The sequence below is a fragment of the Dermacentor albipictus genome, chromosome 4, assembly GCF_038994185.2.
Source record: "Dermacentor albipictus isolate Rhodes 1998 colony chromosome 4, USDA_Dalb.pri_finalv2, whole genome shotgun sequence".
In the NCBI taxonomy this organism is placed as follows: Eukaryota; Metazoa; Arthropoda; class Arachnida; order Ixodida; family Ixodidae; genus Dermacentor; species Dermacentor albipictus.
This window is the reverse complement of record NC_091824.1, coordinates 36707126-36832861: the sequence shown is the minus strand read 5'-3', so window position 1 is coordinate 36832861 and position 125736 is coordinate 36707126. Positions and strand designations below refer to the sequence as shown.

At 44.1% G+C, this 125736-nt stretch overlaps 4 protein-coding genes across 9 annotated transcripts; 2 read left to right on the top strand and 2 right to left on the bottom strand.

Annotated features, from left to right (window-relative positions):
- Positions 1 to 3238: 3238 nt before the first annotated feature.
- LOC135919880 (leucine zipper transcription factor-like protein 1) lies at positions 3239 to 21890 on the bottom strand. Of its 3 annotated transcripts, none has more exons than XM_065453875.2 (9): positions 21749 to 21890; positions 21526 to 21656; positions 21257 to 21451; positions 20365 to 20500; positions 20197 to 20262; positions 19851 to 19937; positions 14117 to 14188; positions 13903 to 14007; positions 3239 to 4602 (listed from the first exon to the last, which is right to left on the bottom strand). In XM_065453875.2, the coding sequence occupies exons 1-9, from the start codon at positions 21749 to 21751 to the stop codon at positions 4525 to 4527; spliced, it is 873 nt and encodes a 290-aa protein (XP_065309947.2). In that variant the 5' UTR covers positions 21752 to 21890; the 3' UTR covers positions 3239 to 4524. The 3 variants fall into 3 exon arrangements, with proteins under 3 accessions (XP_065309947.2, XP_065309945.2, XP_065309946.2); XM_065453873.2 differs by having other exon boundaries at positions 3239 to 4589; positions 21749 to 21889; XM_065453874.2 differs by having other exon boundaries at positions 3239 to 4589; positions 21526 to 21653; positions 21749 to 21838.
- Positions 21891 to 22014: 124 nt separating this feature from the next.
- On the top strand, positions 22015 to 40934 carry RpL4 (ribosomal protein L4). The gene is made up of 8 exons (XM_065453872.2): positions 22015 to 22170; positions 22747 to 22996; positions 26068 to 26366; positions 28254 to 28383; positions 34264 to 34420; positions 36896 to 36979; positions 37055 to 37214; positions 40689 to 40934. The coding sequence occupies exons 1-8, from the start codon at positions 22168 to 22170 to the stop codon at positions 40884 to 40886; spliced, it is 1281 nt and encodes a 426-aa protein (XP_065309944.2). The 5' UTR covers positions 22015 to 22167; the 3' UTR covers positions 40887 to 40934.
- An 11103-nt stretch (positions 40935 to 52037) lies between these two features.
- aralar1 (calcium-binding mitochondrial carrier protein aralar1) lies at positions 52038 to 94730 on the bottom strand. Its single transcript, XM_065453859.2, has 18 exons — positions 94632 to 94730; positions 94437 to 94493; positions 92824 to 92883; positions 91738 to 91880; positions 91020 to 91135; positions 90752 to 90891; positions 90476 to 90622; positions 88892 to 89033; positions 82741 to 82837; positions 64902 to 64992; positions 64191 to 64266; positions 63443 to 63651; positions 60517 to 60597; positions 57569 to 57709; positions 55962 to 56100; positions 54732 to 54890; positions 53314 to 53404; positions 52038 to 53201 (listed from the first exon to the last, which is right to left on the bottom strand). Exons 1-18 carry the CDS (start codon positions 94713 to 94715, stop codon positions 53042 to 53044), a joined length of 2133 nt encoding a protein of 710 aa, XP_065309931.2. The 5' UTR covers positions 94716 to 94730; the 3' UTR covers positions 52038 to 53041.
- Positions 94731 to 94755: 25 nt separating this feature from the next.
- Hat1 (histone acetyltransferase 1) lies at positions 94756 to 125492 on the top strand. Of its 4 annotated transcripts, none has more exons than XM_065453865.2 (11): positions 94756 to 94828; positions 95293 to 95364; positions 95425 to 95500; positions 99533 to 99656; positions 102164 to 102305; positions 105978 to 106131; positions 106908 to 107012; positions 107581 to 107690; positions 114405 to 114556; positions 121846 to 121962; positions 123130 to 125492. In XM_065453865.2, the coding sequence occupies exons 1-11, from the start codon at positions 94816 to 94818 to the stop codon at positions 123304 to 123306; spliced, it is 1242 nt and encodes a 413-aa protein (XP_065309937.2). In that variant the 5' UTR covers positions 94756 to 94815; the 3' UTR covers positions 123307 to 125492. The 4 variants fall into 4 exon arrangements, with proteins under 4 accessions (XP_065309937.2, XP_065309936.2, XP_065309934.2 ...); XM_065453864.2 differs by lacking the exon at positions 94756 to 94828 and adding an exon at positions 94835 to 95125; XM_065453862.2 differs by lacking the exon at positions 94756 to 94828 and adding an exon at positions 94891 to 94927 and having other exon boundaries at positions 107581 to 107687.
- The last annotated feature ends 244 nt before the right edge of the window (positions 125493 to 125736 follow it).

Here is a 125736-nt window from a genome sequence, read left to right as displayed (position 1 = left end):
GGTCAGTTTCATACTACAAATACTATTGTAGTACTACATATGCATAACAGTTCTGACTGGTGTCTCTTCCTTTGATTTTGTTGTCCTCATCTGTAACACGTTTCACGGGAAACTAGAAACAGCAGTCTTGTGTTCCATGCAGCATGGAAATTGATGGGCAGTGCCATTTCCAGACTGTTAGTGACCTTGTTCTTTGTTATACAGACCCCATCTTTCAACACACATATGTTGTACTAGAAACGATATGTTGTACTATTAAATGGTAATAATCTGGAACTACAAATATTACCAACAATCACCATATGATACATTAAATATACATAAATATTGTAACTGATCAGACCAGTTTCAGCGACAAGTACTCTTGGCTGCTATGACTGCTATAGCTAGTGGATGTTAAGTAACAATGTGTTCGTTGTAAAAATTTAATCTCTATGAACCTACGTCAAATGAGAAAAGTCCATGGGCTGCCCTTGATTTGCACAGTGGCTGAACGACTGGAGTGCCACTTTCCCTCTAGTAATCGGTGCGCTTGTACATTGGGCAACTTAATGAGCACAGGTTACGTGTAGAGTAAATGACAAAACACGAATTGCCAGCCTAGGCTGAAAGTACAGAACACATTTGGGCTGCTTTCATGCATGGGTTTTATGGTGCATTGTAAGTGTTTTTCAACTAGGCCCGAAATGTCAAAACCAGACTTTGCGAGTGCCTAACCTCTTACTGGTATTTCCTGAGCATTAAACGAGGCTGCACAAAGAATTAGGCAATTGGTTCAACCATTTGCCCCAGCACACTTTAGAGCTGGTTAGGAAGGTGCAAACACGTCGGCAAAGCTTAGTCTGGTGGTGGTCCAAAACTTTCAAAGCTAACACAACAATCTCGCAGCCAAAGACAGACATGCTGGGTTGCACACAACTGAAAACCTCGGTGACTAGAGTTGCTGAACCAGCAACAGAATGATGCTTCTTAACGAGGTAACAGCACTGTACAAACTTGAACTCTCGAAATAGGGATTTCTACCTGCAGGTCCAGCACTAGCGATTAAACGGCAAAATACAGTCCTTCCCACATTCATTCATGTGACGTGTGATGAGGAACATCCATTTCTTTGTGACAAGGTTTCATGATGCTGGAGTTGTGCAGTCATCAAGGCTGCCTTAAAGAACCAACACGTACCACTTGGAGACGAACAAGCTTACTGTGCACAGAGGTATTTAAGAATGATGCATCATGTAACAGAAAAATTCTTTCACGGCATCCCATATATATTCATATATCGAGTACAACGCGCAACGACCTGTAATAATGCCAGTAAAAACAGCTTGTTCACCTGAACAATGCACGTACAATACCTACAACAAGCTCTATGCAAGTATTTTCCTAGTGTATTCCTTGCTGGCGCTTATAAATAAATAACCTTTTTTTCTTCGACTAGAACAATGTGCAACTATAACTGCGAAACGCTAACCTGCGTACAGGCTATACTTTCCTGTGAAGTGTATAGGTACAAGCTTACCCACCAAAGCACACATCTAACATAAGCCTTTTGAGCCTTTGTACCCATGTGCGAAATAATTGGGCCTTCTGTGTGTTTGGAACTGCGCGTCTGTGTGTGTTGAACATATCATATTCTCTACTACTATTTTGCCTAAGGTGTGTTGCTGCTGAAAAGCAAACAGAACATCCACACTACAAGCTGGCATGACATCGTCTTGAACTTCAAAAGGGCAGTAGGAGCAAATGTTAAGTCAGGCTAAAGTGATAGATTAATACTCCAAAATGTCCCCACTGTCACTAAGATTAGAGCTTTCATTAGCATGGAAATTGATAGACTGGATTCAGAGCTAGCTCCCCAATGAAATTTTGTGTCCCAGTATAATTTTTAAATAATGGTCAACCAATGCCAATAAAATAGTTGAATTGAATCTGGACATGAAATAAAATAGTTTAGCATATTATATTATATTTCAATATAGGACACTCGTGCTGCCCTATGTAACTTGATCAGGTGGCACTATACTCGAGAAACATTCAGTGACAATGATGGCTCCACCAACAGCCTGGACACAATTCACACCACCCTATTTTTCAATGCCAACAGTGCACTGACATTTTGCCCGAAACGAAATAAAGCAATGGATGTGTTGAAAATATTTTATCAGGTAATTTTCTTTTGCTTCTGATTTCTTGAAACAAAAAGAAGCATAGTAGTATTGTATACAGAGCAACATATTCTTACCCGACTACTGGATGGCCAAAATCACAATGCAATATAAAGAACAGAAATTTCATTCCTCAGTCTTTGCTATCAGCATAAGATGAGAGGCATCAAATGCTTCTTGCACCATGGGAATGAGGGAGAGTTAATGAAAGTCAGTGGAATCGGTGCTATCAAATTTCATGGCACCTGCCACCATTTAACTGAGAAATTTAGGTTTTGGTTAAGTGCAAATGTGAAAAGCAGAGTATGATTTTTTTTCCCAAATGCTGCAAATAACGAAGCAAATACAAGATCTTGCATTGCTTTAATAAAAATGACAATCCTATTGGGAGCTCGATGCCGTAACATCCTCAGTCCGATGCACTTCAGTGCCATAGCCTTGATTTCATTGTCAAATTGAGGTGTAACTGTATTACTATTTGTTTCCTCAAGTGGCATTTTCTCAGCAGCTCATGAGAAAAATGGAGATATAGAGGGACCTAATCTATCACTATCGCTGGATTTAACATTGACTTTTAAATGCAAGCAAAAAGAAAGGCCTGTTGATTCTGCCCATACTTACCGTAAATATCACATTTACCTGATGTGCCTTTCCCTACTGTGAAAATATTGATTTCTACAATAGACAACTGTGCTTTTCTTTTCTTCCTAACATTAGCAAACAGGTGAGAGCTAACATTCCAGCTACCTTAAATGCGTCGTGTATACAGGTAAAGCAGCTAGTGATCACAGTATATATGTTACCTATCACAGATCAAAGTGTTTCTAATAGCCTTTTTTTTGTGAGTCGCCAATCTCCTTGTGTACAAATATAAAAAATTCACCTCGTTTCACATATGTGAAAAGTAGTATGAACTCATGTATGAGAAAACAAAGGATACCAGAATGACCCCATCAAAAATTGCCATGAATGTGTGAAAAATGCACTTAAAAATAGTGTTCAGGTGCAGCAACAGCGTTTATGCGCCACCAAATTCAACGCGAATGTTACTTGATAAATGAACATGTTGTAGATCTCAGCATAGTAAATTATATTGCACTGAACGTCACACAAAGAACATTGAATGCAATGTCAAATAAACAAGCAAGAAAAAAAAGGAAAGACAATGACATCACAATAGTGGTCATAAAGCACCAAATGACAAAGTTGAGCATCTAGTATTATAAGAAAATAATAAATAAAGACTAGAAGATTCCAGCACTCTAAGCAGCTGCCATTATAGACTGCAGACTGCCACCTTTACAAACTCGACAATCTCTCTCGTCTCTATGCCTCTCCAGCCTGAAACCTATTGGAAACAAGAATGCACGTGTCACAAAGCAAGCGCGCACCAGAGTGACACTTTCACATGAGCAAATTTAGTGCCACTTTGAGCAGGGATTGCTCGGCATTTGTGTCCTTTAGAGGATATCACATGGCAGAGTGAAATGACACTCGAAGTCACATGTTTGGTGGACCTGCTTCACTTCGTCTAGCACCATCCAATGCAGCCTTGACAATAGCTGTTGCAAGCGTGAAAAACAGCAGCAAAGAAAAAAGAAAAAGAAAGCTAGGAGCGTTGTATTTTGGTGCAAATGTTCTTGCTAATATGTCTGTATAAAACCACTACAAAACAATCATCTCGCCATTGCAATGCTTGATTTCAGCAGCAGCCAGTATCATGACCTACTTTGCATGTGGAACAGCGGATTAGAATACTGCCCAGGTGCGTGGTGGTGTTGCTGTCTAGGCAGTTTGTTGAAATAAATATTTAACTTTAAGAAAGTTACATTTATTTATTTGTTTGACAACACATGATTGCCACGATGCAGGAGGCGAAAGGCAACGTCGGCAGTCACCTGACTAGGCTTCTAGCAGCACAATAAGCACTCGCCACACAACGGCCAATCCCAAATATAAATAACCACTTGAAGTGCTTGTTTCAGCCTCCCATTGTCACTGCCATCAAACCTGAATGGCTTTTCGTTTTGACGCATGGCACCAAGTTGTCAAAATCACATTCACTGAAGCAAAGTGAGCTCGCTCAAAGTGGCACTAAATTTACAAGAGTATGATTGAGGTATACAATGTGGTAGGTGAGAAGCCCATGCTTCAACGACGCTTTCGTGCGCTGCAATGGATGCACATAAAGAAATAAAAAAAAAAGAAACAACAAAAGAACGAACAAAGATGCAGGCTTGCAGGCAACAGTGTGCACAGCCCCGAGTGCAAGTGTGCAGAGATGCCCAAGGCTTTCCGTGCGCTTGAAGCAACGACTCACGTAGCCAGCACAGTGCGCAGCTCCTTGATCTGATCGTTCTTAGTGGCCAGCATCTTCTTCATGTTTGTGTAAGCTGCGGTTTGGCTGAACTTTTTTTCCAGCTCCTGGGAGAGACAACTTTTCTTTAATTAGCTTGCACAGAGATGCAACACTTCTTTAGAATAGTAATGCATTGGATAGTAACAATGCAATCGTCTAGTAATGCAACATAAATGAATGCAAAGCAGAGGCTAAAAGCAGAGTGCCTTTCTGTATGTCTGTATGCACATACATGTAGCATCAGTGTGCAGCTGCTGTTAGTACTGCAGACAACCAATAGTTGATGGCCGAAGCAAGATGCATGCAATAATACCACCTGCTTGAAACTGGAAGATTGATGGATTGGTCAACTCAATGCAATAAAGACACCACAGCCAATGAGCTATCATGATTGGTCCAATAACTTTTTAAGGCCATTTAGAGAGGAGATAATGTCTCTTTGGCCACTTGAAGGGGAGGGCCCTCACAATGGCCCTAAAAGAAGGTCACATATTAAACGTGAAGAAAAAGCATTAAAGAAAAGAGGTTAACAAGGAGGACAAACCAAGCATTGGCTGTTAACATTCAATGATTATGTACAACGAAATATATAGTACCCAGAGAGGAAGAAAGAGGGAAATGCATAAGGCGAAACTTGGCTGCCATTATGCAAGTGACAAAAATGGCAACCACGAAGCTATGGCCAAGGAGAGCATGAATTAAACAATTGCAAAGCAAGCTCTGCCCGTAGAGTGGAAAACAGTGAACAGGCCATGATGTGGTGGACCTTTCTTTTGGTTGAACATTCCTGAAATATTCACCATAACACAGATGGATGCTACAGCAGAAGGCTGCATGAACTTTTATCTTGTAGATTGCACTGGCACACACTGAAATCTCAGAAGACAGCTGTTATCGCATTCTGCTTCCCTCGAAATAATGCAGCCCTTACAAGAAACGAGTCTGTGATCTCAAGCCCAGCAGAAAGCAATAACGGTGTGATGCCACAACCGGTAGTGCTGGTCCCTTTTGCATACATTCATTATAATGGGAGGCCAATTCATGCTGTAAAGCACACCAAAGCTAAGCCCATGCCCCTGGGGGGCCCGGCAAATGCCTCTCCCCGACATCTGTCATCATTATATCAATAGCAGGCTAAAATAATGACTATTCCAGCAATTTCCAATTACCCCTGTCGTGCGACAGCTTATTCCACCATCCACCTGCTAATTTCCTATTCTCATTACAGCACCTAATCCTCTGTCATCCTTAACAGCCTCTTTTTCTTCTCTTGGCACCCCTTCTGCTACCCTCACAGACCACATAATCTACACCCTTGCATGAACTTCTGAACTGAATTAGTTCATTTAACTGCCATACTCCTGTCTTTGTTGCATGACCTTTTGCTTCATTTAAAGTTTCCTTGATTTCAAGCTTCCCCAAGAAGTTGGTGCTGGTAAAATGCACAGAGTATATACTTTTTTTTTCAAATATGTCAGTAAGCTGACGGCCACAACTTGACAGTGCTTGCCACATGCGCTCCAGGCAATTTCTATCCATCTAGGGATTTCCTTCACGTAATCTAGGCCCCATGACGGCTTTCCACCTGTCATTGTAAACTAGAATGCGGTTATGGTCGACAACTCAAGACAGCATTGTTAATACCACTAATGGCTGCAATGCTCCATGTCAGTTTTGTACGTTAAAGGGGCCCTAGAACACGTTTCAAGCCACCGACGTTCTGCTGCAGGCTGCAAAGACTGATGGTTGGAGACACTTCTAGTGTAGGCCAAAGCACCAATATAAAAATATTCAATATTTCATTGATGCAAACAAAATCACAACATCACTGCTGACCCCATCATCGCCCAATGTCATTCGCCAGAAGCATTTGCGCCAGAATCGACGTCACCACTCGCTCGTCCGTGAATAGTTAAAAACAAAGTTACATAAACCACTGCACTGCATCAAGAACATGATAAAGATTTGGTTTTATTTTTGTTTGTTGTACTTTTTATCCTTAAAAAAAAGAACAGTGCAACTACAAAGCATGGCAGTTGCTGCTGTTTTGCCTCTGGCTTCTGAGCATTGCTCCATGTTATAAAGAAGTATGCGCACGAGTAGCTTCTTGCCTCATTTAACATGTGTGGTACATTCATGAGTTGCTCAGGCAGTTAAAAGTTTTTCACCTCAGTACATTCTTGTCGGTGCACACTTCTCATTCACGCTGCTGTGTTGAGCTGCCTGTGAAGACTGTGAAGGAAAAAAAGAAGCGACCTTGCGCAGTCCCAGGATACGTGACCAGTAGCGGTAGCCGTGCCTCTCAGTCATTATCGTCAGGGAAGCTCATTACTCACGCCAGCCTTGCCTTCAAAAGCGTAGACAAGACAGCATGGTGAGGTTCCACCTGGTTTGTTACCATGGCAAAGGTGTGATCAGCACATCGAAGTCCGTGAGCCCAGACCAGCTCTTACCACTGGCAGCCCATCAGTGGGCAACAGAAATGGGGATGGGAGACCATACAAAACTCGAGTTTAGGCATGCATTTCCTTTCTTGTAGTTAGAAATTTCTCATCTGAATAACTTGTAGGTTGTGTACCCTGTTAGATATGGCGCCGTTTCCTGAGGCTACTTCGAGTTCCCCAAATGACTTCGAAACGCAGCACAGCTAATTGAGGAATGCAGAAGCAGGAAAGCACATTCCAGAGGAGCGGCCGAGCAAACAAGTTGAAGGCAACAAGTTCACGTGCCAACAAGTTCGTACGCCGCCGGGATTAGAAGGGGGCTTCGGACAATGGAGCATGAGCAGCCCTCCCCTTCTCCTCGTTAGAAGAAGTGCATTGCCAGTCTGCGAGGCAAGACCGCAGAGAGCCGCCAGGTGTGACACCGCGACACGGGCGCCTACCATTGGCTGAAAATGGCGTCATCGGAGCGGACTCTCCCATTGGCCAAACATGACGTGACTTCCATTGCTTGAAGGGTTTATAAGAAGCCTTCCGAGAGAGACCAGAGCATGCCCTGATTCCCTGATTCACCTCTCTCGAACTTCTTGCCGCGGGCCGCAGCGTCCGAGTTGCTGCCGGCCCGTAATGACTGTACAACTGTTCATTGACGCTCACCTCCCTGTATAAATGTAAAATAAATTCCTCCCAAGTTTGGGTTTTTCATCCCAAAGTCCGTCCTCCAACCCCTACATTTGGTTGGCAGCGGTAGGATCGCCTCCGAATGCATCAGCTGGTGGCAGCGCTACGGAACAACCTTCGTCGAGAGAGATCCTAAGGAACCGGGAAGAGCGAAGAAGAGAGAGCCTTCGTCGAAAGAGGTCCGAAGAAACTGGGAGTAGCGAAGAAGGAGCGAGCCTTCGACCCAGGGAGTCCGGAGGAACCGGGAACAGCGGATGAATGAACTGGATGGCAGGGTGCTGTAACCGTAAGTGAGCGCGTGGTTTTTTTCCTTATGATTCGCCAGACTCAAAGGTTGTGTGTTCAATTTTGATAGTTCTGGGAATCGGGAGTTTGATGCACTGTGTATTTGCACAAATTAATTAAGGAAAACAGTTTTAACCACCTGTCGGGGCAGCTGCCATGGATCTTAGAAGGTTGACGAGGTTAGACTTGTTGTTGGTGTGCGACGATTTGGGAGTTGAGGCGGACGAACGGATGAAAACGCCAGCTATCATAAAGGCGATTTACGATAGTGGCAATGATGAGAAAAGCATTGAGCTTGCTTGGGAAGTGATACAGGAGCCACGGGAGCGAGAGCGTCGTGTACGTTTGCGGGAGCGTCGTGAACTTAGGAGTGAGCTTAAGCGTGAAGAACGCGAGAATGAACGGAAGCAGGAGCTTCAAGAACTTACTCTTAGGTGTCAGCGTCACGAACGTAAGAAGGCACGCAAACGTGAGAATCAACGTAAGCTTGAGCGTGAGCAAAAGTATGAGAGAGAGAAGGCAGCACTGATCAAAGAGATACAGTATTGTGATCAGTTATTGGCACAGAGGCAACGGCTGTCTGAGAATTCTGTAGGAAGTACAGAGCGAAAGAATGAGGAAGTGTCTAGCGGACTTTCGCCAAAAGCCGGTGAGAAGAGTAGTGCCTGTGAGATTGGCTGCAGATTCATAAGAAAAGGGAAAAGGCTAGCTGCTAACGATGCCTTAGTGGCAACAGAGGCCGTTAAAGGCCTCAAGGAGAGCGACGAGGTGCTGTGCCAACAGATGACTGTGGAGACAGCTAGGCCAGCTGCGAACAAATTGGCACAGTTACCGCGTGTGTGCGTCGCTGGTAAGGTTAGCGAGGTTGCTAGCGAGGAAAAGGGTACTGTTGACGCGACAGACGCGGGCACCCATGTCAGGTCAGATCTGCGTGCAGAAGTGAAGTGCGAGCTGGACGATGCAGTTGAGAATAGTTCTCGGGGTGGCGAGCTCCGTAGCTCACGAGAGAATAACTGCATTGTTCAGGGATCGGTGCGGCTCTCCGCCAGTCTAGATAGCCTAGATAGGGATGATTCAGTTGTTAATCATTCGGACTGTGCGCGGGAGACAGCGATCGATACCGACGGGCTGTGTGTCGATGCACAGCGTGCGCTGGGCAATGTAGTAGAGGGCAGTTCGCAAGAGTGCGAGTTGTCTAACTCGAGTAAAGCCTGCTGCATTGTGCCAGAGTCAGTTGGGCTGTCCGCCAGTCGAGGCAAAGTGAGAGTTGATTTAAGTGAGAATCACTCAGACTGTGCGGGTAAGAGACCGATCCGGGCCGACGAAATGTGTACCGGCCAGCACGAGGCACGAGAAGGCGACATGAAGGCGAGTGCAAAGAGAAAGCGCCGTAAAAAGAAACGCGTTAAAGACCGAAAGACGGTAACTTATGTAGCGCCGCCAAAAATGGCGAGAAACCCAAAAGGGCAAGGCGCGAGGAAAAAGGTGCGGTCGTCAAGGACGATGTTGACGCATCCAGAATGGTCGAGCCACCGGTCAAAGGGGGACCGCGAAGAATGTTCTGCACGGACGCGGACAAAGGGCACGGGGCAGTTAATCTCCTCGTCGTTCCGTAGTTCTTTTCAAAGCTCAGCGTGCAGTTCGAAGAAACGCAAGGTGGCAGGACGAGACCAGGTGGGGAGTAGCGACACGGTCAATCGAGTTTGTGTTGAAAGCGGGGCGCGAGGACGCAAATTGGCAGGAGACCGTAACGTCTTGGGGGAGCTGATAGTGAGTCAGCCCTTTTGTGTTTCCTCGGCAGCCAGAGTAGTTTTCAAGCCGCGACCAGCTCGGGGACGGCTCAGAGTATGAGTCAGACATAAGCGTTTGAAAAGGGAGGCCAAGAGAGCTTCCGTAGAAGTGAAATGTTGTTTTGTTTTATTTTTGAGCATCGGAAAGTTTTCGCGATTTGAGACTGGGATTTCTTTCAATGTGTAAGGTTTGAGCTTTGGTTATGTTTTCGTTTGAGAAGCTCCGAGATTGGAAAGACGCGTTTGTGTAAACATGTAGTCTCGCGAGATGCTCATTAATAAGTAGATAGGCTTTTTTTTGTGTGTGTGAGTAACCTGAGGGTCAAGGTTATTGTTGAGAGGCCTATCGTAACGCGCGTGTGTTTTATTTAACCTTCTTTCTTTTTAAGTGTTGAATTTTCTAAGGTTAAGCGCGTAGATTTTCAGTGAGTGCATGAGTTGCACTGAGAGACGTTCTTAGTTCCTTTAGCGAGTGTCCTGTGTGGACGGAAGGAAGCAGATTTATGACTGGGTTGCTAGTGTGTGTTGAGGGCAGCCGTATTCTGACTTCTCTGATAAGTACGCGTGGAGCGAGTTATTAAAAGACGCATTAGTTTAAGGGTTCTGCGGAGTGTGTAAGTCCCGCGAGTTTAATTGTTCGTTTAAGTCACGTGTCCTAGAGGGACTAAAGGAAGAAACGTGAGTAAGCGTAAATGAAAAGTTTGCCTACAACGCAAGTACGCGTTCTGTTTAGTGACCACAAGGCTAGCGCGCTTGTGATTACGTACTTGTGAGGTTGACCAGATTGTTCAGTGGCACCATTACGTGCGATAAGTACGCCACTGCGATAGATTGGAAACATGCTGTTCGTGTGGTTAGGCCACTTAAGTTATGTTCGGCTGTTTTCATTTGTTGTTTGCATCGTCAACGACCCTTTTGTTTTGCAACAACAATAGTACTCTGGTCTTGTCGGCATTCGAGGAGAAATGGATAGCTGTTTGGAAGGGTGGTTGGAACTGCTTTGTCAAAATTGGGGAAATAAAAGATCGCGGTTCATTTTGACTCAGTAATAGCCTGGCGAGTCAGGGGTGAAGAGCCTGCGCTTACACGTGGGGCAGCGCTGTGTTGTTTTGTTTGTTTGACGTCTGTTCTCCAGGGCCAAGGATCCCGAAGTTCGTCAAACGTGGCTCGACCCCAGTACCCTGCAGCTTCTATCAGCGTTCCTCATGGCCAGCGAATTGAGTTCACCGGCCATTCAGAACTACCGGGGCGAGGACGAGCTGTTAGATATGGCGCCGTTTCCTGAGGCTACTTCGAGTTCCCCAAACCACTTCGAAACGCAGCACAGCTAATTGAGGAATGCAGAAGCAGGAAAGCACATTCCAGAGGAGCGGCCGAGCAAACAAGTTGAAGGCAACAAGTTCACGTGCCAACAAGTTCGTACGCCGCCGGGATTAGAAGGGGGCTTCGGACAATGGAGCATGAGCAGCCCTCCCCTTCTCCTCGTTAGAAGAAGTGCATTGCCAGTCTGCGAGGCAAGACCACAGAGAGCCGCCAGGTGTGACACCGCGACACGGGCGCCTACCATTGGCTGAAAATGGCGTCATCGGAGCGGACTCTCCCATTGGCCGAACATGACGTGACTTCCATTGCTCGAAGGGTTTATAAGAAGCCTTCCGAGAGAGACCAGAGCATGCCCCGATTCCCTGATTCACCTCTCTCGAACTTCTTGCCGCGGGCCGCAGCGTCCGAGTTGCTGCCGGCCCGTAATGACTGTACGACTGTTCATTAACGCTCACCTCCCTGTATAAATGTAAAATAAATTCCTCCCAAGTTTGGGTTTTTCATCCCGAAGTCCGTCCTCCAACCCCTACAACCCCTATTGCTGCTGTTCTTGTTGTGTTTAAATTTGGAACAGTCAATATATGCAGCCTACGACCGATAAATATTGGCTTGAAAAGAGTTAGAGGGCCCCTTTAAGAAGGCAACCCACCACCACAAGCTTCCACCCTTGTTCTGCGATATATAGTGCACCACCTACTGACCACATGTTGGGTGATTGCAGGCCCCTGGTGGCACTGCCATGTTGCTATAGGAACATGAAAACTGCATTTGCAATTATCATCGTTTCTTGAACTTTAATACCATCATCTTAGCAGTAATGCACGTTTCAAGTTTAACTGTTCAGTAAAACTCAGCCCTATTTCCACGTTTTTTCCAAGTCCATTCTTCTATAGTTTCAATTCTAAACATTCTGCAAAATTTCTTACGGTGTACTTACTTCTAGAGAAAACAGTCGGCCTCTATGGACTACAGGATCAGAAAGGACACCTAATTTCTCAGCAGTTTTTGACCATGCCAGTAAAGCTACAATGCCATGTTGTTTGCACACATTGTAAAACCTCGTTAAATCGTACCCTCTTATACATTACTTTTGTTTTAAAAGTAGTAAAGTGAAATCCCCGACTCAGCGGCCATTGAACATAATAATATTTGGGGTTTTACGTGCCAAAACTACTTCCTGATTATGAGGCACGCCGTAGTGGAGGACTCAGGAAATTTTGACCACCTGGGTTGAACATAATGCGTTTTGTATCCGCATAAACCGTATCAGCTTATTGCGTACATATTGGTTAACATGTAGTGTTTCCACTTTTCGTTGCGCAATCACGGCGGTGCATCATCCCCATCAGGCAGCCGGGTAGAGCAACAAGCCTCAGAGATCAGAACAATGGCCTCCAAGCGCCCTGTGTGTTAGCTCATGAAGCCACATCAACATCAACATCATTTCACTACCGTGCCGTGCCAGAGAGCATTGTGGCGTCGTGCAAGCAAGGACTCACGTCATGCCGAAGCTCGGATAAAAAAGATGCCGGGTGCTCAGCATAGAAGAAAAATTAAGCATCGTTTGTGCTATCGAACGTGACACGAAGTCAGCGCTGGCATGCGACAGGGATCTACTGTTGACTATGGTGTGCGGCATTTGGAATGTGAAGAAGTTGCTCAGCAGCGCTGCTGCGACTGTGAAGAGATGTTGGCTACAAGGTTCGACTTTTCGCCATAGTTGCGCCTCTCTTGTTGCCGAAGTGTCGTTTAACGATAGTGATGAGGACGACATGGAAAGTGCAGCACGGGCGATTCAGGCCTGACAGTGGCAGAAGCTGCGCGTTACATCAGCCTCATGAATGTAGTTGTCGTGACGAGAACAGCACCCCACAATAAAAAAGGCACTCCGCGACTTCTACAGCGCTACAGTGCTCGTTCACGGAGAATATTCAATGCCAACGAAGAATCTGCCATGCGAGTGTTTGCCGAGAAGAAGGGACTGGCTGAAAAGCTGGCTTGTAGCTTCAGCAAGTTTGAGGCCGCTGTCGTCGCTTAACACTTTTGTCGCGCGAAGTGAATAAATACTGCATGTTTTTTCCCCTTTCATCGCACTCTCTCTGAGTTCCGTTTTTGAAAGGTAAGGGGGCGATTTCATGCTTTTTTGTTTAAGCAGTACTGCCATTTAGTACATACTTTTTCCAAGCTCCAGCCAAATATGGTTTAACGACGTTTCACTGTACTAATTACAGACTAGAAATCCAGATAACAGGTTGCATGTCTGGACTGTGAAAACATTCAATTTTTCTCAGATACTGCAGTCTGTAAACTTTTGATGCCAACTGCACATCACACATTTCTAACACATTTTACCTCTCATAAAAAATCACAGTGCAAGTTACACATTCAAATCTCTCCGACATGTACAGTCAACCACAAAAGGTTACGAACAGGATCTGAGAAAAAGCTGAATATCTCCCCATCCTCAGAACGCAGCATTTCCAGCCTGTAATTAGCATATGCATACAACATAGTGTTGTACGGCTTTACTGGATATGGGCATAAGCTGCTTGAACATTCAATGTTGTTTCAGATCCCGTGGCCAATAAACAATTACGGTTGACTGTACATAACCACCATCACTGCTTCTCTTCGGCCTTCTCACGTTCCATAGGTTTGATGTAGACCAAGCAAGTGGCAAGTCAACCTCTGCCTTACATGTAGTCGAGATCATGGGTGTTGAATTGCAAAGCAACCTTTTAATTATAGAATTTTTGTTATGGTAAAATGCAACTTTGTTACATAAGATGAGGTAAAATTAAAAAACCATTTCCTGTCAACAGAAGGTAAACAGCAGCAGACTTCAACATTTTACTTACTTTTTCGGCCAAGTCCAGCTGTGCTTGCACTTCAAGAAGCTTCTGCTTTGTCACTACCAAGTCAGATTCCAATTTTTGCTGTGACAACCGGCTTTTGTTTAGGCTCTGAAGAAAAGAAAATATTGATAATAACAATCATCCAAGGCTGTACACAGCAATACTAAAACCTGTCACAATGCGTGCCAAAGCTTGAGCTTAGTAAATGACAAGGTACCTCTTCCATTTCAAGCTTGACTTTGGTCATTTGGTCTTCAATAAACTCTGTTGATTCGTCCATTTTTCTTTCCTGGAAGGGGTATATGAAATCAATGTTGTCATAAAACAGTCTTGCAGCTGAGTATAAAATTTCCATAGATTACAATAACAGATATATATATATATATATATAAAAATACTCCCCTATTCTGCAATGCATACTTTACAATAATGCATGTGATTTGAAAAACTGCCAATACCTGCATTTTAATCTGTGCTGAATACAAAGATAATAGAGCATCTGAGTGATATCATAACATTCATGCAACTGCCTCAGAAACTTTGTGTGCGATGAATACCAATGTGAAGTGTCGATCCTCATACCAACATCCTGAAACCATTTTGTTGGAGGCACAAGCAGAATGCACAACTAATTACAGTGAAAAACGCTAAATAATAAGGAAAACATTCATTTCCAAGCAAACTACTGATAACTCACTTTTCAAAAACCAAAAGACGTTTTCCCCCTAGATGGCAGGGCAACTTTAAGATTAACACTTAATTTTCAACTTCGAACAGTGTCATATAAGGGGCTATTGTCTGTTTTGAGACTGTATTAAACACAGAAAAGCTCAGTGCCTATACTTCATTCACATTAACATATGCTCGAAAGTGTGTGTTGGTATGCCTAAGTGCAGTGCGCTTGTTTGATCAATCAAGCCAGCAGGTGGCAGTAACATATTCAAGTTATCTCAGCAGCTAAAAATGATAATGCACTGAAGCTTTGCAACAAAATCAATGCAAAATATGCACGTAGTATTTCCCTTTTGCACAAATATGCACATATTCTGCTCCGTTTCTTGTGCAACTCTGTGGATTTCAAGATTTGATTTCAAGATCTCAAAAGTTGCCCAGTCAAAGCAATCACACCACCATGAGCGCACTGAAAGATGCACTGTAAATGCCGTGGCTTCGTGGCGAGTGTGCCCTCATATATACTTCATGAGTGACAGAGTTTAAAAATGATGCCAATCAAAAAGGATAACCATGTTTGCTTTTCACACTAGGTGAGGTGGCTGTCACTGGATGAAAGTAGTGAAGTTAAAGGGACCCTTAAATGATTTTTACGATTTTGTACAAATGTGCTGAGTCATTGAGGTAGGTCTTTCTGATCATTAAGTGACACAATTTAGTACTCCATGGAAAGCGTGTAATTTATTATGAAGTTTTAAAAATCCGCATCGCTACCAATCGCAGTGGTGCTGCCCCCCTGAGTTTGCAAGCTGCCTCATTACCATCTATGTAGCAGGTGCGCAAGATGTACGTCAGGCAACATATGCGATTGGCTGCTCAGATTGTGTCATTGATAATCTTTCCAACTTTCAAGCTGCGCGGTCAGTGTTGGTCTCAAGGTTTCCCTTCACGAGGACCACGAATCATCCTTACTGCGTTGTAGACTGCAAACCTAGCAATTGGCAACATGTCTAGCTGTGACATTGTGTCCGTCTGCAAGGAACAGGCAAGCGGAGTGGCTGCCGCGCATTGTGTTGTCGGTATCTGATCGGCACCAGGATCTGCGCGTTTGCAGCCTTCACTTCACTACCGCATAGAGAATTTTAGTGTGTCCAGTATTCCAATAAACACAGGCAGAGTGGGTGTTGTGCCAAGTAGGGAGAGGTGCAAACGTGAATGGCCTGCGGGCTGCAGCGACCTGGTGGCACAGAGCTCAACCAGACAAACACAGAGCTAATAAAGCAGTAACTAAGTTAACCTTCTACTTTTCTGCTGATGTAAATTTATGGCAGCAGCATAATCGGGAACACATTGTCTTTTTAAATGTTTAAAATGTTTTACACTCGGTTACAGCAATATTAGTAGCTCTGTGATTGGCTTGTTGAGCTGTGCACCACCAGGCGGCCGCACCATGCAGGCCACTCACGTTTACGCCGCCAGCCATCTGTCACAACACCAAGCTCGCCTGCATTTACCGGAATACAGAGCACACTCAGCGCCAAGACAGAAGACTCGCATGGCACGCTGCTTGGATAGCTCTCGCTGGAGATTGACGGCCAGGCAGGTAACGGAGAGGTTGCAAAGTTTTCACACACTGGCTTCAAGACACCAGAAGTAGACGATGCGACGTCCCATCATGACACAGAGCCAGTGAAGCTGGAGCTTAGCCCCAATCAGTTGGCGAAAAAGTTGAGAAAAAGCGTGGCTAGGGAGGACGGTAACTTGCAATCCTCTAGAGCTCTCTTAATATGAGACACTTCACTTAAATAGACCTCTCCCTGAATACGTCACAGTGCGACGTTACTGGCGCACATGCAGTGGCTCCGGTTTGCAAAACACTGCCCCCGCCAGCTCTCGACTAGGTGCAGTCGTGCGGCGCTTGGTGCAGGAGTGCACCACATGGATGCATCTTTTTTGTTTTGCGTGAACCTCCACAACTATCTTATCAGTCAGATCAGCAGTATTGTGTACTGGAGAACAACAATGTATGGTAAACTGCGTGATGAAAAACTGGCGACTCTGGCTTATTTACTTGCGAAAGTTAACAATGCGGTTGTTTGTGGTAAGGACAGCAACATCGGCTCCTCTTCAGAGATGCGCCACACCTGTATTAGTGTGATGAGAGTGTGCAGCGAAAAATATTGACGGCATGGGCTCATCTTTGCATAGGGAAACAGACCACATTGTTGTGTGGATGTGTGTGTGTGGTGCAATGCACAATTAGAAATGCACTTCGTTTGTGAAAATACAGATGTACTTGACGTGTAATAGGGGCAGTCACAGTGACCAGGCATAACTTCAGGGCCTGTCATTTCTCTACAGGTGGGAATGAATAAGACACGATGATCAGTGAGCCTGTAAATCTCAGTGCCGTCTGCGTTGTGTAGAGAAAAAAAATTGTTTGAGGATAATCTATAGGCTTAAAGAAAGATGTGCCTTTAAATAAGCTCATAGCACGTTTTTCACTATTCCTGAAACCGGGTATGCCTCGCCACAAGGAACATGCATGTGCTATTAGCATGATTTTACCATTTCCAAAGCTGCAGGCATACAGTTCGCTGCAGTGATAGCACAAAAGGCGACCCACTAAAATTTTCGTGCTTTACAGCAGATTTCATGCAACTAACTAAAACTTAACTAAAACAGTGAGCATTCATGTTTGCTTGTTTCTATACTTAACTTTATGACACTAGATTTATGATGTGATGATGCACATTAATTTGCTCTGTTCTAAAATATGCACCTGTTGTTTGGTTCCCCTACAAACAATGTGAAATAAGCTCGCTCAATAACGTTCAACGAAAATCTGTCCGTTTAATTTGCCCAAATTACAGCCGCAGTTTCTCACAGGCTCAACACACAACCAACACAGGCTCAACAACCTCTGAAGGTTGCGCTATTACTTTCACATTATCGCATTGAAGCCTTAACTCTTGTATATGCAATTAATAACTCCACCTCTGGTCTTTCTGATTGTACCTATATATCACATCTACTAATGCAAGTTGTACCCATAGCTCCCACACCTTGAAGACAACACCTATTTGTGGCCATATTAACACATTCAAGTAGTTTTTTTTCGTGTAAAATACAGCTTCAAAACTGTCTACCCAGTAACATTCGTTCACTTATCACTAAAAGATTTTATAGCTACCACTGGTAAGCACTTTGATAATATGTAAAGCGCTTCTTTTTTGACCATTCATCTTGTTGTGTATATGTGTGTTTTTAATGTGTAATGTATAGCAGCGTATAATGTTCCCACTCCTGCTACAGCCCTACATTGGGCCGCAGTATATACAAATAAAAATAAATAAATATAAATAAACACTAAAACTGGGCTTTCTAAAGTTGAAGCCACAGGCACAGCAAAGGTAACGGGATTGACAACCGATATTCAAGGACCTAGTTTCTTACGGCGCAATGCAAAGCTCACCCTCAGTAGTGTTTACATCTGCAGCGGTTACTTCCAAAAGCATTTGGATGTTTTGTAAGCAGAATTTATCAATCTGAGCAGCCTCTAAAAGAAGTAAGAGTCCCACCTCCAGCAACGCTGATAAGTAATGGCTGGCTAGACACCGTCTTCGTTCTGTCAATAGGCAAGCCAAGCCAACTCATCGAAAACGAAGGCAAAGGCAGCGCCACTTTTCTACTCACTACAAACGAAGGCCTATCTGCACGTTGTGAGTTAGAAAAAACTTATACAGAAAAAAGTGTACTGTATTTCAATACTAATAAGAAGACTAGGAACTGTGTACAATTATAGAAGGTCACCATGGTAGGCCTCGTATACACCTTCATGTTATTGCCGCTTGGGGCGCCAAAAGTCTTTTTTTTTTTCAACTTTTAGAGAAGAATCAAAAATATAAATCTATGTTTAATTATAAAAACATGGCTCGTTCTAGCCTCTACGAAAGGCAATCTTTACATCAGTGGAAATATCTCAATTCATGTTACGAGCGGTTGTCTGTCCCTTTAACATGCAATGGATGATGTATTATTTTATATACACTTTGCACTGTAATGACAAATAGGTCAAATTAATTAAACTATTGTGTCTAACGTCCTTAATCAGCAGAGTGGCTTATGAATAATGCTGTAAGGAAGAGCTCCAGATTAATTTTGACCAGCTGGCGTTTTTCCTCGTGCACTATTTTTATAGACTGCCTTTGCAATCCAACCCCATCGGAAATTAAGCACCACAACTGGGTATGACTGATTAGTTGTAGACAAAATTATTCTTGTATATTGTTTAAGATTACAATGCAAGTGAACACAAATTAAGTACGTTGATGCGAATGGAATGGTATTATTTTACGAAAATTGCAATGTCGGTTTACATTTTACAATGTCATGCTGACCAAATGGCACCAGGCACTTGGCAACAATGCTACGTTGTTGCACTAGTAATATATAGGACGGTTACTTTCAAAGCAAAATTCATAGATGCTGTCGCTTCAGAAAATACAAATGTGTAGGAATTGTGATTGCAACAATTTAGATACAAGCAGCGATCCTATGCAGAGAGATGCAGCCGGTTGAACATTTTTTGCCAACCAGCACCCACTTAGGAGGTGCGGCAGGTGGGACCGGCAGTCGAAGTGACGTCATGCTGTTTACAAAGAGGGAGAGGTCTATTGTTGCAGGAATGTTTTGCTGTAGCTGTACCCTATGAGTCTGCTCAATTTGTCCAAATCGTTTCAGGGACCCTTTAACGTACATGTGTTCAAAAGAGGGCAGAAATTTCAGATCAGTGTCAATTGGGGATTTTAGAAATATGGGGAACCCAAAGTCATAGGGACTAAATCTACTGGATGTATGAAAGAGCACAAAAGGAGCACAAAAGAATGCAGAGGGCGTACAATGAAGTCTGAATTTTTGCGTACACAAAGATGCTTAGGTACGCTATTTCTAAAACTCCTTCATATCTAATCCCGACTAGATCAATGTGACAGCTTGGTAGCTAGAGCATAATTTGCGTCAGATATATTCGAGTGATACATAGGAGTACAATTCAGACAGATATGTATGAATGTGTGTGCACTGTGAATCCATAACAAATAAGTCAAGCTCAAAGTAAACAGGTTCAATTCAAAGACGTGCAGCTTGCACAAACTTGCACTTCACGTCATTCGTGCAACAACTTCAATTTATCTAGTGCGGAAAAGTGTTGAGTGCTGTTTGGGCAACACGTAAGGTTAACTAACACTAACCAAAATGATCAAGAGAGAAGGCATTACCTTGTTCCTCAAGCTTTCCATGAGCTCACACTTCTTCTGGTTAAACCTCTCAGCCAGCTCGGACTTCTGGTTTAGTATCTGAGAAACCTGAAAATAAGAACAGTGGTGCCACTTAAATACAGAGAAAGCACGCACTCAGATTTTGGCTTCTTCAAACATTACTGGCACTAGTGGTGCCAGGACATGCGGATAAAACAGGTAGTGAATGACATGCTTTGATTTTAACCAAAGCGAAATGTTAGTGCAGATGTGTTTGTCTGATTCGCTGTATTTTCTGTGCGTCATGCCACTGTTAACTTCAACAATAGCCATATGGTGCTACTATATTACATATATGCATCCCTACCTGACTTTCAACATCCTTTAGCCGACTCCGAAGCATTGCATTTTCACTCTTCATTCGTGCTATTTCCTGCAAGACCAAAATATGCAAGGGTACACAGAGAAATCCAAGAAACCTGTGAATCACAACTTCTTTACAAGCAATTCATCGCCAATTCATTTTGGGGCATACTTTCTGCAGAAGAGCGCTTGGTCCGTGTGAGTCCTCAAGGGGGCTCAACTTGTGTGACCTTGACGAAGACGCCTGCAATTGCTTTCCTGTGCTCAATCCTTCCAGTTCCATGCCCCCAACATTTTCAATTAGTGATCTGGGAACACAAGGCATATAATATAAATTCACAAATTAAAAGCAATATTGCCAACAGTTATGACTAAAGGAAACATTTACCCCCAATTAATTAATTCAGTGATGTGCTTACTTCACATCCCTGTAGTGATCATGGCTAGAGGGACTACATGGCAACCCACACTCCAGCAATTCTAAAAGACATTGCGCTTACCGTACTACTTTGCTTGTGCTAAAATTTCCCAAGATTGCATTTTTGGCCTACAATGCTTAATACAACACACTGCACTTTTGCTTACCTGGTTCATGTGTCAAATATGAAAAACCGATGCTGTGCAAGAACCTCACAATCAGAGGTTTAAGCTGCTGCACTGACATGAAATATTGGTTTCATTTCGTGTTGGCATTAGAAAGTTTGGATGAACCAGGCAAACGGAGGTACCATGTACGTTATTGAATGAAATATAACAAAAAACGCAATCTTGCTGAAAAATTAGAGTGAGGACAAGGAAGAATACGGTTTCACATACTGCTTGGAAATGCAACGTTTTCTCGAATACCACGGTCCAACAAATTCTTGACGCCGACATATGGGGTTATTCTCGGACGGTCACTTTCGTGGATATCACTTTCTCAGCGAAACCGGCTGAGATGATTGGCTGGATGGGCGCCACGTCACGCGAAAGTATAGCCGAAAGTGATCGTCCGAGAATATGTGTCACGCTCGCGTTTTACGAGTTGGGAAAGATTCGAGTGCGGACGCCATTTATGAGCTTACCCATCTTCAAGTTCCGACATATCTCCCTGAAGCTGCAGGTGCCACTGTTCCGCTTGCTTGCAGAGTTGTCGGAGCAGAACCACGTTTGCATGAGCGGAGTTGATAAGCTCGCTCTCAACCTCAGCTCGCACCACGGTGCAAAGATCGTCGAGGATCTGTTGAACTTCCTCAGACGTGTACGTTTCCTCGAGGAGCCTGCGTAAACGTGCGCGTTGAAACCAGCCCCTACTTACCATTTCGTGCCTTAGGCGAGACAAATAAAAGTATACCTCGCATGTTTCACGTCGTCGAAACTTTTGTCGATAACTTTGAGGCGCTGGGCTCGCTGCGATTTAGAGAACTTCAAGTAGCGCACTATTACATCGTGGTGGCCGTCGTTTAATTCACGCTCTCCGGCCTGCTGGAAAGATGAACATCAATGTATGCAGGTGTCCTGTTCCACAAAAGCTAGAAAATAATCAACACGAATGCATTATTTACAAATCCACTCACCATGTCGGAAGTGTTGATCAGCACGCAAAGTCGTCTTCCCTGCAGAGCCGTGTTGGCAATGTGTTGGGGTGTTTACAAGAGATGGCGCAACAAACGTCAGCGATAGCAATTGTGAAACAATAATATTCTACTATGGCTAACGTATAATTTGATACGTTATTTCTAAGTATACATACAAAGTAACGTAGAAACAGTTTTCTCTTGTACTGAGCAAAAGAAGAAAAAATGCGTCTTTTGAGATCTATTTTTCGTCGCGGCAGGAACAACCTCCTCGTTTGTTTCCGGCAGTTTTCGTTATATAAAAGTTCCGGTTTTCCGGTCTGAAACGTGTGTGCATGTATCTTTACGCCCTTTTTCGGCTCCGTCGTCGCCATATGTGCAGGCGATAGGTAGTCTCCGTGACATAATCGCGTTTAAAAATGGTAAGTGATTAATTTCTCCATGCAATCTTACGCTGTTAGCGCATTATATATTGTCGTTGAGATTACGCTGGTATGTTTAGCGCAATAATTTCTGACTGTGTGCGAAATGTTTCGCTAGATTCGCAGCCGGCAGCAGTAGGCCTAGTGCGTGGGTTTGTAGCTGTAAATAGCGTGAGAAGAAAAGAAAGCGCTCTCCAGGTCCGCATGCTCCGTGTTGCTTGATGTAGTCTGTTGAATCCATGCGGTGGTTTGACGTGCTTCACGTAATTCTTCAGTGTCTGATTGACGTAATGCCTGTCACATCGCTGTTCCACATACTTGCGCCACGTGGTAGAGGAGTCTGTCTTGCGAGTTTTGACACGCTTGGTGTCGGAGGGGCATCTTTTGCCCGGTCTGCATCGTGCGGTTTGCGTCGCAGTAGTTTGCTATGTCGCTTCACGTCGTAGTGATGAATGACATGCGCCGGCCACTTAGTGCCGCCTAAATTAAGTGCCATCTGCCCAGCCCGAAATACCGATCAAGATGCTGCGAGCGTGACAGCAGAGTCTTTGCAACTTTTGCGCGTTTCTTTTGCAGGCGTACACCTTAGCGCGACCTTTGGTCAACGTTTACAATGAGAAGAACGAGCTGTCCGGCGCCACCGTGGCGCTGCCGGCCGTCTTCAAGGCGCCCATCAGGCCCGACATCGTGAACTTCGTTCACATGAACATGGCGAAGAACAGCCGCCAGCCGTACGCCGTGTCGAAGGAAGCTGGGCACCAGACTTCCGCCGAGTCCTGGGGCACGGGCCGTGCTGTGGCGCGTATTCCCCGTGTTCGTGGCGGAGGTGAGTCCGCTTCAAGAGCAAACCACTTGCGTTGTTGTGAGCGTTGCCGCCCGGAAGACCTGTGCGCAGAATGCCACAATACTGTGGAGTCAATTACGCATATCTTGTCAGAATATTACATGCGGAATGGCGGGTTTCATTGCCAGCCCTGACGACCGCAATTTGATGGGTGTGAAATGCAAAAGAAAAGAACTGTGTGGGCACACGTTAAACGACATAAAATAATAGAAAATGTGAAGCCCCCGACTGCGGCGTTTTTCATAGCCCCAGCGTTGCTCTGGGACGCTAAACCCTGTGCATCAATCAAAGCAACATCCAAAAGTAGATGGAAGTAAAGCAAAGGCAATAATGAGAGGCGCGATGACGAACATGATACATATTGCATTGGGGCGGGGGGGGGGGCACATGGAAAGAATGAATGATATCGAATTATGTGTAGAAGGACAGTAAAGTTGCATGAAAGCGAATTGCATGGTGGCACATGGCACTGCCTTGTTGTAAAAAAGGAATGTATCGTGTGGTAAGTCTCGTTTGCTTGACCAGTCTGACACCAGCACTGCTCCGAGCATTAATGCAGCATTTTATATAAAAGGCAGTGATAGGATTCTCATAAGCCAGCCATTCATTGCCTTCCTTGAGTGCGAAAACGTGCCGATGAGAATGTAAGCACCCTGCTGCTGCTCTTTTTCGTAACGCCAGTGTAGTGTGTGTGCAATAAAGTTTACTGTTGTCTGTCAGTTGCTAGTTGAGGCTATCCTGTCTTAAATGTTTGGTTTGGTTCACTTAACAATTCGTTCAGTAAGCATGGTGGGCATTGTTCCAACCAGCATCAATCTCGGGATTACAGTTTCAAATATAAATATATGTACTTTCTATCACTGTGTCACATACGCGCTTTCAATGGCCACTGTACTTGACCTCCCTTGCCAGGACCAAAAGCCAGAGTTGCCAAGGGGTACCAATCATGGTGTTGTAGGGGGCTGTGGCATGGCACTGCTAAACCCAAGGGTGCGGGATTGTAACTCTGCTGCAGCGGCCACATTTTGATGGGGGCAAAATGCAAAAACGCCCATGTACCGTGCATTGGGTGCATGTTAAAAGAACACCTGGTTGTCACAATATTTCTGAAGTCCCCCCACAACGGCATGCCTCCTAATGGTATTCTGGTTTTAATGTGCAAAACCCCAGAATTTGGGTTGCCGAGGTGTCTTCACTTGCCTCAGCTCTGTGACGGTTATTATGTGTGGATGGTTCTAAGTTTAGACATGACCTTAGCCAGAGATAAAGGCAATAACTTGTCGAGAGCAGCATATCCAGTATGGTAAACCATTTGGCATCGTCGTGCGCAGTCAAGCCTCCTTAATACGTAGTCGGCTGGGAACAATGTTTACGTAAGCACTAAACGACGTATGAATTAACCACCAGTGCCAGTTTAGAAGCTGCTTACCGGCTGGAAAAGAACTTCAGTCACAATGCTTTCAAACATGCACACTCAGACAGGCTTTATTTGGAAGTAGGCAGCAAAAAATCGGCAATCTTAACTTGCCCCATGGTGGCCTTGCCGCGACATCTTTGAATTCAATGCCACGAGCGAGTTTCTCCACGATGCCCTGCTTCTCTGCAAAGGTTCAAAGCACGCGCAGTGAAATATAATGAAGGGCCGTCGTCTACTTCCACATCGTCTTTGTCATCACTTTAGCTTGAGGATGGACAAGGTGCGACAGCAGCAACACTGTTGCTATCAGATAACTCCACTGATGTAACATTAACTTCTCGATAACATGAACATGACATGCCACAGCACATACCGTTGAACACCACGACTGTAAACACACTGGAATGAAGAAAAAAAATTCATGCAGAAACTTCTCTGGAAGCTGTCTTAAATATGCATAAGGATTGTGCCAGTTGCTTCTCTCCATGCAGCCCAATGTCATTATCAATGTTATTAAACTTGATCCGGCCAGTACAGACGAACGACAGCGCTGCGGTCACACGAACTGGTGCGAACGGCGGCACCCAGTGCACTGATGACATTCCGATCATTATAAGCCGTTATCGCTCATTAGTGCCTTATTCATTTGCGTCGAAGCATTATGAACTGTGATCAAACAAGCACCAACAGTACCTGCATATATGGCATGGTTACGCGGACCTTATTTTGAAAACAATCTGCGATGCAGACAGAGTGCTGACTGCTATTAACTTCGCACACTGAAGAGAGATGCACAGGCCCACATCTTGAAAGCGATCTGTGAAAGAGGCAGAGTGTGGCTTAGCCAAGAGCTTCTTGAGCAGTGGTGTTCTCACCACCTCATCCGCATTGAAGCAACAGGCAGCACAAAGGTACAGTTGCTCGCTGCTGCTGGCTTTATCTTGAAAGCGGTTGTTTTACAGGATGGAGGGACATTTTTCTAATTCGGTAAGCATAGAAATGGCTACACATTAAAAAAATATGTGCTCCTGTACAATTGCTACTTGAATTGGATAGAGTTTGAGGACAGCGAATTCGCATCCTTAATAGGAGCTTCTTCACGTTACCAGAAGCCAATCTTGAAGGCCATGCTTTTGTGCGCTGCAGTTGGCAACAGCTGTATGAGCAGGAAATATGTCATGGTGGCCAAGTTTTAACGTCAGTATCGCTGGCGGCTGGCATCCGGGTGTTGCAACTAGAGAATTGAATGTCTGCACACATGAGATTTTGCCAACTTTGTGCTTGTGCACATAGAACAAGAAAATAGTGCACACTAACTGTTTGGTGGGCACTGAGTGACTACGGCTTAAGCTAAGCAGTCGGCCAATATATGGGGTTCAACGGGGCCTGAGTGGGGGAATCTTTGCGACCACATTTAAACCGCAATTTCAAATTAAGCGGGTACATATTCACGAGGTTTGACTGTACAATGCATGTCCTGTTTTATCTACTTCAAGTGACCCTGGTCTACACTATGAAATCTATGAACATTAATCTTGCGTATGTGAAATGTAGTATGGGTTGAAAGCACAATTTGTGGAATTTCTCGGGTCCGCTCCCATTGAGTGTTTCATATTTCTGCCACGGATGCCTGCAGGTACCCACCGCTCGGGCCAGGGTGCCTTTGGCAACATGTGCCGTGGTGGCCGCATGTTTGCACCAACCAAGACGTACCGCCGCTGGCACCGTCACATCAACGTGGCGCAGAAGCGCTACGCCATCTGCTCGGCGGTGGCTGCCTCTGGAGTACCGGGGCTGGTGCTCTCCAAGGGTCACAAGATTGAGCAGATCCCCGAGGTGCCGCTGGTGGTGAGCGACAAGGTGCAGGACCTCACCAAGACCAAGGAGGCCGTGCTGTTCCTCAAGAAAGTCAAGGCGTGGACCGACGTGGAGAAGGTTGGTCTCGTTTCACCTAGCACAGGCTTGGTGATTGTGTGAGTGACACGTCTGTCAACTTTAGGAAGGACGAGAAAGCCGGTTGCTGAAAAGGCTAAATAGACAAGGTCCTTAGTTCTGGTAAAGCACTGGCAGTCTTCTTTATTTAATTGCACCTTTTGGTGGTGTTTGTTATTGTGCATACATCGCAAAAAAATACATGTGTTGTGTGGGATTCTCACACCGGCATTTATTGCACCTTTCATAGATCAATGTCTGCTAGCCGAGTTGCTATCCACAAAACACGCCGATAGTGAGCGAATATGTTCGCCCCATGCTGGATCCCAACGTCTGGTCGTTCACGCGAACGGTGGCGCGTTCGAACGAGGCCTCACGAGACGGTCTCGTAGACCATGGATCGATGCACGCTCGGAACGTCCGCGCCGCTTCACGATCTCGAACCAAAGAGAGAGCACCTTGTCTTACCCGCACCCAAGTAACCCCGCCGTGAGGCGGCATTAGCAGCACAACACTCGCGCCATCTCTTGCACTGCGCTTCAACCACTCCGACCGCCGCGGGCGCCAGGCCACGCGGCGAAGCCGCACTGCAGGAGATAAGAGCTATACGGGAAAACAAGATATCAGGGGACGCGTGAAAGTCGCGCATCCCCACAGTTGTTAGTGATTCCACTGTTCCGTCTTCTTTTCTCTCTCTCGCTCTCTCTCTATTAATTTCGTATCGTGAACCAACTGACCTGACAACACATCTTGTTGGTCTCATCCAGAAAGCGGGGAACTGTCGGGAATTCATTTTGTACATTGTAGGAACATTTTAAATCTCAACACAGACATAAAATAGAAAGAACAGGACAAGGTGCTTGCTTGCAACTAAATTTACCGCAGAAGCTCGACATACAGTAATCCCTTGTTATCACGAAGTCAATGGGACGGCGAAAAAATTCATTATGAGCGGTAATTCAATATAAGCGACCAATCGAGAAAAGCCAAAGCAGTCAACTTTGGCAACAAAGAGCAAATTTGCGCGGCCCGCTCGGTGATGCCAATGTGCTCCCACACACTAGCACTATCCCCATCCACGATGGCGGTGCGGATTTCAGTGTGAATCGGCAGGATGCTTTACACGTTGCTTTCAATGCATTGTTAGATGGACGGCATTGGCTACTTCAAATTATCTGAAATATTGACTTAAGGAGATGCGAATTATCGAGCTTTCAGTGCGCCGCTGGCCTAAAAGTGCAGATTTCAGACAAGACCAAATCACACAGATATCTGCCAAGCTCACAAGTTGCACGATGTACTTTTGTGCTAGGTTGGTGCTCACTAATGAAATTAGGAGGTGTACTTGTAAGAAGTTCAATCAGTTTTAGCCGTTAAGCTCTTACAAAGTGAAAGAAAAAAATTAGGATGCTTGAAGAGTTCTTATGTTTTACAGTAACTGGCATCCTTTAAATTAAGGCTACCATGTTTTAGCAGCAAAAATAACTGCGTATTTCTGACAGCCATTCCTCTTTGCTGAATGAGCACCTTCGAACAAAATTTCAGCGTAAATATTGGTCGTGATTGCAATCTTATTTGTCCTAGCTTTCCTTCAAAACCTTGAAATTCTTTCATTGTTTTTAGCTGGGCATAGTTTTGTGTGTGTGTGTTGTGACCATGTCTGTGTGATCAGTAGTTAAGCCAATCCACTCAGGTTGTGGCAATATTTTAGTGGCTGGTGGTAATGTGCTTGTAAAGCATTCTTTAGTTGTGTGCAATATATGTAGCTTGTTAAAGGTGTTTTACTTTCCAGCTGTTAGTTGCATTATGTCTGAAATGTTTCTTGTGCAAGCTGCCATGAAGCCAGTGGTCAAAATTTTATGCTCGTGTTGCACTCCTTGTTTGTGCCAGGTGTACAAGTCTCGTCGTCTGCGTGCTGGCAAGGGAAAGATGAGGAACCGCCGGCGCATTCAGAGGCTTGGTCCACTTGTCATCTATGAAGCTGACCACGGCTTGACTCGTGCTTTTAGGAACATTCCTGGTCAGTACTGGTGACACTGGTTGTTTGGGAGGGCTCAGATGGTGACTCTAACAGCTATACATAGAGGGCTTGGTAGTTCTGATTTGCGTAGGAATTCCAGACTGCCTTATATACTTGCGCATAACGGCTCCAAATACTAGGGCTGTGCGAGTACTGAATAGTAGATTTGAAATCAAATATCAAATTGAATTGAGAAGAAAAAGCCAAATATCGAATCACATATCAAAAAATGTTTCACAAAATTTAATGCTTACAAATTTTTGGGCAAGAAATTGTGGTTCTCCATGTGCTGGGAGTCTCCTAGCATTGCATAACAAGAACGTAGCAAGCTGCTGGTAACTTAAGGGGGGACGCGGGTCTTGAAACGGCAAAAAATCACAAAAAGGTCGATTTTCGGAAAACTGCATTTTCGCTACGTTTATACATTCAAGAATCCCTCCGCGAAATCTAGAAGCTAAATTTAATCGGAAAATAATAAAAAATCGCGCTTAAAGGGGCCAGGGTGAACGCGAAATCAGCGAAATTTGGTCAAAAATGTTCAAACTTCGCGCCGTCACCATTTGCGAACGCGGTGGCCGATGGCCGCCATCTTGCGCTTGTTTTGAAGCTGTTTTCTTTGTGCGCATTTTGCACCAGTTCAAAATGGCGTCGGTGAAGGGAAACCGACGCTACCGCGTCATTTCTGGAGGATGCGTCCGTGCCGCCGATTGGCCAAAGCGCGCACACCCCCGCGCGCCTCGCTCCTATTGGTCCGGTGCTCGTCGGCGCGCGCTCGACCGCTATCGCGTCTCGCTACGTTTGTTTATCTCAGGTTTCATCGCGCCGCTGTCTACGTTTGTTCAGCCGCTTGCTTCGCGACGTTTGATAAGATGCTCATTTCGCTGCCCGGATGGCTGGAAAAGATTGTCGTCTCAACGCTACTACGCGTCAAGCGGCTGTGCAATGCGCGACGGAAGGCGGCTAGGCCTGTCATACTCGCGAAGTTGCCGGTTGCTGGTCTGCCTGGACATTCTACCGGATCGAGTTCCGAGCTGCAAACTGGCGCGTCTAGCGTCAACACTTCGTCCGCCCACGCCACGCGTGTTGGCACAGATCGTGCAGGCACCGTTTCCTTCACGACTGAAGAAAGTAGCGAGCGCGCAGCGAGCGCCGGAAAACGTCCGGAGCGCCGGACCTTCGAAGTGCTAACTCCAGCAAGAAGCGAGAAGCCTCTTTGAGCGCAAGGAAGCTGGCCAAAAAGCGGCAAAAAGATAGGATGTATCCAGATTATGCCCCTAGTGAATTTCCTTGAGATTTTATTGGTATGTTCTCAATAAAGATGTTGCAGAACGTTTTTCCTTGATTTCTCAAAACAACAATTCCGACAGACTTCCAATTTTGGAGGTAAAATAGCTTCTGTCCTATTTGAGCTATCAACATAATTTTTTTTTTGCCAGAAAGATAAATGTATGCAGCAAGCAATATGCACCTTTTCCAAGCAGCACTCTTCTCAAAAAGTTTTTGAAATGGGTCACATGCTTGACATCTCAAGATGGCATTTTTTTCTCACAACTTTGATGAGCTCTAACTCTTGCTCAGATTAGCCTAGAACATTGAATAATACCTTATGGCACTCCCTGAACATCCTAGATAGTCTTTATACTCAAATTACTGTGTTAGGGTTTTCTGTTTAGAAGCTAATTTTCCTCCAAACAAAGGACTCAGCTTATACAATGCATTTGGAGTATATCAGAAACTATTTATCCTATGGCAAAATTAATTATATTTTTAGAATCTGCATATTAAAATACACAATGTGTGAAAATTTCGTTGAGATCTGTCCACAAATAAAAAAGTTGTATTTCAAGTGTAGCCTCCCCCCTTAAGGGGGGAGGCTACCCTGGAGACCGAACTTTCTTATTTTTTAAGATATCCAGATGAAACTTCCAGGGTATGTTCACACCACCGAACTATGAGGAACTGCAAAGTTTCATGAAGATATGTTTATTAGTTCCAGAGTTATTGAGGTTTAACTAGGTGATTCATGTATATGCCTGAGGAAAAGCCTGGAGAAATGCCAGGACATCGTAGGAAGCTGAAATTCACTGTGATGATCCCTTGATAGATATCCCAGGGGGCTAAAGAGCCCTTTTCTTTAATTTCCCCTCCAAAAAATTTTAAGACAACTTTGAATTTGATGTAGCCAGTAATGACCACATTCATCAAAAATTAATTGCTTATTATAATTTAACTGCACCAACTTTCAAAAAAAGAAGCCTGTTACCCCCTGGCAAAGTCACTCAGGAACAGAATAAAAAAAACGGCATACAAATCTGACAAGCGGTTCTTGAGATATCGCTTTCCCGAGCACCACTACTAGCGAAAAAATACATTCCGAGAAAACAGGCCTTAAAGTTGAACACACGTGTGTTTTTATTAGAAAGCTCCTGCGGAGCTTCTAATTAGCTCTTGCGGCTCCAGGCACACTCAGTTAGTCGGATTTTCGACTGGCGACCGTCGAAAGCACAGTTTCGCCGCTGAAAAGCGTCTACGCAGTCGGCACTCTCTGCGGAAGATAGGAAGTTCGATGCTCGTACAAGACGCATATCGCGCTCCCGTGCACCGAAGATCTGCGCTGCCTTGGGCTTTGCCGGCATCGCGTGCAGCGAAGAACTAACGAAAAAAAAGAAAGCTGAGCAAATAATCTAAAAGATAGCGCTAGGCGATAAACAGCTCGAAAGCAGGCGAGCAAGGGACGCGAGCGCGCCATCGCAGGGAGGAGCCGCCGCCGCCCGAGCAGCAGCCAATGGCAGGCGCGCTTTAGCCCGCGGGATTTGAGCAGCCGCCGCCGCCCGCGCAGCAGCCAATGGTAGGCGCGCTTTACCCCGCGGGATTTGAACGCGCTGCTCCGGCCAATCAGCGCTCCGCATCACATCGCGGGAAAACGCCAATAGTGCCTCAACCGCGCCGACGATGCCATTTTGCAAGGCGGCAAAATAGAGACAAAGAAACCACGGTCAAAACGACACCAAGATGGCGAGGACAGGCCGCATGGTCCGGGAATGGCGCGCGCGCGAAGTTTGACTTCATTTCGGCATCTGCGCGTGTTTTGTGGGCCGCGGTGGCCTCAAAAGTAGCGTTTTTTCTGTACTTTACGGTTGAATTAGGTGCTGATAATTACAGAACTGGTAGTTTATGAGACATACAACCCAAAAATAAGGTTTTTCAAAAATCGACTTTTTCGCGATTTTTCGGTTTTCAAGGGCCGCGTCCCCCCTTAAGGGGGGATGCGGCTCCTCCCTGCGATGGCGCGCTCGCGTCCCTTGCTCGCCTGCTTTCGAGCTGTTTATCGCCTAGCGCTATCTTTTAGATTATTTGCTCAGCTTTCTTTTTTTTCGTTAGTTCTTCGCTGCACGCGATGCCGGCAAAGCCCAAGGCAGCGCAGATCTTCGGTGCACGGGAGCGCGATATGCGTCTTGTACGAGCATCGAACTTCCTATCTTCCGCAGCGAGTGCCGACTGCGTAGACGCTTTTCAGCGGCGAAACTGTGCTTTCGGCTGTCGCCAGTCGAAAATCCGACACACTGAGTGTGCCTGGAGCCACAAGAGCTAAGTAGAAGCTCCGCAGGAGCTTTCTAATAAAAAAAAACACGTGTTCAGCTTTAAGGCCTGTTTTCTCAGAATGTATTTTTTCTCTAGTAGTGGTGCTGGGGAAGGCGACATCTCAAGAACCGCTTTTCAGATTTGTATGCAGTTTTTTTTTTATTCTGTTCCTGAGTGACTTTGCCAGGGGGTAACAGGCTTCTTTTTTTGAAAGTTGGTGCAGTTAATTTATAATAAGCAATTAATTTTTGATGAATGTGGTCATTACTGGCTACATCAAATTCAAAGTTGTCTTAAAATTTTTTGGCGGGGAAATTAAAGAAAAGGGCTCTTTAGCCCCCTGGGATATCTATCAAGGGGTCATCTCAGTGAATTTCAGCTTCCTACGATGTCCTGGCATTTCTCCAGGCTCTTCCTCAGGCATATACATGAATCACCTAGTTAAACCTCAATAACTCTGGAACTAATAAACATATATTCATGAAACTTTGCAGTTCCTCATAGTTCGGTGGTGTGAACATACCCTGAAAGTTTTACCTGGATACCTTAAAAAATAAGAAAGTTCGGTCTCCAGGGTAGCCTCCCCCCTTAAATATAGTCGAACCTGTTTATAACAAACTCAATAGTTACAGTCGCCGACTGATTTTCTGTACTCCAAAAATTCGGACATGCCCGATTATTCGGTCAGCTTCGCGGCACCGCCATTCTCCCCATAGACCATAATGTATAACTACCGAAAGTTCGGACACCCAGCAACCTCTTGTCTGCTTTTTAGGACACTCCTTGAGCCAACTCGGTCGAGAGCATCATGCACCTACTCTGACCGGTGCATGGTTCGATTTGCTGAACACCATTTTTGTTTTGAACGGAGCTTCCTTGCTGCCCCACGAAGTGGCGCTACTGGAAATCCCCGCTCATCATCATCGTTTCTGCCTGGTTCAATAGAGTGGCTCTGCAGCAGTTTCAGCTTAGTAAGCCATGTCAAGACAATCCAGCAGCTGATTTGTTTCTTTGCACACGACGCCGCGAGCAGGCCATGTTTTTCGTTTGTGTGACTGGTGGCGGCACGGTGGTGTTTGCTTTGTGTGCTGTGTCGAGGTTTCGGCGATCCAACGCGGCATACGGAAACATTGCATCAAATCTCTAATGGCGCCGACAGTGCCCGCGCAGACTGCGCTGGGGAATGCCGGCAAGCGGGTGCCAGGAGGCCTAAGATTTATCGCCTTCCGGTGTGCTCCCTACTGACGCGGAAAATATTCTGCCGAGACCTGCGCAGTGGTTGCATTGCGACTCCGGACACCATCTCATTTGACAGTTTCACAGGTGCTGACACTGCTGTACTGGGCCGCTATCTTGTACATGTTCGAAAAACCGACGTTCGATTTCGCCTCACGCAATTGTCCAGGTTGCGCCAATATCGTGGCCTAGGCCAATCTAGTCCAATTGCGTGAGGCGAAATCGAACGTCGGCTTTTCGAACGTGTACAAGATAGCGGCCCAGGTTATCTGCTGCACCGCCGGACGATGACTCTTGAGTCGAAAGATGACGCACCATGTGCTATGCTGCCGTCGCATGCCGAGCGTGTACAAGCAGTGACTGCTTTCAGCTGCCTATAGTGACCGTACTACTCTCTCCAAGATTCAGGCTTACCTGATTGCGCGTAAACGGAACAGCGCGCAACGGCGCATTCACGAGTTATTCAAGCCTACTGTGAAGCCCGAATAAGTGCGTGGAAATAAAGGATTTTTTTTTTTCTTCTGCTTTTTCGGACACCTGTTTATTCGGACATTTCCGCAGTCCCAGTGAGGTCCGAATAAGCGGTCGGCGACTGTACAGGAAAAGTGGTTGTTTATCAGTATTTCGTTGTATGTAGACTCGGCCTTGAAAATGCTCAAAGAGTAACCACACTGAAGCTGGAATTGGCAGTTACAATTCGGCAGCACTTTGTTTAAAAAATCAGATTTGCAGTGTCCTTTGTGCTCCTAATTTGTTCCCGCACCTGCCGTATTTACACGACTAAGTCTACTTTTTTTGTGTGTGTGTGTGAAAGTCTGAAGTAGGGGGTCGACTTGCAATCAAAACCCAAACATGGCACAAAATTCAGGGGTGCGATCATTGTGCGAGTAAATACGGTAGTTCTTGTGTTTAAATATTCTGGTTGTCAGTGTTAACAGTTGGAACGTACCCATTCCAAACATGTTACTTTCCTTTGAGGCCGTTTTCTTCATTCTGTGTGCCAAGAGTCTACCGTTGAGTGGTGCAGCATTGCTCACCCGTTTTGTGTGTGTTAATTCACAGGTGTGGACACTCTACGCGTTGACCAGCTGAACCTGTTGAAGATGGCGCCTGGTGGTCATGTGGGTCGTTTCGTCATTTGGACCGAGAGTGCTTTCCGGCGACTTGACAAGATCTATGGCACATGGAAGAAGCCCTCATCTGAGAAGAAGAACTTCAAGTAAGCTCACTAAAGAATAGGCGCATTGCTCTCCACTGCTGCTAGCTTTTGTTGAAGGGCCAGTATTCTCAAGCAATCACGGAAATACTGTATTTACCCGCATGATGATCGCACCCCTGAACTTGTCACAGCGATATGTCGTGTGCCAAGTCTAGCTAATGATGATCGTGCTTACCATCTGTCGAATGCTACGCCAACGACTCTTGAAAATATACCAAGCGGTCTCTCAACGAACCTTTCTGCGCGCAGGAAAGGTTTGTCAGCAATTCAAATCTATGACAGCCAATAGGAGCGTGCCCTGTGCCCCACGTGACTGCAGCACCCAATTGCAATGCTGCATTTGCCTCTCTTTATTTTCTGCAATTTTTGATGATAGCACTCTGTGAAAGTGCTGTTTTCTTGCATTCTACCGCGTATTTTGTTGTATATCACCACGAGGCAAATAATGGTCCGTGCCTTCTGAAAAAAGTAATAAATCGGAAAATAGAAAATTTTGACAATTTGACCACTTCGATTGCTGTGTCCCCCCTTAGACGAGTCAACACAATCAGAAGCCGGATAGAGGAAGGTGGCGGGGAAGAGAACTGGCCTCCCCGCTGTTACAGTTTTTGTGGCAGTTGAATATTGTTATAAGTGGGTTTGGCTGTATTGGGTCATGAGGTTTATCTACTCTGATGAACCAAAGTAAAAATTAGGTGCGTATTTTTGGGTATGGTAAATGCCATAAGTAGCAAGTTAATTAAACACAGCGTGGAGAGACAAAGATATTGCCTTGTTTGCAAGGCGCTTGCCAGGTTGCCCACAGTACAATGTAGCTATTCTTTACCTGCCAGCCTCGCAAAATGTCACGGTGAAATTGGCATACGTATAGTGGTAACTGTTGCTTGTATTAAGGGGGGAGGCTACCCTGGAGACCGAACTTCCTTATTTTTTAAGATATCCAGATGAAACTTTCAGGGTATGTTCACACCACCGAACTATGAGGAAATGCAAAGTTTCGTGAAGATATGTTTATTAGTTCCAGAGTTATTGAGGTTTAACTAGGTGATTCATGTATATGCCTGAGGAAGAGCCTGGAGAAATGCCAGGACATCGTAGGAAGCTGAAATTCACTGTGATGATTCCTTGATAGATATCCCAGGGGGCTAAAGAGCCCTTTTCTTTAATTTCCCCTCCAAAAAATTTTAAGACAACTTTGAATTTGATGTAACCGGTAATGACCACATTCATCAAAAATTAATTGCTTATTATAAATTAACTGCACCAACTTTCAAAAAAAGAAGCCTGTTACCCCCTGGCAAAGTCACTCGGGAACAGAATAAAAAAAAAACGGCATACAAATCTGAAAAGCGGTTCTTGAGATATCGCTTTCCCCAGCACCACTACTAGCGAAAAAATACATTCCGAGAAAACAGGCCGTAAAGTTGAACACTTTTTTTTTTTTTTTTTTTTTTTTAGAAAGCTACGGCGGAGCTTCTAATTAGCTCTTGCGGCTCCAGGCACACTCAGTGTGTCGGATTTTCGACTGGCGACAGCCGAAAGCACAGTTTCGCCGCTGAAAAGCGTCTACGCAGTCGGCACTCGCTGCGGAAGATAGGAAGTTCGATGCTCGTACAAGACGCATATCGCGCTCCCGTGCACCGAACATCAGCACTGTCTTGGGTTTTGCCGGCATCGCGCGCAGCGAAGAACTAGCGAAAAAAAAGAAAGCTGAGCAAATAATCTAAAAGATAGCGCTAGGCGATGAACAGCTCGAAAGCAGGCGAGCAAGGGACGCGAGCGCGCCATCACAGGGAGGAGCCGCCGCCGCCCGCGCAGCAGCCAATGGCAGGCGCGCTTTAGCCCGCGGGATTTGAGCAGCCGCCGCCGCCGGCGCAGCAGCCAATGGTAGGCGCGCTTTACCCCGCGGGATTTGAACGCGCTGCTCCGGCCAATCAGCGCTCCGCATCACATCGCGGGAAAACGCCAATAGCGCCTCAACCGCGCCGACGATGCCATTTTGCAAGGCGGCAAAATAGAGACAAAGAAACCACGGTCAAAACGACACCAAGATGGCGAGGGCATGCCGCATGGTCCGGGAATGGCGCGCGCGCGAAGTTTGACTTCATTTCGGCATCTGCGCGTGTTTTGTGGGCCGCGGTGGCCTCAAAAGTAGCGTTTTTTCTGTACTTTACGGTTGAATTCGGTGCTGATAATTACAGAACAGGTAGTTTATGAGACATACAACCCAAAAATAAGGTTTTTCAAAAATCGACTTTTTCGCGATTTTTCGGTTTTCAAGGGCCGCGTCCCCCCTTAAATCTGGTTTGCTGTTGTATTGCGCAACAACGTTGTACACCTATGTGATCTAGTCAGTGTCAATGTTGAAGGTGCTGTTCTGCTTTCATTCTGCATTGAATGATTACTACGAGTTGTTCTCCGAGCATCATTACTGCACAGAACTGTGCTCTCAAGTTACGATTTTCTCTCTTGCAGTCTGCCCAAGCCCCAGATGACGAACTCGGATATTAACCGCATACTCAAGAGCGAGGAAATCCGTCACCTTCTTAGGGCACCGCAGTAAGTCGTGCTTTCTTGTTCGCTTTTTGTCTTTTACGTGACAATTGGTGCCCCAACAAATTTGTGTCTGCGTAGGAAACGCGTCGTCCGTCGCACCCAGAAGAAGAACCCGCTGAAGAACACCAATGCAATGTTGAGGCTCAATCCGTATGCGGCAGTGACTCGACGGGCTGCAATCCTCTTGAACCAGAAGCGCAAGATGAAGAGGCAGTTGCTGATTGCTGAAAAGAAGGGAGTAAGTCATTCTCTTGCTTTCTCCCCCATTTCATCTTGGTCGATATTTCACTGCCATGACAAGGGTGAAAGCTTGGAACAATAACACTTGTGTTGTTGTTATAGGGTAGATTTGGTGCACCTTGGAGCAAGTATTTTGTGTTGTTGAGGAAGGACATTTTTCAGAGATGTGTAGCTAATGCTATTTGACAAGAAAGAACTAATATCAGGATTCGAGATACACTAAGACCTAGTTGGTTGGGAATTTCACAGGACTGAAAGAAATGTCCGAGTTAAATTGAGTGTTGCATTATCGAGGAACTCATGAGAACAGTAAAGAGATGTTTACCACACCAGCACACTTTTATTCACTGAATGAATCAACTTACCCCGTTGCTATTGTACACAGAAGCAGTGCAGGAGCTGCAATTCTTGTCATCTCATGATTAACACTCGCAACAGTGAAGAGCACAACATCCTTCGCAATGTGACCGCAACACAAGACATGTCTTCAGAGAAATGCTTTCCACTGCAGTGTGTTTTCTGCCACTGAGCTAATTGGCAACTGCATCACGATGTAGCCAACTAGTGTGATGTCATCTTGTGGTCCGCGGCAGGATTGCTCTTCTCGACAGCTTCCACTGTTGGCATGCTCAGCCATTGCACTGAGTCGAAACAAAACTACTATTTTCCACAACCGAAACAACATTCACTATTGATGCAATCATAAGTGGCAACCACACAGCTTTGAAGGCACGTAACCAACGTGCATTCAGTCAAGATGAAACTGTGGTCGCTATTCAGCTGTTCCACATTGTGAAGAACTGTTACATGTTAGAAACATTACTGCTCCTTAAGTGATTGAACAATAGCTGCTAACATGGATGCAACACTGTATTTGAGAGTGTCTGTACGGGCAAAATAAGGCGAGACGTTTAGGTGATGGTGACTTCTAGTACTGGATCGTTTAGCAGTAGTTAGATAATTTGATAAAATCTGGCAAGAGGAGTTATATACGCAATACAAAAACTAGCGATTCCATGCATTGGCGATCTGAGAGTGGTTGCAAGCCTAGGGATGGAAGCACTACGGAAGGCGAAAAATCTCAATCGAACCTGCGTCATATGGAGCAAATTGCTTTCTTTTCGGTGGCCTCGATTTTATTAATGTCACATTGTTTGTGCGGATTCCAGACAGGAGAAGCATATTCTAGTAAATTCTGGATTAGAGATTTATACATCAGTAGTTTAGTATTTCTTGGGGCCGGGGGCAGTGTGTGGGGCAGATAGCCTACATTTTTCAGTGCCTTTGATGTTATTAAATCGGTGTGTTTGGGCCAAGACATACTGGGCATGAAAACAAAACCAAGGTATTTATATTCACTAGCACTCTGAATGGGTACAAACATGTTTACGTTGTAATCGTACAACTGTGTGGCATGGCTGGCACCTTGGTGTCCTCTGTTTTTCGGACACAGATTGCCAAAATATGGCAGTCTTCCTGCACTAGAGCATGCCAAGTTAGCTGCACAGTGGCGAGTTCGGCAGCCACCACGACTGCAGGGAACCAGCCGGCCGGCCTTCCAACCTGAGCATGCTGCCACCAGGGACGCAGATATCAACTACAGCTTGTTTTTCACACAGAACAGTAGTCAGTAGAACAAACCAATGTCTTAATTTTATCTTTAGTGACAAGCGAAGAGCATTGTCAAACCTGTAGGTAGCATGAATGAGAGCTGTTATATGAGGCATGTCCAACTCTGAGCCCACGTCTGGCTTCAGTGTTTTCAAAACAGTACATCTTGTGGTCGTCGGCAGTTATCTTTTTTAGCGCCTCATGGTGCAGCTTCACAGTTTCGCTTGCACGGTTGACTTAAAAGACATTTCTTTATCTGGCGGAGCAATGCACGATGTTGCCGGAAGCTTGCTGCTAGTTTGTTCAAATTTGCATTTTCGCACATTCTGCAAATGCCTGGAAATGGTTGCAATGCGTCTATGTGAATGCCCGCATGCATGGATCGCCTCAGCAAAGCACTGTCTTTATTCGAATGTAACATGACCACAATAGTAATGTGATGGTCGACTTCCCATTCACTCAAAATAAAGAAGTACACAGCCGCGAATGTAAGGCAAGATGAACACAAAAAGAAATTGTACCTTTATTCAAGGAATCCCGGAAACAAGTTCTCTTCACTCGTCTGCGGTGGAGGCAGAGCTTTCCTTGGGTGGCATTTTTCGGGCGATCATTTTCGGAAACAGTTTCACTTTTGCGTGACTCAGCTAATCCCTGCACCGAATCCCACAAAGTATGTGGCCAACATTACTCTTGGCAATGTGCAAAGATAGCAAGCTTAGCACAGTGTCAGAAAAGTCGGGGATGCATTTGGAGTCAACTTTTCTAGCGCTTTAAGCTTGTCATCTTCGCCCATTGCCATGAGCGCTGTTGGCCGCATACTTCGAGGGATTCTGTGCAGAGATCGCCCTAGAATCAAGTCATCTTCTGTCGAGTTCGTTTGCAATTAAGCACATAAAAGAGTGCACCACCATTTCATTCTGGGGCAGTATCAGGCCCCTGCAAGGTCCACGGAGCCCTTCTCGACGGCCTCGCATTTAACGAGGGCCTCCCTCTGGTTCCATCATCCACGAATTGTCGATTAATTCACGTTGAGCCGCGGGGGGTTTCTCAGCACCTCTGTCAAGGAAATCGCCCGTCTCTCGGTGTGGGCGTCGTATCTAACACAGTTGGTCGCCATGGTGTGAAATAAATGGAGTTGTGTAAAAGGCTGCAGGGTACTGCAGCACGCACCATAACACCACTCGTATGTTGATTCATGAAAAAAAACTAGCTTTTTCTTTGGTCAACTTGTCTATTAATTGGATCGAGACAGAGGGGCAGGTTGCCAACATAGCACTAAAGACTCGGGATTTAAAATGTTTGTTTTCAAATGGTCAATTTCACCGTCATTTCAATGAAATGGAAGTGTCGAGTTCAAGAACAGATAACCATGAAAAAACTCACATTTACACCAATCTAAACAAAACTTTCTCGAAAACGTGTCGGTTGCAATTGATAGCCTGTTACAGCTGGGTCTGTTATAACTAGGATTTGTTGCATAAATTGTATAGGCAGACCAAACTAAGTGTCAAGAAAAGTGTTACATATCGGAAAGTATGCTGTGTGCGGATCCATTCTAATGGGCAAGAACTGTGTATGGGCCTACCTGTGCAGCAGCAACGCCAAGTGAATATTTAATGAAGTAACTTGATAAATATTTCCGTTTGTGGCGTAGATCATTCTTGCTGTGGCTGCAGCGCAGAGGACCTGTTCAAAGCGTACAAGACGGAGTCTGCAAATGTTTAACAATAAAGATTTGGAGTACTAATGCAATATTTTTAACCGAATCTTAGTTCCAGCATTTTTAATTTGCAAGTTGGAATTCCAGAAAATAGTGTGGTTTGAGAGAGAAGTGTGACAATGGATATCCATCTCTTTCTAGGTGAAGCTGGATGAGAGCAAGCTGAAGCCGTGGCAACTTGCACTGAAACAATCCTTCGAGACTCGCCGGGCAGCCGCGATCAAAAAGAGGGGCGGCAAGGTCAAGGACCCCGCTGCCTCGAAGAAGCCCACAAAGAAGGCTGGCGCCAAAGGCAAGGCCAAGAGCACAGCCAAGAAGACAGCAGCGGCCAAGAAGTGAACGAAACCGTTTCACATAAAATAAAGAGGGTCCCTGCACATTTTTTCAGTGCTGTTCTTCTCTCTTGGTGTGCAGCCTGTGATGTCATGCATGTGGTCCAGTAACCCTGAAAACAAGAGAAACTTGTGACAATAAATAATAGCTTCTCTACAGGGTGATCATTTTTGCATTTTACGGAATCTTTAAAAATCTCCTGTGGCAGGTAGCATTTCTTATCCTTGAGCTTGATTATCCAGAGGTGACATTATTAGCACGAGAAATCGAAACACATCCAAATAAAAAAAAATTCAATACTCAATTGCTTTACAGCACATATTGCAATGTACTAATTGTAGCTAGTGAGCATGCAAGACGTATCGACTTCAAATTAATTTCTAGTATAATGCCAGTTCCTAAGATATTTCCCCAAGTGTGGGATGAAATACATGGGCATTCCAGTTGAGTGATTCACTGCATGAATAGACTTTTCTTAAGTGGATCAGTGCATTTTTAGAGCAAGTTTGATGGCACAAATCTCCAATTGTACGTCATTCTATAAATCCATTCGAAGTGGGTATGCCTTGTACTCACTGGCTACAATTAGTAAATTTCAGTATGTGCCATACAGTGCAGTTAAACCCTGATAAAGCGAAATTATTGATATAACGAAGTATTTAACTTTTCGTAACCTCTTGCGCATAGAACGCCATGTATTCAGAACCCCAGTATAACGAAGTGTGTACAAGGTTTCATTGTAACGAAATTTCACTGCTGCCGCAAAGGAATGCCGGGATAATGAAAACTTGCGCTGACGCAGGTAGTCAAATGATTGAATTACAAACGGCTGCTCGCAAACGCACCTCAAATCGCGCTACAAGAGCGACCGCCGACGTGGAGCCGCTTGACGTTGCGTATAAAGTCCATGTGTGACGAGATCCTATTGTGCACTATGCTTTAGGTGCGAGTTTGAGACAAAGGTGGTGGCTTCACGAGTGCCGCCTTAGTTTTCATTTCCGAGAAATCGAAAAAAAGAAAAGACCTACATGGAGAGGGAATATTGTGGTTGTAAGGCCCATTCAAGTCTTTTTTTTTTTTACTTTTTATGTACGCTCAAACATGTTGCAAAAAAAATTATCTTCCTGTCATCATTAGTTTGGGTGTCACAGCGACTTGTCTAACCCATACCCTCATATTGCGAAACCGAAAATCAGTGCTATTTTTTTTTATACAAATAATATTCAGAAAATATTTTTTTCCTTTTATTTTGTCGATGAGCAGCCACACCAACAAAAGGAGACTAGCGCATTTCATGGATGATCCAGCTATGAAACTGGTACATTTAAGCCTCTATGTTGTCTGACATCTTTCACGTGGTTTGAATTATTTGTTTACGTTTTTCTGAAAAGATTTTGCTCTACGTACTTCACATTACGCAAGCTTTGATAACTTTTTTTCTGAATGAATATCTTGATATGAAATTTTGCACAGTCATTCATAGAGATGCATGCAACCAGGTCGAACAAAAGAAATTAATGCAATATTTTTGCATTTACAGCTAATCTTGCAAATGAATTTCGTCCAAGTTCGCAATTTTTTTCACTTTGCTTAGTTTTTCGAACATTACTTCCTTAATATTTATCACGGTCCATTTTAGCGTACTAATCTTGCAAATGAATTTTGTCCAAGTTCGCAATTTTTTTCACTTGGCTCAGTTTTTCGAACATTACTTCCTTAATATTTATCACATTGCATTTAGCGTAGTTCATTGCATAGGCACTTAGTTACATAAAGGCCAAAGCTTTACTCAATTCAGCAATTCGTTAGTTACTTATCATTGCTGGCGCGAATAGAACTTTTATCACATTTTACGACAAAAATTACGAAAAATCAACTGGACCATTTTCTGCACTTTAATTAGTTTAATAAGATAAATAAGACATGCCTATTGAGGAAAAAAAATAGAAATGCTGGCTTTCGATTTTTTTCGAAAAACCTTCAACGGGTCAAGTGGCAGCCTATGAACGCCTTCTATGTGTGCAATGTGAGTACAGCATGTTTTGCTTTTTAAGCGAAGCTGTATACCTCTCCCCCACATTGCATTTGAAGCGTCCCTGGGCAACAAATGTGGGCCGATCCCGGAGGTAGTGCAATAACAGGCCGACTCGCGGCGGAGGCGAAGCAGGCTTCAAGCACTCCGCCCTTACTGATAATGAACTGAAATACGTAGATCAAGGTTTTCGAGTATTTTTCGCGTTTGGTCAATAAAAGTGAGCGTGGGCCGATCCCGGAGATCGTGCAACACAGGGCCTACCTACGGCGGAGGAGACGCAGGCTTAAAACACTCCGCCCCTAATAATAAAATTTGGTGAACGCTTAAAGCATTCAAAGATCCCTGACAGCTTCTCACGCTTCCCGCCAAGTGCGGCATATGTAACCGTAATGTTTACTGGGAAATGCTGGCGGCGAACGTTATGCACGAAGACGAGCTTTCTGGTGGAAACGCGGCCTCTTGCATGGGCCGATCCCGGAGGTAGTGCACAGCCGCGACAAGAAAGTTGCATCATTTTCAGTTTTCTGTTATTGTTTCGCACTTTTAATTTTCAGTCTGAGAAGATTTAATATAAAAGGCACGCGCTGACGCTGTTTTGTTTCGTGTCATTTGTTTGTGGGCTGTCATTCTCAAAATTCCGAGAAATAACTTTGTCAAGTATGTAAGACAGGTATGAGCAACCTGAGTGATAAAATGGTGCGGCAGCATGTAACGCATGTCATATATTAAGGCGTGTCATATACATATACCTAAATATATACGGGAATTTTCGCTCACGGGGGTGCCGCTGCGGGACATCGACACCGGGTTTTCTGCGACACGGGTTAATAAATGAAGTCGATCAATATGTATTGTTTCAAGTCGGTGGGTGTACTATAATCATTAGTGAACAGCACATGGACTCACGAGCAGGAGGCAGTTGCCATGTATATGCAAAGGGCAAAATGTATGTGCAACCATCAGTGGCGTAGCTAGGTCGTCTGGCACCCGGGGCCCTTAGCCCTTCTGTCGCACCCCCCCCCCCACCCCCCGGGTGTAGTCGACGAAGGCGAGGATATCAACAATTTTCGGGTGTCTTCAGACGTATATGACACCCCCCTCCCTACTGGACCCGTGCACCCGGGGCCCATGCCCCCCCCCCCCCCCCCCCTGTTGCTACGCCACTGGCAACCATACATCCTTGACTCGCAAGAGGACAATGCCACCGACTGCGGGGATGTCTGTGCCGTAGAAACGATAGACGGAATTGTAATATCCACTGTGTATATATTCTCCAGGCACACCCAATTAAGTGTGTAGCGAGTAGTTCATGACCACACGTACACTTTGCACGGTTTAGCCGTGATGACAGTGTACCCCTGTGATCATCATTGGGGATTTCAATGTGGACATTTAAAAACCAGACGAACGTTTCACCCAGCTTGTGCTAGAACAGTTTGATCTGAAGTACCACACCAATCCAGGTCACTCAACAACGGTCGTGTATAGATTTATCTTTGGCCAATATTTGGCACCGGGCTTGGCAGTGGAAATTTTAACCCAAGTAGCATGACGTCATAAAGCAGAGTGCGCAGGCCTTCCGGCAAGCTTGGTGCGCTTTGATTTGACCTTATCAAGGTGCAGTTAGCACGCAGGCAATAGCTTGCGCGGACAAGGAACGCACGGATAACACGGGTTTCCGAGAGCGAGGGTGATTTGGCGCCGCGTAAAGCCCCTTAATCTTCGTAAAGTTCGTAAAGCGACACTCTCCTCCTCGTTTCTCCTCTCTCACGCTCCCTCCTCGACCATGGCGCCACCTACACTGCTCGAGCGTAGCAACGGCGCCAACATGCGCTCCTCGCCACTCCGTAGACGCTTCTCGAGCAAAAAATGGCGCTGAAGCAAGGCGCGAATACAGTGTATCTAGTACACTGTAGCGCGAGGGCCCACGTTAGGGTGGCCTACCCACGTGACGCTATTAGGCCGATAGAGAGAGAGAGAGAGAGAGAGAAAGAAGTGGTTATTGACGGGAAAAGGAAAGCTTAACGCTATTTTCTGCAGCCCTTGCGAGAGCACGGCTCAGCGTCAACGGGTGGGGGGAGATAGTGGGAGCAAAGGAGATAGGAGAGTAGGGGGTTAAAGTGTCGCCATGGCAGCGGCTGAGCAGACCGGCAGGAAGGGCCTAATGGGTCCGGCAGGAATGGTAATCTGGTGAAAGGCGAGGGGGCGGTGATCCAGCAGGAGCCAGATGTGTGGGGCAGGTCGAGTACCCTAGAGTGGTATGGATAGCCGTGAGGCTATCCGTCTTTGCAGAAAGTCCTAGAGACTTGCCGAGAGCCCCGACAAGTCGAGATACTCGACGACACTTAGGAGGGCTGGTAGCTCGTTGCGACCAGGGGAGAGGATGTCTTCCTGCCGTGCAGAAGGAAGCCCCAGGCGCCGAAACTCCTGCAGGAGGTGGCCACGCTGCTGCAGGTAAGCAGGGCAGGCCAGCAGGAGGTGCTCCAGGGTCTCGAGCTCCCTAGAGGAGGCGCAGGCTGGATAGGCGATGAGGCCGTGCCGGTGGTGGCGAGCACCCGTCCAACAGCAGCCAATCCTCAGTCGCAGCAGGAGGGAGGTCTCCCTGCGTGCGAGGCCGCGATGTGGAAGTGGTCGCGGAGGGCGGTCCAAGGCCAATAGCGACGTGGTGGCTGCCTTGGCCAGAGCGCGCGAGGAGGAGGCGGCATTCTTCAATGCGCGGCACTACTTCACGAAGTTTAAGGGATTTTAGCGCCGCGGCGATGCTCCCTCCCCTGTGGAAGGCCCTCTGGACAGCCCGCGACAGGGGAGAGAGCATCGCCGCGGCGCTAAAACCCCTTAAACTTCGTAAAGTAGTGCCGCGCTTTGAAGAATGCCGCCTCCTCCTCGCGCGCTCTGGCCAAGGCCGCCGCCGCGTCGCTATTGGCCTAATAGCATCACGTGGGCCCTCGCGCCTTGCTTCAGCGCCATTTTTGCTCGAGAAGCGTCTACGGAGTGACGAGGAGCGCATGTTGGCACCACGATCTTCCGACCCCGACGTGGGTGCGGCCCGCGATGGCTACGGGGATTCCCTGAAAAGGGAGGTACCCTAACGCGGTTCCTCACGACCATTAGTAAAGTTCTTTGTCTGTCTGTCTGCTCTCTCCCCTCACACAACACCTGGTACGCCACTCGAACAGCAGGTGTCCCTTTCGCCTGCTCTGCTCCGTCGGAGCGCGCTCGTGCTGCCGTGGCGTCGCAGCCATCAGGAATTTAGGTGCCATTTCGCTGCTACAGACGCCTACTTTTTCGTTCAATGAGCCATTTGACGCCTTCGCATTAAAAAGTGATGGATCACTGAGCGGGCATAAGAAATCACTTCAGAGCAATTCCTACGGATCTGAACTCACTTACTTTAAATCTCAGCAGGACTCTCACAACGCAGACACTGCCATCTTCCCAAGGACAACCTATTTGCAATGCACACAGCATCGTCCATTACAATAACTCCTCCTCCGGAATGCTGTATACTCTGCAGTCACGAATTATGATAGACTTTCATTATGTGTCAAATTTAAGTTACAATGCTAACCGCAGAAATGTACTCCAAGACGCTGCGGACAGACTACACCTGAAAAAAGTCAGGGTGGTTGATATATGTCAACCTTTTGTTAGATACGGGACCATTTCCTGAGGCTACTTCGAGTTCCCCAGAACACATCGAATCGCACTGCTAAGTAAGGAATGCAGGAGCACGGAGGCCACATTCCTGAGGCACGACACGTGCAAACAAGTTGGCGGGCCCCACAGCCGGTGGAGCTATTCACTGCTTGACTCTTCCAGAAAGCGAGGGGATAGCCCAGCACTGTTCCAGGTAACGTGAGTCCCGAAGCCAGACGGCTGTGATGTACCGGGAAGGCCTGGCAGCGTCGCCCCGGCCGCCTTTGAAGAGGGCATTTGCAAGTCAGCGAGGCCATACCGCCGGGAGTAGGGGGCCCTCGGACAATTGGGGCCCAAGCGTCGCCCCCGTCCGCCTTTGAAGAGCGCATTGCAAGTCAGCAAGGCAAGACCGCAGGGAGCCGCCGGGTGTGACACCACCGCACGGGCGCCTACCATTGGCCGAAAATGGCGTCATCTGAGTGGGCTCTCCCATTGGCCGAACATGACGCGTCTTCCAGACATCGAAGGGCTTAAAAGAAAGACCGGGAGCAGCAGGCGCATTCCAGAGATTCCTAGAGCATTCCCTGATTCACCTCTCTCGAACTTCTTGCCGCGGGCCGCATCGTCCGAGTTGCTGCCGGCCCGTAATGACTGTACGACTGTTCATTGACGTCTCATTGTAAATAATGTAAAATAAACCTCCCAAGTGTTTTCATCCCGAAGTCCGTCCTCAACTCCTACACTTTGTGTACGTTCTAAATCCAGTGGAGCCTTGCAATTTTTTTATGCGGTTAACATTCTTTGCCTGTATACTTTGGGCACTTTGAGTCTATCTACTAGCCTCTTATTTAGCAGTCGTGATCGTTTAACTGGTCATACACCTGTATATCAGTATGCATGCATGACGTGTACGTCATGGCATCAATGGCGTGACATATGCCATGACGTGGTCATCATCAAAGCGTGAGAGAGGAGCGCTACTTCATTATATACGCATATGCACGCCTCATACATGACGCACTTTGCTGTTGCCAACACGGTACGTGTGCCCTTATACATTCCTGCAATGCGAATCGTATTAACGTTGACATTCATCGTGAGATAGGTTCTGCCGGATTTCTTTAATCTCACGGTTTGCCATACGGCATATTCTTTCAATAAATACGTACAGTGCTCGAAGATGCTGCATAAGTGGCCTGTGGCGCTTTTATCGTCCTTGTATAACTACAGATAAATATTACGCTTTGATTTAGTGTACATCCAGTCACGCTGCACTTTTTTTTCATTACAAGAATCACTTCATCGAACACGTACGTGAGCAAAAGCTGTCACAAGGAAGAATATAATTACGCAGAATAAAAACCCATCTCACGATTACTGTCGACGGCAATGCGTTTAATTTAAGCGATATCGCGACGCAACGTATTGCCACCGTCGCAACGAGTTATGTATGAGGCGTGTACTGCGGAGGGACTCCTCTTTCGCGCTTCCCCAAGAACACTCGGCGCCATCTAGCAGTGCCGCCGCGAAGTCTGCGCACGTCATCTCTGAAATGTGCGGCGCGCCGGTGCATGCAGGCGCTGAGAAACACGTCGCGCGGCAACCTGGCTCCTCTGTCGCGCTTCTTTCTGGATACGCTGCGCCATCTAGTGGCACTGCCGAGAAGTCCGCGCGTGGCCTCCGAGATGCGTGGCGCGCCTGTGCGTGCAAACGCTGAGAGTTGTTTCCTCGCCTGCCGCACACTCAGTGGTGGCACATACACAGTGCACGAAGTCGGCGTCAAAGGATGTCATTGAAGAGCGGTACCTACCGAGTCCCCGCATCTTGCGACCCATGTCGGCGTGAAAGAGGTTCGTTGAAGAACAGCACGCATGTGTACACGCTGCCACATAATCATGATAAGTGACCCAAATTGATCCCCGATTCCAAGCTTGTTTGGAACCATGTCCCCTCAGCCCAGCAGCCCGACGCGCTGCTTATCTGACCATGCCCAGTCAACCAGGTAGGCCGGAAAGCGGCTATATAGGGACGAACTTGAACAGATAGCACAACCTACGGAAAGTCCATGAAGTACCCCAAAAATGCTAAGGCATTAAAACATCTATTAGTTCACCCCTCCTGATCGCAGAGCGGCAAGTCGAACATCCCTTTAGACACGTTAGTGCCTTCAGTAAAGTGGCCGCGTGTAACTATATACCACTCAGCACGTTGATGTGAAAAGTAGTGACTGAGTTTAAGCAGAAGGCTGATTTTACTCGCCGGCTAATGCAACAAAAGAAAAAAAATGTCCGAGGTTTTAGTACCAAACCAAGATCCGATTATGAGGCACGCCGTAGTGGGAAGCTCCGGATTAATTTCGACGAAATGTGGCTGCCGTGACCAGGATTCGAACCCACAACATCGAGCTTAGCAGTAGCGTAACACCGCAGCTTTATGTTCGCAGCTTGATGTTCGTGTACGAACACAATAGTGTACTACTATACGCACCGCACAGAACTTGCAAAAACAAGATGCGTACACATATATGTGTAGAGTACGTACGTGACTGAAGGGAAAATCCACAGAGGTGTCCACCACTTTCGAGAGTCTGTGTGGCGCGGAAAACTTAGCTACGAAATTGCAATGGACAGCTATGTATCTTTTTTTAGATGCACCAAATGTTGAAAAAAAAAATGCCTGTGGCAGATGTCACAACCTTAACCCTTGAGCTAAATTAATGGATGAGGCAGCCATTACTTCTACGAAAAAGTAAGATGCTTAATTGAATGATTAACACACACGAATGTTTTAATTAACTATTATACGGCACATATATTTCAATTTGCGCATTGTAGCCGGCGAGTTCTCAAGGTGTATGCACTTGGAACGAATTTTCAGTACTGCGCCAGTTTCGGGGTATTAATTTTCAGTGTCCGACGAAATGCATTAGCGTTCCAATTACTTTTGTGCTGCAATGCATAAAACGCCGTTTTCTTAAAAGAAGTGGGACAGTACAGCAGTGTATATTTACCCGAAGCTTGACATCGCGCATCTCGGAACTGGTGAAACTCTTTGAATTCGTTCCAAATAAGTCAGTATAGTTTGAAATATATACCGTGAAGTAATTAATTTTGTGTATTATGTTGATTATTCAATTAGGCATTTCAATTTCTCGAACAAATTTCTCGTCGCCTGATCGAGTCATCCAGCTCAAGGGTTACTATTGTGCTATTTGCCACATCTTTTTTTATTTCGGTGCAGGTAACAAGAAAAAAAATGGCTGTGGTTCAACGTGGCTTGAACCTAGTTACAGGAGCGAAAGCTCTGTTAAGCATGGTTAGACACGGTTCTTCAGTGCTTCCCGTCGAGCTATATCGGCCGGGTGCTCAGACTTAGCCTGGTCCTCAGACTCAAGGTGCTGCCAAGAGTTAACGCGCTCGCACCGGTGCGCGTTTCATCCATTGCGAGACTGAGCGACCAAGCGCCGGCGAAGCAGCTGTCTCACTTAGTCACGTGGTACAAAGCGGCGAGGCTCGATCGAGGGAGCGCAGCTGCGACGCCTTTCCGCAGCGGATCACGTGACGCGACATCACACCTTCACATTTGCGCGCCGTCGACTCAAGGTCAAATGCGTGCCGAGATTTAATTTTGGAGCTGTACCTCAAAGAACAGAGCTTTCGCTCTCATAAAAAAAAGAAAAAAAAAACACGAACGGGTTGCCGTCCGCAGAACAAAGCGAGCCACCGAAGCAGGCTCCCCCACACACAGATCCTTGTTGTGGAGAAGCGAGCTTTCGTGGGCGTTTGCAAAGCGAATCTGCAGTGGTTTCTTGTTGGGTAGCGGCGGCACTTTTCGGCTTCCCCGATGCGTTCTCGGCGACGTTTATGGCGACCAATGGCAGAGTCCTTGCGCTGCAAACGTCACAGCGACCAAGTCATTGACAGTGTGCTGGATTTATGGGCTCCTCGCGGTGTGTAGAGAAGTAATCAGTTGGCCAAAACGATAATCGATCTTGACTGTGAGCTGCTTAAATGGTGTATTCCGAAATCTCAATGCTCGGTAGCCGCAATAAATAGAACTATACAGAGTAAATTCCTGTTAAGACGAACCCATTTAAGCCTAATTTTCGGATATTCAAGCAAATGTGTGCCCATGGTGTTCATTTCCAACAGGTCCAATGCATTAGAAACACGTTTAATAGTAATTGCTGAAGAGCTTCTGCGATAGGCCTAGGAGAGTCCAAATTGGCAGATTGGGGGATGCAGCTCTGCCAGCTACATGAGGAGCGAACGTTGTATCTGTGGATCACAAACAGCCACGCCAACGTACGTCAACAATGACTTGGAAAGCTGCAGTGCTGGCGCCAAAAAGTAATCGAGAGTCTTGTGCGGACACCTGCCAGCGATGTCCACGCATGACGCAGCTAGTCCTGAATCCGTTCGTACTTTTTTTCAGCAACACGAGGACAAATGCGTTCTACACGCGGTGCCATTCACGTACGCATACATGTGTATACGCTCATCAGTCGGCGCTTAAATTCATATACACGTTGACAAACTTGCGCAATAGCAAGGTGCGGACAGCAAGCGCCTCGGTGAAGACAGTGTTTGCTGCGGTGTATTGGCTGGCTTTGGACAATGCCCGAAACATACTCTGCTCCTCTTAAACGTTAAAGGTCAGTTGATATATCCTTTCAAAAATTAATTTTCATTTGGTGGGTAAAGGTCGATTTTCAGCGGAAGAGTAGTGCAAGCTTCCCTTGGAATTTTGCACCAAATCTTGGCTTCGTTGGATATCAAGGTACAGCTTATGTTCAGCTGTTCCGTCACATGGTACACATTCTAAACTGCCTTCAACAATTAATTAAATCTAATTCCTTGCACGATGATGCAACATTACCGTACAGACTGTCAAATTCGTGACGTGCGGGAACTTCAATCCGGCGTCGCCACCAGCTCATCTTTCCTTTTTCTTACCACTTCTCTCACAGCCGTTTTTGGTATTTATTAATGCCGCTTAATAGGGTGGCCATGAAGTCATCGGTCCTTTCGAAGATTAGTTCCCATCACCCTGAGGAAGCAGTCGCCTGGGTAAGATGTGGACACCATCTATGCAAATGCACATGCTAAAAACATTTGCAATACAGAGGGGCCCAGCGAGAGCAGACCCATCCTACCTCATGCTCCTGTTAACAGAGCTGCAGAGCGGTGGCTTCTGGAATTTCTGAAATTGCAGAATAAGTACAAAACAGTCTTCGAAAAAGCGAGTCATGCTAATAGCTAAAAGAGCAGGCCACAAGTGATGACTCCCACACCTGCAACAAGTTTTACTAGAAGTCTGTGGAGGTCAGCTGCATGCTTCAGATTAAAGTCGGTGCTAAACACGAAGTTTATTTTACCTTGGCACAGAGGCTTTTTCTTGCTTCTTATACTCGTTGACTCATAACTGAAATAAAAACTGTATAAAATCATGCTGTTCGCTAGAAAAGAACACAAGCAACACATAGGTGAAAGTATAACATTCAACTTTTAATGCTTCTGTACAGATGAAACTGCCATGCTACCGCTGAACTCGAAGAGAAAAGGAAGTCTTAAAATAACTGTACACAATCTAGACAAAAGTAAGGGTAGTTACATTTTGTGCCACTGTCAGGCACAATATGTTAAGAACTAGTGTGACTAGGACTGCTAAAGCAAAAGGGACAAAGTCAATATTTCCACCGTATTTGCATGGCAGAACCATTATACAACAGACCCAAGGTACATGACTGGGGTGGCTTGATGACATGGTGGTACAAGGCCCTGAGCACAGGTTTGCACTGCTGTTTCCATAAAAACTTGACTATAACAATCTCTCCCAGGTGTGACCCAACGCTTTTGAAATCTCCACCTGGCAACTGGTGTGCCAGTGGCATAGCTTTGCACCAAGCTTGCTAAAATTCGGAGCTTCAACATATGGAACAACAACATGTGCATCGGTGAACAGCCGCAACAGCAATGCGTAGCTGCTCGTAAAACGGGAAACAACGTTCCTAACTACACAAAACTTCACCACCTTACGCTAAAGAATGAACACAACCCTGCTCTCGCTGTACAGTTCGCTTCGTCAGGGCTCATGGCTAATGAACACAAGAAAGGCGCACGGCTGTACCATGGTCATGTCCAACACCACCCCTACGACACACCGGAAATTAAAACATTCCTAGCCTGGCAGTTAAAAACTTCGCAGCACCACTTCTTTCGTTCCGTCTTTTTCGCTCTGCATAGTCCAACCTCTAAACATTCAGTTCTTAAGCACGCAGACTGGTCAAGAAAAGAGTAGTTAAAAAAACCTTTGAAACAATGGCGCATTGATTATACATGCTAAAATCGGGGGGCAGACAGGAGAATTACTCGCCTATTTTACCACTGTGTGACTGAGCAAGTTCTGCGTACACTACACCGGACGGCGAGTGTGTGTACGTACTTCATGCCAAGCCAAGCTGTCCATTCACTACTTCGGGCGATGCCCACTAGGCAGCCACATTGAACCGGGGCAAAAGAAGTCCAAACTTGGTTTCCATGCCACTAAATGTGGCCAAGGCGACACGGTAGCCACCAATGTGGTCAGGGTTGGAAGACCTCATCTCTCCTGTCTGCACAGGCACCTTGACTTGTGATCCCGTTGGCCTCCTGTCGAGTTCAAAAGTACACGGTTTCAAAGGGATGTAGTTTCACACGGGAAACGAAATGCATATGACCAGCAGGCAAGTCACTATTTCACCAAGTCCGTCGTCAGGCTCACCTCCCTCCGAAGTCAATGTAGAACAGCCTCTGGAGGATTTCGTATGTCAACAGTGTGAAGCCAAATTGAGGGGCTGACCGGAAGACACGGGCTGCATGAGAACAGAAAAGCTTGAATGTTACGAGTGTACCAAGATCAGACATCCAAGGGTGCACAAATGTATGGAACTTTTTCGTATTGCATTACAGCACTGCTTTGTCTGCACATTCTGGCACTGACACTTGTCATCTCTGTGTGTGAGCCTGCGCTGCTTGAGCTAGAGCTGAAACATCCAGAGCCAAAGCAGACAATGGTTCATGCAGTGGCTTAATGCTGTGAACTATTTTTTTGCACGGTTGAAAAAAAAAAGAAGCGCTGCACAGGGCAAAACTTTTTTGGCAGGAGGTTTGCACAACCTATCTGTCGGTTATCTTGGCTGCCCATATCTGTAGACATGGAGGTTTTATACAGGATTTAACAATTCCCACTCATTAACTTGCCCTCACTACTACATGGCAAACTCATGCAAGTACCCTGCCAAACTTTCTTCTTACGTTGCCCTACACAGTGCTTTCTTTGATAGGTTTCTTTGATGACAGTAGCACATGATAATCTTCCATTCTGGTACATTTTAATTTAAGATTGTGAAGGTCTTACATGCCCACTTTTTACATCAGGATGATGGAGGCAACAATCATGAGTAAAAGGTAGCAAATATTTTTGTTGGATCCACCTGGGTCTTCATTCCATGGGCAGTCATTCTTTTTTTTTCTTTCACTGGTCAGTGGCACATTTGAATTACAGAGATTAAGGACCCTAAAGAGCACAGTGAGTAATGAGGGACGCTGTAGTTGAGGGCTCCAGATTAAGTTTGACCACCCGAGGTTTTTTTAACAGGCACCCAACGCATGGTATGCAAGCGTTTCTGCATTCCACCATAAGAGTGTGCCATTGATTGACCTCATGCTCAACAGTAGATTGGCCTAGTCACTGATACACCATGGCGGGTAGTGTCACATTCAACACTCAAGTTAATCGACTCTAGGTAACCTTTTATCAACATCGAAATTTCAAAAAATTGACAAAAAGTGCAGATTCTTTATAACCTGCACTTATTTTGCCATATTTTTCTAAAAAAATATACTAGGAATGCCTACAGCACTTTTACTGCTCTTGTTTAAAAGAACAAAGCAAAGGACATTGTGATTTAAATATGCATCAAAATTACAATCTAGTGCAGCCTTTGCCACGCCGAGCTAGCTCGTCATCGGCAGTTGAGGGGTTAGCCCAATGACGCGACTCAGTTTGGCGCTATCCCACCTTGGTTCTGAAGCTGTAGGCAAGCACCATTAGCTGGCCGATTTTTGCTAGCACAGTCGACTTTGTCAGCAGCTTGCTAAAGCTACAACTAGGAGATTGGATAAAAAGTGTGTGCATACCCGGTCCTCCTTTCCAGAAAGCCTGTCCTCCTTCCTCTTTCCAAATCTTGCGGCAAGCATCCATGACGCCCGAGTAGGTGGTCTGACCCTGTCGTGCGGCCACCTGTAGCCTTGTCTTGATCACATCCGCAGGTGTCACTAAATACGCGGCTGGCACACCTGCCAAGAGCCAACTACATTGTCAGGACAGTGGAGAAATGGTAAGCCAGTGGTTCAGCCTGCAGAGTGCCATTCGTTTTTAGAAAAGCCTCAACAGCTGAGCATATTGGCTGTGAAGCAGAAAATTTTAAATTCTGTTGACTGACAGGACAACTGGCCGATTGCATACTGCAACTAGTTAGTATCTGTAGGAACCAGCAGGAACCAACCACTGCGAGCTGAAATTAGCTATGCTGATCTTTTATATAACCATGATGGCAACTGTATAAAAGGTGGCCAGCAAGCAAGTACTATCTCTGGACTCTCGTCAAGAATGTCTGAAAAATATACTCGCGAAGAGCCCTAGACTCTGCTCATGTGTTGGATCTGCATTGAAGACATGGCAATGGTTGCCTTTTCCATGACAATGCATGTAACAATGACAAGCTAGAAGCCAAAGGTAGGGTGGCATTCCGGTTTTCCATGCACATGCATTTAAACATACCTTGGTCCTACATCATGGCCCCAAACTTTTAGTAGGTCAAGAAGGTCCCAGGAGGTAACCTTACCTGACTTGCTGGTCCTACCACGCTGAGTGTTTGTTTTCACTGTAATGTACCTAGACAACCTTCTTCATCAGAGGTATTACTATAATCTGGCCCAGATGTGGCCACAATAAAATGTATTACATGTGGAGATTAGGTGTAGGAATTTTAGGTGCGGAAATCCAAGTACGCCACAATGAACTCAATGAAGAGGATGTTTGGCTTGATATGGCAGCAATGTAGTTTGTGGTTTAGTTGGACAATCAACAATCATTTCGTTGAGGTTCCACAACAATGCTCAGAGAAGATGTGCATCCAACTCGAGCTTATTCTTTCTAAGTGCGCTTTAAGAAAACTTTAGAAAGTCAACAGTAGGGTAATGCTAAGCTCTGTTATATGCAGTTCAAGTTGCCACAGGGAAGCAGGCTACCCAATCTGGTTGGGTGAGTAAGGAAGCCCAGTGCATGAGTTTGGCAAAACACAAATTAGATGCAGCTCAATGGTGTGATGATGAGATCTGGGACAAGAGGAAGCTTAGACCAAGCACCTGCAATCATAGCAGACACCAGCAGAGACCCGGGTCCATTGTGGCCCATCTCATCTGCAAACTTTAATTTGCAGTGTGCATACGTTGGGAAATATATGGCAGAAAAGGGGATGTCTCGCAGGAAGCATGCCCGGGAGCCCTGAAATGAAAATGAAAGAAAAGTCAGCACCCACAATGCCCGCTTGACGAAATAAACTCGGAAAATTGTCATTGTACCACACTGCATAACGAAAAGTTTACGAGTGACCTAATCGTTCGGCACTGCGCACAATTGAAAAAATTCAGAAGCCTTCCAATACATGATCCATGGCATTATACAGCAAGAAAACACAGCAGCTGGGAAACATTTCAACAAACTTGCTTTTTAGCTTCAATTATCTAAATTACATGTCATCATCAGCAACTTGACACCCTGTGCATTTCTTTGATAAAGTAGAGATATGAGATGCACCATATACACAATCCCCAACTAATTTTAGGGCACAGAGAAGACTGCGAAAATGTTCACATTGTCTGGTAGTCCGAAAGCAAAAATGAAAAAGAGCAATATCAACCGTGTTGTTCACAGACTGGCTGGTTGCCTACATATATGCAAGCAGCCATCAGTGATTATGATCTTATACCCAAATCAATCACTAGTGACAATAACAGTAACAGCAACATCTGGTGACAAATTTTTCACCGCGGTCACAGTATGTTGCTAGGCCTAACACATGGCACTTAGCCAAAGGTAGGTGACCGAAACCTGTGATTTGGTGTCGAGCTGAAAACAGTCTTTTCGCAGTGCCCGGACGTACCACCGATAACTAAGCAAGTACGACACACTGAATAGTGAAGACCTTGTTATATGGCCACCATTTTTACAACATCAACTGCACAAATCATGTAAAAAAAAAATCCTGCGAGACACAGTACAACACCCAAAATGTCGATCATCATTACATATGTTTTCTGTGAAGTAGGTGGTAGTGCTGCTGGGATGCATAATTTTACATGCACAAAATTGTGCATGTTTGACTCATGCGTCAAGGAGCATTGACAAGTAGTACCTTGGTGATGGCTTTTTACTAGTGACTGGATCAAGCTGTTAGCAGCTTCTATGCACTGTGACCCAAGTTCAATCACTGTTGCCACTAGAGGACCCTTGCTTTTTCTCTGTTTGGAGAACAACAACTTGTGCTGGCAGCCAAAGGATGCCTACTGAATTCCTTTGGGGTCCGCATGACATAAGTTTGATTCCCAAAAACTTTCCTTGCATCCAAAATGGCTTTCACAGAATGGTAATGCATTCTCTCTTCAAAGCAGTCAACAAAGGAGGAAAAAAAAAAGAATGGACAAGAAAAACGATCTGCAATCACATCATCTGCTGAAATTGCTGGTGACACATCATTAACTGGAAGAAAATACCCCAGAAACACAGGAGTAGTCACTTCTTTTCTGCTAAGCATTTAAATGACTGTGATCTGTTATTGTACTTTACTGCAAACAAGAAGCTTGCATGCAACTTATTCTTATCAGTATTTATAGCCATGATCAGTGAGTGCAGTTGCAGCATAACTCAAAGTAGAATACAGTTGCTCAATGCTGACAGTAACATATGAGCGTGCCTTGTATAGTCCTCTAATTCCGAGGTCCTTGATGACAGTCCACGCCCTGACTTTAGCTGCAGACGCAATTTCTCCTGCTACTTGCAGACGAATCTTGACAATTTCCAGGGGATTGGTGAACATCACTTGTGAGGCACCAGCCTGGAATGTGAATATGCGAGAAACTTTTAGGTAAGCAATCATACTTACCTTTATTTACTCTATTCCAAAGCACACCTTTTCAGAAAAATTTCACTAAACATTGGTGGGTTGGAATTGAGCAAGAAACCTAAATTGCAATTCTAGGTGGTGTACAAGTCTAACTCCCAATCTGAAATCCTACCTTTCACTCTTGCATTTTGTTTTCCAATCGTCCAAGTTTAGTGCTTTAGTTGACATTCTGTGGGCAGCTGAACCATAATGAGGCCTGGGTAGTGATCTTAGTGATGTTAGAGCCATATGTTAAAAAAGAAAGCTGTGGCTTGGATGAAATAAATTTTGTTTCTCCAAGTCAGAACAAATCACTATTTATTTCCTCTACTATAAAAGCCTGGTGGAGGTAACAAGCACAAGTATTTCATTTTGCATACCCATTGAAGTATAAAAATCAAGGCACATATTACAATAGAGGGCATTGCATTTAAAAAAATTTAATTATCTGGCCTTGCATGCCAAAACCACGATATGATTGTAAGGCCAGGGGAATCTAAACTGTAGCAGGGAAATCTAAATTTTCATCTTTAATGTGAACCTATATCTAACTACAGCAGCATTTTTGCATTTTGCCCCCATCAAAATGCAGCTGCCATGGCCAGGAATGGACCCACAACGTGAGTCCATTCTGTTACAGTCCATTCAGCCAGGCAACACCATAGCCACGTGACCACTTGCCACTGCTGTGCCAAGTGGCCAACTGCAGTTACCATTTCTGGTCGTGAAAAATTGGGTGTTCAGTGCAGTTGAATACACTTTAGTATCAAGTTAACGTGACATGCAAAGCCTACGACAGTGACAACAAAATCAGTCTTAATATGTCACTAAGCTACATTACAAGAAGGCATTACTATTTGAACCAGTCGTTTGATAGGCTATATAAACACAACAAAGTTTTTTGCACATCAGATGCCTCTGTCACTTAGAAATCGCAAGTGGAACTTAAGTAGTGAAAACAGAAGAGAAGAACAAAACAATAGCCACAGGAATTTCTAATTCAAGATGTTTTGTTTATGTGATAAGTCTCACCTGACCAAAACTAATTTGTCCTTCAGTGGTGAATAGTGCTGGTATGGCAACATAAAAAATAAACTCTCTCCAATTCAGTGCTCAAAGTAGTTCAAACTTAAGTTTTATCACATCACACTTCTCTCCTTTTCAACAAAGAACAACAGTGCCTGTGGTAGACAGCAGAGGCAATTCGCCACTCCTGCCAGACTGCTTGAAAGGCACACTGGTGCAAGAAATTGTGGTGCCTCATACCCAGTATGCTAATTAGCAGCTTCGCAAATTATCCCTTGTTTAATCACTTTGGCGCACATCTTGTCAGGATTCATAAAGAATATCCGATGCGAAATTCAAGAACAACTAAAATTTTACAAGGTAGCTGAAGGCCAAAAGTTCAAGGTGGTTGAAACAGACATACACGAACTAAAGAGTATTCAAATCTCCTTTATAGCTTCAATTCTTCATAGCTAAGCAGACACTGAATTTCACACATGCTTCAAGCTCTTCAGGTGGCTTTTCAAAGTCAAAATTTCCCATCACAACGATGTAAATCACCTTGCAGTATATCACACACTTTAGGGTCAGTAGTGTCTGGCTTTATCCTAAGATACTTGCCGTGTTAAAGCCGATGGCTGAAACTTACCTTCCTCCGAGCATTTGTTGAGCCCAGGCCTCAAACACGAAGCCACGATGGTTGCAATGTAAACCAACTAGCTAAACAATAAAAATGGTGGTACAGCTTGGAAGCTTGACCTGGATCACTCTACCACCATGATGGCAATGGTGATTTAAATGAGTCTATTCCCAGTGGCTGCGGGCATGCTAATAAAACTTGAAAGACAATATGTAGGATTTTTTCCTGATAGACATCGCATAGTGCAGCTGCTGAGCTTTTTACTTTGAGTGCTCAGAAGTCGCCGCTAACCGATTTTTCAATAAAATAGAGGAGGGTACTTATTTTCATGGGATTTTAAGGGCTATTGAATCTCTTTTTCCAAATTCGAGGATTTTCAAGGAGGTGCACGAACCCTGCTTCTTGTACTGAACCTGAACATGAATTTCTTGTGCTAGCACTAGTTTCAGGATGCATTACTGAACTGTGCTATACACAGTCATTGGCATTTCCTCAATTCTGTATCGTCATACAAGAGTGTGGCTTTTTCAGGAAATATAAACTGCAATGACACTGTACTTTTTTTTATTGGCGTCAGTATGCCCTACAACATGAACTATAGTGCTTAGTACGTAATTGTTATTAATAGCACCATTTAATGATGCACATACTGTAGAAAACTTTCAGGATGTCTACTGACATATTGCTAAATTATTTTCTATCACCAAAGAAGATAATTTATTCAGTTACATCTCTATTTTATAATACCATTTCAACTATATCTAGCACAGAAAGTAGTAACCACAAGACGGTTGCTAATAAGAAGAGTATTGTGATTACTGCTACAACAACTTTGCTATAACTTTCCTAAATGAATGGAATGTAACTGCAAACGAAAGGTTCCAGAACTTCTGCATGGCACTGAAAATGTTCAAAGCAGACAAGCAGCAAAACTGGATGGGTAGCTGTCATAAATTGTAGTTGTTATTTCAATGCAGAACAGGTTGTTATTGCGTCTTTAACAGAACATTGGCCTTAAAACTGTTGCAGATAATATAGTGATTGTGATCATTGCTACACATGGAACAAAAATGTGTTTGTACGTGGCATCACAAATGTCAAAAGCAAGACTCACACATGCACCGGCCATTATTTCTGCCCACGGTGGGATTTCTCCTTTCCCGCTGGTCAGCTTGTCTCGGACAAAGTCGTTGACCTGCAAGATCACAACAACTGGGTTGCAGAGGATGAACGAGGCACACACAGTGGTGCCAATATTGTCCAGTTGTAACTGCGCTGTCATTGTGCTACCACAATGAAGCCAGAGGTGAAATTTCCATAGCTCACTGCCCGACATAAAACAAACACTTTAGCTTTATTTTTCCCAATTATCACTGTTACGAGCCATTTGTGGACTCTGCTTTCATATAATATAGAATTGACTATTGGCACAAGGTTGATACCAGCAACAACGGCTCTGACTATAAAATTAATCTGTCTCTCCCTCGCTCGAAAAACCGTTACATATCTACATACAATCTTAAACATGATGTGCATTGAGCATTATCTTTTGCAAGCAGCTATTGCTTTTAGTTACACATTCCGACTCAGGAGGCTTTTTTTATCGACACCTTTAACTGCATTTTGTCATTCTTTAGTTAGTCTTCAAGCTCTCTTCTTTGTACTGAAGCATTTAAGTTGTTCTTCCAGCTTGTTTTGTTCTAGCTATTAATTTTTTACAAGTGTGTTGGTGTTTAAGAATAAAAAAATTTATGGCAGAACTCATCTCACAATGACAGTTGAAAGTAATGTGATTATCATTTGAGATACATAGTGACATATTTTAGAAGTCACCTTTATTTAACATCTGCATTAATTATTCTGAAACTTCTGTTGATTAGGCTATATGCGACATACTGCGCTGTCATCCCACTTTGGCACGGCACACGCTTGCCAAGATCACTCATGAGGATGACTATGACTGTATGATGACAATGCAGTGATGACAACGGAATGATGAAGAAGGAATGACGTTGATGGAATGACAAAGGCGGTATGATGACTCCAATGAGATGATTCTGAAATGATGAGAATGATACAGTGATGAAAGTGGGACGAGGATGAGGCGACAATTCTGGAATGATGACAATAGTAAAACGCTAACAGTGTGAGAATTACGGCACAATGACAACAGAATGGCGACAAGTGTATGTCGACAATGGCTTGACAATAATGGTATGACAACTGGATAATGAAGCTAGAATGACAATGAAGGCACGATGACGATGGTATGATAACAGATGCATGACAGCAACTGTCTGACGACCACGCAATGATGATGGTGGCATGACAATGGTGGCATAATCACAATTCAATGATGAGAATATGATTACAATTGCATTTCGAAGAAGGAACAACATTCATGGAATGAAGAGGACTATATGACAACGAAATGGTGACCATGGGAAGAAGGTTCTGAAGTGATGACGATGGTAAAACGACAATCTGATGACAATGACTGTGCAACAATGATGGCATCACGATGACGGCATAACAAGAGTCACCTGACAAAGTTAGAATGAAGACAATGAAATGACCGATGGAGCGACCACGATGGCATAATGAGGACTGTGTGATGATAATGGCATGACAACAACAGCATGACGAGAATCGGATGATGAAGCTGGAGCGACAACAATTTCATGACCATGGCAGCATCATGACGATGGTATGACAACGAATGGATGACAATGGTGTGATGATGGCATGATGAGAGTCAGATGACAAAGCTGGAATGACGATGATGTTATTAACATGAGCGCATACTTAGTGCACCAAGCTAGTAAACAACTTGGGTCACTGAATCGCCGTAACAAGTCTGATGACAATGGCATAACGCGAGTCACACAAAGAAGCTGAACTGATGACAATGGAATGACCACGACAGCATCACAAGGACAGTATGTTAACAAATGCATGCCTGCATAATGACAGTGTGACGACGATGGCATGATGGGAGTCAGGTGGCAACGCGGGAATGACCACAATGGCATCATACTTAGTGGCCCAAGTTAGTAGACAAATTGACGAATAGTACGATAAACAAGGGACGAGAAACACGACACGTCCCATCTTGTCCCTTGTTTATCATGTTATTCTTTATCAATATGGAATACCAACTCGCCCAGCATCCAGTACTTCTTGTAGACAACTTGGGTCACTAGTGTCACATATAAGAGGGAAGATAAGAGTCCACGGAGGACGCCAACACCTGCTACGGCCAGGGGTGTCTCTACCGCTGTTGCCACCCTTCCGGGTGGTGCCCCAACACTAACATCACCGGCCACACCTCCACGGGCGCTTGGACCGGGAGCGTGTATGACGCAACCAACGACGCCTCCAGCGACGCCAGCCCTCGAACGTCGAACGCCACTCCGACGCCGGCTACATGACCCACACCACGCCACATCCGCACCGAACCAGACGTGAGCACGAACGCCAACCACTCTCAATAGAATGCTAGTGGCAGTGTTACCAGTTCGTGTGTACTGATAGTTTTTGTATCTTGTGTGTTAGTTTTGTTAGGTTTGTGTGCTGTTGTTCGTGTCGCGTGGGTTGTATTAAATGTGCATCTGTGCTGGAATGGTGATGCAACGACCATGACAGCATTACGACCATTAGCAAATACATAGTGGCCCAAGCTGGTAGACAACATGGGTGATTGCACTGGCATAAGAGGCTAGATAGATAGATGGACAGTCTCAAAATGCCTGAAGTAGGCAAGCAATGCTAATTGCATTGAAATACTGAGGGGCCCAATCTCGTGTTAGTTAAACAGTGATACTAGGTAAACAGAAAATGAAGCTTTAGCAATTCCTTTGCAGTGTTGATTGTTTATTTTGAGCCTTGTTTGAGATGCTATTTCCAATGTTTGCTTTGTAATATGCCCCTTCCCTTTGTGATAGGCAAACCTCCACAGAGGAAGGAGTGAATGAGGGAACAAATAAATAAAACAATGACTTCACTCAGCTCATGAAGTGATTCTAGTGGGCAGCACTCACTGTGAGCTTGATGGCCTTCTCAGGACAGACTCCCACCAATTGTGGTAGCAGGCCTCGGTAGAGGCCAAAGAAGCCTTCATGTCGAATCACTTTGCTAGCACAGTCCCAGCTGTTGCGATACATGAGCTCCCCAATGTAGGAGCCTGTCCGCTGGTTCTGCATGCGAGTCTTCACCAGGTCGATGGGATACACAACCGTGGCTCCCGCCGCTGCAATGACGAGAAGCCCACATGTGTCACCATGCACCAGCATGTCTCGAAGGCAATGTCGAGAATATGAGCCACAGAGGCTATCCTGAAGAAACAGAGTCTGATTGGCCGGTGCACTACGGTTGGCCAGGACCATTCACTCACAAGAAGAAGCAGAAGTACCTAAAGGCTGCTTCCAGAAAATCGAATCTTACTGCGGTACTCTGTGATGGGCAAAGTTTTCAGTTTGAATTGATTACAATGAAGTGTGCACCTTCTGCTCATTGTACGGCTGAACGGCATGAAAATTCAAATTCTCCATAAAGCAATATCTGCAGCTTTTTTCCCGTCATTTGTTCCAGCTGAATGAGTTTTGATGACACTGTTTTATTCTGTTTGATCCTTTTATGCTAGATACAGACTAAAAGCAAGAAAAATTTAGCAAAGGAAAAGCAGAAGGTTCAGGCTATCTACAAAGCAGTGATGAGAACACGGAACCAAGGCAACTTACATGCCCTCACAGACACATTTCACTGTGACTATACAGAGAAAACACATACCACCGGCAATTGAGCCAAGCGTAAACCGGTAGACACTTTCGAGAAGTTGAACACCGAAGCCCCTATCATCGGGACTCTGGAAAAAGCAATGCAAATATAAAAAATCAGTGGGCTTAGCAGTTTACTGATAACTCTTGCATGCTACAAATCCTCACCAGAGCATGTTCTGAACCACACACCATGCGTTAGGATTGTGAATTTCGGACTTAGCAGGCAAAGCTGCAGAAGCTACATAAGTAATGCAAGTCTCACACCACACGTTTAGCAGTGAACTTGTTTTTGATTGGCGATGCTTTCTACTTCCTATATTAAAGCTATAACTTGTGAATGTAAGGTTATGCCAAATGATTATTTATGCATATTAGTGCGTCCAGTATGCGACATGCTTTCCTTTAGTTGAGAGCGCAAGCAGTCTGGTGTGGCCACTGGTAGCAAGAAACATGCTATTCTGCTCATTTCGTGCTAAGTACATCTAGATCTATGGATGCCTTCCATGCAATAGCTACATCATATTTTGCGATGTAGCAGTAAGAGACTCAATTTTACATCAAATTACACAGCGCACAGATATATATTTCTTTCATATGTGAGGCACTAATTTTTGGTCACAAATGCAAGCAGTGTGAATTCTAGCCATCATATTGTTGCCTGCTTTGCACGAATTGGAGCATAACAGTATGCCTACTGAACTAAAACGATGACCACACATACCTGAACTGCCTTAACTTCAGCAATAGGCCTTGAAAGAAATCTTGTTGGCCGATAAGGCGCTATTCTCTCCAAGTCTTCATATGTTACACGCCTGAAACCATGCAGAAAAGAAAACGAAGAACATTTATAGTGCCATTAGTAGAACAGCTAGCAGCATCTAAGCACTGCAAACACTCCCATGAAACCCACAATCTGCTATGACTTAAACAGATTCCCACAGACATGTTCCTTACAGTGCCATTCTCAAACAGTTCGATACGAGAACAACGTAAATAGTCTCTAAGCATGCAAACATGTATTAGTATTCACCTACAGTCCTTTCGAGTACTAGACAGAATGAACAATAACAAATGGACAGGGTGTCTTTAAGCCATTGCAAACAATAGGCTTGCGGGTCAAGAAGGAAATGCTGCATTGCAGCAAAAGTGAAGCATTGCTGCTCTAGAGATAGTCGAAACAAAAGTTAGTGCTTAATTATTACACAGACAGTTGCATTGCTATACTCTAACTTGCTCACTGGCAACGTTTGTGGTGACTTAGCAGACCTAGTGGCAAAAATATAAGCATGTAAAGTGGCTACATATCACAGGCTTACTCAAAGTAGTCTGCATTAAGATGTTATTACGAAACTTGTTCCTGAATACTTTTCAACTGGTTAAAAGGTGTCTAATGAGTATTTCTACTTATCAATCATTCTTAAGATCAAACACAGCAGAAAATTTTGCTATAATTTAGACAAACAAAATTGAGGAATCGTTTATCTTTGTGCTGGGGGGGTTGCAGGAGGCATACAGACTTTAGGAGAATCCAAGTGCAACAGATTAACATAATTTGTTAATGGAACAACTGGCAAGCGAGCTTACAATTTCATTAGAAATGACTGAACAAGTTCAGTGTTACACTCTGTTAAAAGAACAGATCTCATTCTCGGAGTAGATATAGAAGTGTCATACACACAAGGCACTTAAAGCCCTTCCCCATCGAAAAAGCCCTTATGTCTCGTAACTCCTACATCCAATAATCCAATATGACATATGGAAACATACAGGCTTTTATATGGCATCCCCATTAGATAGTGGAATATTGGATATGGGGGTTTTGGGGTGTGTCCTTTTCCAACATGGTTGAAAAGGTTACCTACTCTGCGACCCGGTGCCTTGGTCGTCAGTCTACTTTGGATACGGGAGGGATGGAGAGCCACATTTTAGTAACATGTCTGAATAATTACCTGTAATGTTTATTTTACATGCCAGTGTCCACATAGACATTGCAAAGCTATCAACAATGCAACATTGTTGCCACATAAGTTGTATGGCACAGACACTGCTGTCCATTTGATGAAGCCCAATCTGTCAGATCATAAAACATACAAGGCGACTTATCCAAAGACATTTTACATAATCATGCACACTAAAAAAATTATCTGTCAAGTGTGTGCGTTGCAGAAAACCCTCTGTTGCTCTGTTTAGTAGAGCCAAAGCGATAACGAAAATAAGAGCAAGCCCTCTTCCAATACTGGTCTTACAAGGCAAAGGGGCTACCTTGACATACAGTGACAACACACCGTCAGAAGTGCCAACCGGGCGAGTGAAGCTGTATTCTCTATCAACCAGTTTTGGCGGTGTCTCAGATTGTGACAAGTCAAGAAGCAATCATGTGAGTCTTGTCCCCAATAAAGAATCATTAACTTAAAACATAAGGAAGTTTAGACAAACATCGGGCTATCAATGGCTTCAAGTAAAATACTCGCATGCTACTGCTTTCGCTCCACTGATGATGTATAGACTATTTCATGTATAGCATTTAAATTCCTTTTTATATTTGTGAATTCAACAGTTGTTTCTTGTTAATATATATTTATGCTATACTGATTTGTAATCACATTTGCAAACCTTTTGTCATGAAAGTGCTCCATTTTTTGCTTCCCTTCTTTTTTACTTTGACGGGAGGTGCAGCCTATGAATCCTGAATGTAGGGACCTCCTACTATATATTTCAACTGAATGTTTCCCTCCTTGCAATCTTTTCAAGATAAGATCTTTGAAATATTTGCATGCCAAGGATGTGTTGCAGCAATAACACTTCCCTGTAAGAGCAAATGCTGTGAGCAATTGATCATTGCACAGCCCAATTAGAGTTGCTGGTAGCGGCTGAGTGGCTGGCACCAGGCTGTTCAAGTGATGCTTTGCAGTTGCGGCTAGGTTTGAGATTGGTTGGCCGAGACTGCCATGAACCATGGCTCTTGTGCTCATGGCAATTTGTGCATGCCTGCACTTTGATAAGTCTGTAGATGGATCGGTACTCGCAGAGTATCACATGATTACTAGAGGGACATCTGGCACTGCAATTTGAGCCACCATCAAAATCACTCATAGTCCATGAACTCGTCCATATGGTTTTGCATGGATTTGCTGACAAAGCAATTTGCAGCTTTTGCTATTATTTCTGGTTAATTAAATTATGGGGTTTTACGTGCCAAAACCACTTTCTGATTATGAGGCACGCCGTAGTGGGGGACTCCGGAAATTTCGGCCACCTGGGGTTCTTTAACGTGCACCTAAATCTAAGTACACGGGTGTTTTCGCATTTCGCCCCCATCGAAATGCGGCCGCCGTGGCCGGGATTCGATCCCGCGACCTCGTGCTCAGCAGCCTAACACCATAGCCACTGAGCAACCACGGCGGGTTTATTTCTGGTTCATTTGGGTTGCAGGCTAGACTTGCAATGGTTATTTAGGGCAGTTAAAGAACTGTTTTATGTTAAGAATATTTAATTTCATTGCATAATTTCTACAGCATAAATAGATAATGACACTTCTGAGTACGCCTAATGCTAAATTTAAGTGGTGTTTGCCATCTAATGAATGTTCATTACATGTAATTAAACATTTTTAAAAAGATGTTCTAAACGATTATTTTTGTCAGAAATGTTTTGCAATCCGCAAAGAAATTAAGAGGCTAGATGAGGCCAATTGTATTCACACAAAGTTTCTGCAGTGAAAGACGAGCTCCATAAACATTACACCTAAACATCTAAACAGAAGCACAATGAACACTTAGACGATTGTATGCAGCTAGAAGGATGAGCTTCTGGCAAATCTACAAACAGCCCATCGCTGTGATCAACAGCCATACTGGCGACACATGAAGACACTGGCACCACATTTTCCTCTAGTATCCTTAGTGTAAGGCATTAAAATCAGCGTTGTTATCAAGGTGAAGTGTTTCAGCATACCAAATACACAGGAGGAGGTCCCAAAGTTAGTAATTGGACTCCCTTCATAAGGTATACGTAACGAGATAAAAAGAACAATTAAAAAAAATTTTACCAAATGCATGACTCTTGCACTTTTTGCCAACTAAACTCAAACTCAATAGATACCACTAAAATTTGCACATGTCATCCAACTACTTTAGGTTACTTAGAGTGCAAGAGAACTAAGGGGCTCGATTTTTGTGAATCGTGACCGCATAAAGCCAACAGACAACAAAGCCAAGTAAAGCATCGCGGAAATTAACTGTGGTTTAAGTTGGAATGTAGAAAATAATTAAGAAAAGAAAAACGAAAGTGGACAAAAAGATAACTTGTCGCAGGTGCCAAACCCAGTGTAAGGATAATCAAAGATTCAAATCCAGCAGAAAATTTTAATTTTTATGCTTTATTGATAAATTGCCTCTCTTGCTCCTTTTTATGAGGGCGAGGAAGTATTTATTTAGGTCACTGTATCTAAACAAAACTCTCGTGCCTTGTAAGCCAGTCTGGAGGCAGGCATTGCCTGCTAAATGCCACAGCATTACTGATACTTTTTATCCACCTCCTGCATATCCGACATTAAGCACTACCCTTTATTTTGGTATTTGTTTCTTGATATACACATATGATAATTTCTATGTTTTACCTTAGTATAATAGACCACAAATTAGTGCTTGTCTTCCATGAAACTGAAATAAGTGCAGTAATGTGACATCTTTAAGTGCCACAATATACAGTAAAAATTAGATCACATTACGAAGGAAATGTTGCAAGCGTCATTACATAGCAAGCTCTCTTATTTGCTGATGTTGCTCCTTAATGAATCCAACTCAATTTCCGAGACGACGCATCAAACTATTTCCTGCCCTTCCAAATGCAGTTTGGTAAGCAACAGTAATGCTTTTGGTATACAAAAGCATATTACGGGATTTTATTGAAAATTCGCCCCAGAGTTCTTTCTGCGTGCTCACAACAGTGTCTGGGTAATGAGGAAAAGCAGTGTCGCAAGATGATGACAGAACATTCGAGAAACTCGCGTGGCTGCTGTGTATGAACAAGAACAGCTGTTCTCATGAAATGCAAGCAACAGTCTCAAAGCCACAAGACTTGGCAAAGGCCACTTCCAAAGCAATACAGTGGTGTGTCACACCACTGGGCTCACTCTTTTTCAGGTTTGGCAAGATCACTTCTTTCCCACATTCTAGGTAGCAGGTGCATAAAGATTTGACAGCAGTGTTACATTTTCCAAGAAAACATAACTGTTTGTAAGTGCCATCATATACTGCCCTACCATTATAGCCCACCATCATCCTCAAACCTACAAGATAAGTTTCTTAATAACCCATTGTAATAGTTACTCATTTAAAATATGTTTGAGTTATTCTATTTCTGTGCCAAGGGTTTGAAATTTTTAAAACTTATTCTTGTATTCAATGTGCCTTGCATTATGTATACAAAGAAATTATTGTTCATAACCTGTATATGTGCTTTTTATTATCTTTTTTAAGCATCCGATGTTATTCTAATGGCCATATGTTATGTATTAAAATAAATGAATAAAAATGCTCCTTCAAGTTAATTTATTCATAACATGCTGTACCGTAAAGAATTGTGTTTCTCTTATATGAATTCTGTCTCCAGTTTTATTCAGGTTTCGTGGCATAACATCTGTACAGTGTGATATAATGCTTTTAGGAGAGCTCAAATAGTGAAGTCATTGAACCAAATATGAATATTTGAGAAGAACTACCTTCGACTACCAAACAACAGTATGTTTTCTCATTAAAAAAAAATGTAAAGTTAGGATGGTGTAAATTTTATTAAAACATTCTCACTTATATCATTTGATATGTGCAAGTAATGACGTTTACAACTGGATGTGTGGTCAACACGGGAGATTGATGATGTAAATGATGAACAACTGCTTTCTGTTATCTAGTGCACCATGACAATGACGGTAATGAAAAAAGAGAACAGAACATTACCGTCTATACAGAGAGCGTTGTGTCTGACTGCATTGCTTAAATCGAAGACAACAGATTTTATAGGTTAAAGGACATTGCTGAAAACAACGTTACTAGATTATTTTCAGTTGTCAAAATCTTCCGCGGCACCTGACCCCTTTCTGTCGCGCCCGCGGGGCGGCGCGCGCGACACTGTCGGCCCGAAGGCGGGCGGTGCGAGCAACGTTTGTGCGGGCGGACAGAGACGCCGATGCGTGAAGCAGCGTGCCACGTTTTGCTCGTGTTTCTTATTTGTGTGCCAGGAAAATGTTGCTCGCCTTGCGAACAAACGTGCCTGCAATGAAACAAGAAAAACCACGAGTAAGAGACAAAGTGATAGCTAGGGAGGGTGCAGCGCCCTTCTTATCACTTTGTATATTTTTACTCGTGCTTTTTTGTTTGTGGTAATAAAACCTTGCTAGCATTCTACGACGAAATAGCGTACGTGACCACCGCCTTTGAACTTCGTGCGCATTTCCTATGGGCTATAAACTTGTTACACTAATCATTTCAGGTGATCAAAGGTTTTTTTTGGAACTGCTAAACTTGACAGAACAGAATGCAATTCAAAAGAACCTGAAGCTTTTTGCATCATAACAAACGACAGAGTCGCTGCAAGTAACTCTGATGTCGACTTTAAACAATGTCGATAATCTGCTGCGTCAAGGTGCGCTCTATGTTTCGACAGCCAAGTTAAATCAAGATCCATTGGAGGTAATTAAGGCACACTGTTCACATTTGTTGTGACTGCATTCACATTGCACTGTTTGCTAGGAAATTCACTCCCTTATGTTTTTTCAGCCTCACTTTGGACTAGTGCATTCCTTCGGTGGAGATGAGTCTCATCCAACTATAATCATCTTCGCGCAGATATTCCGCCTTCTAAGCCTGTATACACCTGTTAAAACGGCGCTACGTGGGAGTGTGGAAGGTGTGCCAGGCCCTGTGCTCGTCGGCGTCAACGACACATTCAAACAGACCAGAGAAGCCTGCAAGTCAAAGCATAGTCTTCGCAATGCCATTGAGGCGACGTTGATAATTTGCGTGGAGCCAAGCAGCTCACCAGAATGTGCTTGCAATGAGCACACTTATGTTCGAGGAAACAGAGGACAATGTTGGCAATATGTCATTCAGAAAGTCAGAAAGGGCGCACCATGTGATCTATGCATAGCGCACATAAGCTCTATAATCCCAGAAGTTGTCTGCGACAGTTACTTAATTGAGTACAGAAGTCTCAAGCAAGGTTCCTTAAAGCACCCGACGCCGAAGATGCTGGGCTTTATGAAGACTGCTAACAAAAGTGTGTCAGCTTCCCTGGATGAGGCAGGCCTTTACGGAGAGATATTTTGGAAGGTTTTAGATGATCTAGAGGGGTGCTGCCTCCCTCTTCTTGGTTGTTCAGAGCATATGTTCGCGTTCACGTGCGAAGTATTGAATTTCTTCATCGTTATGCGGATACATTTGTACTCCAGGGATAAAAACTGTCAACCAGAAAGCGGTCACAAGGTAGCTGTAGCAACCAAGAAAGTGCGTCTTTTGTGAATATCAATGCAGCATGCTTAGATTCATCAATCCGGCGTTGTACCGGTCCTATTCTCTTAAAACAACATGCCGCAAACGAAAAGACTCACTCTCCTCTTCAATCACCTATTAGCTGATTTTTAGAGTGCACAATGTAAAAAGGTTATTCTTTGAACATTCAGTGCCATGAAGAGCAGCAAAAAGAAAAAAAAAGAACTGGCAGAGTCGGCGTTGCGCTGCTGCCTTGGGAAGCTTCCGTAGCCAACCGGGCCAACCGTTGCGGCAGCGCCACCACGCGAGAGGAGACGGCAGAGGGTCACATTCTCGCGCCGCTCCCAGGCGGAGTTTTACAACTGAAAAGTATCTAGTAGCGATGGCTGAAAAGACGTTTTCTAAACTGTGCCTTCGGTCACAAACTGGTTACAACTACCGCTATCCTGAAGCCCAGTCACTCGGAACCGTCCCCACTTCCTTCGGTCTTTCACCTCCGAGACTGCAATAAGTTTTATTACCTAAATTTGAACAGAAACAAATTTTCTGCCATTTCCAAAAGTGAAATTCCCGAATCAAATAGGAAAGACTATTCAATGCTTGCATTAGCTTTCATCATCAAGCATCAGCCACTTTAATGCATGAATGTGATCTGGCTGCACACATTCTTTCCTCTAAACTCATTTTTCTTGCCAAGTGTGATGCAAGCAGACACTGTAGAGCTCATTTTAAACATAATTCTGAAACTTTTAGTTTTACAAAGGGGGAATAATTGTAATTGCGTTTCTACACATAATGTACATCAGCCAAGCTGGCATTTATGACAGCAATTAATATTATTTAGTATAGACTATTGCTTTAGATTATAAGCGCTGCCTGTGTGAGAAACGAAAATTGTTGCCAATTAATGATTAACAGCGATGCCAACAAAGATGACATCCAGAAATCTGCCGATCACTAGGTAATATTTTAATGGATACATAAAATCTATGTCTGTAATTTTGATACATTAATTAAACACTTGCCAATCATCTGCATTTGTGTTATGTGCACATGGTATAACTTACATAATGCAGTCATTTAACATTTGGCAGATGTTGAATAAAGCTAAACTGAATTGAGTGAAAGTGCAGGTTATCTAAAATGCATTTTTGAACGTGCCTGAATTAGTGCAGATAAAACCTAACACGAGTTGAGCATTGCTATGCATATTAAAGTATACCTAACTGACTACTCACTCGTGTTTTGCAATTTGCTCACACGGAAAAAATTTGATAGGTTGGCTTCAACAAAGGTCAAAGCTACCTGCGCAACAGGAATATAACTTAGAGCACATCAATTACAATTAGGTAACACTTGTATGCTGTGTGGATGAATAGTTACTGTAGCACCGAAGGCAAATTCTGTGGTTCTGTGCTGTGAACAATTTTTCTTTCCAAGAGTAAGCCAAGTGACGTACGAAGGAGTCTTAAGGAAAGCATTCTTTCAACTGCAAGTACTTCTGCTCAATGCAATCCAAGTAGGAGCAATTTTATCTAAGTGCCAGCCAGTTCAATTATTGGACCTTACATTTCAAATATGCTCGGGACAACTAAAAAATGCCGAAAGTAATCCGAGTGGGGAAACCTGTATGCAGTCGCATTAAAATAACTGTACAGGCACCTTTTGTAAAGCGAACACCTGAACAATTTCACATGGTCTTTAAGTGGCTTGGAGACTGATGGTTACAGCCAGCGCATGCTTACTCTCCTCATAGCTTTGCTTCAACACCTGACACACCTAAGACATGCGAGTAAATAAACACACAGATGGCAATGAGAAAAACCTTTCATGACAGCGTTATGCACGGAACAGATTGGCAACAGATCTACAGAACAAACCCCCAGTGGCACATATCGGCACCAACGAACGCTGCACAAAAAGACAGGTAAAAAAGAATGACAGGGCGTGCTTTACGGGATCCTCTGATCCCTCATTATAAGTCTGTGCCTGGGGGGTGGGTGGGGGAAGTGGGGTTACCTGGGAACCTTCTCCTGCCTTCGCTTGTGGAGACAGAGTACCACAAGAGGAAGGTGCAGTAGTGTGGTCCCCGCGGGACGAGCGCCTCTTTGCCTTCGGGGCGCTCCGGTGCACCACCACCGGCCTCTACCACCCGCGTGTTTCTCTACAAGACAAAACCAGGCGCCTCCTGCGACACACTGCGCCCCGTTTGTGCCCCCATGCAACGCACCACTACCCAAAGGGGGACGCTTCAACCCCCACCATTGTGCCGACGGCGAGCTCGGTCGGGGCAACCCTGGGAAGCTCAGCTGCTGGACGACTTTTTCTCGGCTGCCCATGGGACCAGTGCCAACACTCCGACACCAAAAACATGCCTCTCTTCAGACTTCTTTAGTAATGCTGTTCCCGGAAGTCTGCTCGTGCTTGACGTATCAATCAATGAGCGGGGGTAACTGATTGACATTAACAATGCTGAGGTTTAGCAACTTAAAACTGCCTAGTGGGTTATAAGCAATGTTGTAAGGGGAACCTCCAGACTAATTTTGACCACCAGGGGTTTTTAACCGTGCACTCAAAGTATGGTATGCAAGCACTTTTGCATTGCCCCCCCTACAAAATGCAGCTACCATGATGGGCAACTGACAGATGTGCCACCAATGAACGACAGATCAAGCGGAGGAAGGTTGATCGGAAATGCTGTTCATTTGGTTCTGCTTACAGTGCACTCACGGATTTGTTTCTTGTTGTTGTGGTGCTCTGGAAAATGTCATTCTACAGTTGCACTGTCCGTAGGTGGCACAACAGTCAGCAGAACCCCCCGTACCTACCCCAAGCTTTTTGCCAATCACCGTGTCCCGATTCTAAAACGTGGTGCCTCTGCTGTGTTTCATAACTGGTTTGGTTGAACAGCTCCAGCCTGAGCCCCATTCCTGTTCTCGTACGAAGAAAAAAAAAAAAAACAGCAGACCATGCTGATAAGGAATCAATGACAGCAAATGTGGTCACTGTGAAATTTGTAAGAATGTTTGTACAATAAGGATATGCAGTTGGCACACCTTGCAGAAAATGTAACAACATCTCATAGCAAACGAACCTTAGAAGATATGGTATTGTGTCGTTTTTCATTCTTTAATCCTATCTCCGTTTTACCGATGCTTTGTAAAATATTGCAGAATTTCTTATTGCTGCTACAGCGCCACAGAAATATCCAGCCATTAATGCTCAGTGGTCTCCCCACTCAGCTGCTGCCTGTGTTTTCTGAACTATCAAAGGCATGTTTGAGAGTCAAAGCCTTGGCTCTGGTTCAGAGCTACCACCTATGTGCTGTGTTCAATTTCCAGTTCAATGATGCCTCCGGTGTGGTCGCACCTTCACATCACAGGGTTCCGCATTCTGACTGCAGCAATGCTGTGCCCAGACCTCTGCATTGAGGGGCCAGGAGGATTGTGTCGAGATTGCACAAAAGATTGCCCCGCTAATAACACAGCTTTAAAAGATAAAAACCATGGGCCATTAAGTGTCAAAGATGGAGTGATCGCTCCTTGAGTGGTTCATGTTTATGGCTGTCATGCTAGCAGTTATCGGGACAAATTTCTATAAATTTTTTCAGAGTATGTTAACAAGTATTGCTCTTACTAAGAGTTAATGACATAGCAGAGCAAGCTTGTCCTGCGGAATGCATGCTACTGCCTATAAACATTTCTAAATGTGTCACAGAAACTGTTGCCTGACACAGCATAGCGCTTGCATAATGAAAGAAACAACACTTTAGAATGGGACAAAAGGCAGATATTGTACACAAACACCGACTTCATGTGTGCGATTGTGAGCTCGTACTGAAACGTGCAGTCACAAGAAGCGCAGTTGACACAATCGCAAATGCACATAAAAAAATTTAAAAAGCTACATGTGGATGCCCTTTCTTCTGTGCCACCCCCCCCCCCTTTTTTTCTTTGGTGCAGCTTTAGTGCAGCTGTGAGGTCATTTCTGCTGCCTGCATGGAACTCAAGCCAGTGAGTGAAGTTGCGCTGTCTAAACAAGGAAGTCCGTGCTCCACCAGAATGTAGCACGAAGCTAGCAAGAAAACCGATATGTTTTCCTCAGAAAACTGAGGAAACGGCGCTATTTAGTCATGGTGTCGTTCTGCAGGCGACTACATGAAGTTGTCTCTCTCTCTCTCTCTCTCTCTCCTAGTCCGGGATTTAAACCCAGTACCAAAGCATTTCCCGGACAGTTGCTCTACCATCTGAGCTAACCAGGAGGCTAGCAGATCGCAGCACAAAGACAAACTACTTGACAACTCTAAGCACCGGGACACTGAGAATGGCAGAGTGACTGCTCCGGAAAGGTGTTGGTCTTGGGTTCAAATCCCAGACCACAACAAATTTTCTTCTACTGTGAAGCTTTCTTTCCGAGAAACCCGCATGGGCTTCCTTTTTAGCTTCGTGCTACATTCAGGTGGATGACAACTTTTTCCTGTCATGATACTTCCTCCCCCTTGCGGGATTCCATAGAAGTAATTTGCCACATTCATGGATTTGCATGCCTTCTAAATTATTTGAAAGAAGCCAACAAAAAGCACATTTCAGAGACCACTGCTTCTACTGTTGCATCATATTGTCAGCTGCATCGCACTCCACCAGCAAGTTTATGCTTGAATTTGCTTGCAATGAAAGTTGTGCTTTCAAAAGCAGATTCGTGAAATCGTGCTCTGGATTGGTGCACAGACGCTCAACAAAGGTAAAGATATAACTTGCCCACCCACACTGTAAATCAGAAGCTCCATAGTTTGTTATAGCTTATTATATTCTCAGAAATGTGGTACATTTTGCTTCCGTTAATTCGACCCCGACGGGATTGACAAAACTGATCAAATCATTCGGCGAGTTAAATTAAACAATATGCAGGAAAGAAATGTCAGAACACACCGCTGATTTGGTAGTGTTTGCCTGATTTTAACACGCCCTCGAATCAAATGCACACCCGCTTTCTATGTGTCCAAGGCAGAAAAATAACAGAGATGACATTAAGCATCCTAAACAATGCAGAAATCTAATGCGAGTGTGAATGACTGACTATTATTTTTCTTTTCTCTTCTTATCTGTTCTTTGCTTTTCCCTCTCCCCTCGTGTAGGCTAGCCAACCAGGTACGTCATTGGTTACCCTCCCTACCTTTCCCTCTTCGTTTCTCTCTCTCTATAATGTGCACCCAATCTTTTAGAAAACAAAATGGGCAAGAACTTACATAAAATGCGTTGCACAATGGCGGCCGGGTTCCTAAAGTCAACTTTGCCGCAATACAGCAGTGTTAAGCAGTAACGCATACGAACGCCGTGAACGCAGTTTAGTTTTGTATCTGAGTGCACCGCACACTTAAGTTCCGACCAAATTTTCTTAGAAAAGAAGAATTGGACAAATAAAGTAATCGGACATTGTGAGCTTCCATTATTGCCTGAAAACCTTCAGAGGGAAGGCCTAAAATAGGCGTTTCCAACGGGAGATTTTAATGCGTGTTCACTGTCCCCTAAGCTACGCTGAGAAATGCTGCCACTAAAAGGATTGCCATTGAGGTCATCACAGCGGTAAAGGTAAAGTATGAACCCCAATTTTAGGATCAAAATAACAAAAGCTGGGCCCATAGAAATGCGTGGCTGCGAGCCAGAACCTTCGGTTGGGATCAAATTAACCAAAAAAAGTGAATTAGCCGGAGTCGAGTTAGTGGAAGGTACAAACACCAACAGGGACATTTGGTCAGGATTGAATTAACCAAAAAATCGAATTAACCGGAATCAACTTGATGGAAGTCTACTGTACTTATGGTAAACTGACAAGGAGAGCTGAAAAATGTGTAACACCTAGTGCATTCTTCAGCTCAGAAGAAGCTTCCTGGAGAACGAAATATTTTTCAGAACAAGGTGAAATGCTTGCCAATGTAATGCTTGTGAAAATTTTAGCCTATCAGCCATAAGAATGTACGGTTACCAGTACTGATTATAACTTGTTTACCAATAAATGACCACAGAAAATCAGTCATGCACATTTTGTTTGCATAACACTGAAAGAGACTGACATGCACTCCTTAACCCAAAATACGTAAAAAAGGACTAGTGAAAATAAACTGGGCACTACAATGTGCAATCAGCATGCGGGTTCCCCAAGGTACGCAACTCTGCAACCTTAGGAAGGTGTCAACACTGCAGAATGTAAATTCAATAGCATTGTGGTTTTGTGAAGGTACCGTATCAGCTATTTCTAAACCAAGGTACATTCACCAAACAGTTGTATGTACGCACTTATGGTGTAATTGTATGCAGCTTGAGGCAATGCAGATGTGATGATCACAATGCCGTATCCAGCAACAATGTTCAGGAAGCAAACCAGTTCAGAGTTGCACAAACTGCACTGATATAATGATTGGTAAGAACATGGAAATGGCTCAAAGTCAGCAGTGCATATGGTGTTACATGTTAAAAGAAAAAAAAAAGGAATAAAGAAAGTGGGAAGCAGACGATGCTTTAGGTAGCGTGAGCAGAGAGCATATTTGGTGCTTTCATTGCCAAAATGCATGGCTGCTATTGTTATCTAAGAGCTACTCTCCAGAATTTCAGATGGCATGTAACTTCCCTGACGGCAAGTTGGCAATTGGCGAATGGTATCACGCATTCAATTTGTGGAGCAGGCTGAAATATTTGGCTGCCTGCATGGAAAATTTCTGTGCCAGCAAAAAGGAATGACAGTTAGACTGTAAATTAAAGTGACGTTTCTGAACCAGAAAATATATGCAGCTTTTCACCAGACAAAATTGCAGCCTGAAATTACTGAAGAATACAAGTGCCACAACAATGAGCTGCAGTTTCACCATAAAGGCCAAGCACCGATTGCATTCGCAAATTAGTATACAACTCTGCAAAGTAAGGATATTAGTTTCATCAGTCATATAAATTTGTAAACATTCGCTTACTAACTAGATTAACAAGCACGGTGTCACGTGCGCATAGGTAAACATGAACATATCTCACTTGATGGCTGCAGAAATTCTCTGTCAAAACGGTGGAGTGAGGAAGTGTGGCAGCAGAAGCAAGCGAATTTTACCTTCGTGCTGCCTTTCGCTTCAACGCGAACTAAGCCGCAAGAATGCAGCACACACGCCTTTGGCACACCTAGACTCTGTACTCATCGCAGATTGCTTTCAAGATGAGGCCCGCGCAAATGCGCACTTTGTCCACACTGCAGATTGTTTTCAAGGTAGGGCGCCTGCGCAGCTGTGCTGTACGCAGCAGCCGTCAAAGTAGAAACCCCTGCCATCCCCCTGGTGCCTTGCGCGCGACAGAAGAAGATGCGCTTCTTCCCCGCTTTCCTTCCTAGCGTGCACGAAATTGAGCCTCGGTTGTCGGGTGACTCTCCAGGTTTCACTCACACATACAGCATACGCGCTTGGCGACGATGTTATCATGCTTCAACTTTATATGCAATATCACGGCGACGGTAGAAATGTGCCTGGAGTGTCCATATAATCGCTATTGCAATAAAACACTAACTTTTACATACGATTATAGATGTAAAGAAAGGAGAAATAACAATAACTATTATCGTGGGCCAGCAAATTAGCTACACAGGAATGCTATTATTGTTGGTTTATGCTACCCAAATAGGCCCAACAGCATCAAAGTGTTTCTTGTGTTGCTCATTTGAAGGCTTACAGCATGACCTGCTAGGGCAAATTTAAGAAGGCCAACACATTAGTTTTGTTGCTGTACCACCCTCGCAATAACTATCGTGTTACCAAATATATTTCAATAACTTAGGCACTTCAAGCTGTGCTATTCCGTTTCAATGTCTTTTGGGCATTGCGCACTTAGTCATTTGATAACGATTTTTCTGGGGGCTTTGTTATTGGGATACGCACAACACATTATGTATCTCCCCAAAGTCTGCTGTCACATTTACAGGATAACATGAATGTTTGCCTGCAAGGGCAAATAAGAGCAAAAAATTTTAAAAGCTCACATCAAAAAATTGCATCTCAACGTGAAACATTACATGATAGGCTGTCATTAAAAAGGGTTTTAATAATTCTGATCAATGGCGTATGATGATGGAGAGTCTAAGCTTGCACTATCACAAGTAGCTTGTCCTTGCCAAGTTTACCAGGTGTCAACGAAAACACGCATCATGCCTACGCAAAAGCCACTGCAGTTCAAGTAAGAGCTGTTTCAGTGGAAGCCAGTGTGCAAAAGAAGCAGTTTGTGCTGCACACAATTTCTGTATGATGAAAATAATGCCACTGATAACAAGCATGCCTGGCATATAGCTACACTGCAACAGCAGCTGACATTAGCAGACGGGATGTTCAAATGCATGATTCCTTGTCCACGCCATCCGCGTTTTACAGACGTCATAGTGTATTTGAGAAAAGCTAAGTCTACATACATGCTCAAGTAGCCAAAGCTAGCACAGAAGCTCCTTCTGTCATTGCGATAAAGGAAGTCACAAAGATGGACAAGTGCTAACTTCCAACTAACCTTTCTTTAGCCAAATCCAGTCATGCAAAACAATAGAAACTGAAAGAATGATAAAAAAGAACAAAGAACAACCATTTGACCAAATAGCATTTGCAGACATTGAATTGACCTGAAAGAAAAAATAATTGCTAGAATAATGCTGATAGTGTACAGGGCAAAGCTGGTTAATAAAGAATCTCTTGCCATGTATGTTAAGTTTTTTTTTTTTGACACGATACCAACGGAGCCAGTGTATCTTTTACCCAATGTTCATGCACATATATATATTGTATAAAATACACTTAGTTGAAAGTTAATGCTTGTGTATGTCCTTAACTTTGTCCACATTTCGTCATCTATATATTTATGCATTATTAGCTCACCCAAAAACAAACTTCTGATGGGCGAACTTAACAAATGAATCTTAACAAAAAACAATGCGGTGTCACTGCAAAATCGACAGTCATGTGTACAGTGATAAAAGTAAAGGAAAGAGTGTCTTCGAGACAGTATAACAACCATTCCTCTTCACTGGCACGTTTTTTGTTTTAAATTTAGAGTGCCCAAGCTGAAGACACAAGCAACAAAGGCCTGATGAGCAGCTCAGGGATCCACACAACTTAAAAAAGATTAATGGAAGTGAAAGACGACACTTCAGAAAAAGTATGACCTTGACAGGCAAATGCCATACCCTAAAAAGTATGTACTATGGTTTCTGTACAACAGCAATTCATCGCTGTAAACACATACCTTTCTGTGAATTTTATGAAAAAAAAACACTGCTATACAATGGCTATGAACTGCAATGACAATTAAAAATTGTGTACTTTATGACAACTAGTGTCCTTAACTAAACACAGAGCTCAATCAATGGTTCACTCTGAAATGTGTCATCAAGAACATGTGTTAATGTAATAACTAAGGAAATGCCACAGAAACCAGTCTTGTTTACAGAGATGTTGTATGTGCTTGGCAATTAGTGAGGCTTACTGAAGGCTTAAAAATGCTCAGAAAGGTAAATTGTTACTAAACGCATAATGAATGCTACTGAAACAAATGCAACAATTATGGTTTCTGCATACATTTCGGGATAACATCCCTACAGCTATAAAACTATATTATGCTACTTTAAAACCACGGTAAACACCAAGTACCAATAAGCAGAAAGCTCATTATAAAAATGCTCATCAGAATGACAAAGGAATGATGTTACTGTATTTAAAAATAAAATATGATATGTTAAAAAAAATGTCGACGTGAATCTTATTACTTATTACATCAATCAATCACATATAACGCAACAGCAGGCCAATTTCAGTTACATGCTCAAAGTAATTTGCTGCAGCCTTTTGGAGTATACTGTCTTAGCCTAACGGTACTTTGTTCAGCATGGATAAATTTAATGCCATTTTGAGTTAATGTACTTTGTTTCACTGAGTGCTAGCTTGGTGGCCAGATGCTACATGAGAAAAAGTGACATTTAGAACTGATGGCAGTCAAAATTTGGTGCTACAAAAAGCATTTGAAATGATTCCTACTAGCACTTAGAAGTGGGTATTAAGTCCCAGGCCAGGACGAATTTTTCAACTGTGAGGCTTTTCTTTCGAGGAACCCTTGTGGGTTTCCTTTGTAGCAATGCTACGAACGGGTGGCTGTCTAATTTTCCCTTCATTAATGTTTCCTTTTTTTTGTAATGGAAAACATACTTCATAAAATGTTTTAATGGCTATATTGCCAAGCACTTGGGCAATTCCCTAACTGACTGGAATACGTGCAGGACAAAGAAGCGACAGAGTTGGCCACTGAACTGGGTGCTGGAAGCGTGAGATGGTTGTTGTTAATTGAAACTAGTGCACTTTAATTACCGCTTGCACAAAAATATTTGATTATTTTATTGTTTGTGCACTCGTGCAGCTGCTGGTGTTGAAATAACACACCACTAGAGAGGTGAACGAAGTTAGGCGACTTTGATGAATGCATTTGCTTTTGAATACACTGCTCAAAAGTGTTGCTACATCCTACAAGTGCTTCTGAAACACACTAACGGTGAGCGAGAATCACTTGAAGAGACTGTAAATTTGCGTCTGTGATGATACAATTCTCCGTCATACTTTTTTTTTTGTACTACTCCGCTTGACATTAATGCAAGGTGCAATATTTGCTTGCACTTGAATTGTTGCCTACCGCAGCACCGCAAATGATCAAGTTTAAATGATTATTTTGCAAGCTATTCTCTCTTGCTTCACCTGCACAACTTTTAGGTAAAAGACCAATTACGATATTATGGTGTTTAGTATTGCAACACACTGGCACAGGAACCAATCTTATTAAGCCAGAATGAACATTATTGGCTGCACAAAATGTTTAGAACAACTTCTGTACTAAGGTCATGGCTCTATATGATCTTTGTGTCCAAAGCTTTATTTCTGACTCGAAGAATCTCCAGATTTGTTCTCATTCAGCCCATCGCAGACGAAAAGTTGCTTGTGGTCCAATACGGCTCACGAGGAGAAACTTGCAATTGGGGAGTGTAAAACTAGCCGAGCATGCAGCAAGTTAACAATTCGCTCACCCTGTGGATTGATGAAGGAAGCCGCCGAGTTGGAAAAGGATGTCAATTTCTAGGGGTGTGACCTGGGACATCTGCTGTGCTGCATACAGGAACTCCTCTGCAATGTGCACAAGTTCCCAATGTAGACAAGCCAGGCCAAGTCATTAAAAAGCAGGCGACCGTGCGAACTGTGTCTTCTGAAATGAATGCCACAGTGATGGTATACAAAATAATGGCGACCAGCTTAGGCTGTTTAAATTACTATGCCTAGAGTCAAATACTTGGCTAAGCCAACGTGACCTATTACCCCTCCAAAACGTCCCAAGCAGAATGTTTGCCTAAAACAGCAATCCAATAAACAAGAATATGGTACATGCATGGGGTTGGACTGATGCCACAAAGCACCGAAAATGTGGAGCCAGCTCTCAGTGAGGTTTCATGCCTTGTTCTTGACTGGTATGCGAGAAGTCAACCAGCACTTTTCTATTTTTCTGCAGAAGAACTTGCACGACTCCGCAGTTATGTCGATGTTACGCTGATGTGAATGAGCATGGCCTTTGAAAAGGGGCAATGAAACATGCAACCAAGCTCACTGTGTAAAACTTTCTGGTGCACTGAAATCTTTAAATATCTTTATACTCTGTAAGTTACATTGTCCACTATAGAAAGTTCACGTTACTGCATGTTATCCCTTCCTTTATATCCACCAATCTCCTTGCTGTCTTATATTTGACTCCACAGCCAATTTCGTCTATTTCCCCCATTGTCTCTAAAAACAATCTGTTTGGCCAAGCAGATCTCTTTTATCTGCATCCACATTTATCACTGAACCAATACCCTGACATCTAATGGAATATGCTCAACGAATTCTTCACCATTATCACATGCCATGAGCAAGTCCTCTTCATCAGAAAATTTCCCCCAATAACTGACTATACATGTTTTCAGACATATTGATCCGTCTTCAAACACTAGGCCACTATGCCCTGAATTGTAAAACTTGTACCTTTCAATTTTTTTAATGTTAAATGTTGTTCCTTATCTGGCTTCCTGTAAGCACCTCCGTCAGCAACAGTTATCACATTCCACTCTTTTTCTCTTTTCAGTTCTCTCTTGGGTTGCACTCTGCAAACAAACCTTTCTTGCTGGTTCTGTTAGTAGCCTCCGACATTTGTTGTTGTGCTGGCTCCTGTCCAAGACTTTTATATCTCTTGAACTGCTGGTTTTTGTTCAGTGCATGATTTTTGTTTTCTCGATAATTTTAGTTTTTCATTGGATTTTTCTTTCCCTTTGCTGGCTGACCAAGCAAGTCACTAGATAGCATTATGCTTTGTGTATCTAAGCTTGTCACCTGTGTGCTCAGTTAATCAGTTGATAGCACATCAGTCTTGTCTATATATCTCCTGCCTGGTTGTCTGCCCTCTTTTGCCAGATTGAGCGGATGCTCTTCACTCAAGTGAGGTAGCGCGCTCAACGCTGTCAACATGAAGCGAAAATGGCGTCTTGAAATGATTGATTGAGAATACAATCCCAAGATTCCTGCATTACACCAAGATGTGGTCCCTTCACCTTCACCTTCTTTATGAAGCATTCAGGGCTGGGATAATGTAGTGATTCAATTGATATGCCATTCCCTTTTGCATACTGTCAGTGGTCTGAGTGGCATTCTACCCATGTTATCGCTGGGATTGGCCGGTTGACGATAAGAGGAGTAGAATCAAATGAAAAGAATCTGTACATTATAAGAAACCTGTCCTCCTTTTCAAATTATGCACCAGCTTCAGTGGCAATTTTCTCAGTGACTAAGCTATCTCTTCGTGCACAAAATCTCAATTAGCGATCAAATTAAAGAATTCCACATAATTAAATGGCAACCTACACAGAACTCCATGTAATCTCTTATGAATATATAAATATACATAGAAGTTGCCGTAAGCTGTTACAGAGTGGCAGACTGCTGAACATTTTCCGAGTTTTCTTGGCTCTTGTGCTTCGTAGGTTTGCTAGTGCATGCGGAGGCGTATTTACTAGATCTATCATTATCGCATGTACTTTTCTGACTATTTCTGTATGTTTTTGAATTTGATAGTTACTCTGTGCATTCATATTAATTTTCATACTGGCCTCATAGCACTGTACACTACACTTCGAGGCAGAACTTATGGACCTCTTTTTGCAGTTGAAATTGCTTGAAAACAAGCACTCAACGTGTTCGCAGAGCTTGTTCTCAAGGACTTTCAACTGCAATAAAGTGCAACAGATGAACCTATCAATAAGTCAATGCAACCCAAGGCAGCAAGAGCATAGTCATCACACTTTCAATAAACCAAGGTACAATACAAGAAAACAAAAATCGCCATTCACCTGAAAGTAGCACAATGCTACAAAGGAAACCAATGTAGGCTTTTCGGAAAGTAAGCGTTGCAGTTAAAAAAAAAAAATCAACCTGGACCAGAGACATCGAACCAATGGACTAATGCCGTACATGACGAGAGTCAATCTATCACATGAGCTAACCAGGAGGCTACCAGATTGCAGGGTAAGGCTGAAATAATTGACAACTCGAAGCAATGGGACACACAACACTGCAATTCAGTTCTGTTCTACAGTTTTACAAGGTGAAAGAAAGTTCACAAAAGGAAAATTTTGTTATTCACCTGACTTTAGCACGAATTCACAAAGGAAAGAACTGATTTGCCATATTCAGTGTCCCTGTGCTTTCAGTTGTCAACCAATTTGGCCTTGTCCTGCAATCTTCTAGACTCCGGGTACGTTCAGGTGGCACAGCGAGTGGCTCTGAAAGGTGATGGTCCCAGGTGCAAATCCCGGACCAGGGTAAGCATTTCTTCAACTGCGACACTTTCTTCAGAAGAAACCCACATGGGTTTCATTTATAGCTTCGAGCTATAGTCAGGTGAATAAAAAGTTCTTTTTTTATGAACATTCCTCAACTTCGTAATATTTTACAGAACTGATTTGCTATATACAATTTATGTATGTCGCCACCTTGGAAAGTGCATTAAAAAAACGTAGTTTGTTTTTCATATCTCAAGATTTCCAGTTTATTCAAGAATATTTAGCAAAAGGAATTATGTTTCCATTTTGACTCGTTAAAAGTTGCCGTCATTTTTTCCAACCTTCGCATATGCATTTGAAAACGAAAGCCAATAGCATCAGATTCCGGAAAGTGTGCAACATCAAAAATATTGCTATGCACAGGTATTACTTTACTAAATTTGGGTTTACGAGATCAAAGGCACTTATAAGAATGCATGTTTTGTGCTCATTAACCTTTTTCAATTAGTTTAAAATTTTACTAGAGAGCTGCATGACACCTCCTCTTCTGATATGTTTACATCGAGCATGCTTCATTTTGCCAGTAGTTTGTCGTTGGATCTCAGACTTGTCATTTAGCATGTTAAAGACAAAATTTGTCATGCTTAAGACAAACTTGCAGTGTTTCTTGACTCATGGCAAAGTTTTACACGAAAGTAATGTGTCCACGAAAGTTTTTAGGGAACCAGCAATACAAGGGAAGGCAGACACAAAATGCAGGTGAAAAATAAATGAGTGCTGCAGCTTGCGCAAAATGAGAGCGCGGATAAATGAGAGCGCGGATGTTAGGCATATCAAATCTTGCATCAGTAGCTGAACATTGGTTTCAAAGCTTCACCTTTGTTTTTCTCACAACTTGATTTTCGACAGTGTCTTACGTGAACACTTATAACAACTTTCCCCCCTTTCTGTATAAACTTTTGCATGCTGCTTTTTTTTATGTACTAAAGCAGTATACTAGCTTGAGACATGCTGTAAGACATATAATAATATGGGTAATTGTTGGCAAAAAATTCACAGTAAGCTTAATTAAAATTTTTTTTTTAGTTATCTTAGCCCACACTTCGGTCAAAAGATATAGTATGGATGGTGATTCACTGTACAGCGCAATGATATCATTACATACCTGTCAAATCGTTATTGCTTTCTGCCTTTCAGTTTCTAGTTGTCACTGCTTGCATGACACCCAGATTGTGGCAAATTTTTATTGATCAGAATACATATTTTTGCTGTTTCAATAGTTCAACCACCTCAAAATGCCTACTGAATGAATACCAACTCCTATATTCAGAAGTGTGCCTTAGCTTGAAGCCTATGCTTGACTTGGTCAAGTGGTTACCCAACGTGAATGGAGGCAATGAGCATCTTGGGGTGCCATAACATAATGCTATTCCCAACTTTTCTATTCCAATTTTGCAATCAACAGTCCACAATTGGGCAAAAAATGTTCGGGGCACCCCCCCTTCGCCTGTCTGTTGCATGCTGTTTTGAAAACCGTAATAGCTCCCTATCTGATATGATGTATACACGCTGATTATGTGTGATTACATTGAACAAAAGAAAAATAATTATTTCTGATTCGACGCCCTTTCACCATTAGCCCTCTGCTATTGGTCAAGAAGATCTCTGACTGCGACCACTTTGTCAGGCGATGTCACAAAACCATGAAAACTGGCCACATCAACGTACACGTTAAAGATACATTATTATGCCAAACATTTATTATGCCATATATTATTATTATAAACATATTATGCCAAATTTTTTTTTTCTGAACAGTCTTCCCCATTCCAAAAGGAATAGTAGGTGACTGCCCACCGATTTCTAACACCCGTGTCACACGGGCATTTGGAAGGCCTTCCAACCGATAGTCAACTGACTGAGAGGTCAAGTTTAGGCTGCTACACAGGCGGTCTAGAGGTCTGCCGAGTCAATAGTCTATCAAGTCAGCGGAGCAGCTTACAACTTTATCGAAATCTCGATGGCCTTTGAGCGACGGAAACAGCATGAACATGCCCTCTTGTTCACAGTGTGCTCATACTCATGATTAGAAAGAACAAATCAAACCAAAATGCTCTAAAGTTACTATGTGAGTGTTATTAATTATTCAATAAAGTATTTTTGCCACTTGATATGTGCGAACTGCACATACTCTCGATAACAGCGACGTAAACGTTGCCGCAGTTTTGTTAGTGAACAACTTAAAAAATAAACATATGTATGGCAATGTATAAATTTTATTTAAATGTATAAACAAACATAAAAGAAATTATAGTGATTTTAAGTGGTTCTAATGTTGTTTCACTTTTCGTGATTGAAAACTAAAATAAAGATCTGCAGCGCCACACAATGTGGTGAGAAACGCTGGAACCACTCAACGGCCTTCCAAAAGTGCCGCATAGCAGCGCGACAACTCTTTTGAGTCAATAGAGTTGCGGCGTTTCGAAGGCTGTCGACTGGAAGGCCTTCCAAGTGTGCCCGTGTGATACAGGTATAAGGCACTGGCTACTCGCACCTGCCGGAGAGCATGGATTTATTTGCAGATAATAAATCATTGACTGGCAGTATAACGTTATCGAGCCTTTCCAGCATGTATACGACATCGCTCTGCCAACTCTTCTTTGATGAGGATACATTTTAGTGGCATCCCTAACTTTCCGTTGCATGCAGCCGCAATTTTTGACCAGACACAGAAAGCTAAGCAAAGATGGGCGGGCCGATCGCCAATGACGGCACCACCCTCCTCATCCGGTTATCTACTTTCACTGTGATGGCTGGGTCCCTACGAAACTCTTTCCCTTTGAGCGTGCTCCTCGCCTCTTGTCAGCCAATCAGATAACAATAACTGCTCAATGTAGGCAATGATATTTGCTTTGAAAGCAAGAAAAGTGACCTCCTATAAACGAGAAGCACATTTGATTGCTCTTTCCAAGCAATGCTGCGAGTTACCACCTGATGCCTGCGTCGGTGATTATGTAAATTTGATATCAGGTAATTGGAATAAAAGCAGATTGGAATACTTTTACATAAGGGCCCTTGGGCACGTTAACAGCAGGCATTATATTAGCCAAGTCAAGCATGGGCTTCAAGTTATAGAACGTTTTTATCATGGTGGTAACATTGCAACATTTAGACTCATTCTTAAGTTTTTCTAAAAGATGGTGCTTTGACACAAGGAAATGGATTAATGCAGTTACGAATACTTTCATAAAAATGCCAACTGGGAGGATAAAAGTGCCAACCTAGCCTGACTTGGAAGTTTTGCTTTTCATGTCAATCAAACAACAAGAGAAATGGGCAATGTCAGGTTTCAAGCGGAGTTGTCACACACACTGACCTTTGGTGACCTCAAGGGAAGTGCTGCCTTTTGTGAAGTTCAGGTATATCTTCTTTACGAGTTCCATGTTGTTGAGCAGCGAGTTGAACGCCATGAAGTACGGAAACGTCACTTGGTGGCCCCCCGAGGCAGAGCCTGCTACCTACGAGCAAGGCACAGTATCGTCCTTTTTCAAGTTAAAAACTAATTGGTATTTAGGCTTGGTGAAATAGTAAACAGGGCATACCTTGTCTGAACAACAATTTTCACACCAATTATGCTATTACTTGACAGGTAACTGCAGATATATAGTATGCGATCACTCAACAGGCACACTGTACAGAGAGGTGTGTTTTTCTATTAAAATCGTAGAAAAAGAACTGTTGCTCTTGTTGCTCCAATTTCACAGGAAGACCGTGTTTTATGGTCCGAATTGTTCAATGTATCACTTAGCAGCAATACTTGCCAGGTTTGTAAAAGAAAAAAAAAATAATTCGAATTTACCTTCGTCTAGAGTGTCCACATTGCATGTCGAAGTGATTAATGGAAACTCATCTCCAAAGTCTTGCTTTGCTGTACTGAAAATTCTGGAAGTCACACAGCCACCATGTTTTAAACATCACTGACTACTAGAGGCGCTGACAAAGACAAATATGCAGTTTTTTCTTGACAAACAACGCAAGTAACAGCGCGAAGTGTTAAATTGAACGATTCGAGCCATAAAATGCAACCTTGCTGCAAATATTGAGAAAAAACAAAGCAGTGGTAACCGTGAAATTTCTTTCTCCAGTTTTATTGGAGATGTGCACGGCCCCGTATATTCTGGAAATTCATAGGGTGCTCTGAAATCTCTGCTGGATTTTTGAAGAGAGGCACAAATTATGACATACACAGATGAAGTAGACAAGATGAAAACCCTCTTCTAATAGCCATGTGTCAGCAACTAGCTCTATGCTGGCTATCCAAACTGAATGGTCTCCACAAAATGTGAATATGATCCTGATCTAGGTATGTTACACGTACTCTCTGAATATTGTAAAACTTAACGCGGAGTAGAGAAAGAGCTCAAGAATTAGAATAAGCCGTCTGCTCTATAAAATTCTTTCACGCTAGCCTTATTGATGTAGCGATGCAAAGATAATGGCCCACTTGACAACTTATGGTTTTCAAAGCAAGCAAACATGCAAAGGAGAGAGAAAGCAACCGTTGTAATTGTTACTGGCTGCCATCTGTACCACATAATTTACTTCTTTTTTGGTTGAAGCTGCAGAGCATAAACCACCTGCCAAGGTTTCTTGTAAATAAATCGATGCATTTTGCAGACAAGAGATTTCTAGCCACCAGTCTCTGTGCAATTACATCTTGCACTGAACGGATAGAATCGACGGCATATACAGGCACTGGCAAAGAGAACTGTGGACTGCTGCTGCAGTTACAGTTTGTTCGACTTACTGACAAACAGTATAACAAGGCGGAATCCTGAAAAGCAAAATTCAGACCACACTTGACACAAGCCGCAAAGCGTACGCCTCAAAGTTTCGCTTCACAAGCGAGCTGCAGTCTGGTCCCAGAGAGAGGGTACGATAAGGAAACGGGATAACTCACGGCAACCAAGTTTTTCTTGACGTCCTCGCTGAGCAAGTGCGACTTGACCGAAACCATGATGTCGTTGAAGTCCATGGCAGCAATGGCACCGCTGCGCTTCTTGTCGTACTGCTTGAACGCTTGGACGGCATGCTCTTCATGGAAGTCCTACGCATAAGCAGCTGGTCAGCAATGTTCGAGCGTGGCAGCAAAGCAGTGAGACAGGAAACGAGCCAAACGGAAAATAATATAAATGCTCATCACCAGGTGGGGGCTCAAGTTCGCATGCACACTCACGTGCAAAAGCTGGGAAAACTCTGCATAGTTAACCGTCCTTGCATGGTCTGCCCCGAAGTGTAGAGTCATAAAGTCGCTCTTGAAGTCAAATGGAATCTTTTCATACAGTGTCGTCTTCTTGATGATGTCCTCAAACTCATCTGAAATCAAGGAAAAGGAATAATGATGCCCTCATGTAAAAATACCATCAATTAGACAAGTGAGATGATGCATCCCCTTGCTAATCTTTTTACGAAGCACTAGGTGCTGTCGTCAGTCATTCCCTTACCATGTGTAATTGAACCAGATCCATTGGTGTCAAACAACTGAAAGGCTGCCTTGTACAGCGCGTCCGGCTGACACAGGACACCTTCAAAAGCTTGAAACTCCATGAATGAAATAAGCCTGATACGAAAGAAACAAAGGAATCACGCACGGGAGAGGTCAATGATAATGACAAGTACCACTGCAGTCGGACACGGTAAATGAACCCAAATAAAGCAAATTATTCTCGATATTGAACATGCGACACTTACTGATTGACACTCATGCAACTTAACTTTCCTATAATGAACTAGACATCAGATATATTGAACTCTGACTGTCCGCTGCCAGCGTCGGGAAAGTACTTGCAAGCTGTGAATGTGGCAGCATGCAGGGAAGTCAATTTTTGTCCTTTTTGTCATGCACAGGCAACAAGTACTGTCTACTATGCATAGTTTTGTTTTTAATCAGTGGATTCTTTCCTAGATTACCTTCTACACTGGAGGTAAAAGATCCATCTATAATGAATACATCACAAAGGTCAGTTTAAGTTTGTCAAGGACTAGTTTAAATATGTCGAATTACCCAACATGTTGAACTATTTTTAGCGCATAAATCTGTTCGTTACAACTTGTCTCGACTGTACTAGTACTTTAGTGTGCTTCTTTTAATCTATGCAAACTGAAAGGCATTCTTTTCAAATGATAACGTTTAGTAAACTGGTTTGATGCAGCGTTACTCACCCATCTTTGGAAGTGTCCAGAATGCTCCCAAGCATGTTGACTGCTTGTTGGTTGTACTTGGGGCCTTCATACAGGCCAAGAAAGCCTCGTACAAAGTCATTTGGTGTCATGTAATTGTTGCCATCTTTCTCAACACTGGCATACTGCAAGGCATAAGTGTATGTGAGTCGGCCACTAATGCCGTCATAACACATACCATCAGTCGATTTCATATTCACTATAGGACATGGGCCTGTCCAAGTGATGAACTTCAATTACCCCTGTCTTGTGCCAGCTGACCTCATCCTATGCTTGCACCACCAAATTGTGTTCTCTTTGTGACCCCATTTCCAATCTCTTGGCTCCAATTCTGGTTACCCTAATAGACCGCCGGTTAAGTGCTCTACACATTACGCAACTCACCTAACAACACATAGCTCTTAATCTCAACTAGAACATCAGCTACACCCATCTGCTCTCTAATACACACTGCCCTTTTCCTGAAGCGAACTTTTACCAGTGCGAAGAAAACACGAGGAACAGGAAGAAACACAGACAGCGCTCGTCAGTGTTTCTTTGTGTTCCTCGTCCTTCGTCTAGTTTTCTTTGTGCTCGTAAACGTTTGCTTCAAGATTATGAACCAACTAATTCACACCAGAGTCCTGCTACGCCCTTTCCCTTGTCTCAACATTACATTTACCCAATTTCCATTCCATTATTTGATGCTCGGTTCCTGCTCAAATCTCCTTATTATGCAAGAATCAGCACAGTAGGTCATGTACTTCTTTTGAAGGTTCATGCTAAGCTGCTCTTCGTGACTTGGGCATAAAAAAAGGAATTAAGAGATTTAACACCCTGAAACAAAAACACAGGTTGTCCTTCAAGATGCACCCAACACTCGGCACATGAGTGTTTTCTGCACTCTGCCTCCCATAACAATGTGGTTGTTGTGGCGGGTCATGACTTGATACCTGCCAAATGTGCTACAACCCATTTTTAATCATCTCAACATTTTTTAAATGTGATCTGGTTTCATAGACAACATGGAGAACTTGCTCAGAAAAAAAAAGGAAAAGAAAAGAAAGCAGGAAGAGGAGTTATTCTCACTTTATCAAAGACTTCACGAAGCCTGTCGCTGTCAGCTCGTCGAATGTACTGTTGACTTCCCTGCAATGCATCACAAACACAAAAACAATTACACACTGTACTAACTAGTAGTGCATTGAGATTGGGTGCAGGCAAGTTTATATGGTGGGCACTAGACAAAACGATTAAATTGCACACAAAATTAAGCATGCTTCTAGCCTAAAATTGGTGCACAAATTGCAGCACTGACGCACATCAGCCACGAAAAATACATGCAAAATAAATTAAAACAATTTAACTCACTGAAGCAACAGACTGCTGCCCAGAATGTATAAATTTATACGTGGCTACCACAAGATTTCAAGGACTGCAAAGCTCTTTTCATGTACAAGCCCCAATCTCAATGTACGAAAACTGCTCACAGGTTGCCTTGAAGACGCACTTTATTTTTTTTTAAATCAAGAGGTATTTATCAAATGTAATTACATTCCCATAAAGATCTGGCAAGGCAAGTTTGTTTCCAATGCTGTGGAATGGGCACATTTGCAAACAAGCAAAGACATGCTGGACCTATTTCTGACAGGTCAGTTCTTGAAATGACCTTGATATGATACAGAGGTACACATGACATATCAACACTGCACTGAAACGTTGAAGGGTTTAATGCGCAGATTTCTTTCGCGTGAATTAGGCAAGTACTTCGAAACACCGCAGATGACATTGACAAAATCGCATGTTTTCTAGACGCAAACAGCTGCACTCAAGAGTGCAGTTAGTTTCAATGGAAAAATTCACGACGCTCTTCTATAAATCACCCGCTCTTTAACTTTTAATGTCTGTGCTTACTATAAAGGTTTCATAAATTTAATGCGTGATTATCAGTTACATATATATTGTTTTTCTTTTTTTTGTGCGTCACACCTGCACACTCATGTAAACTTAAGTCATTTTTGTGGTTTTAAACGCACTCCTCACAAGTAATGGTCACGAAATTAACAAATGCTACGACACATGCAATGTTCAAAACGAGTGCACACATAATTATTCACTATATGTTCAGAATTGACAGCTGTTGGCACATTTATATTGCTAGTAGCTAAACTAAACGTCGGCGCTCTGAAAGCTTTGCTAACGAATTGAAACCCAGTAACTAACCGACCCGATCTATACGGCACATTGTCCCCGCCCTTTATTCTCGGCATAATAAACGAAAGCGCGGCACAGTTCATGGACATTTCACAACGTGCTCGCCGTGTAATTGTCATAAACATATGAATGAAACGTCAGTGAGGCAAGGTGAAGATAAGACGAGCTCGCGAATAGCGATAGCTCTGAGCAAGCCATGTGAAGCGGTAATAAAATATTGACGCTCGCTGAAGCACGACCGTCCTTTCTATAACGGTCGCTCTCTCGGCATTACTCCGGGATGTCGGGAAAAAGGAGGAGTGAAATAAGAGCTCTGTCGCTGTCGCGAGACGGAGAGTGCTTACACGTTTGGGGGATTACTAGTCCGCGAGTTAGTTATGCACACAGATGAGCTAAAACAACTACACAGAATGCAAACGAAGTGATGAGTACCAACGAAACAAAAGAAATCAACAACAGTTTCACCGGCACCGGGCTTCATATCATACCTCGCATGATGCACGGCTGAGGAGCAAGCGCAAGAGACCGTAATCTTCCATACCGGCCTAGATACAGAAAAATGCAGGATAAAACAAAAAGAATGCAACAGAAAACAGGCATAACTGTACAGCAAGAACTAAGGAAACTGTAACGTAGGCGGTTCCGCTATCCTCACGAGCTAAACATCCTAACTTATGCCGTACCTTTTCTTCCAGCAAGGTCACTTCTGCATTCTCAGTGGCCATGATGTGAAAAGGGAAGCAGCAGTCTGCATTCCTCGCTCCCATTGGTCAAATCTTTGGCCAGACGCGATTGGTCCCAGTTTTAGTTGTGAAGCGTGGCGTCATTTCCGGATGCGCTAAACGTGACTCGGCGGGAAAACAAGCAATGAAAATGGCGGGTGAGTGCTGGTTGTGCCGTGCTGGCGGTGCGAACGTACCGTCGGATCGCTTCATATTGAACTAATCGCATATTGGCATGTACCGGCAGACGCGGAATTGTGAATATTGCCTGAAACCTATCTGTCTGTTGTTCTAACTGTGAATATATCGAAGGCGTTGACCTTTACGGGAAGCGCTATAGTAGACGAGCTCCCAGGAGAGCAGAAGCTACGTTGTTTACCTCGAAATATTTAAATCGGGCGACCGAGCCTTCGTCACTCCGTGAGCAGCACTTATCGAATCGCCTGCAACATGAGGTCCCTGGCATTTACAGCGACTAATATTTGAGGCTTATAGAAACAACTGGCCATATTATTTCGGTGCCACATTTTTTTTTCTTGCGGCTTCGCCAGCTGCGGCGTAGCCGGGGCGATCTATATTTTCCGTTGTTATGCTGAACATTTGTGATTATTATTCCTTCTAGGTGTCTCATTATCGAAAGAGGCACTGGAGGCCTACGTCGTCTCTGCGAATGATGTTGTGCACTTCAAGTTGGGTAAGAAGCTAGCGCTTCTTGGCGCACATTTTTGCTGATCGCTGGGTTCATCTGTTCCAGTTATGACGACGGATGACATCGAAGATGATGACATTGCTTTTAATCCGGAGATGTCTCATCAAATCTTCGGCGAGGGGTAAGAAACCAAGATTTTCGCACGTACCTCGCATTTGGCTGTCCTGCGTCGGTGTACTGTCAGGTGGGAAAGCCTGGGCTGGCGCTGGCATACGTGTTTGTCTGCGGGCACATTTCGCCCGGCGTGACGCCTGCGCGTGTGGCACATTGTGTACAAAAGCCGTTGCCGGGCTGTTGATCGACGCAGGAAGCACTTGCTAGCAAGTTTCACACGTCCTTAGAAAAAAAAAAAGAAAGGAAAGCTGCGAGTTTCAAAGATACAAATCGCGCATTACCCAGTCTTCTGCAGCGGTTACAGCGCTACATGCTGAGATTCTTACGTTACATAGCATAACATCACTTACCGCTGTCAAGTGTCTTACGTATTTTGCGGAAAACTGGGGGCTTCTTATTTCACCACATGTTCTAGCTGCAACAACTGGTTGTAATGATTGGATTTTCGTCTTCTGTAAGTGCTTCGAGATGAAATGGAATATCCATTGCTTAATAATAAGGCATTGACGCTGCGTTTTTCTTTGTAAGCTTCGCAGCTGAAATCTTGATTGATATACAAGCAGTTTGAATGTCAGCTGACTGTCCTGTGCACTGTTGCTTTAGCGTTTGGTTGTTAGATCCTCGGCTTCTCGTGAATGCGTATTTCCTTGAAAAAGTGGAGGCCCACAGACAAATCGATGGTCATCTGAGTAATATGTACCATATAGGCGGTCACTGAAGGCTAGTAGTGCAAATTTGAACTTGTCTGCTATGCTTTTCAGTGCAATAGCCTATTGTAATCTTTAATGAGCAAATATAAAGAATGACAGCACTGCTGACGATTTCATTGATTTGTAAACATCAGTGATTCATTCAGGAATTGCGCCAGTAATTGAGTCGGCAGGAACATGGTGGGGATCTGGAAAATGCATGGGAGAGAAAGCAGTAGAAATTGTTAGATATTACATACGGTGTCTGGTGTGCAAGTGAGTTATATTTGGCTCTCATATTGATGACAGCGTTATCTTGCATCTGATATGGATAATTTACGATGTTCAAAAAGCGACACAGGGCCTCCTTCAGTGTACATTAGTTGTGAACTCAATATCAATCACCACAGACCCTTATCGTCATCAGCCTATTTATCTTGAACTGGGGAACAGTGCGAAAGATGAGGATGCAGCGCCTCTTCTTCGTCCTCGTCTTTCGCACTGTTCCCTAGTTCAAGATGTTCAATCAACTAGCCAACACATTCACTTTATTAGCCTATTTATGTCCACTAGGATGAAGGCCTCTACCAGTGATCTCCACATACTCCTGTATTGCGCCAGCTGACCCCATCTTATTCCTGCAAATTTCATCACACCACTTAGCTCTTTGCCATCCTCGACTGCACTTCCCTTCTCTTCACACGCATTCTGTAACTCTCCTCGACCACTGATTATCCTCCCCGCACATTACATAGCCTGCCAAAATCCAATTCTTCCTAATGGCAAGTAGAATATCAGCTACGCCGTTTTTTTCTGTAATCCACGCCGTTGTCTTCCTGTCTTAGTTTCTTAAGGGTACACCTAAACCTTTTTCGTTCCATTGTTCATTGCAGTATCCTTAACCTCTTCTCAAGCTTCTTTGTTAACCTCAGCCATTAGTTGGGCAAATGTGAATTGGGAAAAGAGCCTCGTGCAATTAACAGACCATTACACTAATTCACATTTGCCCATCTAATCGTGTGCAGGCTGATTGCAAAAATTAAGACACTGCCATTAGCTTGGCAAACTGCCTCACAGGAATGCTAGTTACCAGCAAGGTCCATTGTGATGTCCATTAACAGGAGGCTGATGGTGTTTAAGCAGTCCATCACCACCTCTTCATTTCCCAGTGTTGAATCAGTATTCATGTTACATTGTCACATCAAATTTGAGCTCTGAAATGTTGAGTGCAGAGAACCAAATGTAAAAGCTGGTAGATGACTGCACATCCTCATTGTGATTTGGGTCTCCTGTTGTTTCACCATATTGCTTTAATTTGGTGCTGGCTGTCATCATGCAGTCATTCTTCATTACAGGAACCAACAGGTTACATACAAATTGCTCGCACATTCATTAACACTTGCTTTTTGTGATATTCTGTTACTGGAGTGTGACAGTTAAAAGACGCTTCGCTAGTTGGAAATGTACACTCTGTTCAAGGAGCTAACTGTGAGAAAAACAAATTTTATTATATTCTGCAATTTTACATGGCAAAAGCATGATATGATAATGTGCTACACTGTAGTGGAGGATCCAGGGTTAATTTTGACCACTTGACCCTCACTGGGTCACATAACAAATTTTGGTTATGTACAGGAAGTTTATGTGCCCTCTTAGGAGAGTTCTACTGCAAAAATTTTTCACATTGGTTAATAAATAACTGAGATACAAATATTTCAGTGCCGTAAACCCATGATTTCAGCAGGCGAGTGTCGCCACCAACAAGGACACTCTCTCCACTTGCCCCGTCTAGGCTCCGCAAGAGAAATTTTTTCCCTGCGTTCAGAGCTGGAAGATTGCATGATGCATATGTCATGGGCGCCACCTTCATTCTTTTTCCCTTGCATTTTTGTTGCGCGGCGCACTTTTGCTGACAGTGTCGCATGCGAGCTGTTGCGTTTGTCTTGTTTTGCGCAGCACATGATTTCGCGTGCTGTGCACAAGAACATCCAACTAGCAGTATAAATCGGTGCTACGTGAACACTGAGGTAGACACAAGCGGCTCACAGAGCATGATCGTGCGCTGCAACAAGGTAGAAAATTATGTCTGAACAAGCAGACGAAACAGAAGTACATCTCTCTTGCTGCTGTGTGAAGTAAAACAATAACACGCAGACGTTCGGTTTGTGTTTTATTATTTCTCTAAACGTTAATTCTTCTATTGAAGCAACACATTACACAAATAACAGATGTTGCCTTGAATAATTCTCGAAGTGTCGTGGGTCACTGTGGGCGACGTCACGGCATATAAATGTATGTAGGCGCACTTGTGCATATACGTCATCCCTCCGTCTTGGAGCGTGGCACCCGTGAGAAGAATGGCAAACAGTATTTAGTTTGAAATTTCAGCTCTTTCCGTGGTACGTAGTGATGTAATTCTTAGCAGACATAATTGTGAGCGCACATTGTATGCACTGCACCTGTCAGCTCAAAATGGCCATACCTAGTGAGGGGTCCTCTAATGTCGAACTAAATCAAAGTACACAATCCTTCTTGCATTTAGCCCCAGCCAATATGCAGCCACCGAAGCCCATGTGACTAGCTACCACTGCAGACCAGTTTGTCATTTAAGTTAACTTCTGTTATTGAAGTCGAGGTTTTGGCGGAAGCCCGTCTGGTCGGGAGGCATCATGAAGAAGGGTTAAAAAGAAGGACACCGACCACTGAAAGAATACAAGAGAAGACGTTTCGGCTCCCCTGAAGAGAGCCTTGTTCACAATCTTGTGAAAAAGGCTCCCGTCAGGGGAGCCGAAACGTCTTTTCTTGTATTTCAGGGGTCAGTGTACTTCTGTTGTTGTGCAAAGAAACTTTGGTTACTATTATGTAATGTTTATCTTCACCACATTGTGCATGATGGTCACAGTTCACACTAAAGCTATTGTAATGGTGGCATGACAAATCGACTGCATGCAGACACCTGATGTAACAGTCGCCTATACAAATAGCAACACGAAAATTTATATTCTAGTTGCACTCAACACAACTGAAAAAAAAAGACACAACAAACAATTACCAAATGCTGGTGGCACTTGGGTAATAAAAATAAAAGAACATCCTATGGCAAAGTGTAATTGGCAACAGTACTACCTTTGAAAAAAGAAGTAGATAAAGAAAAAAATTCATTAAAAAATGTGCCTTAAAGAATTGAGAAGACCCAGCCATAAAAAACAATGAATAGAAAATGCAGAATGAGAAACTGGCAAGAAGAGCAAGAACACTAGCACAGCTTAAGAAATAAGCCGCTATCGGTTTAATTTTGCTCACGTGCCTGTTTTATTTCTCCCCCTTCCTTTTTTTTTTTTTTTTGTCAGGGAAAGCATCTTTGGCTACCGGGACTTGCAGGTCAAGCTGTACTATGGCAGCTGCTCACTTACTCCATACCTTGGCATGTCCTACACGGAAAAAATTGATCTAAAGAAGAGTGACGGTCTCAAGGTATGCTGCTCCTATTTGCTCTGCACATTGTCTCGGAAACCTTTGATGTGATTATGCCAGCGGGAAGTTTATTCCTTCTCTGTGACCCACTGCGTTGGCTCAATGGTTGTGTCAATCTGCATGAGCAGGAGGTCGTTAATTGTAGACAGGGGTTTCGCTTGAGCCATCTTCGTACGTAAAGCTTAGGCTTGATTGCCAACTCCCTATGCCTTGTACAGCAGGGCTTCGTTGTTACCAATACAAGCAGAAACATGGCAACACACTGTTGAATAACCAGCACAACAATGTTTTTTGCTACCAGTGGATTCGCTTAGACGCAGACTAGGGATGGCCCAAACGTTTGCTGGGGTCGTTCGGTGAACAAAGGCAAGGCACAACAAAGGATAGAAATGAGATGTGTAACCTGGGGTCCTCTTTTCATCATGGCTCGAAGTCTTCTCTCCTCTGTTGTTCATCAGCTGCGCCGATTTCGACAGCCGTGCCTTGTTCTTTGCGCTGACTGCCCAATGGGCGCAGGGTGCTGCGGCCACTTGGTGGTCTATGTTTGCAACTGGTTTGCAAGAGGGTTGCGCCACCGTGAGAAAATTTGTCCTGCTCCTTGCACGGGAAGAGAGGAAGAAGGCGTCTACTCTCCTCGCTTCTGTGGCACGCATAGGAACACGGGAAAATGTGAACCTTCATAATGATTCCCACAGGGTTCAACTCCCAGATGCAGTATTCTTTAAAAAAGAGCTGTGTTGCTTCATGCCGCCACATTACAGTCTACAGGTGCCTTGCTCTGAAACATTAAAACATCAGGTTATCTTTATACAAAAAGAAGTACCATTTCTTATGGAACAATTTGTCGCAGTGCAGTCCACTTGTGACGATACCACATATAATGATGCATTGACTTAAGAGTATCAACCTATGAGGGAAAAAAGACATATAACAATATGTTATGACCGAATGTCGAATACAACATTAAAATCTTTCCCTTCTGGACGATGTTTTCCATGCAGACTGAGCTCACTATTTGACATTGCCAAGTTTCTCTTAAACGAACAATGCCAAGATGAGACAACAAGTTTGCCTATGCGAGTTCAGTTCGTGTCTGCTGCCATTACATTGCAGCACGTCCCGCCAATGCGCCTATTGTGAAAGCCACGGAGAGCATTGCAAGTTGGCGCAGCAACCCACTGCCGCAATGTTTCATCATACTGAAATTGTGTATAAACATACTTCGTTATATTGAGGTTCTAAATACATGGTGTTATGTGGACAAAAAGTTATATAACATTAAATACTTCGTTATATCGAGAACTTTCTTATATCGAGGTTTCACTGTATAATACGGGGGACGTTGAACAAAAAAATTTGAGGGTGTTACACAACTTCAAGGAACACTTGACACAAGAAATTGAATGAACTGGACCATTTTCATTTGTGAGTAACTACAGTAGAACCCCGTTGATACGTTTTTCAAACGACTGCGAAAAAACAACTTAACAGCCAGGAAAGCATAACAGTGAGGAAGGCTGCAAATCGCCGCAGCAACGTAAGAAATGGCTCTGAATGGCTGCTGGTACAGTTAATAGACGTCTTGGCACTTGTACTGTGAGCAGCGACTGCACACATGTAATTAAGGGACACCTACGACGTTCCGTGACAGTAGCCCCTTTCTACCTTTGGTATGCTTCACCAGATAACGTGGCTCTGTTGTGGTGAAGCTGACTAAAGGGAATTGGCGGTTATGCATGCTTGCCAGTCCCAAAATAAATGTAGCCCTGCACTCAGTTCCTGGTAGGTTTTAATTGATGCACACCACTTCGAATGCTTCATCATCTGCTCTGTGCACGTTTTCTCCTGATATGCTTGTGCAACCGCTCTGGCTTGTTGCAACATATTGTTCACTTGTTGCAGCGTATCGGTCACTTGTTGCAACACATAGATTTATCATCTGCAGCAATGTGTAAGGACAAATCTCCCTCTCCAAGGCTAAATGTATGTGACTGCTGCATTCAAACTCAACGTAAAATGTGGGAGCATTACAGAATGGTGACGTATCGAAGGGAGACATAATACATAGGGGTCAATGGGATTGAGGTCAGGACCATGAAAACACGACATAGCAGCCGGGAAAACACAACAGTGAGGAATGTATCAGCAGGGTTGCACTGCATTAAAGTGGGTTATGGAGAAACTTGTCGCCTGCCACAGTACCTCAGTGGCTGTGGCATTCTGCTGCTAAGCATAACGTTGCGGGTTCGATCCTCTGCTGCCGCGGGAACATTTAAATGGGGGCAGAATGCAATAACAGCCATGTACTTAGACTTAGGTGCGAGTTTAGAAAATACCATGTGGTCAAATTTAATCTTGAGCCCTACAGTACAGTGTGTCATAGCCCTGTTAGACACCATGAATAAATCAATCTACCTTGCCTGTCTCAAGTCCTTTGAAATTTCAGATGCATTTCTGTCGGTGGGAAAATCGACCATGCCCACTCATACAGCTTTTCTTGCTTTCAGGCTGATGATGTGCTCAAAACCGTCTTGGAGAAACTGCCTTCTGGTGTTCACACAAACATTGATGAGTTTGTGTCCATACTTCCTAAAGAAACCACATTCCGGCCATTTGGTGAATTACTTCACTCCTTCAAAATTGGAAAAGGTGTGTGTCTCATTGCGTTGTTCCCCATGGTTCCCATTGAATTTATTCTTGTATGAGGAGAATATACATCAAAGCATTTAACAGCATCATACACTTGAAAAACTTTGTTTACCAAAGCGGAGAAATGTATAACATTGCAACGCTATTACAACATTGTCTCGCGGGATTTGAAGTGTTCTCGTGAGTTTCTCGGTTGTTGTGATGTAATGTATAATAGCTAATAGCTATAATAGTATCAAAGTGTATAATAGCTGTGTCTTACCAGTCCTTACCTATGGTGCAGAAACCTGGAGGCTTACGAAAAGGGTTCTACTTAAATTGAGGATGACGCAACGAGCTATGGAAAGAAGAATGATGGGTGTAACATTAAGGTATAAGGAAAGAGCAGATTGGGTGAGGGAACAAACGCGAGTTAATGACATCTTATTTGAAATCAAGAAAAAGAAATGGGCATGGGCAGGACATGTAATGAGGAGGGAAGATAACCGATGGTAATTAAGGGTTACGGACTGGATTCCAAGGGAAGGGAAGCGTAGCAGGGGGCGGCAGAAAGTTAGGTGGGCGGATGAGATTAAGAAGTTTGCAGGGACGACATGGCCACAATTAGTACATGACCGCGATTGTTGGAGAAGTATGGGAGAGGCCTTTGCCCGCAGTGGGTGTAACCAGGCTGATAATGATGATGAATAATCTAGACACAAAGTATGATCAATTATCTGAGAAACTAGTTGCACTAAGGCATTCAAACCATTGATCTGTTGTTGCCATGTGCATCTGACTAGCTTAGAACATAAATGCTTTCACCTGTAAATTCTGTTTAATCTCGAAAATGATGAAAACTGATGTCTATGATAATGAATACGGAGTCGGAAGGGGATAATGCCCCTATCAGAATGCAGCTGCTGTGTGAAACATATTTTCTGCTAAGAAAAGCATACATGATCACTATCAACTATGACAACGATTGTTTAGTGCCAATTACGTCTCACAGCAAGTACCAACTAGGCCAAGAACAAGTTCCTCTTCCGGCTGGTCTTGTACGAACACATTGATCCCAATGCAATGCCATCCGTTCGTCTTTGCACTTACCTATGTTCATGAGAAAGGAATGTGCTGTTACATTAGTTGCATTAAGGCTGTGGCACCACTCCAGTGGCACACATTCTGCATTTTAGACATTGTTTGTGGATGCGCTGTGCTTTCTGTACTATGAAGATGTGATCTGTATTGCATTTGAAAGCTTACTTCCTCCGCATTTGAATGGCACGTAGTAGTATCGCCTAGCATGAAGGGTTGCTTGATGGTCATCAAAACATTAGGGGTAAAAAATGGCATTCTTGCTGTGATAGCCTGCGAACTTCAACGTTTAAAGCAAAAGTATTGAACATAACAAAATGCGGTTCGCTGTGCCTTTAGATGAAATGTAACAGAATACAGGTGAACCCACTTATAACAATACCGGTATTAACAATATATCGGTTATAACAATGACAAGCTGTTGCACCGTCATTTTTTGTATGTTTTTCATGCTGAAATAACCCATTTACTACAATGCCCCGATGCCGCATTATCGGTTATAACGATGAAGTCTGGCTGCTCGGTGTCCGAGCCGAAAAGTAGTGAAATGCGAAATCATTCAAAATAAAAAAGAAAACGATAAATTCAAGTTGCTGCACGATGGCCCGCTGCTTGAACGGCCGCCGCGCACTCATTTTCCAGCCTTCTCCGCGCGCCTCTCTCTCCCATTGCCCTTCCACCTTTCCGAACATGAATGGGCTGCGCCCACATCTCCACGCCGCGCCACCCTCCGAAATATGAATGGACCGTGCGACTGCGCTGCTTGCATCTTGCTCGCTGGCTCCTCATTCAGCGCAGCTCTGCAAACAGCCCTGTGTTTGTCTTTTGCGTTGAAATTGTTCCTTGCCATGTGTTATCTCAGCCTCTTTTGACTCGCCACCGAGACGGAAGATGACTGACCCGCCCGCTCATAATTGGCAATGCACGACGTTGCCGGTGAAAAGAAAGTGCATGGCTATATATTTGGAAACTAAGTACTAAGTGCTTCTAACCGATGATGCGATTGCCCCGAATGTGCTTGCATCGGATAGCGACGGCGGCAGCAATAATGCGGTAGAGCAGGCTACCTCAACGTGCTATGAACAATGCTATTGATAGCTTACATGATGGCGTTTTGTCAGAGCCATCGAAGTCGTCCTCCTATGAGCCGCTTACAAGCAATGCAGCTACTTCGGACTTGAGTTCCGCTGGCACATCACTGTCGTCTTCGAACTCGCTGGCGGAGCTCGCTGGAAGCTTTGCGCCAGTCTCGGATCACTTTCTCGCAGACTTCAAATTCCCTCCCTGCGGCTTGGTTTTCATGCTCCACTGCATATTCAACTGCACTGCATGCAGCTTGAATTTGACGTCATAACTTCGCTGGCTTTGCTTCACCTGCAATGTCACATTTAGTGAGGCTGCCTTGACACAAGCAAAGTGCGCAGCAACAACGGCAACGAGTGCAATCAAGGGTAGTTGCTGCGCATGGCAGAAGGTGACGTGCGGTGGAGCTTCATTTGATGTCCACTCGATACAGAGGGAGTGGCCACAGCATCCGACCCGATTTTGACTGTATATAAACGGTGCGTCTGTAAGATGCACCAACAAAAAATTCAGAAAAAAGAACCACGACTTATACACCAGAAAATACAGTAGCTTTTGAGTTGTGCCTCCAAACTTTTTCGTAGTCTTTCTTTTTGTTTTTTCTTTGATCATTATGAGCTGTTATTGTGTTTAGCGCCACGTCCATCCGCATCGAACCATTAGGAATCGTGACCAAACAAACAGAACCAGCAGTTTGTTGACAGCAGGCGAGAATATGCACGTGAGCTCGTGTCGACAAGACAGCCAGTGTTGGGGTACTACAACCAGCTGTCTTTCTCAGAGAAGCACAGAGACCTACCTAAACCTTTTTGGTGTATTATTCCCGGAACCATTCCTCTATTCCCCTTGCTACCCGCCCCTGCAGAAGGCGAAGGAGAAAACGCGGTGTTGAGAGAGGCACAGCAAATATACCGAAGTCAATTACATCTGGAACTGTGGGTTTCAAGGAGTGAATTTCTCAAACCACGGGCAATCGGAGACACCTGGCGGTGGAAGTACTGTTGTGTTCAAAATGGTTGCCATGGTACTTTCAAACATTTAGGTTTTGCTGTCAGCTGACCTTAGGAATTCTAAACACAATGGTGTGAGTGCGCCAGCCCTTCGACAGCAGCATTCCCATCAAAGACAACTTCTGTTCACAGGCAGTGGAAGGGCATCAAACCAGCCTGGAACATCAACAGACATCTGCCAGTATACAGTGTATTTTTACGCGTATAACCTGCTACAGTATGCAATAAACCAGCTATCGTATGCAATCAACAGTGCTTTAACAATGGAAGCATCAGCCTGGTGCCAACATTTAAACAAGAAAGTTTGTCTTTATGGTATAGCAAGTTGAGACGAGTCCACTTGTCGAAACACTGACTGCATGCTGAGGGCACTGTTCGCTACTTCATCTCTCCATGATAATTCCTTTGTAGTGCCACCATATGGCACATGCTGTAGTGATCAGGTGTTCAGATGAGTAGTGTCCGTGTACTAACCTTGCGAGTGCACTTGTTCTCTACCCAGGTGGCCTGTCGCGTACATTTGAGCTGTACTCGGCAGGCGTGACGACGCCTGGCTTTCTGGATTATCACGCTCGCATGCAGAGTTTCATCCTGTGGTTCATTGATGCAGCTTCGTACATTGACTCGGATGACGAGAAGTGGGAGTACTTTGTCCTGTGAGTGTGCCCATCTGATGCTCTGGTCTTACTCCTTCGATTACTACTTGGGGTAGAAGCATTCGTGGACTGTGTTCCACCACTTGCCATAGGCAGCTAAGTAGACGGCGGCCATCGTAAGTTTAGTTCCAATTCTAAGGAAGCTGGTAAAAAAAAAAGGCGGCTTTGCAGAGACAGCATCAAAGTAAAAAAAAATGGTGCAGTCTACTTCGCTGTTCAAATAAGATGGCAGCTGAGCAGAGTGCTTGAAAACTTGATGTGAAGCTCGCCTGTGCACAAGAAAACATAGTCATGCTTTCTTATATGTTCAATATAAACTATGTTATGCTTTTCTTAGGTTTTTCTTGGCAACACAACGTGGTATCAATTTGTAGAGACACGTCTTCCAGATACCAGTGCATTCTATTACTTGGGCTCGAAGCTGTCTTCTTAGCAGTCAACGTAGACTCCTTTCAGTGCTGACCAGAATTGCAACACACCCATTCTTTTACACTGACGTAGCAGTACTGAAGTTATTGCATGAAATTAAAAGAAAATGGACCTTTTACCTGAATTTTTCTTTTGTAGCAGTCAACATATTATGTGAAATTAATGACAATAGAGTTTTCTTGCAATATCTAGTTTGTCTACACTGATTTGGTATTTCTCTTTATTGTGTCTTAAATATTGTTGCAGTAGAAATGTGGGTCACTGTATCTGATCATGTATTATGGCTCGTACCAGGGTTACTTTCTTATTTTGAGGTGCTCTTTGTCTGGTCTTTTCACCAAATACAGACATGAGAAAAGGGTTGTGGATGGAGTCACATGCTACCCCTTCGTTGGCTACGCAACAGTGTACAGATACTATGCTTATCCAACCCACATCAGGCCAAGGATCAGGTGAGCTTTACGTTTAACTGTAAGAATGCGCTTTCTTGATGTTTGAGATTCTCGGATAAGCCGCCAGTCATAGCTGGTTCCGACCGTGCCAAACAACATGGTAGTCCAGACTGTTCTAGATTCTCTCTCTCCTTATCATGCATTTTGCATGATTTTTGCAATTTGGGTTTAGCTAAGCGTAGTACATTTTATTTGTGTATCTGACCATGAGGTTTATGCAAGCCAAGTGTCTAGCCAGTCATCTGATGATACTATAGTATCTTCGTGGTAGGGAGCCATGTTTGTGGTGGCTGGTTACAGTTTACGCAAAAAAGACTTAGCAAGCGCTTTTTCGTTAAGTGTACGATAGTACGTTTGCTCGTTGTTTAAGACAGTGTTTTGTTTTCCAGCTGTCAGGCATCGAGGTGCTTTAATCTTTAAGTACGCTTTGTTAGGACCTTGAAAGGCCCTTGGAAACCACTGAAAATTTTCCCACAAGGGCTGCTGTGAATCCTGTATAAGACATTAAGCCCAGTCAACTGATTAAAAGGATGTAGTGTACCACTGTGTCTCTCTGTTTCTCTCGCAGCCAGATGTTAGTTCTACCTCCTTACCAGAAGATGGGCTTGGGTACGGAGTTGCTGCAGGGAGTGTACAACTTTTACAGAGACCGAAGCGACGTGCTGGACATTACAGGTAGTATGTCCTGGCGGCTGCTGTCCTGACGTCTTGCGGTGTGTTTGTTGCTGTTGAATACTGTTTGTTATAATTCACATCAGCATCCAGTCAGGTTATCGACCTCATAAAGCATGAAAACAGTGTGAAAACATACCTGCCAACTCTTGCATTTTCCGCGTAGTTTATGAATAGGCTTGCTTATGATTTGACAAATGTTTTGTCCCCCTCGCCCCCTCCCCCTCCCAATCATTTCGCTCATTGGTCTCTAAACCTTTCATTGGAAATCTTCTGACGGTAAAAAGACGCTATGGGGTACTTGCTTTCTGTAAGTTTATGCAGACATATCCCCGAAACAGGTGAAATCGGCAACACTGAAAAACTTACTGCGATCTAAAAGGCAATGGGCTGCTTGTCAATATTTACTGTGCCATATTTGTTGCTGCATATAAAGGTAAATCGTTGTCAATTAAGTCTGTTTGTATCCTGGAAAAGGGCGTATACTCAGGGCAGGCTTAAAAAAAATTCATGTCATGAATCCATGATCCATGGCAATCCATGATCTGTCTAAGGCGAAAGCCTTAGACAGATCATGGGTTGAAAAATCGGATGTCCGGCATTACAGCAGCAAAATTATGTACTATTATGTGCTTACTATTATTATTACTAATAATAATTACTATGATTATTATGTAATTATGTAAATTATGTGCCACCAAAAGTGGCACCAAAACCCACAACAGTTGGTGAGAGGTGAACCCATGACCGTTGGTGTTAAAACAAAGTTAATTAAGACACTCGAACCCTCGACCTTTGGTGGGAGTTGAACCCACGACCATTGGTGTTAAGACAGTGGTAATTAATATAGAGTTAATTAAGGCACTTGAACCCACGGCTATTGGCGCACAAGAAATTGCCTGTCCGGTGTTATGGCACCAAAATTCAACGGCACCAAATTGATGAGAGTCGGGACCACAGTTAATTAAGATGTAGCTAAGGTCCTCGAACCCACAACCTTCAGTGGGAGTTGCACCCGCGACCTTCGGTGTTAAGGCAAAGTTGATTAAAATAGAGTTAATTAAGGCACTAGAAATCATGACCTTTGGTGGGAGTCATATCCATGATCTTTGGTGTTAATTAAGGCACATATAATTAATATATAATTAAGGCACTCAAACCCACTGCTTTTGGTGGGAGTCGAACATACGGCTTTTGGTGTGCGAAAAGTTGCCTGTCCGGTGTTATGGCACCAAAATCTAATGGCACCAAAATTGATGGGAGTCGAACCCATGACCTTTGGTGTTAAGGTACAGTTAATCAAGATAGAGGTTTTGGCACTCGAACCCACAGCCATTGGTGTAAATAAGGCAAAATGAATTAAGGCACAGATAGTTAAGATAGAGTTAATTAAGGCACTTCAACTCACGGCCATTGGCACTGAGTTTTGAATAATTAAGATAGTTCATTAAGATAATTAAGGCACTCTAACCCACAATCTTTGGTGGGAGTCGCACCCTCAATCTGTGGTGTTAAGGCAAGGTTGATTAAAGGGCAACTCTGGCGATTTTTCAATGTCAACGGATGTCAATGAAATTCGCTGGGTACATTCCTTTGAACACTTCCGTCATGTCCTCAAGAAAGCAGGTTTGATAGTCGCACAGATGTTTTACATATGAATTTAATTAATTGCCTCGAACACCCTACTTTGCGTCCTACTCAGTTACAAGCCACATTGTGTATGACGTCAGGAGTGTGTATGACATCATTGCGTATGACGTCAGCAAGAACCAAGCTTCTTGCTGTTGGGTGGTGTGCTTTTCGTCGAAACAATTCCTCGCTGTTAGCAATGGCGCCAGTTCTGTCTTTCTAACCCTTCCCAATGTCTTTGGAGCGCGGAAAGCACAGTGTGTTGCATAATGCCTTCTCCAGAAAATCAACTTCGCCCCAATACAGCATTCATATGCGGTGAAGTGTACAAAAAGTTCGAAGGGGCAATTGTCATGGGACATATATTTACTTTTATTATATGCGCGTGCACCCGCCGCCTCCTGTCACATTAAGAGCTCTGATACTCCTAATAACCGACTGTAATTTGTAAATACGTGTGAATAAATCTTGTGGAACTTCCCACTGATGTGTTAGCTCAGTGCACATGCTCCACTGCAGGTAAGTTGGCCATTCAATTAGCTTCCTTTAATTAGAACTTCTTTTAATTCAAACAAATTTTCGGGCCCCTTTGAGTTCGAATTATCGAGATTCGACTGTATAATGATGGCCAGTGTCATAGTTTACCTCAGCGGAACCCCTCAGGTCTGGTTTCGGACTCATGAAGACAATATGACCAGCTGGGACACGTTCAAGTAGCAGCTCCACGACCTTTTTGGCAACCCGTTTGGTCGACAGCTTGCCGCCAAGAAACAACTGGCGGTAACAGAGCCAGATGTCAACTGAGCCTTACTTGTATCATACATACAGGACGTGCTGGCCTTGTGTCTACAAGCTGACCAGAAGATGTCCGAGGCTGACAAGATCAGCCATATTTTGAAGGGTATTGCAGATGATGCGTTCAATCTGCTCGTCTTCACCAACGTGACCACCATGAACAGTGTGTTCAAAGAGTTTCGTCGTCTCGAGCAAGTGAAAGGCCAGCATATCTTTCCGCAGTTGGAGTGTCGACCGAATGCCGCTGCAACGTCGTCCTGTAATGCAACTCCTTGTCAGCCATCCCCATCAGATGACGTGGTGTGCATCGTCAGCCGAGAACTCAAGGCGCTTTTTATGAACCCACTGTATTCGAGACCTCGACACAGCTGTTTCATTGATCCAGGTTGTTGTTTGCCAGGAATTTGCGAACGTTAGTCTCCTTTCTATTGTTTGCGCTATGAATACTCCTGATACCGCGCTAGTCTCCGTGGACAGGCCTCCTCGCAGACTGCACACCTTCATCGTTCCAGAAACCTGTTGAAATAGAGAACAGCCGATGATAAGCCTATCTGTGTCTGCTGTAGTTGAGTTGGACACATTGCTTGCTATTGCCGCAGCCAGTGGCCCTCTCAGTCCCATAGCCCATTTCCCACTTACTCTGGTCTCTTCCGGACTGCAAGCCTCATCCTCTTCGCACCGAATCCTCTGCGCCCAATGTCCCTGAGCAAAGTACCCGCTACGTCCAGTTGCCTCCACCGCATCGCTGTCCATCTCGTTCACTGACTCGCCACCGCTCTCCTTCGCTGTCCTTATGCCATCACTTTTTGCTGGAAAACTATACTGTGCAGCCTCTGGAGGTGAAGGTGCAGTGTCGACCTTTACCCAAAATCCTCGTTTGCCCTTACATGCCCACCGGAACACTCTTGAATTCCACGTCAATGCCATCCCTGTCAGAGCTTTGGTTGATACTGGGGCGCATGTCTCTATCATGTGTGCCAGTTTTCATTGCTGCATGAAGAAGGTTCTTACACTTCCCATGGCCTGAGTTGTACGTATTGCTGACTGCGCAACGGTTGCCGTTGTTAGGATGTGCACAGCTCGGGTTACCGTTGCTGGTTACCAGGTGGTAGGTATTTTTATGATCCTTGCGGAGTGTGCTCACGACCTCATACTTGTACTTGATTTTCTTTCTGCCCATAACGATTGCTCCGCCGGTGTCCTCTGCTTTGAACTGCCCCGCCTCTGTGAACATAGTGACCAACTGCCTCCGTTTTGCTAACATTGCAGCAGTTTCGTTCGCCTTCTATCTAAAACCGTGACATATGTCGAATTGTCATGTTCGCCAGCGGATCCAGATGGCGACTACTACATGACGCCTCTTACTGACATCCTGCTCATGCACGGTATCACTGCACCTTACACGGTTCTGAGCATTATATCTAACAGAAGCTGCCTTCCACTTGTGAATTTTGGCTTTCTCAAGCAAGTCCTTCTTCCTCAGGGGCTTTCTGTAGTCCACCTTTGCCTCCTGCAAGACTTTCAGCTAGAAGCTTTTGCACTAGGTGCTACATGTCTTCCCCAGGGCACTCCGGCGCAGACGACTTGTGGCAGCTGGGAAATTCGCAGCATGATCGCCAGTGACCTTCTGCCCGAGCACACTGAAGCCTTTATACGTATTCCGGAGTCGTACCGAGCTATTTTAGACTTCACTAATCGGCCATTGGGCCAGACGTTTGTTGTTGTGCATCACATTCACACAGGCGATGCCAGCCTTGTGCACCGGTGCCCGTAATGAATGTCTCCGTCTGAGCGAAACATCATCCAGCAGGAAGTCAACAAGTTGCTTGCAAAGGACATTATCGAGCCATTCTCCAGTCCCTGGGTATCTCCTGTTGTTTTAGTTAAAAAGAAGGATGGGCCGTATGGACTGTCAACACCTCAACAACATTACAAAGAAAGATTACCCGTTGCCTCGAATTTATGATGCCCTTGATTGTCTGTATGGTGCCGCTTACTTTTCTTCTACCGAACTTCGATCTGGATATCGGCAGATTGTCGTGGACCCAGTGGACCGAGAGAAAATGGCTTTTGTAACTCCTGATGGGGTTTACCAGTTCAAGGTCACGTCTTTCGGTCTATGTAATTGCCCAGCAACATTCGAGAAAATTATGGATTCTCTGCTATATGGGTTCAAGTGGTATACATGCTTGAGTTATTAAGACGATGTGATTGTGTTTTTGCCTACGTTTGATACACACCTCGACCGCCTCTCAGCGATTCTTGACATGTTCGCCATGTTCGACTTCAGTCGAATTCATCGAAGTGCCGTTTGGCCATCGCCGCATTATGATCCTTGGCCATATTGTGGGTGCTGCCTGACTTAGAAAAAATCCGAGCCGTGAAAAACTTCCCTATGGCAACCCCATTCTTGCATTGCAGACTTCAAGGCAAAGCACCACCCAAGAGAAACCACAATCACGGCACTACAGCGGCATCAGAATTTGCGCAAAAATTGCTGCAGGCATTGATGTACGCAGCACAGTACGGTGGCTACAAGCAAGTGTCATGGCACCGACACAATTAAAAAAAAAAAATCAAGAACCCAAAAGGTCAGCTGCGCGCAGACGTTCGCGCACTTGTTTTTGTCGAGACAGTGCGAGCGCCATGGCGTGACTCTGCTCCACCAATAGGGACACGCAGACCTCATTGCCTGGCCTCGCTGGAGGGCTCTGGTGGAAAGGTAAAAGAATGTCGCTGCCTTTAGTTTTATTCAGGTGGCTTAGTGGCAGCATTATCAGCTTGAGAAGTGGAGTTTCTCTAACATTTATAGCTTCGCACGGTGATGTTGCGATAGCCACTATCTTGTATATTAAGATAAACAATACATTCTTTCATTTATCATAAATACAGATACTGGTACGTGTCTTGCCAGGCCTATCATGGTACAGATGCAACATACCCATAGAGTATCAAAGATACAGATGAAAAATAACCAAGGCGTATGTAAGATAGTGTCTAAGATACATGTATCTTCGATATGGCCCAGCACTGGATGGGAAACAAACAAAATTGAGCTGGTCAGCAACGATGGAATGTAATGCCGCCATAGTGAAGCACAATGCTCACTTTGTGCCGCTTGCAGCAGGGAACGGCGCCGCGTTTGTTGTTATTGGCATTGCCTACTGAAAGCACGCAGTATGCTTCTAATGGCACTATGCCATGCACACTGTAAGGCAGGTAGGTGAACATGCTTATCGCAGTCGGGTTGATGGTGATAGCTGTCAATGCGGTGTAGAACGACTTACTAGGATATTTGCTAGGTATTGGAATGGGAAACTGAGTGCGCATTGGCATTTTCACGTGACAAGGATGGCCGAGCACTGTGGGGAAGTCGTCCCGGTGGACGGCTATTGTTCTCAATCGTGCATGCTTCATGTCGTCTTTTCTTGTTCACATGAGATCTAGTGGCCGGAAAATGTGTCCAAAAATTGCAGTTTGCTGATTTACTGAACACCGGTGCCTAAAGATAGTGTTTTCCAGGAACATATCAAACAGTAAAAAAGAATTGCAACTGTATTGGGTCATTTTTTATGTTCTCGATCGAGAGCGTTGGCTCCGGGAAATTGCACGAAACAAGATCGTAATCAACGAAGTTCTACTGTAGTTTTTTTTTTCGTGTCTGAAGCTTGCCCACACTCGGCACATGTTTTAAACAGGCCACCTAAAAGGTGCTGTGATTAATTATTTGTGCCACTCTTGAGATATTGAGGTTTCATGCCATGATTATGGAGTCGACAGCTGCATAAGAATGAAAAAGGAAAGTGGGACACAAAATTTTCCTGCAAGTCTTGAAGACCCCATAGCTGTCCGTGTAAACTACCAGTGAACCACTAACTTAGAAGATTCCTGGCAAGTTTTTGCATCACCTACCATCACAACAAACTGCTTACAATTCCAACTGTTGTAGTTTTATAACCAAGTTCTTTACTGCAATATAACAGATGCTTCTGCATCCTAGCCATCTGCTGATGAGCTAATAATAGCTTTGTGAGTGTCTAAAGCAGTTTTCCTGGCTTTCTTCTTTCTACAGTAATTGCTAACAGCTTTTTTTCTTGAAGTTTCATTACGCTCCTCAACTACAAGATAATGCATGAGAAGTAACTTTTTCACCATAAGCAACACAGTATATGTACGCTACAGTTCTGTGGCTCTTTTTCACCTTGATATTCAGCAAAATCCAGTTGGCATAACTGCGTTTCATCTGCTCCTGTCGTCTGTGCATGAGCTCATGAAGATTGTATTTTTTTCCCACAGTGGAAGATCCTTCGGAGGTTTTCACACGACTCAGAGACTTTGTCGATGCCAGAAACTGCTTGAAGCTTGCTTCATTTGCGAAGGAACACTTGCTCAAAGGCTTCTCTGAAGAGATGTGGAAAGAAGCCCAGCAGAAACTGAAGGTTAACAAGGTATGCTGCAGATTGTTTTTGCTTGTGTTAATGTGTTCTTGTTGGTTCCGTTTTGTCTATTCGTTGGCCAAGTCAACTGCTGTGACATTGCCATGCGTTGCTTCTTCAGAGTGTTGAACGCTGCAACGCCTTTTTGTCATGGTTGCTAAGTGATACTGTCGTGAACATGTGAGCCAAATATTATGCTCATATTACTGAACCACCCCTCGGGCTTGATGAAAAAACACAGTCCATGGATAGCATAAGCTGCTGAGAGGTTCACACAGCATATACTATCAGCAGACTATGTTTTATGCAGGCGTTTCTAGAACACCTGGTGGTTTGTTTCCTAACAAACAAAAACAGCTGAAATGCACTTTGTCATATGTAGATGGTGCCACAAATTTTTTGTTACAGAAATTCCTGGAGACCTAGCCAGAGAATGCTATGCATTAAAAGAATACCTTTCTTTATCATAAACTAAAAAAGAGACTTGGCAAAATAAGTCGCCAACTTTCTTGTGCACTTTATTTAGCAGAATTTGTCATGGCAGCCAACGTTATTGCACTGACATTCACAACATGTTGCATGTCAAAACGTATGAGCTATGCAAAGTAAAGATGCACATCGTTGAATGCCACCATCACTTCCCTTGACGTCAAAATCCTTGCTTTGTTTAAGATTGGCATCACTGTTGCCTTTGTTAACATTTGCACCCTTTCTGTCCAGCTCGCTCTGAAGACGTCGGTCATCAGTTACTATTACAGTTGAACCTACTTATAACAATATTCAAATGCCACAAAAATTTCATTATTATAACCGATTAGTGTTATAACCGGGTTGCATGAAAAAAATCAATATAGGGGGATGGCAGAGCTGATCATAGACGAGCTCTGCCTGCCCTACCCCCTCATTACTGCCGTCGTCGCCGTCGCTCTCCGATGCAAGCACGTTCGCGACGATCGCCTCATCTGTCAGAATCACTTAGTTTACAAAGCACTTACGTAGTTTCCAAATCTATAGCCATGCCAGGCACGTACCCATGGGGGGGGGGCCCGGGGGGGCCCGGGCCCCCCCCGAAATCAAGTGGCATACCGCCCTCTCCCCCCCCCCCCTCCCCACCCAAGCCACCACTCCTCACACATTCCTAAAGCGCCACCAGAAGAGACTTGACAGCTGTTCATCGGTCAGCATTATGCTGCCTTTTTCACTCCTTTTAGACGGCAGTAGTTATCGGCACCTCTTGTAATGTGAAGGACAGTTTTCTCATAGATTCCGCACCCCCACGATTAACTCGCGATGCGTTCAGTTGTCACCATCTATTCAACCGTCACGCGCATAGCTGTTGCTTTTGTTAGTTCAACCTTCTTTGTTTAGGCTGATCCTGGGATCACGAGAGGGATGCGGTTGTTACTCAGCTGGTCTGTACTCTCATGGAACGAGTTGCGGTCGGAGAAAACGCCAATTGCGTTTAACTTTTCCCTTTACTTCATTATTTTCTTGAGTTACGGCTGGCCGCGACGCTGGCAGATGCCCGGAACCATATACACGTGATATGGGTTAGATAAGGTGGGAAATAAAATAATGTGAAAGAGCGTCCATCATGAAACCCTGCAATAACCCTTAAACCAATAAGCAAGATGACTGTCGCCCGTTACCTCGTCTGTTTTTCCCTAACTGTATAGCACTTTTCGTGCAAAATTGGCAACTGGAAACAAAAATCGCAAGGAGTTGAGAAATTAAGCGATTTACTAAGAGAGAGAGCCAAGGCAACAACCAAACTGCAAGCAAAAGCGAATAATACAAAAGTTAAGCGTTGTTTATGAGACTATTTATGGATCAACATCTTTTTATTGAAAAAGGAAGTAGAGAAAATGCCGCCGGAAGTGGAGAACAATTACTTGTTTTGAATGACGCTTCTACAGTTATCGGTCGAACCGCCTCACGTAGCCACTTCTCTGCTGTGCTTATGTGGGTCTTTTTCTAACCTTTCGCGGTGAGCGCAGTACGTATAGAATCGCAGAGTCCTGCGCTCTAGGCGGTTGTATGGGACTGGCGGCCGCACAGCGTTACGCAATTCGCGGAACTGTCAAAACTGATCAACAAGGCGAAAATAACTGATATTCGAAATTATAGCATGAGAAACACTGAAGAAGCCGTAAAAATGAACGCATCCTGAAATCAGTAAAAAAGAAACCTGGCGTAGGACAAACCATGATGTATGCACTAAAAGATAAAAAGGGGAATATCATCAGCAATCTCGAAAATATAGTAAAAGCAGCGGAAAAATTCTAAGCTGACCTGCATACAGTACCAAGAGGAGTCACGATACCTCACTTAGAAACAGTAATGAACAGGATACAGAAACTCCTATTTCACAGAAACTCCTATTTCACTCCTATTTCACATTTGAAACCCACAGAAACCCAGAAACCCACATTTGACAGCTTCTCCAGAGTATAAAAACCTGGCATTTCCCTGGCATAGCGAATCTTGTTACACAAAGATGCTTGAGGTCTGCCTCACCAAATTACGCTGCCGCATTCCCTCCCTAAATTTCAATTTATACAGGTCGGGTTTGGTTCCCTCTCCCCTTTGTTCTCTTTGTGAGAAAGAGGAAACGATACAGCACTTTCTTCTATCTTGCCGCCGCTTTGCTGCGTTAAGAAAAAGATTGTTGGAGATGCCTTTTCGAAGAATTGGCCTGGACTTGACAGAACCTGCAATTCTTTTGTTCGGGGCGTCCACTTTGGGATTCAGCCACAGGGATGCATGCTTCGCTGTCCAAACATTCCTTACAGAATCTAAACGAATGCCCTGCTAAATTCTATTTTTTTATTACCTTTAAATTAATTATTCCTCATTCAACAGCACCTTCCTGATTTTATGTTAGCCGGTAATTCAACCCTATTCAATGCTATTCGCATAGATATTAGGAAATTTATGCTCTATATTATTTTGGAATAATCCACCCATTTCTTGGCCAATCCCCCATCGTGGGTAGGAGCCACACGTGCCACCGGCTACAACAACAACAACAACAAAGGAACAAGAGATCAGGATCGCCAGTCGGCCACTAGAGACTGTGAAGGAGCACGTTTACCTAGGCAAATTAATCACAAGCAACCCTGATCATGAGAAGGAAATTCACAGAAGAATAAAAATAGGTTGGATCGCATACGGCAGATATTGCCAGCTCCTGACTGGAAGCTTACCATTATTATTGAAAAGTAAGGTGTGCAATCAGTGCGTTTTGCCAGTGCTGACATATGGGGCAGAGACTTGAGAGCAAGTTAAGGACCGCGCAAAGAGCGATCGAACGAAGATTGCTAGGCATAACGGTAAGAGAGAGAAAGAGCGGTTTGGATCGGAGTGCGAACGGGTATAGACGATATTCTAATTGACATCAAGAGGAAAAAATGTAGCTGGGCATGATGATGATGATGATGGTGATGATGGTGATGATGTTGCTGCTGCTGCTGATGATGATGATGATGTTGGAGGTAGTGGGCCCCCCCGAAAAACAATCCTGGGTACGCGCCTGAGCCATGCGCTTCCTTTTCACCGGCAACGTCTTGTGACATTGCTGATTATCAGTGGGCAGATCAGCCATCTTCCATTTCGGCGGCGAGTCAAAAGAGGCTGAGAAACCATGTGGCCAGGAATGATTTTGACGCAACCAACAAAGACGAACACAGGTGATTGAGCTGTTTGCAGAACTGTGCTGAATGAGGAGCCAGCAAGCAAGATGCAAGCAGCGCAGTTGGCGCGGTCCATTTGTGTTTCGGAGGGCGACGCGGCGTATAGCTATGGGCGCAGTCCATTCGTGTTCAAAGGGGTGGAAGAGCGACGGGAGAGAGGCGCATGGAGAAGGCTGGAAAATGAGCGCGCGGCGACCGTTAGAGCAGCGGGCCATCGTGCAGCGGCTTGAATTTCTAATTTTCTTAATTTTTTTCCAGGATTTCACATTTCACTATGTTTCGACTCGGACACCGAGCCGCCAGACTTCATCGTTTATATGCCATTGGGGCATTGTAGCAAGCGGGTTATTTCACCATGCACAACATACAAAAGTTGACGGTGCAGCAGCTTCTCATTGTTACGATTGATACATGGTCGAACCCACTTATAACGATACCTGTTTTAACAATATATCGGTTATAACAATGAGAGGCTGCTGCACCGTCAACTTTTGTATGTTTTCCATGGTGAAATAACCCACTTATTACAATGCCCTGATGCCGCATTATCAATTATAACGATGAAATCTGGCTGCTGAGTATCCAAGCTGAAAGGTAATGAAATGCGAAATCCTTGGAAAGAAAAAAAGAAAACGAGAAATTCGAGCCACTGCACGATAGAGCGTGGCTCTCTTTCGTCGTCCTTCCGCCCCTCCAAACACGAATGGGCTGTGCCCATAGCTCTACGCCACCCCATCCTCTGAAACACAAATGGACCGCACCAACTGCGCCGCAAGCAGATTGCTCGCATGTTGCTCGCTGGCTGCTGGCTCCTCAATCAGTGCAGTTCGGCAGTTCTCAAACAGCCTAATCGCTCGCATTCGTTTTTGTTGGTTCTGTTGAAGTTGTTCCTGGCCACGCAATTTCTCAACTTCGCTTGACTCGCTGCCGAAACAGAAGATGGCTGATCCGCCTGCTGATAATCGGCGATGCACGACATTGTCGGTGAAAAGAAGGCGCACGGCTATAGATCTGGAAACTAAGTGCTTCTAACTGATGAGACGATTGTCGCGAACGTGTTTGCATTGGATAGCGACAACGGCAGCAATGATGCAGTAGGGCAGGCTGCCTCAATGTTGTCCTCACAGGAAGCCCGGCATGATCAAGTCCCTCCGGGGCTTCGTTTTCGCGAGGAACCTTCTGCTGCACTACGTGGAGCACCTGGATACCTTGGAGAAGGACGTCGGCAAGCTTTACGTAAAGCATGCAAAGTTGAGGGACATAAGGTTTTCTCGTGCAATGCAGTGAGATGTATGTGGCGAGGCGCTTGCGGCAATCTCGCCGTAGCGTTTCTTCTGTATTTCTTAAGCTGACAGGCTGCCACGACAACCTCCTCGCATTCTTTAAAAGGCCCCTTTTGGGACCACCAGAGTGATGCCTCGGCGGTGCTCGCATATCGCTTGCCACCCGTGACACCACCTTTTTACAGTTGTTAAAGCAGTGCCATTTTTTAATACCGACAGCCACGCCTTGTTACACGTGATCGCAGCGCCCAGGATGCAGTGAAACGAGTGAGCACAATCAGCTGCCGGATGGAGGACGGTGGTGGGGAGGGGCACCGACCTCCTCGCCATTATAGTTTTCTAAAATCAGCTCTGCCATTCCCCTATTTTGATTTTTTCATGCGACCCGGTTATAACAGTGATCGGTTATAAGAATGGAATTTTCGTGGCACTTGAATATTGTTATAAGTGGGTTCGACTGTGGTGTTAAAACTGGTATCGTTATAAGTGGGTTCGACTGTACATCATCACATCGTCATCAACTGCGACGCATTCGTCAGCCATTGCGATCACTGATGTGCTGAAACAAGCAGTGTACGAGTTGACGATTAGTGGGGCAGGGCAGTAGGACTACTTCTGACATTGGCACGTCCATCAATCGCATCGCTAATGCTGCTGCTAGCGCTAGCGCAGAGTCCACCTTGGCGACGTCTGCGGAGGACAGCGGTCACGCAACTACGTGGTGTTCGTTGTAAAGCAACAAATATTGGGAATATTGGGAATTGGGAATGCCTAAACATTTCTTTGTTCTATGGGCAAGTTCGTTGTGGAGGCATCCACAGTACACGTGAAACAGGAATTTGACCGGGACTTAATCAGTCCTTTGCTTTACAGGTCATTTCATTGCAGACCCATTGCACTGTATAATGTTTTTCATTTTTGCATGCTAAATGATCTCATAGGACTCGTGCCTCCATGGTGCCCACGGAGTGCATATTGCCACAGTTATAATGGCAGTCACGAATGGGTGCACTCTTTCCAGTGAACATGCCTAGAAGAAGCCTGATCCCCGAGACACAGATGTGCTTGGATTGGCAGCATGGTGTGCTCTGTAGTAGTAAAGTCATGGTACAGTTTCAGAGTGGAGTATGACACCAATTTTTTCTGCTGCTGACATTCCAGTTGATTCAATTGTTTATATTGTCATTAGTTATATTGTGGGAATACAATGTTGTGCTGCACTCTATGCTTCATATTATTGAAACTTTCCTATGCTTGATTATTTTCGTGAAGAAAAAGAAAGTGAATGCTTGAATAAAAAATACGCTTCCTACAGTCAGTTGATTCACCAGACATATGTAATCAGATCTCATCAGATGAGATCAGCAGCAGGTCTAAACAAAATAGGCTCAGTGGATGCTGAACAAAACAGTTTCTCCATTTCCGCATAGTTGATGTGTTGTAGCAAAAAATGCAATGCCCAGTACTTAATGCGTTCGACAGCGTATAACCATCACTACTTCCATAGTAAAATAATACATAGAACACATGGGAGGCTAAAATATTGCCCTTCAGGCCCGGGTCAGCCTCAGTCTCCTACATTGGGGTATTCCAAGGTCAGATTTCATGACATGAGGGAGGAGTGAATTAAAATGTGAACCTTGAAACCCCATTTGGAGGCCATCTGGGTCAGTTGTGAGACGAGGTGACAAGCCATGTGCCCTCTTTTTGAATTTCTTTTGTGGTAAAAGCAGTCGACATGGCAGATCTGCTTTGGATTTGCGCTGCCAACATTGGGGAAAATGTTCAAGCTAGCGTGCTTGCATTTGCCCAGTGGGTCTTGACTGACGAATATGCAAGGTGTTCCGCGCTATTTGAACCAAAATTTCCAAAAAAAGTGGCATACTTAGGATGAGTAAAGAGCACTGTCATATTGTATGGAGTCATATTGAGCCACTCTGAATATGTTTTGTTGCATGCCTGGTTGGCTAATTACTTAAGATCAATTATACGTTCTTCATGTGTTTGTATTGGAGCGTACATTGTATTTTGAGAACTTGCAGCTCATGTTCAGAAACACCTCGGCGCATTTGCTTCCACAACGTTACCTTTATGTGTTTTTGTTTTCTCAAGGTTGTGAATTAAGTTCATGGATCATTAAGAAACAATGTCGTTACACTTTTGTGTTGAGTGCCCTTTAGTATGCTCTTAAAGAAAGACTTCTGCATGAGGCAAAATGTATTCTTCATACATGCAAAACCTGTTCTCAGTAAATTTCTTGCTCGTGAGCAGTTGTTAGGACGTTCATGCTTTATTATACCTCCCCCTTCCCATTTTCTTTCTTTAGAAGCAGGCACGGAGAGTATACGAGATTCTTCGATTACGAGCAACAAACACTGCGAATGCCAGCCAGTACAAAGCGTACCGCCTTGAAGTGAAGAACCGGCTAAACGCACCTTACCAGGTATGAAGGACCCTTCTTTTGGCCGGTTGGCATAGCAACAGTTATGCATAGTTAATCAATTGCGAGCAGCACCTATTTAGAAATGGACATATGCTTTAAATCTGCTTTGGCTGTGCTTTGGAATATGGGCAGTCAGACTTAAGATCCTAAGAAAGGCTGAACTAAAGCCAGATGTACCCATAAACAACACCCGTTGGGTGACCGGCTATAAGTTTACAGAGACATTGCTGCAGTCCCCGTACAATGGAGAGTTGGAAGCTTCTATGTGATTTTCCTTTTATCCTCCATAAGCCTTGTGGCGAATCTTCCCGAATTGAAGAAAAGAAAGACATGGACATAAAAGAGAACCACAGGACAGGTGCTGAACTGACCTGCCAGCTCAAGTTTAATAACAAAGTCTCTGCAGCACAGTGGTGGTGCTGCTTGCAATGATTCTTTACCAACTAACTGAGTTTATCCACGTACAGAATGCCGTGTAAAGGAGAGTGCCAGGTATACACAAATCTCTTCGCAAACCACTGGCTCTCTCTTGCTCAGATTTTGCAGAGCTGCTATTTAGCAGTGCATTCTGTTCAATATTGCTCGTGGGTATGTTACTTGCTTGTTTGAATTCGATTTAAGGAGTTTGAATTGTTGTCCCCTAGGTAACAGAAACATTGCGGCACAATATTTAATATCCCTGAAAAGGACTCCTTTCACCCCTTCCATGCTGTAGATGAGCTGCGTTTGTACGCCCATCTCTGGTAAAAATGGCCAAGGGCAAGCTGAGCTTGTCGACAGTACTTTTAACTGTCTAGCCGTGCCATGGACGAGCTGGTTTCGTCTCGCTGTTTTGTCATGCTTCTGGTAGATGGCAGCGCACGATGCGTTAGTCAGATAACCGGTGGACCATTAGGGTTAAAGAATGGGTGCCAAGAGAAGGGAAGTGCAGTCGAGGACGGCAGAAAATTAGGTGGGGCGATGAAATTTGGAAATTCGCGGGTGCTAGTTGGAATCGGTTGGCACAGGGCAGGGGTGATTGGAAATCGCAGGGAGAGGCCTGCATCCTGCAGTGGTCATAAAATAGGATGATGATGATATGTCACTCGTACTTCGCGTCTTTTTTGCGCTATAACAATTTTACAATGTTCGAAGTTCACAGTGCCCTTGGGTTGTTTTCTTATGCAGAAGCAAAAGACTGATGTTGAGAAGCTGCAACGGACGATGTCGCCGGAGGAGTTCCGCGCGACGCTCCAGTGCCTGAACGCAGAGAACCGCATCGAGCAGCTCGAGAGTCAGTACAGGGATTTGGAGATGGAGTACAGGCGCACCATCGAGCGCCTCGCCGTCGCTCCGAGGAGCTGATGCGGCGGCGGTGCCGCCACCACAACTGTGTGCGCTGTTCATCCTGTGTTTGGTGCGTGCGTGTTTGCCTGCTTGGTCGTCCATGTTCCGCATGTTGTCCTACTCGAGGGGAGACTGCACGCCGTGTGCCACTGTTATTCAAGGCGACAACACCGTCTCTGTAGCACCGTCATTTTTGAAGCGTTCTTTATTTTTTTTAGATCTGACTTGAGAGGAATCCTCTATCTGAATACAGGGAAACTGAGGATATTGCAGTGCTCGGCATCGAGTAACCCAGTTTCAGTGAGGTTTGTTGCAACTTAAATGACTAAGTTAAAGTGCATCGTGTGCTTGGCACTTCCTCTTAAGACTGTCAGGAATTAATGTGAATGGAAGTCATCTGTTATTGCACCGGTTATGGATATATGTCTGCTTCTTGTTGCTAGACATTTCTAGGAGCACGAAAGCTGTTGATTCAGCTCATGTCAATCCAGTCTGCTAATACAGTTGCCAGTGCCTAAATAGACAAGCCTCCTCCCAGGGTTTGCGAGCTAGCTTCCTCGCACAGGGAGGGTTGCCTGCAGCTGTTGAAGCACTCACGCCAAGATTGACCACCTTGCAGAGTTTTGTAAGGAGATCATTAAAGGAAGATTTGGCATGTGCATCTGCACGAATTGCGAATATGCAGATCTGGCCAGCATGAAAATGATTGATAAGAGTAGTGTGTGGATTTGCATTAACTTTTCCCCTCTGGTTTCGATTGTACTTGTAGCCTTTCATACCCTTTGATTCGTGAGGTTACTCGGAGAAACTAATGCAAGTAGAACAGACGGCAAAAATAGACAGAGGACAGCTGCTGCTTTTTTGTTGTCTGCTCTGTTTTTGTTTTCCTGAACATCTCCCCCAACCGGTGCGGTATTTTAACCGGCTACAGTTCCTAAGGTTACTTTGCCATTGGTAAATTTTATGCTTAGCAAATTACCAGATGAGGCAAAGTGATTAGCCTTATTTAGTCTCCAACTGCTGCTACCCAACTGTTTTCAGGACTTTACAGAGATAACAATTATTTCTTGGAGAATATCGGGAGCTACGCATTGTAGGTGGTGCCATTTCAATGTAACCTAGATTTACTAGCTCACACACTCTCAAGTGTCATGGTTTATTAGTTGATATGAAATTACAAACTAAAGCAAATTTTATGTATGTGAAAGACTAAGCACACCTTAAAAAAAGTTTAAAAGCAACTACACAGCACAGTTGTACCCCTAACACAGTAAAGGAAACTTACATTGTGTTTTCTAGCGAAGCCATGGAAAACGATAGGAACGTCTGCATGCTGCTAACCTTAATTCCCACATTGTTCAAATGATTTTTTTTATTTTATAGTTTAAGGCACAGCAACGAAACAGTGGACAATAGTTGGCCCAGTCATTAATCCCAGTTATTGTTTGAGATGGCATGTGTGATTGCCAATGTAGGCCTTACATACGTTAGCATAGGTCCTGCAAGGGCAATGTTGACCCAGCATTTGGTTTCCTTTACAGTGTTATTTGGAATGACACGTGTTGAAAAACATTGGTTCGATTGCATGACGCACGTCCAAAGTTGGACAACGTTGGTCACCCTTACATTGTTACTCAGGGTGGCATGAATGATTGAAGTGCTGAACTTTCCTGTGGTAAACTTGGCTAGAAGCTGTGGATAACCTTGATGCATGAGAAGCTTTGCTTAAAAAAAGTACACTCTAGGCGAAATAATGTATGCCATCATTATTTGCAAGGTGGCTAGAGGGCTATAGAAAGCTAATGTGTTCCCTCTTTCGCAAATGTAGCACACCAAGTTCTTTCAGTATTAGTGGCTCATGCTGTTATGTCTATTTTTTTTTTTTTTAAGTTTCATGGTTGAAACATAAAAACAGACAGTTGTACTCATCAGTATGCGGTAACTTGTACATTTGTCACAGTCAACTAGTGTGAAAGGGTGGGTGAAAACAATCATCATCTTGTATGACCAAGCAGCCTGAATAATTGATTATTTAGACTCTGCTGTAGTGTTGAGGGCTGATTACCTGTGGGCCTTAACACATTCATAATTTGTGCTGCAGTACTTCCGGGTTATTTCTGTGCGCAGCTGTAATCTTGTTCTACTGCACATGTTTTGTTCAATTTCTTTGATTTGTGGTAATAAAATATCCTTGCGCTATCCAAGCCAGTGTGGTGCTCTGTTACTTTTACACATTTTTTTTTTTTTTAGCGACACAGCACTGTAGTGACATTGCCTACGCTGGAATAGCAGACGTGAAAAACAAGTTTGTTAGCATCGCATATAGGTGGATTGTGGAGTTGTTCCCATGTTTGTTTTTGCAAGACCTAACACAAGTACAAAAATACAAAAGGCATACATTTCACGAGCTTCATAAAATTGAACAGCCTTGAATACTTCTTTAGGATG

What these genes read in the sequence shown, in the direction of transcription:
- LOC135919880 (XM_065453873.2), bottom strand. An exon ending in ATGTCGGAACTTGAAGATGG is followed by an intron (nt 20,501 to 21,256) that starts GTAAGCTCATAA and finishes TTGTGTTCCCAG; the next exon opens with ATCACTAATTGAAAATGTTG. An exon ending in AGCTGGACTTGGCCGAAAAA is followed by an intron (nt 4,590 to 13,902) that starts GTAAGTAAAATG and finishes TGTCTCTCCCAG; the next exon opens with GAGCTGGAAAAAAAGTTCAG.
- RpL4 (XM_065453872.2), top strand. An exon ending in TCTGAGAAGAAGAACTTCAA is followed by an intron (nt 34,421 to 36,895) that starts GTAAGCTCACTA and finishes TCTCTCTTGCAG; the next exon opens with TCTGCCCAAGCCCCAGATGA. An exon ending in TGATTGCTGAAAAGAAGGGA is followed by an intron (nt 37,215 to 40,688) that starts GTAAGTCATTCT and finishes ATCTCTTTCTAG; the next exon opens with GTGAAGCTGGATGAGAGCAA.
- aralar1 (XM_065453859.2), bottom strand. Translation starts at nt 94,715, where the DNA reads ATGGGAGCGAGGAATGCAGACTGCTGCTTCCCTTTTCACATCATGGCC. An exon ending in TTCCCTTGAGGTCACCAAAG is followed by an intron (nt 82,838 to 88,891) that starts GTCAGTGTGTGT and finishes TGCACATTGCAG; the next exon opens with AGGAGTTCCTGTATGCAGCA. An exon ending in TTTCTGGAAAGGAGGACCGG is followed by an intron (nt 53,405 to 54,731) that starts GTATGCACACAC and finishes GTTCTCATGCAG; the next exon opens with CCCGTGTCTTCCGGTCAGCC.
- Hat1 (XM_065453861.2), top strand. Translation starts at nt 94,906, where the DNA reads ATGTACCGGCAGACGCGGAATT. An exon ending in AAGTGGGAGTACTTTGTCCT is followed by an intron (nt 106,132 to 106,907) that starts GTGAGTGTGCCC and finishes CACCAAATACAG; the next exon opens with ACATGAGAAAAGGGTTGTGG. An exon ending in CACATCAGGCCAAGGATCAG is followed by an intron (nt 107,013 to 107,580) that starts GTGAGCTTTACG and finishes TTTCTCTCGCAG; the next exon opens with CCAGATGTTAGTTCTACCTC.